Source organism: Bubalus kerabau, chromosome 13 (assembly GCF_029407905.1).
Source record: "Bubalus kerabau isolate K-KA32 ecotype Philippines breed swamp buffalo chromosome 13, PCC_UOA_SB_1v2, whole genome shotgun sequence".
NCBI classification, from domain to species: domain Eukaryota; kingdom Metazoa; phylum Chordata; class Mammalia; order Artiodactyla; family Bovidae; genus Bubalus; species Bubalus kerabau.
In genome coordinates, this window is record NC_073636.1 from 51,106,942 (window position 1) to 51,251,120 (window position 144,179).

Sequence of the window (144,179 nt, forward strand, 5' to 3'; positions counted from 1 at the left end):
CACTCATTATGCCAGCAAAGTTGGGAAACTCAGTAGTGGCCACAAGAATGGAAAAGGTCAATTTTTAATTCTAATCCCAAAGAAAAGCAATGCCAAAGAATTTTCAAATTACCACACAATTGCACTCATTTCACAAGATTATGCGCAAAATCCCTCGTGCTGGTCTTCAAGAGTATGTGAACTAAGGAATTCCAGATATATAATCTGGATTTACAAAAGGCAGAGGAACCAGAGATCACATAAGAGAATTCCAAAAAAAAATCTGCTTCATTGACTGTGCTAAGGCCTTTTACTATGTGGATCACAACAAACTGTGGAATATTCTTAAAGAAATGGGAATACCAGACCACCTTACCTGCCTCCTGAGAAACCTATATGTATGTCAAGAAGCAACACTTAGAACCATACATGGAACAATGGACTGGTTCAAAATTTGGAAAGAAGTACATCAAGGCTGTATATTGTCACCCTGCTTATTTAACTTATATGCAGGTAACATCATGCAAAATGTCAGACTCAATGAATCACAAGCTGGAATCAAGATTGCAGGGAGAAATAGCAACAGATATGCAGATGATACCACTTTAATGGCAGAAAATGAACAGGAACTAAAGAGCCTCTTGATGAAGGTGGAAGAGTAGAGTGAAAAAGCTGGCTTACAACTCAACATTCAAAAAACTAAGATCATGGCTTTGGGCCCTATCGCTTCATGGATGGGGGAAATGTGGAAACAGTGTCAGATTTCATTTTCTTGGGCTCCAAAATCATTGCAGACAGTGACTGCAGCCACAAAATTAAAAGACACTTGCTCCTTGGAAGAATAGCTATGTCAAACCTAGACAGTGTTTTAAAAAATGAAGACATCACTTTGCCTAAAAAGAGTCATATAATCAAAGCTATAGTTTTCCCAGTAGTTATGTATGGATGTGAGAGTTGGACCATAAGGAAGGCTGAGCACTGAAGAACTGACACTTTTGAACTGTGGGGCTGGAGAAGACTCCTGAGAGTCCCCTGGACAGCAAGGAGATCAAACCAGTCCTTCCTAAAAGAAATCAACCTTGAATATCCATTGGTAGGATTGATGCTGAAGCTACAATCCTTTGGCCACCTCATGTGTAGAGCCAAGTCATTGGAAAAGATCCTGATGCTGGGAAAAATGGAGGACAAGGGGAGAAGGGGGCGACAGAGGATGAGATGGTTGAATGGCATCACTGTCTCAATGGACATGAACTTGAGCAAACTCTGGAAGATAGTGAAGGACAGAGATGCCTGGCATGCTGCAGTTCATGGGGTCACAAAGAGTTGGACATGATTTAGTGACTGAACAACAGCAACAACAATGGAAGTAATCCAGTTGATGCTAAGTGGAAACAGAACAAAACTAATCTAGAGAAGATGCTATCCCCAAATACTATTATTAATTTGTCTTTATTTGGGGAAAACATTTTGTCATTAAGGTTGTTTTTCAGTTGCTCAGTCGTGTCCAATTCTTTGCAACCTCCTGGACAACAGCACATCCTGGAGCTTGCTCCAACCTATGTCATTTGTGTTAGTGATGCCATCCAACCAATCTTGTCCTGTGTCATCCCCCTCTCCTCCTGCCTTCAATCTTTCCCAGCATCAGGATATTTTCTGATGAGTTGGCTCTTTAGGGTCATTAAGGTTGGCTTATCCAAATTTTCACAGACTATTGTCAAATTGTGTAAGAAAGCAAAATGCGTTAGTCAGCCTTACCTCTTCTAGTTTTGAAACTCTGTGCACTTGGAGTTACAGTCTGACTAGACTTATTTCTAATAGATTTCATTTTAGAAATAGATAGTAATCTCCTTTTATGCATTTCCTTCAACACAAATATCTTGCATGTTTAATCGTGGTATTTCTTTGTATAGAAGCTTATCATTCATAGAAAAAAATATCCACTCATCCAACAAATCTTTATCTAGGCTCCACTATATGCCATGTCCAAGAATCTTCATTTGTGTTATGCACTTGAGTAATTGGTCACATCAGTAATATTAAAGTCTGCAGGTACACATAAAATTGCTTAACCAATAGCTTAAATGCTTAGGTAAGCTCTCCCTCAAACCTCAAAACCAATAGAAAAATGAGGGCTAACATGTCACAAACCTAGCCATATTTTTGATCTGTACTATTTTTTTGGTATAGAGTTTCAATAAATATTATTCTTTTAGCAATGCCATAAATTCACTTCTCTATAGCTTCAAAAGCTTGGTCATAGTTTTATGGTTCTCAATTTTAGTGAATTTGTCCATACTCAATCATCAGTCTTTGCCCTTCCAAAATATTCATAATAAATAATTCACAAGGAATATGCCCTTAGTTTTTGTCTGGATAAAATGTTTTTTTTTTTATTCTTTACCTCCTTTTTATTTTAGGTCTCATTCTGTCTCCCTTCTGATGTTTAATTGTGGTGGTAATTTAGCAAAGGTAATGATTTTGAAAGGTCTGTGATCATTGAAATTTAAGCCCAAATAGCAACCTGGCTGACATTTTTTAAATTCTATATTGGAGCATAGTTGATTAACAATGTTGTGTTTGTTTCCGATATACAACAAAGTGATTCAGTTTTATATATATATATATATATATATATATTCTTTTTCAAGTTATTTTCCATTTAGGTTACTACAGAATACAGAGCAGAGTTCCCTGTGCTATACAGTAGGTCCTTGTTGGTTATTTATTTTAAATATGGTAGTGTGTACATATCAGTTTAGGAAGTGTTAATAATTACCCAGAAGCCAGCACCTTGATGATTTTCTCAATGAACTAAGCAGAGAAAGATTTCTCTTCTTCACATATTTTTATAATATTCTGCCGTATACTTTCCAGCTATTTCTCTGGAAACTATTTGAATCCATGTTTCTCCTAAGCAGTGACACAAGGTGGGCTGGCTAAGATATGCTTTCATGTGGATATGGTATTGCTGCAGGCAAAAGGAAGCACTCCTATAATAAATCCTCTGGGTGGGCTTGCTTTATAAGGGTCTTGAAAAGCTGAGAAAGACAAGCAAAGAACCAAATGTGAAACTTGAGGCCCTTGTCACCAACACACTGAGTTAAAAAGCACACACCATTTACCAAGCATACCTGCCCAAGCTAGTAAATTGACCAATTTCTCACCCACCATTTTTGTCTTTATAAACCAAGGGAGGAACACAAGTAAAAAAGTCTTACTTTTATTTCTTAACTCAAAAAAGGGAAAAAAGGTAAAATTTGCATATTATTCACCATTACCTAGGAGAAGGCAATGGCACCCCACTCCAGTACTCTTGCCTGGAAAATCCCATGGACGGAGGAGCCTGGTAGGCTACAGTCCATGGGATCGCTAAGAGTCAGACATGACTGAGTGACTTCACTTTCACTTTTCACTTTCATACATTGGAGAAGGAAATGGCAACCCACTCCAGTGTTCTTGCCTGGAGAATCCCAGGGACGGGGGAGCCTGGTGGACTGCCGTCTATGGGGTCACACAGAGTCGGACACGACCGAAGTGACTTAGCATAGCATAGCACCATTACCTTTAGGCAGTTACTATTAACTCATAGAGGTTAAATCAAAAGAAATACAGGATTCCATCAGTCTTGGGCAGTGCTGGAGAATATGCACTCTGTCTTCACCTCGTACATACAACGTACTTTCAGAATTAGATGTCACATCATCAGAAACAGTATGTTGAAAGAGTCAACCTGACAGAGTATACTAGAATCTATAGAGATTTTGTTCAAATTCTCTCTGTTAATGTCTAGCTCATGGGCTGGCCCCTGATTTCATTCAAGTGTTAGTACTTTCTTCATAAAATCTACTTGTAACTCTTGACTAATGCTGAATCTACATGCCATAGCCTGGAATTTTGACTGCAACTAAGAGCTATATGTGGAGAGATGAAATAAATATCTTATTCCAGGCCTCAATCTCACATCTAACATTATCTCTGCAGGTACCGAGTTGTCCCTTGGAGAGCTGATGGTAGGAACTGACTGCTATGAGGGTGTGTGTCTGAGCTCCACCCAGAGGACTGTAGGTTCCCTACGCTGTGTCTCTGTGTTCATCCACAGGCTGGGTGTGGTCTGAGCCAGTGATTTCCTTTAAAAGGCTGACCTTGAACTACGGGAACCAACTTCGCTGCCCAGAGAGCCAGAAGTACCTGGGAATTTGCATCTTCCAAGGTTGACCAACCAGCCCAGTTTGTTGAGGACTGAATGGTGTCCCCAAATGTGGGGTTTTCAGCACTAAAAGAAGGACAGTCCCAGGTAAACTGAGAAAGTTGCTTACCCCAAGTACCCTCATCACCACAAGTGGGCGGTCTTTAGTCATATCCGATTAGTGCAGTAATATACAAGCCCAAAAATACGATGCTAAAGCTGAAATTCCAATACTTTGGCCACCTGATGTGAAGAACTGACTCCTTGGAAAAGACCCTGATGCTGGGAAAGATTGAAGGCAGGAGGAGAAGGAGCAACAGGGGATGAGATGGTTGGATGGCATCACCAACTCAACAGACATGACTTTGAGCAAACTCCATGAGATGGTGAAGGACAGGGAAGCCTGGTGTGCTGCAGTCCATGAGGTTGCAAAGAGTCGGACATGATTGAGCGACTGAACTGATAAAAGCCCAATTCCCTTGTCTTAAGTTGGGACGAACATTCAGGTACAACTGTGTTCCAGAGCACCTTGCAGGAACCGACTGAGGCTGGAGTTTCCCATACCTCGCATCTTCCTTTCTGTATCTGGTCTCTCCTCTCACTTTCCCATGTCTCCTGGAAGCACTTCCTTAGTAAATCATTTGCATCTCATTCTCATCTCAGTGAAATATTATGAACTCCTGCCCCTTCCCAGGAGTGTGAGAAAATCACAGGACATGTCTGCCATTGAATTCATGTGGCAGTCACAAATTTCATTTTAGCCAAATGTTTAAGCTTATCCTGAACTAAAATTGATAACAGAGTTATGATGGTGGTGGTTTAGTCGCCAAGTCATGTCTGACTCTGTGACCCCACGGATGATAGCTCACCAGGCTCCCCCATCCATGGGTTTCTCCAGGCAAAAATACTGGAGTGGGTTGCCATTTCCTTCTCCAGGGGATCTTCCCAACCCAGGAATCAAACTCAGGTCTCCTGCATTGCAGACAGATTCTTTACCAACTGAGCTGTGAGGGAAGCCAAGTTATAGGCAGGTGGGAAAATTCTCTCATCTTGGTGAATTTCCTTTTCTTCTTTCCATAACTTTGGTCAACTTGGAGATGGTAAAGATGGTAGAAATAGCAGCAGAGTATAAAGGCGGCTCTTGGGGCGGAGGGGGGGTGGTGGTATGTGGCAAACACACAGTTAAAAGAGATAGAATTTAAATAATCAACCCCAAGTGATTAAGATTTGATTAGCTATTATTTAGTGCATCCCAAGGGGCATATTTTTTATGAAATAAAACTAAAATCTTTAGTATATTTTAAGAAAATAATTTTCTCTGCTAGGATATGTAATTCTATCATTTATATATACCTACAGATATTTTTCTAAAACCATAACTGAATAAAATATTAATTTGGCCTGGACTGTACTTTTGTGTGTCTAGAAACTCTACTTCTCTGACCTGCTCTTTGAACCGTTGAAGTTACTATACAATGAGGGGCAATTTGCAATAATTTACCAAAAAAAAAAAAAAAAAAAAAAACACAATAATAAAGTAGCTCTATAACCTGTGTGTTTGATTTAAGGAAAAGGGTTTCCCTTCCAGGACCCCATGAATGTACAAGGTTCAAACAAAGTGCGAGGCGCTAATGAACAGCCTCTGTTTTCCTGTGCTGGGCCCTGAACAGAATGACTTCATTCAGGGCTACTGTTCGTGCATGGAAAGTACTGGTAAAAAATCCCACAGAGTTCAGACGACCTTTTCCTAACTTTCTTTTTTTTCCCTATTTGTCTTTCGGGTCTAAGCCAGGGATAACATAAATATTCATCAGCTGATATTTGCAGTAGCTGTGAAGTTATGAATGAGGCCATGCGGCTTGACTCTTGTCCCATCTACAGAACGGCAGCTTCTCCACTCAGCTTCCAGCCAAAGGACACTTTCCAAAATCCCCAAAGTGTACTAGCAGGCTTTTCAAATTCAGACTTTTCTTTTCTTTAATGCTCAGAGCATAAATGCTGTCTGCTTAATGTTTACCCTGGGATTATAGAAGAAGAAAAAGAAAAACATTACTTTGCCAAGCTTTAAACTTTCAGATGCCTTGACATAACAGGCAAATGTGTTAGTAGCTCACAACATTGGTGGCATATATCAATGGTCATGATGTTTCCAGGTTTTCTTTTTATATTAAATACCAGACAGATACCTGAGGCATGTATTGTGTGAAGGACAGGGAAAAGAATCACAGCTTTGATCTGTTTTTATTGCTTTATTAGTCACCTGGGCAGGTGTTGGACAGAGATGCTGGAAAACACTTTTGAATAAGACAGCTTCAAATAGGTCCTCGATGTTGAGACATAAAAACATAAAAATTGTGCCTGTCATACAGCCCAGAATGGGCTGGTCTCCTTGTAATCCAGATTTTCCACAAATCAGAACTTTAGAATCTGTATTTTTTTTTAATTTTCCAGAGCCTCTTACTCAAAGAAAAAAAGGTAGAAAGAATGTCGTAAATGGAAATAAGAGACTATGTTGTAGCAAAAAGTCAAGTGATGAATCAATTCCCAGTAGCTAATAAACATAAATAGAACATATTTTTAATAGATACAGTATAAATATGTCAATGTACAATACTGTCTTTTAAACTTTGCTTATCAGTGTGTTTTATTCAAAACCCAATATATGGTCTTTGTCTCTGTAGAAGTGTTCCCTATGTATATGAGTTATCTGGATAATCCTAGGATATGAGGATAATTTTTAAGAAGTATTATTCCAAGAGCCATACTTGGAAGAATCTATTTGGAAATATACTGTATTTCTGAATTTTATATAACAATTGCAGATCAAAATCTCCTATGATCACTGTTCTGTAGGTTTTCAGGTCCAGCTATCTCGGATAAGATGACATACCTAACAGTGGAAATAACTGTCTAAACCACCAGACCATAGAGATGAAAGATAGAAGAGCAGGAACTCAGGTGTTCCAATAAGGACCAAATCCCAGCCTGGCAAGAAATCTGACTGGAACAGATATTCATGGCTGGATTCCCGTCTCCTTCTTCATCCTGGAGTCTAGCCTTCCCAGGGCTAGAATGGGAGCCAGAGGCAAGTGCTCAACTGTATTCTCTCTGGCTCCAGCTCTCACCAGAATAAGATCTGATGAAGAACTGTTGGAGAGAGTTATAGGCAATGACCTTCTGCAGGAAAAACTAGTCAGTAGACAGGAATGATGGATTGTTATACATGCGCAGAGACACTGGGGAAGCCAGATGAGTTAGAGCATGCAGGAAAGATTTCTTCTCCCTCTGATCCTCTTCCAGTACTGTAAATTCTGATCTGGAAGTAGCAGAGGGAAGAATTAGATGTTAATGTCCTCTGTGTGAAACTCTTTTTCAAAGCACATTGCAATGTCAGAAATAATTTCAATTAGAAACTTTTTACTCTTATTCAACAATAGCCTATAAAATTTCATGTACAAATGACTCTATATTTTGATCTTGGGCACAAGCAGCTGAAGATATTTGCTTACTTGATTAGTTTTCTTTGTTTTTAAAGGACTATTTACATATTAAAGACCACTTTCTGAGTTCTAGCCTTGCTTTCTTTCTTTCTTTCTTTCTTTCCTCTTTGTATCCTCTCCAGGAACACTGCATTTTCCCAAACAATACCTCATTTGTTTAAGTACACAGAATTTTGAACAGTACAAGACAATTTGTGATCTGTCAAGGCAGACCACAAGTATAAGTCATACTGTTTCATCAAAGTGGTCCATGTAATTTATAATCCAAATTGGGAGAGTTTGGAAGTAACTGGAGCATGAACACTGGAAGAATGAGTATTACGCTGGGAGAATGAATATAAAACTGGGACTGTTGTGGACAAAGAGGAGCATATAATCACCCTACACATGAAGTCCTCTGGTTGATTCTCTACTTTTATCTTCAGTTTCCACTTGTGTTCTCTGGATAATAATTTGCTTTCCCATTAAGTGATTTAATGCCACTTTATTTGGCTGTTATACCAAATTATCATCAATACACATTACTCAAGCTATATTCTCATAAAGTTGCTTTGGGTGATGTCATCTCCCTTCTGTCTTTCCATTGAGGATTTTGAAGGTTTCAAAAACATATCCCATAAATTGTGCACTCTGCCTATATATAGGGCCAGTGCTATCTCAAGAAAAATAAGATTAGATTGCTTATTTCCCTTGCTTCTGAAAGATTACTTGGTGGATACCAGATAGCCAGCTGTTGGTTCTCTCTATATACTGAAGTACACTCAGCTCCCTAATCACAGAAAAAAGGTAATTCATCCACAAAGGGGCATCAGACTATTTCCATGGGTTCAGTGTCCACAGAGGTTAAACAGCACCTTGGAGGAAGAGCAGCTTCAACACATTGGTTTTGGCCTAATGACTTTGTCATGCCTGCTGATTCCCAGCTCCTCTATGTGAATTGTTCTTACTTCTGGGTGATCGTTTTTTTTAAAATATTTATTTATTTCTTTGGCTATGTTGGCCCAGAGGTTAAAGCGTCTGCCTGCAATGCAGGAGACCTGGGTTCTATCCCTGGGTCGGAAAGACCCCCTGGAGAAGGAAATGGCAACCCACTCCAGTATTCTTGCCTGGAGAATCCCATGGACCGAGAAGCCTGGTGGGCTACAGTCCACAGGGTCGCAAAGAGTCGGACACGACTGAGCGACTTCACTTTCACTTGGCTATGTTGGTCTTAGTTGCAGCATGTGGGATCTTTCATTGCAGAGCATGGACTTCTCTCTAGTTGTGGCACATGGGCTCAAGAGCACTGGCCCGGTAGCTGTGGCACATGGCATCAGGAGCCCTGGCTCAGTAGCTGTGGTACATGGACTCTCTACTCTTGAGTGATCTTGATGAGCCACCTTAGCTCTCATGTTTTGCAATCTTCCTTTAGAATTGCAATGTGGAAAATTGCACCACTTCAATACTCATAATTTTTTGACATAATAAATACCTGAATTCTACAGATGCTATTTAAACTGATGAGTATTCTGAGAAGAATTTTCACTAAACAAATTTTTTTTAATTTCTTGCCATTAAAATTTGATTTATTTTGTTATTCAAACTTTGTCAATTATCTCCATCTCTGCCACTAATAGTTGACTGGACCTTGGTAAGTTATAATCCTTCTGGTCAGTTTCCTAGAGATCAAAGGGTTGAATTTTCAGTATTTCTCACATTGCAGTCCATAGAATTTTATATCCATATTATATTAATCACTTTAATTATAATCCATATTATATTAATTAGGCTTTCCTGGTGGCTCAGACAGTAAGAATCCACTTTGCAATGCAAGAGACCCAGGTTTCATTCCTTGGTCAGAAAGATCCCCTGGAGAAGGGAATGATTACCTACTCCAGTATTCTTGCCTGGAGAATTCCACAGACAGAGGAGCCTGGTCGGCTACAGTCCATGGGGTCACAAAGAGTTGGACACGACTGAACACCTAACACCATATTAATTGCATACATACATGAAGCATTTATGAAAAATACCTGATTAACAAAGGTAAATAGATTTCTTTAATATAAGACTTGAGATACATTAATAAGCAGATATGTCTAATCAAGCCACAAGACAATTTTAGATTACCATGATTAATTTATGCACTTTAAAAATAAAGCAATCAAGAAGTTAAATTTGCAAGAATGAATACACTAGCCTTGAAATAACGTTAAACTTCCATCAAACATTCTGTGGTCTGAAACTGACAGGATGTTTCTGGATTACTGGTGCATGGTCAAGCAAAGAAAGACTACTCACAGTGGGATTAAAGGCATTTCCATAACCAGTTTCAAATTTCCCAGTTGCCAAGTGATGCCATACCCTTTAGGTGTTACAATATTAAGGTCAAATAACCCATATCATTCCTAAGTTTCTTTTTTAGTGAGAATATCACCAGAAAAAAATTTAATTTATAAGGAGACCAACAAAGTTAGCACACATCCAAACACATCCAAAAACATAGAGTGCCAAATGAAAGTTGGATATCAGCTAAACAACAAAATTGTTTTAGCATAAGTATATTTCAAATGTTGTATGGGATATACTTATACTAAAATTTTTTTGTTGTTGTTTCTACAGAGGACACCTCTTGTTTGATAATCAACCAAATTTCCTTACTCTGGAAATAGCAGTGTCCTTTCCTGGCCCTTAGGATTCACAGTAGTCCCATATTCATATTATACCTCTTCTCCCTTACCATGTTTAATGGATCAAGGGGTTTATAAGTTAGCATTCTGGTCTCTAGCAATCTCAGACTGAAGCTGGAATATAATTCTTGGTGGCAGAGCCAGGTGATGGGAATCCAGGGAGGCTTGTAGCCAAGTGACCTACCGAGTTGAAGTTGCCATCTGCAGTGAGAAAGCAATAAAGCCAACATTCTGGGAGAACCAAAGGGGGTGAATAAAGCAAAACACGTCCTTGGTACTTTTAAAACCCTGGAACCAAGTTTCATAAGCCCCAACTGCATTTATGTTCTTCCTGAGGTTTGGCAGTTCAACACTTCCTATGATTTAATGAGACACTAAAAACCTCTCTGACTGCTTGAGCTAATTCAACTTGTGTTTGTTCTTTCCAATAAAACATCATGAGTTATAAAATTTCAATGATACATTGTTTAAGGTGCTTAAGCAAAAATTAATTATCTCAGAAAGACTAAAGAAATATTAATTGCTCACCATTTTTAGGGACAAACTTGCATAATGGATATGTGCCATACCCACATTACCCAACTGTGTGGCCAAGACCCATTATTCAGGGAGTAGACCATAGGGCTTGCCCATAGAATATATGTGAGTAGCATTTGGCCACATGATCTGACATATTCCAAGCAACTCTAAAATTCTATGACTTTGTAACATTTCAACAATTTCTCAGTCTCCCTTGGTGGTTATATTTGCTACAAAAATATAATCAAAGAAACAATGCTGTGTACAATAGCCAAGACATGGGAGCAACCTAAATGTCCATCATCAGATGAATGGATAAAGAAGATGTGGTACATAACACCAAGGAATATTACTCAGCGATTCAGTTCAGTTCAGTGCAGTGCAGTCACTCAGTTGTGTCCAACTCTTTGTGACCCCATGAACCTCAGCACGCTAGGCCTCCTTGTCCATCACCAACTCCCGGAGTTCACCCAAACTCATGTCCATCGAGTCAGTGATGCCATCCAGCCATCTCATCCTCTGTCGTCCTCTTCTCCTCCTGCCCCCAATCCCTCCCAGCATCAGGGTCCTTTCCAATGAGTCAACTCTTCGCATGAGGTGGCCAAAGTACTGGAGTTTCAACTTTAGCAACAGTCCTTCCAAAGAACACCTGGGACTGATCTCATTTAGGATGGACTGGTTGGATCTCCTTGCAGTCCAAGGGACTCTCAAGAGTCTTCTCCAACACCACAGTTCAAAAGCATCAATTCTTCGGTGCTCAGCTTTCTTCACAGTCCAACTCTCACATCCATACATGACCACTGGAAAAACTGTAGCCTTAACTAGACGGACCTTTGTTGGCAAAGTAATGTCTTTGCTTTTCAATATGCTAAATATTATTAATGTATTATAATTTTTTCTACTATACCTCTTCTGAAATTGTTTAATTATACCTCTTCCAAAATTGTTTAATATTAGTTTTCATTGAAAAGGGTTTAGTACTTACTATAATCCTCATAGTTTCTCTGTTCCCTGGTTCTTCATTTTGATTTACCTCTTCTTCATTCCCTGGATTTCATTGGTAACTAATATTTTAAAAAATAACAGTATTCTTTGAGCTTGTGCATATTTAAAAATTGGCCTGATGCTTTTATATTTGAATAGTAGCTGAGATGGTTATAATATTTTGGGGTCACACTTGCCTCTGGTGGACTTGCCTCTGGTGCATTGCCATCTGGCATCTGATGAAACCCAGACTGGTCTGCTTTCCTCCCTTTGCTGTTAACTTAGCACCACCCACCGAAAAACCAAACCAAAAACCTGATGCCTGAAAAACCATATCTTTATCTTTGAATTTCAATATCTTCAGCTGAGGCAATGCTAAATGTCACATGACACAGTTTAAAAATAGAACTATGCTTAGTACATTGTTTTAATTTTAGTTTTAATATGAAAAAAGCCCAACATAACTAGCATATGTCTCATATGAATTAATATATTATTAATATTGCCCTCTATTTTTCTACATTAGCCTTACTAACAATGTTACAGCAATAGTAAAATCAGTGGTTATCATAAATTTGGGGACATTTATTTTGTTAAAACAAACATTTTAAGATTCTTATTATCCAGGGACATCCCTGGCAGTCCAGTGGTCAAGACTCAACCCTTCTACTTTGGGGAGCAAGGGTTCGATTCCTAGTCAGGGAACTAAGATCCCACACACTGTGTAGTGTGGCCCTAAAAAAAAAAAAAGAAAGAAAGAAAAGAAAGATTCTTATTATCTGGACTAGTACTGCCCCATAAATGTTTTGTGATGATGGAAGCATTGTATATATGTGCTGTCTGATATAGTAGCCATTATCTACATATGGCTTTTGGGTACTTGAAATGTGCCCAGCATTGAATGCTTCACTTTAATTCTAATTATTCTAAATTTAAGTAGTAACATGTGGCCAGTTGGTATAGTCCTGGGTAGTCCAGATGTAGATATGCAAAACAATCTTGGGCAGAGAAGAAACTTCATTTAATAGACTCAAGAGCAGCTTTGCTACATGGTTACCCTGGGCAAGTCACATAAAGTCTTTCAACATAACTTTCTAATTTAAAAAATTATATGTCATAACAGCTCTTACAATAAAAATAATAATGTTTACAATTATTTGAAAGAAAAATGCTATATTGGTCTAAAACAGTATTGTTTTGTTTATTTTTCTTGTTAATCTTTTATTTATGGTTTACTAGGAAGATTCCAGAAATTTTGTCTAAAGTCTTGATTTTGTGACTCAGACTAGCCATGGAATAAATACTTCATCTTGAGAAAATAATCTTGAACATTAATTTTCATTCTTTAGGTGAAATAGTCATATTACTTATCAATACTATGTACTAAAGAATAGTGACCCCCTTTTAAACTAGGAAATGATGTGTGTAAGCTATTATATAAATAATTATAATAAAAATATATGGCATGTAGAGTATGTAGTGTAATGGCTGACATCCTGGAACTCTGAAAAGAGTGAGCAAAGTATGTTAGAGTAAAATATGTCCTTTTGAGTAGACAAAATCCTGTATTCTCAATCGCCAACTGGCACCAACAAAGAACTTTCTCTAAGGAACTTTGGTATCTCTTTGATCCAGGAGCAGATTTCTTTACCGTATAACATGGAACATTGCCCAAGTCAAGAACACACTTTCGGCTCAGATTTTCCTTTATTGTTGATACCATGTTATCTGGTTTTAATATTAATGAACAAATGTCTCAGATTTTTAAAGTTTCTGGATAATAGAAGACAATAGTTTTGTCTTAGTCAAGAATATACTTTTGGTTTGAATATTTTAGTTGTTATAACCATCCTATCAAGTTGAAATATGAATGAGCAATACCACTCCAACTTTGGGGGAGAACTTATGAATAACAGTAATTTAATAAAATTTGTACTGTGACATGAACATTTCATCTTAAGTAGCGCTTTTAAAAAGCGCACTAAAAAAGTAGTTAGGAAGAAACTCTTTTAAACAATTCTTCAATAAATCTAACTAAATAAAGTTAAAATTCACTGTTTCCAGTACTACCAATCATATAGCTCCAAAAAAGATGCAACAATGCAACAAACTAACAAAAATATCTGAAGATTCAGACACAAACTGTTAATCTACCAAAAATTAATTTATGCAACTATTAAATATTCATGATTGTGGGTCGGGCAGTATGTATGAAAGCTAGAATCCATAAATTTGAAAATGCAGTCATTGGATCAACTGGTGGTTTTGTCAACACAACTGCATAAACAATTTGCCCACTTTCTACTAAATTGACCGCATGCTTTGTTGTCACATAAACCCAATCTAAATGAGATCTACAGATTTCCCCCCAAACCTTATTTTAGCTAAACGTTTCTTGGCTAATCTTATTCCAGGTCTGTTAACAATTTTTCCAGAATGATTTGATTGGCTTTCAACTGTTTTGCCATTTCTTGTCCATCCTTTATTGGGCAGGTAAATGATGGAGAAAATGATGCAAGGGCAAGCAAATAAACACAGAAAGAAAGGTCTTTGGAAAGCAAGACACTCCCCACAGTTGTTGGCCCTTTCTTAGGAAGGGAGCACTTAAGAGGTCATGGGAAGTTAATATTCAAACTGCCTCTGCATCTGAGATGCCTCCTTCCAGGAGTTCAAGAATGAGAACTTCTCCTGCTACTTAATATTGTCTCTGTTAACATTTGTACTGCCAAAGTTCTTCAAAGGCTTCAGGCAAGTAAAAAGCAGCAACATGTATTTTTTTAAGTTAATTTGAAACCATACATGAATTAAAATTTTTCAGTCTAATAATTGTTAGAAAAATTTCCATTTTTGTTGCTTATCCTAAACTTCCTAATGATGAAGGTTCACATGGTCCTCCATTTTTTTTTTTAACTTTGCTCAATAGCAGGAAATAAGGATGATAGCACTAGAATAACAAAAACACATTGTGCAAGAATCTATCTTTTAGTATCCATTTCAGTTTATTTCAGGGACTGCTGATCTTTTGGAGTTTTTGACACTCATTCAGAAATGAAACATAAATTAGGTATTCTAAGTATTCCAATTCAGTTAAGAGCCAAGATGATTTCCTAGTCTAGATTCATTTATAGTTTTGCTTCCATCAAACTAAGGGATAAGAATGAAACTGAAAAATATCATACCTTGTTAGAGCATTGTTGGAAATATCCAAGAATTCTTGGAAAATGCTCATAATCAGATGATAATATCTACCCTATTGAACCAGCTCAGTGATGAATAATTGTGTTTGTCACCAGCTGTCATTTAATAACATATCAGTTAAACTATTATACTTGTCCTTAATTTTTTTTTACATGTTTCACAGGAGAGTGTGAAGGAGTAGGGGGATGGAATTTTTGTGGAGATAGCTTCTAATTTCACAAAGAATGCCTCAATTCTGTTAGATATTTCTCTGTACATTGAGGTCATGCCAAGATGAATTTTAGAATAAGATCTGCCATCCAGATCTTCAGGCTCTGGACTGAGACATCTTTCTGTTATGGCACACTGCTTCCTGCACTGCTTTTTGGTACTTTGAATATCTCAGAAAGTGCAGAGTTCTATTATCACCAACTGTAATACTTATTAGTCCTTTAGTATGTTAAAAGACATGTAGTGTCAAGAACAACAGAAAGTCATCCTCAACAGTGTTCTGTCTACTCACGGAGCATTGCTTCCAGCCCTGGCCAGACTGAGTATACTCACAGGAGAGCGCACAACATGGTGAAGTGAAGTGAAGTCGCTCAGTCATGTCCGACTCCTCACGACCCCACTGACTGCAGCCTCCCAGGCTCCTCCGTCCATGGGATTTTCCAGGCAAGAGTACTGGGGTGGATTGCCATTTCCTCCTCCAGGGGATCTTCCCCACTCAGGGATTGAACCCCGGTCTCCCTCTAAGCCAGCAGGGAAGATGCCTGGAAATCCAGTCATGCTTCTAGAATGTACCACCATCTTAAAGCTGACATGTGATGACTTTTACTTTCCTACTTTTGCTGTTCAGTAAATATATGGATAAATTTATGCTATGTTGTCCTAGGAGTGAAACAAATACCACTAAGGAAAAATTATAAGGATAGAGAGCTAGAAGCTGGATTGTCATATCCACGAAGGCAGAGAATTTGTCTCGCTTTTTGCTATATTACTAGCACCTTCCATGAAAAATTGTAGTGATTCAATAAATATTTGTTAAATTAATCAACAACAATTTGTAAGGGATATTATAGAAATTTTTAAAGAATCAACTCTAACATTCTATGTATGGCATCAAAATACAGTGAATACTTAAAGCATTCCATTAAGAAAATTTAAAATCACAGTATTTGATGTAAAATTCTAAGAACATGAATTTACACATGAGCATTTTATGATCAAAAATTTTTGTTTTGAAACTGTGTTTTATTTGCAAAACAGAAATGAAAAGGGAGATATTATTAAAATATTAAGAAGTGTAATTTTCTTGAGGGTGGGTTTTGTCATTTAAAAATTTCTTTTTTGTGAGTTACAAAGTTTATTTTAATATAATCGATTAAAGAAACTATGAAATAGGCCTTGATTATAAGTATTTTTAAATTTTTATTTTATATTGGAGTATAGTTGATTAGGGGCTTCTCCGGTGGCTCAGTGGTAAAGAATCTGCCTGTCAATACAGGAGATGCAAGAGATGCAAGTTCCATCCTTGGGTTGGGAAGATCCTTGGGAGTAGGAAATGAAAACCCACTCCAGTATTCTTGCCTGGAAAATTCCATGGACAAGGGAAACTGGCAAGCTGCAGTCCATGAGGTCACAAAGAGTTGGACATTACTGAGCATACCCGCGTGCATGCATGATAGTGGATTAACAATGCTGTGCTGGTTTCAGGTGTACAGCAAAGTGATTCAATTATACATAAACATGTATCCTGTTTTTAAATTCTTTCCCCATTTAGGTTATTATAGAATGTTGAGCAGAGTTCCCCATGCTTTACAGTAAGCCTTTACTGGTTATCTATTTTGAATATAGCAGCATTTACATGTCAGTCCCAAACTCTCAGTCCATCCTTTCCCTCCACCCTTCCTCCTTGTTACAGTAAGTTTGTTCTTTAAGTCTGTGAATGTGTTTCTGTTTTGTAAATAAGTTACTTTGTATCATTTTTTATAGTTCTGCATATTTTGATATTATGACATTTGTCTTCATCTCACTTACTTTGGTTAGTATGATAATCTCCAGGTCCCTCCATATTGCTGCAAATGATGTTATTTCATTCTTTTTAATGGCTGAGTAGCTATGGTTTTTCCAATGGTCATGTATGGATGTGAAAGTTGGACTGTGAAGAAAGCTGAGCGCTGAAGAATTGAATGCTTTTGAACTGTGGTGTTGGAGAAGACTCTTGAGAGTCCCTTGGACTGCAAGGAGATCCACAGTCCATCCTGAAGGAGATCAGCCCTGGGATTTCTTTGGAAGGAATGATGCTAAAGCTGAAACTCCAGTACTTTGGCCACCTCATGCAAAGAGTTGACTCATTGGAAAAGACCCTGATGCTGGGAGGGATTGGGGGCAGGAGGAGAAGGGGACGACAGAGGATGAGATAGCTGGATGGCATCACTGACTCAATGGACGTGAGTCTGAGTGAACTCCGGGAGCTGGTGATAGACAGGGAAGCCTGGCGTGCTGCAATTCATGGGGTCGCAAAGAGTCAGACACAGCTGAGCAACTGAACTGAACTGAACTGAATAATATTTAGAGAGAAGGGGAGAAAAATCAAAAAGAAAGTAGATGTAAGAGGCTAATTTCTTCATTTTCTATAGTGATTAGTTAATTGATACCATATAAAATGTATATGCCAGAAATAACAATTCACTCAAACTTCTTAAGTTTTAAATAATTTTCAAAATGTCATAAGCAGGTACTTAAATGCTATATTTCTTTTTGGAAGAACTATTTACCTTAATTTTAAGAATTCCTGCAATTTCACTTTCCCTCCTACTAAATTCAAGTAAAATTGAATATTTTACTTAAATGTAGCATTTACTGTGTAGTTCTATTTTAGCAAAGCCATTTTTATCTATGTATCCAGATGCTATTTATTATATGTATATAGCAGTGTCTGAAAGTGTATTCACCTAATATAAATAACAATTATATTTATGTGATAAAATATGTGGTTTTTATTTTACTTTGTTGAATTGTTTGAAATTCTTAACCATTTTTCACAAAAAGTCAAATTTTAAAGTAAATAATATAAAAAATAATTATTATAAATAAGACTTTGATGTTCAATTTATAATTCGCAATACATTCTCACATATATCACCATGCTATGTCTTCATTTCACAGCTGAGATTCTGAGCGTCCTAGGGTTAAATAATGTTTCACATGGCTAGTTACTCAGATCTTCAGGACTCTAGTCCAGTACTTTGGGGTGGGTTGGCTTTGACCTTCAACTAGTGACGTTAGTAATAAAACTCTAATACATAATGTGAAGCATATTACTATAAACTACTCCATCAATAAGAAGATCCCCATACTGTTAAACTTAGGATTTTGACTATAATGAAAAATGAATCAACTTGTAAGGCAGATGATCTAACCAGAGAACACAAGTAGAAAACTGAGCCAGAATCTTTTCCCCAATGAGGCTGAACAAATGAACAAATAAATATATTGCACACTTGAATTTTACCCACTGTATTGGCATTATTCAGGGTAACACAGTTTTTGGTTTTCAGAAGATCCTGGAAAATTTTCAGTTAAACCTATGGGCATTATCTGAAATGATATTCAGAAAAATATCAATAGAAATAGAAACAAATAACTGGCTAAAAATAAACTCTCCCAAAAAATTCTTAGGGAAGAAACAAGATACCGACTACTCCAGTAAGCATTGGATAAGGACAGGAAATTGCATCTTTTTAAATAGATAAGATTTCCCATCACATAAACATAAAATAATACCCTCTATCATTTATGTTAACATTTGTATCACCTAAAATAAACTCTCATCCTGATGTTCTTCTATAATTGGCATGTGACAAAGCACACATTGAAGCAAATAAGAGTTCAGAAAGCATTCTTTATCTTTATGTTATAAGACGCCTTCAGATTTTCCTAAACAGACAAACTTTATTTTGTTGCTATGCAACAGATGTGCAATACAGTCCTTTGGACAATAAATAAATTATGAATTTTACAATGAAAGCTCTTTTCTCCCTGTTTGAAAACAAGCCACCACTTCCTTTCATGCTATACTAATCCACCACAGCTCTCTAAAGCTGTTTCACAAACGCTAATGTTTTGGCAAGATAAACAAATGAATGAATTGCACAGCAATGACACAGATGCAGCTTGCAGACAGCACGCTAAGAAGCATCAGTACTACTTGATTCATTCTTACAGGTCTGGGATCCTGGGCTCCCCAAGCGTGGTAGAGAGAAGGAAGTTTATTTCACACCCACATTCTTCTAAATAGCAGAATATAAGTGAGTTTAACAAAAAAAGATTCCGATGAGCTCTGTTAGCAGGCACCCATCACTGCTACATGTATCAAGCGTGTTCTGTGTGAGGACATGAGAGTGATTTTAGCCATGAGGGGAACATCTGTGAGGCCAAGAAGTCACAGGTGTTGCGAACCCATGACTCATGCACCAGACTGGCAACACCATGTTTAACATGACCTGCTCCATGTTTAAACTGTTAAATATTTGCCAACTCTTAAAAATCTTCACATAATAATATGGATGTCTAGCTTTCCTTGAAAAATAAGAAAATAACACGGAACTTACATTTTCACTTAATTAGATGGGAATCAGCTTCCAGCAGAAAAAACTGCAAACAACCCAGTGAATCAATAAACTGTGGTACATTCATGCATTGGGTTACTATAGAGCAATAAACAGAAAGGATTACTGATATACTTAACAACATGAATGGACTTTATGTACAAAACCAGAAACAGTAGTACATATTATTTGATCCCAGTTACATGAAGTTCAAGAACAGCTAGAACTAACCAATGGTGATGGAAGTAGTGTAAGTTTACTTTTGGTAGATGGAGTGGTTTGGGGACAATGGAAAACTTCCAAATCTTGATCTGGGTGGTGGTGGTCGCATGGGTGTGTGTGTAAAATGTGTCCACCTATGACAAACTTAGGCACTTAACACACATCACTACAAGTACTTTGTGCCCCCATGGTGATGGACAGGGAGGCCTGGCGTGCTGCAATTCATGGGGTCGCAAAGAGTCAGACACGACGGAGCAACTGATCTGATCTGATCTCTGATGAAATAAATTTTAACAAGAATAATCAATTGGCTGAAGAAAAGGTGGCATTTTTAGATGGGTTGTCATCCGCCCATACCCAACAGTTGAGTCATTACATGATCTGCTTGGCAAATTGTACTTGATGCTTCTTGCTCTAGACAACGCCAGTGATGCCTTGAAGAGCAGTATCTGCCTCACCTAGGAGCATGTTAGAAATACAGAACCTACCCCAGACCTCCAGAATCAGAATCTATAGACATGATCCCAGCAATCTGTTTTAACAAGCCCACCTGGCATGCTACAGTTCATGGGGTCGCAAAGAATCAGACATGACTGAGTGACTAACACACACACACACGCACACCAGGTGATTATAATACACTCTCCAGCTTGAGAAGCACTTCTCTAGGGTACCATATACATTAAACACACAAGAAAAGCAGATTGGCCTATATTAAACTATTAATTCCCTATTATCCCTTCTCTCAACATATTTTAAGAAACTCAGGAACAGAAAGATCAATTGTCTTCCTTAAAGAACTTCTTTCAAGCTCAAGTGAGAAAATCCCCAGAAGTGGATATGCAACAAACACCCGCTCTTCCTGTGTCAGACATCACACACCTTTGGTTTTAGCACTGTTAAAACAGGATTGGAGACACTCAAGACAATGTAAAAACAACTTTGTATCTTTCTGATTATGGAAACAACACATATCATAAAACATTCAGTCCTATCACAACTCTGAAGAAAATAATGGGGATCTATGTTCAAGGAGGTAGCGTGGCTCTGGGGGTCATAAAAGTGTCTAGAAATTCACAAATTAAGACCATTCATCCCCATTCTCATAAGACTTACTTAAAGCACCACATGTGGGTCTTCATTTGCTGAGATAGTTATCAGGTTTTTAGCAACCTGCTGTATCAAGCCTACTATGATGTAGGTTTCCCAGGTGAGTCAGTAGCAAAGAGTCCACCTGCAATGCAGGAGATGTGAGTTCAATCCCTGGGTCAGGAAGATGGCAACCCACTCCAGTATTCTTGCATGGAAATCCCATGGACAGAGGAATTTTGTGGGCTACAGTCTGCATGGTCACAAAGAGTCGGACATGACCTGGCAACTAAATAACAACAACAACAAACCATGATGAAGCCAAAGTGGACATTCTTTGCCAACAGCAAAGACACTTTCAAATCAGTTGGTGGGATCAAAGAGGTGCTTATTATAGATCTATCAGTTTATTAACACTAACTGGAAACACAAAACAGTTATGTGATGTGACAGTCAAATTTTTTATTGGTATCTGGAGAACAACTTAAGGCATAATTTTCATCACATTACATGACTCATTTTTACCTTGTATTATTTATTTATTTGGTTGCATCATGTGGCATGGGGGAATCTTAGCTCCGTGACCGGAGTTTAACCTGGGCCTCCAGCAGTGGAAGCACAGAGTTGTAACCACTGGGCCACCAAGGAAGTCCCTAAATGATTCTTTTTTATCAGACCCAGATATAATTTCAAAAAGAAAGGCCTATGTTTGTGTCCCTCAGAGTATTTACGAATACTCTAGCATTTAAAGGGAAAGAGAGTAGGAAGGAAGAAGAGAGAAAGACAGAATGACAGAGAGAGGGAGAAAGAAAGAGACAAAGAGATCTGAGAATAATAAAACATTATAATAAAACAACAAAATATAGCATCACCATCATATATTAAGGTAGTGATTCTCTCTCAGTTGTTCCATTCAATACTTCACAGTAAATGAATAACCAGGGAGATGGTGAAAAGAAATTTCAAACTCTCTTTGGTTACCAACTTTACCTACAATCTGTCAAAAATCTGGCTAGGGAATAAATGTGAAGCTCATATGACCAGGGCTTCATGGACAGGCAGCCAGTGCAGTCACACAGGACTCCATGCTCCAAAGGGGCCTCATGTTTGAGTTTAATGTTCTTACTGACTTAAAATTCTTAATAATCTTATCTTCGAGTTTGTGTAAAGGATCAGGGGATCATGGAACATGTGCTGCAGCCTGGGAGCCTAGAATGATACATTGTCCCTCCTCCAACCCATCCACCCCCTGCTACCTCCCCAAGTCCCTTGAGTGAGTGAGTCCTTGGCTGCTGGCTCATCCAGCCCCAATGAAAGCATCACCATCAGCCCCCTTCATGGCCCTGGGCACAGAGGAGTCAGGATAGATCACAGGGCAGTGTTCAGGCACCCATGAGGATTCCCCTGCCCAAGGAAACATGACATTAAATAGAAAGAAAAGATTCCATGACAGGTTCAGAGAAAAATCCTGGAAGAAAGTCTTTGTCCTGCTTTTCTGAACAGGAGGCCCACATCTTCACTTGGCATGGCCTTCATAAATCATGAAGCTGGCCTTACATGTGACTGTGAGTGGGGAAGAAGCAAACTAAAGAAGGAGGATGAGGTGTAAGAGAATGAACGAGTATGCACAGGAGGAACAGAGAGGTATTTGGGTTCTGAGATTAAAACAGTTGAATTCCATACTGTTACACACGGGCCAGATAGCTTCTTTTCAGAAAATGCTTTATTTCTCTCTGATTAAGAAGCAGTCTATATCATAAAATACTCAGATATATTCAGATACTGAAGATGTGAATGAAAATCTACATTGAAAGGAGTCACATAGCCCAGAGTGTTAAAAACTATCTAGAAAATCACTTTTATCCCAGTTCTATCAAGTGCTATCTCCATAGGGTTGTAAATCCAAATCTCCTGTTTCTCCAGGCACATCCAGCCTTCTAAAGTTGCCCTTAGACTTTAAGAACACAGTTTTAGGGATATCCAAATATAGTGAAGGTTTATAAACAGGGAGATCATTATCTTTTAACCTCGGCACTAGCTACCTCCAATTTTACCCAGGAATATCTTTTGTTTGTAGCACGTGAGGCTGCCAGGGGATGACGTTGTCTAAAACCATTTTCAATGTTTTCTTTTTAACAGTTAATATATTTCCAGGATGCAAGTCCATTTCTTTCTAAAAGGTTCCTAGGACACTCATTGAAAAGTCAAAAGCAATGAACTTAAAATAGCAAGGGATTGCTATTTTGCTGGAGAAGAATGACACCCTTTGTATCGAAGTGGGGAATTACAGGCTGTGGTCACTCTCTGCACAGTGTCTCTTTGTCAAGTAACACATGCCAAAAAAAAAAAAAAATACAGATGGGAAAATATTGTGCACTGTCAGATCTTGGAAACAGCCAAAGGATTTTTCCTCACCAATGTCTTGTCGATGACTTTCACATTCTGGCACCCTGAAAAAATAATGCATACATTTAATATGAAATGAATGCAATAATAATCAGGCAGGTAATCGTTTTCCCAAGGAATGTAAAACTTGACAAATGTAAGGTTTATGATTCAAGGTAAGCTTGCCAAATCTTATGTGGCATGAGACCATTTTTATTACCTAAACAGTCCTTAACACAAAATGACTGGCACATATTTTTATTAACACAAAGAGTATATTCTTTTCTGCCACATTTAATACAGAGTCAGTGGCTAAAAGTTCTCTTTTAGGATATGTCTGTAGCAAATTAAAAGGCAGAGTGAGGATTCAAAGAATGGCATTCTTCTCACGGATGCTGTGTCTACCCAGCCTCAGCTCAGAAGTGCATAGACCACTGAGCTCTGGAATTCTATCTGTGGGGATGGTCTGGGTGATACAGATCACAGAAAAGGAAGCCCTTGCTACCTTCAAAAGGAGGGGAGGGGATGATTGACTCAAAATGATTCAATGCATCTAGAGGTCCATTCTGAGTCAAATTCAAAACAGTCACTAGGAATAATGATTATTTATTTGTTCATTCATTCAGCAAATATTTATTATTTACATGCTATGCTCTAATCCAGACACTAGAGATACTGCAGTGAAGACAACAAAGATCCCTGCCTTGTGGTTCTTAACATTCCAGAGAGGAAACAGACAATGCACAATGTGTGTCATTTAAGAAAAATAATGTGATAGATAATCTACAGAAGGTGTTAGGTGCCAAGGAAAATAATGAAATTAGAAGATGTTAGCTGCTATGGAAAAAAAAATGAAACAGTAACAGAGGAAAAAACTGGAAGTTGGGTGAGCAGAAGACAAATTGCTATTTTAAATATGGTGATCAACATGGGATCCTATGAGACAGTAAGATACAAAAGTGTGACTTGAAGGACACAGGGGAGTTTGCCACATAGATTTTTGGGGAAAGAGCATCCAGCCAGCAGGAAGAGCAAGGCCAAAGCCTTTAGGCTGAAACATGCCTGTTGTCATCAGGGATCAGCAAGAAGGCAAATAAGGCCTGGGTGGACATATTTGTCACTCAAATACAGCCTGAGTAACAGTGGGAGGAGCTGATGTCAGAGAGGTGACAGAGATCAAACCACATAGAACCTCATAGACCATCATGAGGACTTTGGTCTATTTATTCTGAATAAATTGGGAGCAATTGAAATGTGCTGATAGAAGAGTGATATGATCTAAGTTAATGTCTAAAAGGATAGTTATGATGCTATGATCAGAAGAAACTGGAACAGAGAAGGAAGACAGGATAGACAGGCTGACTCAAAATACCCAAAGAAAGAGACAGTGAAAGGAAAGATACACCAGGAAACCATTACAATATCCAAGAAGAAGGGAGACGATGCAAGTTCCAACCAGGCTTTTTTTACAGAAAGCACTTCTGTGGATGGATGTGAGGCTATGAGAGAGAAAAGGAGTCAAGAGTGACTTAAGTCTTAAGATCTGAGCAAGTGAGACAAAGGTATTAACATGAACTGAGACTGAAAAATCTGTAGGTAGAGCAGAGTTAATGTAGAAATTGAGCAGCTTAGTTTTGGACAGGTAGATTTTGAGATGCCACATAGACATCTAGGTGGAGCTGGTAGCTAGCCCATTAGATTTATTGTTCATGTGTTAAGAGAGGAGAAAGAATATGATGTAGCATTACCCTTAAGGTACTAATAAGACTTGCCAAAGCATCCCTGAAAAGACTGTCCAAGCAGAGGCTAAGTGACTGCTACAGGCAGACATGCTGTGGAGTTCTTCCCTTCGAGAGCTCTCTGCACACTATAGCCAACTTTAAATTTCATTACACTCCAAATGGTTCCATCCTCTTCCCCCTCAAATTCACTTATTTCCACCAAGGAGCCTGGCCTAAAGACACCCAGAAGAAATGAAGTGGTAAATGATAACACCAAGTCTTACCACTCAGAGCCATGGCCAACCAGAATTCCTCCTTCAGTATCTCAAGGACATCCTGAACACCTTTCTCTCCCTAAGCAAGAAGACACAGATCTTTTGAGTAAGTCTGTATGACTGGTTTCATGAATTTATTTCACAGTTGAGTCACTCTGTTTTATATATTTATTGCTTTGTTCTCCAGTTACCTGCGAAGCCAAGCCCCAAATGATCGGTCTCCCCACAAACACAGCCTTGGCTCCCAGGGCCAGAGCTTTCAGAACGTCAGTTCCCTTCCGCACACCGCCATCCAGGAAGACCTCCACCTTCCCTTCCACAGCCTCCACTATTTCTGGCAGAACATCAATCTGTGGAGAGAAGAGGTCAGTGAAGTGATACTGTGCATGTTGAATTGTTCCCCAACTCAACTTCCACAGGCCACCAACCATCCAATTAGCACTGTAAGTAGGAAAGGCTAGGCTTAGAATCAACAGTAAAATCAGTCTCTCCTAAAATAAAAGAAGTGCAAATGCTAGCAACCAAAGACCAGCTAAATTTGGAACTGAGTAGCTTATTTTTCTGTTGAAGTCCAAGATTATTTTTTTATTCCTGATGTGTGTACATGCACGATAAGTTGCTTCAGTCCTGTCCAACTCTGCAATCCTATGGACGGTAGCCTGCCAGCCTCCTCTGTCCCTAGGATTCTCCAGGCAAGAATACTGGAGCCCTCCTCCAGGGGATCTTCCCAACCCAGGGATCAACCCCTTGTCTCTTAAGTCTCCTGCAATGGTAGGCAAGAGACGTAGTGGTAGGTAGGTGGCACTAATACCACCTGGAAAGCCCTTATTCCTCATATTCGGATTCAAATATCATGATCCAAATATATATATATATGTGTGTGTGTGTATTTTTAATTGTGTATGTATATATACACACAATTAAAAATACACACACACACACACATGTATGTATATATACATACACAATTAAAAATACATAATCAGCTTTAAAGGCACAGAGCTACTCTATATTAAATACATAAATATAAATGAAGTATCTTCCTCATATAAATTATTCTGAACATTACTTTACTCATTGAAAATCAGTTGTTAAAATTCATACTCAGATTGTGGTAGAAGCAATAGTATATAAAAATGCAAACACTATCAGTCACAAAAAAACTTAGTCTCTGATTTTCCCACACAAAATATGAGAATATATATAATATACAATTATATATAACAATATAGCAAACATCCAGTTATACATGAGAGAATTCTCCCTGAAAATATTTTTTCTTGCTTTTAAGGAAAATGACCACATGCACTTTGAAGATTCTCATCTTGATTAGCAGTTGATGATGGGCTTATTATATCAGCTCTAGAGAATATAAGAGCTTCATTGAGGTCCATCTGCTAGACTGTATTATTGTTCATAATTCTTTACACCACTCTGAACCCACTCTTTTTCCAGGGTCACTTGGCAGTGTTTCCTAGTTTAAAAAAAAAAAAAAACACAGTGCACTTATCACTCCTTGACAGTGGCCTTGGCCTTGCAACCTACTTTGCCCAGTGACATGTGAACAGAGGTGGAAGAGTGCCATTTCTGGGCATGGACCTTGAAAGACCTCATACATTTCAACTGTCTCTTGCAGCTGTGCCATTGGCCGTGTGAGGAAACTCCCCCTCCCCTCCATAGAACTTAGACCCCCGGAAAAGAAGGAGAGTTGTCCCATCCAAGCCCAGCTGGACCTGAAACTTGGAGAATAACCACCCAGCCAGTACCAAATCTAGGTCAGCAGACCCCCAGTTGACAAAAAGTTTCATGGGAATAATGATTTAAATTTGAGTTTGGAATCTTTTGTTGTTTAGCATCATGTGGTAATAGCTCTTAAAGTTGGTTAATAGCCAATATAGTTAGTTATAGACAGTAACTGACACAATTGGCTACTTGGGTGTAAATCTTTGCATCTGAGGGTGGAAACAATTCTCATAGTGACCTACTATAGTGACCATAGTAAGTAAAAATCCGCAGAAATTATCCACACTTATCCCCAAGTACTTAAATATAAAATGAAATCCATACATTCAAGTGCAGTTTTTCTAGAAGTAATTGTGCTGAAATCACTCAAAAACTTTCCTGCTTCTCCCCCCAAATTTGAGAGGCTCAATGTAAAAAGAGTTTTATGTAAAAGACTGAAGACCAAACCCAGCTACAGATTTGGAGGAAGTGAAGGCAACAGTTGGAGCACAGCCCCCTAAATGTTTGGCAAGTAATGTGATTTTCCTCTTTTCCTTTCGGCTTTTCTGCCTGGCCAAACATGCTTTGGATCCATTTACATATGTCCCTTTAACTATACATAGTCCTCCTTTTAGACTCAGGCAAGTTACATCAACATATAAATGCTACAATTTCCAAGTGATGATGCAAGCTATAATTAAGTATATTTCCCCATTTGAAACCAAAACCAAAGAAAAATATTAGCTAGTTTCAGTTCAATACACGTTTTCAAAGTCACGCAAATCAAGTCTTTTAGGATATTTCCAATACCCAATCTGGCCTAAAAAATAAACTAATAAGGATACTTAAAGTGTGAATCCTGGATTATAAAATGAAGCCTAGATTGGTGTTTTCCTGTCCATGGACAAGGAAGTTCTATCCATCACAGAGCATTCCTATCCCCCCTTTCTTCTTCCTGGGGCTGCAGTTTTACTGGGTATATATTATGCAGAATAATTCTGACCAGAGCAGATAAAATAAGTAAATATAGTGAACAAGTCCACTATTTTACGACTTTTCTGTTTCTTTTCAGCTTGCTACACATCTAAAAGACCATTCATTTTAGCTTTTCTTTTCTTAGTGGTTCCTTAGACAATTAATTGCAGGCTTAGCTCCAGCAGAGTTAATCTACAGGAAAATATGGTAAGATTCCAATGTACTACTGTTCACTCATCCATCCATTCACTGATTTATCAAATATTTTATTGATGACTTGGCAGATTCCAGGCATCATGCCAGGCAGTTTATGGAATCCAAAAAGAATCCCATAGGGACCTGAATCTGGAAAAGCCCCCCTAATGGCACCCCACTCCAGTACTCTTGCCTGGAAAATCCCATGGACGGAGGAGCCTGGTAGGCTGCAGTCCATGGGGTCGCTAAGAGTTGGACACGACTGAACGACTTCACTTTCACTTTTCACTTTCATGCATTAGAGAAGGAAATGGCAACCCACTCCAGTGTTCTTGCCTGGAGAATCCCAGGGACGGGGGAGCTTGGTGGGCTGCCGTCTATGGGGTGGCACAGAGTCGGACACAACTTAAGTGACTTAGCAGCAGCAGCAGTTCCTGTTCCTGCTCAAGGTCCTCCCTGACCACAAAACTTCCACTCACAAGGTGCTTCCATCTTTCTACCTTCTTAAAGCATCCAGTCCTACACTCATGACTTCTGACATTTTAGGCATAAAACACTTTAAAGTTTCCAAACCAGAGCAGTTGAGCACAAACAAACAGATAAAGCCAGAGGTGCCTTAGTTAACAATGAAGAAGACAGATTCCAAGACACTGCCCACAAGTCCTCCTCTGACTCTCTACCCACCATGCTTCAGGCAGCCCTGGCTGGAGGTAGTGGTGTGAGTTCTAATAAGTAGTGTGAGTTCTACTAAGTACGTTTAGAAAACCCCTGCTCCATATAGGTCTGGCTGACAGTTTGCAATTGCAGAAATGGCTGCAGCCATCTGCCACCTTATCTTCATTTCCTTGCAGTGCAACATTTCTACTCCTCCCATCATGAGGAAGAAATGAAGTCAGAAAAGTCTATTTCCTCACACCTTGAATCTGAAGTGGCGTGTGACTAGCTTCCACCAACAGAAAAAGAAATAAGTGACAATATGCCTGTTCTAAGCATAGAGCTCAAGAGGCTTAGATATTTCCACTTGCTCCCTGGGAAACCCCGTGCCTTGTGAGACCCAGCCCACCTAACATTCTAGATATGAGAGACAATGCAGAGCCATCCCTGCTGAGGTCATCCTACACCAGCCTGCCCTAGGAGACCCAGCAGCTGACCACAGACATCTATGAGTGAGCCCAGCCAGGAACACAAAACCTCTCTGTGGATCTCAGGTCAAATGGACAAATCACAAAATTATGACATGAATCAATGGTTATTGAATTTTAGCCAGTAGATTTCAGAATGGTTTGTTATACAGCAAAAGCTAACTGATAAATCAAATGGTCCTCAAAGGAAGAATATAATGAATCTTTTTCTGAAGGAAAAATGAAATTTCTGACATCATAGAATATACCCAAGGACTCAATTTTAGAAACACTGATTTAATAACCCAAAGTTTATTTTATGAAAATGTTTTACAATAGAAAATTTTCACTTGAAAATATGAAAAGAATATCATATTTTTAAGTTTACATTCTTCCCTGGTAGCTCAGTTGGTAAAGAATCCACCTGCATGTGGGAGACCTGGGTTCGATCGCTGGGTTGGAAAGATTCCCTGGAGGACAGCATGGCAACCCACTCCAGTATTCTTGCCTGGAGAATCCCCATGGACAGAGGAGCCTTTGTGGGCTACAGTCCATGGGGCCACAAAGAGTCAGACATGACTGAGTGACCAAACATTACTTTGGATCCAGTTAGCTTAAAAAAATTTTTTTTTTCATAAAAAAGTCAAAAAAAAAAGCTCCTAGGGTTCAAAGACTCCATATAATCTGTCTTAAGACCCCAGTTTGAGATGATCTAGTATTGTGTATTTTGGGAATATACTGATTCTGCCATATCATTCCCTAATTACCTCAGGACTAGTCTTTGCCACATTATTACCTTCAGAGTAAGGATCCTAATGTGAACTTACTTTTTTTGAGGCAGATGTTAAATTACTTATAAAAGCATACACTACTGAATTATCAAAATTCTTAGAAGGAAATATGTTATTCTTTTCTTTTATTGGAGTATAGTTTTTTTACAATGTTGTGTTAGCTCCTGCTATACAGCAAAGTGAATCAGCTGTGTGTTTACATAAACTCCCTCTTTTTTGGATTTCCTTCCCATTTAGGTGACCACACAGCATTGAGTAGAGTTCCCTGTGCTATATAGTCAGTTCTAATTAGTTATCTGTTTTATATATAGTAGTGTATATATGTGGAGGAGACAATGGCACCCCACTCCAGTACTCTTGACTGGAAAATCCCATGGATGGAGGAGCCCGGTAGGCTGCAGTCCATGGGGTCGCTAAGAGTCAGACATGACTGAGCGACTTCACTTTCACTTTTCACTTTCATGCATTGGAGAAGGAAATGGCAACCCACTCCAGTGTTCTTGCCTGGAGAATCCCAGGGACGGGGGAGCCTGGTGGGCTGCTGTCTATGGAGTCGCACAGAGTCATATACGACTGAAGCGACTTAGCAGCAGCAGCAGCAGTGTATATATGTCAATCCCAAACACCCAGTATATCCCACCCTCCCTCCCACCTTGGTATCAATATGTTTGTTCTCTATGTCTCTGTCTCTACTTCTGCTTTGCAAATAATGTTAACTTATTTTTAAACTCTGCTGGAACAGGCCATGGTTCTCAATAGCACTGTATTACTATGGACTGCAGTCAAACTCCTGATCTGGGACTCTTAATGATAAGTATTTCTCCATACAAGAAAACTCTGTGATTTATAGAAATGCAGAAATCATACAGTCCAGACATTTAATTTTTGCAACCAACACAACATTATGTAGAGACTCAGGCTGAAAAGTCTGAGCAATTTGCTCACCCAGCTCTCGCCCTTCTAGAGGCAAGAAAGGGCTTGAACCCAAGACTCTGGGTTCATTTCAATGCTCTTGCAGTAAAATCCCACTGCCTCTTTGACTCTGAGTTATGATGTCACAGAATGTGCAAGAGAGTAAGTCCTTCTGTGTACCTACTGAGAAGTTCTATATCACAGCCTCCTCCAAGTCTTTTGCCAAATGCCTGAAAACCAACACATTGAGAGAAAAACACCTTCACTATAAACTTAATCCTGCTTCACATTTCTCTCATCATCGTGCACCTTAAATTTTCTCTAAAGTAGGAGGCAAACTCAAGCAAGTATCTCCTCTCAGGCACACATCATGCAAAGGGGAGGGTCATTGTTTATCTTAAAACAGTTTCTGAGACCACAACTCAAAAAGCCCTTTTAGATAAGTTTCCATATCCCCTAGGCCAGAAGGAAATAAACCACACCATTCAGATATTTTTCCCTTAAAATCTAGTTAGATTTGATTTCAGTAGATTTAGGTTTTATTTTTAGAAAACAAACTTAATTTGGCCTGCCCACTAAGTCCACGTCTTCATACACAAGAGAGGCATAAATCAGCGGAAAAGCCTTGAACTGAGACCAACTTCTCCTGCCCGTCCAGAGGAGCTCTTCACTCTCCACTACAGGCAATGTTTAATATCACCTAAAAAGATGGGTCTTTATAAGTAATGCTGAATTGGGAAGAGCTGACAACTTCCAGTTTTATGATTTTAATTACTGATTCTGTGCAAAGACTTGATTTCTTCCTACCATTAGCCTATTAGTGCTTCAAGAAAAACTCTTGAGTGCAAATGCATGTGCCCAGGAGCCCCTGGCCTCATTCAATCTGCCCTAAGACCTGCACAACATCCATGGATTTAGCTAAATCTTAATGAAACAGTAATCCACTACTTGACTAAATTATTTGAATGAATTCAAATGTTTGCCCCAACTAATAACTATGACTAAATGGTTCTGACAAAAGGGGGAATGGATATGATGATCCAGCTCGGGAATGATGAACTAAAGAGTCTATCCACATTATTTCATAGATACATATTTATTTAAGTTTTGTTACATGATGTTAGCTTACTTTGCCTATGATAAATGAAATTATGGAATACTAAAGTTTAAAGGCGCCAAAGAAACAATCTAATTAATTTTTTTAACTTTAAAAGATGAAAAAGCTGAAATTTAGAGGGGTTATCCCTCTGCCCCATAGCAGGTCAGACCCTTCTCTCTTTCCTTGGCTCTCATAATTATCCAGGCCACCTCATTGGTCTTCCTGCTCCCTGTCATGCCACAGTCCAATTTGTGGTACTTGTTGCTGCTAAATCAAGGCTTTTCTATTGCATATCTAATGACTCATAATATTTAATATTCAAAGACCCCCTCCCTCACCTGTCCAAGCAGGCATATTTCTCAGGCTCCCAACACCCACCAGATACTGCAAACAAAATAGATTCCTTGGAATTCCCCAAGAATATCTCAGTCTTTCCCATTCCACTTTTACACTCACACTAATGAAAGCAGGGGTCCATATAGGAACAAACCAGAGGTGAAAGGCAGCTGCAATCCCACTGCCTCATTTAAAGAAATCCTGGATACATTCTCACAGTGGACAGCATATAAGGGACCCCCACGCCACCCCACCTACAGCTTCTGGCCTTCATTCTAGATCAGGGATCCATGAAGTACACCCCTGGATATATGTCTGTCTCCATGACTTTTGATCCATTTCTGGGCTCCCCAGTCCTTTATCTTAAAGTCAACCCATGGCTGGGCCCTTCGCTCCTGGCCTTGGGAGCCGATTGCTCACTTTGACCATTTTAACTCTATCCCACACCATTGCAGCCAGCTAGTTTATCTTTTATATCTGGATTCTGACTCTGATTTGTCTGGCACAGGGTATATAGTACATATAAATTCACATTGGATCTCCTCAGTAGCTGTCAAAAATACTAGTGCTTCAGTTTTCCTGGTCCTACAAGATTCTGATGGATGGATTCAGGGTGCAGACTGGGAATTAGGATCCTTTAAAGTTTCCAAGAGATTCCAATGTACAGCCAAGGTAGTTCAAGCTCCAACAGAGAGGCTTGTTTGCAGGAAACCTCTCCCAGGCCACAGGATTTCTGCCTCCTTTCCCCACCTGCCCTCACTCTGCATCTCTTCAACCCCCACCTCCAAGACACTCATGGCATAATCTTTTCTTTCCTACTCCAATTTACAATATTCCTCTCAGTATATCTATAAATATAGAACTAATCCCTGCCTACAAATGTCTACTTACTTAATACAGACAACTTTTATAAGTTTACAAACAAATAATAATCTAATTTAGGTAGATGCTCATGTACTTGTGCACATGCTGAGTCACTAAGTCATGTTTGACTCTTTGCAACCCCTTGGACTGAAGCCCACCAGCCTCCTCTGTCCATGGGATGTTTCAGGCAAGAATACTGGAGTGGGTTTCCATTTACTAGTTCAGGGGATCTTCCGGACTCAGGGATCGAACCACTAAACTTAAAGTCTGAGATCTTACATATATTCCTACATATTCTATCTTGAGTATTCATACAAAAATATATATACAAAGAGGGGTAGTCACAGAGATGGTCAAAACTGAAATAGAAATGGGAATTCCAATGGAGGCATCTGCCAAAACTCACAGTGGCTGGCACCCCGTCAAGCTGTCGAGCCCCATGATTTGACACCAAGATCCCATCCAAACCATGTTTAACTGCTGCCTTGGCATCATCACCTAGAAAGAGTAATACAACCACGGTATGGAAAAGGCAACTTAATAAAAGGCTTGAATTTTGAGGCCAAAGCATCCCCATCAAAGGGAGGCTGGCCTGATACATATGTATCTTGCTCAGAAACTTTAGCACAGACATACACCCAAGGGTTAAATCTAGAATTATATTGGCCAAAAACGGTTAACATTTGAAACAGCTTAATGATGAAATAAAACAATCAATAGATGGTAAACTGACATGCAGTTAAAATGTATTTATCCTCATAAGGAAATACCCTTGCTCAATTTATTTTTATTATTAACAAGATTAAATTATTTAGCATTCAACATAATTACTCCCCCAAAATTTGGATAACATAAAAGAACATATCAGTAGCAAGCAGTTTAGTGTAACAGGTGATAAACAAGTCTATTTCAAAAATATTCTTTAATACAAAGCTTTAAGTTCAGTAATTATTTTAAGTAATAGTGTTCTATAATTAAATGTATTTTGTCCATTGAAGCATATAAAAATGTAACATTCAAAAGATATGCTACATCTTAAACCATTCTTAAAAATATATTGATTTTTGAAAATGTGGTTTTAAATTTGACTAACATACTCTGAAATCAATTTCAAATCTTTTAAAAATATTTTACATCTTTAAACTATTATATTCAGCATTCTCCCAATAAAAACTATTTGCTAACAGAATCATGAAAATAACACTGCTTCCCAAGTTTAACACTCAAAAGTAGCCCAAGGTTGTAGTGAAATCAGATTGTGGAAACTTAAGCAGATAGATACAGAACATTGCATATATTTATAAATTCAGCAATGGAGATCAAGGGCAGACCTGACTAAGAATAATAAAAAAGAGATTCATAGGAGAATTTGTAATTTGAATTATTTGAAAATTTTATTCTTTAAACCACCATTTTCCAAACTGTGTTTCATGGAATTTTTAAATATTCCCACTTTTCAAAATAAAGCTAGACATATTTTTCTTCTAAAATTATAGGCATATGAAAATGTTAAACCCATATGGCATAGACAATGTTGATATTCTTAAAAATTCATAGGTTGAAGTTTTAACCCTCAATATGATAGAATTTGGAGATGAATACTTGAGAAGTAATAAGGGTTAGATGAGGTCCCAGGTAGTGCTAGTGATAAAGGTCATGAGGGTAAGGCCCTCATCATGGTATTAGTGCCCTTACAAGATTACACCAGAGAGCTTGTTCCTCTCCCTCTCCACGCACACAAGGGAGAGGTCATGTGGGCACACAGCGTCACAGTGACCTCTGCAACTCAAGGGAAGAGCCTTCACAAAAACCAACCAGACTGGCTACCTTATCTCAGACTTCCAGCCTCCAGAAGAATGAGAAAATAAATTTCTGCTTTAAAACACTCCCTTTCTCAGGCTATTACATTTTGTTATGGCAACTTGAGCCGACTAAGACATTGTGTCATCATGATATTATTATTACTAGCAGAGAATAGTATATGTAAGGAATATATACTATATAGTGTGCATGCTAAGTTGCTTCAGTTGTGTCTGACTCTGTGACCTTATGAACTGTGGCCTGTCAGGTTCCTCTGTCCATTGGATTCTCCAGGCAAGATACTGGAGTGGGTTGCCACGCCCTTCTCCAGGGGATGGTTCCGACCCAGGGATCGAACCCACATCTATTTCATCTAACATGCATTGGCAGGCTGGTTATTTACCACTAGCACCACATGAGAAGTCCATATACTATATATACTATACTATATATATGTTAGGCTTTACAGATGATGCTAGTGATAAAGAACCCTCCTGCCAATGCTGGAGATGTAAAGAGACGCAGGTGCTATATAAGAAATATATAGTGTGTGTGTGTGATGCCCTTCAGTTCAGTTCCGTTGAGTTGCTCAGTCGTGTCTGATTCTTTGCGACCCCATGGACTGCAGTATGCCAGGCCTCCCTGTCCATCACCAACTCCCAAAGCTTGCTCAAACTCATGTCCATCAAGTCAGTGATGCCATCCAGCCATCTCATCCACTGTTATCCTCTTCTCTTCCTGCCTTTATCTTTTCCAGTATCAAGGTCTTTTCCAATGAGTCAGTTCTTCGCCATCAGGTGGCCAAAGTATTAAAGCTTCAGCTTCAGCATCAGTTCCTCTAGTGAATATTCAGGATTGATTTCCTTTAGGATTGACTGGTTTGATCTCCTTGCTGTCCAAAGGTCTCTCAAGAATCTTCTCGAACACCACAGCTCTAAAGCATCAATTCTTCAGTGCTCAGCTTTCTTTATGGTCCAACTCTCACCTCCATAGGTAACTACCGGAAAAACCATACCTTTGACTAGATGGGCTTTGTCGGTAAAGTAATGTCTCTGCGTATTAAGTAATGTCTCTGATTTTTAATACACTGTCTAGGTTGGTCATAGCTTTTCTTCCAAGTAGCAAGTGTCTTAATTTCACAGCCACAGTTACCATCTGCAGTAATTTTGGAGTCCAAGAAAATAAAGTCTCTCACTGTTTCAATGTTTCCCCATCTATTTGTCATGAAGTGATGGGACCAGAAGCCATGGTTTTAGTTTATGAATGTTGAGTTTTAAGCCAGCTTTTTCACTTTCCTTTTTCATTTCATAAAGAGGCTCTTCGGTTCCTCTTCAGTTTCTGCAATAAAGCTGGTGTCATCTGCATATCTGAGGTTATTGATTTTTCCCAACTTGTGCTTCATCCATCCTGGCATTTTGCATGATGTACTGTGCATAGAAGTTAAATAAGCAGAGTGACAATATACAACCTTGATGTACTCTTTTCCCAATTTGGAACCAGTTCATTTTTCCAAGTCTGATTCTAACTGTTGCTTCTTGACCTGCATACAGATTTCTCAGGAGGCAGGTAAGGTGGTCTGGTATTCCCATCTCTTGAAGAATTTTCCAGTTTGTTGTGATCTACACACTCAAAGGCTTTGACAAAATCAATAAAGCAGAAATAGATGTTTTTCTGAAATGCTCTTGCTTTTTCGATGATCCAATGGATGTTGGCAATTTGATCTCTGATCCCTCTGTCTTTTCTAAATCCAGCTTGAACATCTGGTAGTTCTCAGTTCAAATACTGTTGAAGACTGGCTTGGAGAATTTTGAGCATCACTTTGCTAGTGTGTGAGATGAGTGCAATTGTGTGGTAGTTTGAGAATTCTTTGGCATTGCCTTTCTTTGGGATTGGAATGAAAACTGACATTTTCTAGTCCTGTGGCCACTGCTGCATTTTCCAAATTTGCTGGCATGTTGAGTGCAGCACTTTCACAGCATCATCTTCTAGGATTTGAAATAACTCAACTGGAATTTCATTACCTCCACTAACTTTGTTCGTAGTGATTCTTCCTATGGCCCACTTGAATTCAGACTCCAGGATGTCTGGCTCTAGGTGAGTGATCACACCATCATGATTATCTGGGTCATGAAGATCTTTTTTGTACAGTTCTCCTGTGTATTCTTGCCACCTCTTCTTTTTTTTTTTCTTCTTTTTTTTTTTTTCTTTTTTTTTAATTTTATTTTATTTTTAAACTTTACATAATTGTATTAGTTTTGCCAAATATCAAAATGAATCTGCCACCTCTTCTTAATATCTTCTGCTTCTCTTAGGTCCATACCATTTCTGTCCTTTATTGCCCCCATCTTCACATGAAATGTTCCCTTGGTATCTCTAATTTTCCTGAAGCCCTTATCATTTCGATATTGGACATTTTAAACAGTCTTCAAGCCTCCCCATTTAATCATATTTAATGATTAAAATCATTTAATCATTTCTATTTGTCACTTTGTTTTACATTTTGGGAAATATCCTTGACCCTCTTCTTCAGTTAACCAGTAATTTTATTTTTAATTCCAAAAATCATGTTTTTAATATTTGGGAACTCTTTTTAATGTTCCAATTTTCTTTTCACAGCAGATTCTTTTTATTTAAACATATTTTCAATCCCTCTGAACCTATCCTTTGGATCTTTAAAGTTCTTTTTTTACTTTATCTCTTTCCTCTGCCATCAGCTTTTCTGTAGCTGTACCATGGTCTTTTATGTTTCGGAATTTCTGAAATGCCTTGTGATGCTAAAGGTGGAGTCTCCCCTGGGCTGGAGCACAGACCCTTGGGAGACCCCATGGCTCCCAGCCCCTCACCACCCTGCACCCCTCCAAGGTGCCAGCAGGAGGCAGACCAGTCCCCTGGACACCCCGGGACCCCAGCAAACCTTACCCATCTTCAGTGGAGTCTCCCCTGGGCTAGTGGGTGAGTGTCACAAACAGAACTCCAGTGATTCCTCTGGCTTTCAGCTCCTGCTTTTCATCCCTCATCTCTGTCACACTTGCACTCTAGACCCTAGGACCCCTCAGGCACCCTATGATACCACTTGCTCCTGCCTTCAGGGTTCTCACAAAGACTCTCTACAGGAGCAGTTTTCTTTTCATTTTCCTGCTGTCAATATACTCCCTTTACCTTTTGTTTCTTTCATAAATGTCTTGAAGTTTCTCTGCTTCTTGTGCCTTCCTTTCCTTTGCTGTCATAAGTGTTATGCATTCTTGTATTTCTGTACTTTAATTTCAGTAAGGTCTTAAATTTAATAAAAGGGTACATATGTGCTCAATCTATCACTTTGAACTAGAAATCCAATATGCTATCACACTATCATTTAAAACATGTTTAGGAAATGGTTCTCTAAAGACACAGACTTGTATGCTATCCAGGAGAACTTTCTATGATGATGGAAATGTTCTACATCTGTGTGATTCCATACAGTAACACAAATAGCCATAGAGTAATAGAAGTGTGGCAATGTAAGTGAGAAACTGAATTTTACTTTTGTTTAATTTTAATTTACTTGAATAGCCACACTTAGCTAGTGACTGCCATATTGGCTAACTGAGTTTTAATGTTTGCATGGGTTTACCCACTCTAATAAAGAGATGTACCATGGTATTTTTTATGTCTAGATGTATCTATGTCTATAAGTAACCTTAACAAACAATGTAAAATGTAATTGGAATTGCTCTGGTTATCTAATTGCATGTGTGTTACCAAACATAAAAATCAAAAGTTAAAAAATTAAAATATTTGAAATATATTTTATGAACCTCATGATTGAAGATATATGTAATCCTCTGATTTATAATGCAAATACTTGCCACCAGGTAGCTATAACCTGTGTTTTAAGATATTGAATACTGTCAATAAACTGATCCTACACAGTATAAAAAAAGAGATTAACCCCTTAGGCTTGGTAGTAAGGCCACCTAGATTTGAATCCCATATCTGCTACATGCTTACCATGTAAGCGGCAAATTACCTAACTTGTTTGGTGCATCAGTGTACTAAACCACAAAATGGGGATAAAGATTCAAATATGATTGGTTTGTGGATTAAATGAGTTGAATGAGCTCTTAGAAAGTACCTGACACATGTTGAGCACTCAGATAAATATGATTATTATTATTTTCAGCTGATGGTACAGGAAATACTAACTAAGAATATGAGTAGGTAGAGGAAGATTTATTTGCTGGATACTTTTGGCAAGTCTATTTAAGTTTTGTTTATAACAACACATTTTAATCATAGTGAGGGTTATGATTATTATGAGCTTTTCATTTTTAAGGAAGTGCTATTTAAGTCTTAGTTTGTTGTCTTCTATCATCTCAAGTGGTTTTCTGTGTTCTACCAGGCAGCGCTGGGAATGCAGGGAGAAATCACTGAATGGTTTTCTAAGAAGACAGGATCATGAGTATGTAGAGAAAAAATGAAAGTAATCATTTATGACCATTTATGTATCCCTTTCCTTAGTTGTTTATGTAATCTTGTTCACATTTTATTTTAACCCAGAGAGAAAAACAATGTTTTCTTAACAAGAGAGTCAAAGTGAACATAGCAAATGTTCATGAATCTTGGATATTTTCATTAACCTTTAGAGTTTACTGGTATGACATTCCAAATTTGTTGATTTGCCAGTTAATACACTAACTGATTCACAAACACAACAGTCAATAGTGAATAGCACTGTTTGCTATCTTATTAATACATTATTTCCATACTTAATCTTACATACCAAAGTAAGTACTCAAGATTTAGAGTAGTATTATCTTCTATCTATTGTCAAGGCCTTGAACAATAGACATATAGCAGGACTCTATGCTATTTCAGCAGGAGCTTAGTAACTAAATCCTAGCTTCATGGCAGCAGTTTTGAACACAATTCAGGAACACTGAGTGAATATTCTTTGAGAATGTCTTTAAAAACTATAGATAGGATAATAAGGAGTTAAAGAAGTTTCTGAGAAGCCAAAAACCACTAGAGAAGTGAGACCGTCTAGTTTAAAATTTTTTAATTAGAAAAAAATTCTAAAAAGCACATGCCTTTGTTTATAATGCCATTTGTTAGCGTGAGTTCTGAGGAAAACCTAACCCTGTCTCAAGTACATATTTGGAGTTTGTGTTGAGATTTCCAAAGACAGAGTTTAACCACAGCAAGAGATTGCATCTTGCTGTTTTACTTGCATTCATTAGAATGCAATCCTTAAAACGGTGGTAAGGGGGGATGTTTCATTGAGATCTTCTCAGTTGCCTGTGATTTCATATTCCTACAAACATAATCTGTACCTTTCTGGTAAAAGGAAAATGAAAAAGGATAGATGACTCTTAGTCAATCCATGTAACTTCTGGATGAAGATCTGTGAAATAATGAGACCTGGATTTCCCAGAATTGGCCTTAGCACTCCCGCCTCCCCTCCACCCAGCCTGAACCTATGCACCACTTAATGTCATTGTTGTCATAGTGATGATTCTTGTTTGTTAAATAAATGAAGTAAATAGTTACAGAGAAGCTAGACAATGTAAACTGCACATGTACAAATAAGTTATTTCCTTTCAAATGCCAAATGCCCAGTCTTTCCTTCTCTTGCTTTTGAGCTCTCTCTAGTTATAGATATTCATGCAGTTTTCCCTAAGTATTTTACTCAATAAACATTCAGGCTGTCTACTGAGTGAAAAACATAACATATGGATAAGAAAGAAAAAAGAGAAGTAATGGTGTTGGTAGTGGTCCTTGGTGTAACGGCCACAGAATGATGTTCTTGAAGTCAAAACATTTTTCAACATAACATGCGATAGTAAATCATTGAATAGATTCACATCATATCCTAGAGGACAAAGTGGTAGAAAATTAGGTATATTGGGAATCCAAAATTGAAAAGTTGGTTAGAAATTAAATTGGTGATTTTACCCCAACTGCTGTGAGCCTTCTGTGATGAGAGTGATTAAATACTTGAAACAGCATTTTAAAATAATTTTTAATTAATTGTAAATATTTTAAATAATTTTTTAATAATTTTCTAAATGGATTACACCCTTTCAGTTTCCTCACTGACACTACTGTGAAGTGAAAGTGAAAAGTAGCTCAGTCATGTGCGACTCTTTGCGACAATACAGCCCATGGACAACACAGGCCAGAACACTGGAGTGGGGAGCTGTTCCCTTCTCCAGGGGATCTTTCCAACCCAGGGATCAAACAGAGGTTTCCCACATTGCAGGTTGATTCTTTACCAGCTAAGCCACAAGGGAAGTCCAAGAATACTTTGAAGTGGGTAGCCTATCCCTTTTCCAGTGGATCTTCCCGACCCAGGAATCAAACTGGGGTCTCCTGCATTGCCGGTGGATTCTTTACCAGCTGAGCTACCAGGGATTAGCTACAATTCTTGCCCAGATTACAGCAGTTTCCTAAATTGCTTCCCTGACCACAGTTAGGCCACCTCCATTGAGTCGGCACATTATACAAAGCTTGCTTTTCCTACACTGCTGATCTGATGAGGTTGTTTCCCTCATCAAGGTTCTTAGTGGTTCTCAATCATCTTAAAGTCTACATACGGCTTATATGGTTTAACATTGTTACTTGTGACTGCTGTATTTCAACATGACTGAAGTCTGAAAAAGAGTCTTTTGACCTGATGTCATGACAAAAGTCAAGGATCATCTTTCATCCTGGAATGAAACCTTCCCTAAATCACTTTTATAACTGTCCAAACACTATTTGAGCCATACCCTTATAGTGCATAGATTTCAATCTCAGTACGTACAACATCTTATCTCACCCAAATTCTTGTTTTTATGTCTGTCCCCTCCAAGAATGAGATGTCCTTTGGCCGAGGATCTCAAATTATTGTCTTTTATTTTAGCACACAGTAAGCATAATAAATGTTTATGAAATGAGTGAGTGAATAAGTGAATGAATGAGCAAAAAAATGGGACAGATCCTTTGGGTTAATATTTCAGTACCTACAGTGGAATATAGCTACAGGAAGTAGCACTAATAATCATGGACTACAGTATGAATGCAAGCAAGGTCAGCGAAACTGTTGTTTAAAGGTGTCTGTAATATCAGTATATACTCAAAAAAGTATAATCCACAGAAATTTTGAACTGACAATAGTCTATAGAAAAGAATATAACAATGTCTTTTAAAAGCACAGATTAAGACAGATCAGGATTTAAACATATCTCCACTACTTAAAAGCTCCATTGTGAAAAGTGAAAGTTGCCCAGTCATATCCTACTCTTTGTGACCATGGAATTCTCCAGGACAGAATACTGGAGTGGGTAGCCATTCCCTTCTGCAGAGGATCTTCTCAACCCAGAAATCAAACCTAGGATTCCCACATTGCAGGTGGATTTTCACCATGTGAACTACCAGGAAAGCCCAATAATACTGGAGTGGGTAGCCAAGCTTCATTAGGCCCATTCTTTTACTCACATTAGCTTGTTTTTGTGTCCATACTATTAAATAAAGTCAGGGGCATTCCCAGAGCTTTATAAATAAGGGCCACGGTACTCATACATATTCAAGTAAAACCAATGAAAAAGTTTTGATTTTAAGTCATAGTTAACCCTGAGATAAATTAATGGAATCTCTCATCACAGAGCCACTTACTTAAACATTTCCATTTGAAATAATATGTTTGGGGCAGCTATCTACATAACAGTATTAAATGTTTTCAAAGGCAAGAAAATATTTTTGTGGATGAACACATTTACATTCCAAATTATTATATTCATTGGTACCTCCCTGTGGGATTTGCATACATGTGGATACTGGGGAATTTGTCAAGTTTCTTAACAACCATGGCTTGATATTTGAAGATTTTAACATTCTAGTCCACCATTCTTTAAAGAGAGGTGATATGGGATTCCACACTCAAAAAATCAGTTCTAGTCATTAGTACTGGGAGGGAACAGGAGAAAAATACAAAGGGCTCTTAAACATATCTGGCTGTCATAATATCTTCCTTGGGACTTATTGATTTGAGAGCAGTTGTTGGCAGCTTTCAGCCAAAGCAACAAACTCAAGACCTTCTACCTAGGTTCTGCCAAGCTCTGTGATTCAATGGCATCCAAAATCAGGCAATCCCACGACTTTAGAAAAACTAACTTTTTACTTCATAAGAGCCCTGTTCTCCTTCAGAAGGAAGAAACATTTAGTCATTAATCTCAAATGGGAGAACTGAGAGATGGATTTATATTTCCATATTAATTATTTGTAAATAATTGATTATTTTCCCTTAAAATATCATGGTCATATCCATAAAGAATCATAAAACCAGAATTAACTCAAGTAGAGAAATAAACAAACCTCTCAAAATGCCTTTTGCAACAATGGGCAGAGATGTTAGTCTTCTCAGCCATTTAATATCCTCCCAGCTGATGGATGGGTCTATTGCTTTAGCCACATATGCAGCAAGTCCACTTTTGTCTCCAAAATTTTCCTGAGGAGAAAATGCTAAATCACTGGTTTCAAAATTTTTCATTCTGAAACAAAGAGATACAGAAAATGAGAAACTTCCCAAATTAGAAGTATCTTTACAATGACTCATTCAATGAAAAAAAAGAAGGGTACCCTTTTCAAATCAATTGACTGTTCGCTCTCCAGGTTGATCACATTTATGTTTTTGTGTTTTGATGAAGGAGTCCAGGCTAAATATGACAACTTAGTAGACTTAATTGGTCACTTAAAGTTTATTTTACATCTTATAATGTAAGATTTTTATATAAATTTATATCTTTTTATATAAATAAGTCAGATTAAAGGATAAGACTTTGGCCAAGTTCAAATATCTCTACCTTTTTAAGCCAGTCTGTGAATATAAACAATTTGATGCTATTTTCAAAGGCAATGCATACTAATCATAAGATGAACATTTGCATGATGCATCACAATTTACAATGGGCATTCATATACCCACAATATTTTAAAAACTTTTGGAAGATAAAATTCACACTCTATAATTTCTATTTTATACAGAAAATAAAACCAGAATTGTAGAACAAGATGCCCCCATGTATTAACTAATGCAGCATTTGGGTTTCAAACTGGTCTCGACTCATTTTTTTTAAGAATTTTTTTTCTGTGTGCATCATTTTAAAGTCTTTCTATTTCATGCTTTGGTTTCTTGGCTGTGAGGCATGTGGGATCTTAGCTCCCCAACTAAGGATCGAACCTGTACCCCCTGCATTGTAAGTGAGGTTTTAACCACTGGACCACCAGGAAAGTCTCAGCGTCTCTGACTCCTAATTACATTCTCTTCACTCAGATCTCAACTGCACTCAAAGTCCTTGTGGAAAATTCTAGAGGAGATTGGAAATGCTGTATTAACACCTCTGTCTGGGGTCACTGTAAACTCTTTTCCTTGTCTTTTTCTTTCTTCTTTCAACTCTTTTCCTGCTACCATGTTGGTGGTGCTGGTGCTGGTGCTTGGTCATAGGGAGAAGTGGAAAGTGGTTCCCAGCAGATACACTGTCAGCTCTTGCTTTTTTTCTCCTCTATTTACTTGCTTTTTCTGCCTTCTTACTCAGAACCCCAAATCTTCTAGACAATCCTGACCAGGATAAGAGTTTCCAAGACCTTCCTTACTTTGCCTGAGGTGTGATGGTTAGTTTCGTCAGCTTGACTGGGCTAAGGGATGCTTAGGCAGCTGGTAAAACATTACTTCTGGGTATGTCCATAAAGATGTTTCTAAGTGAGATTAGCATTTATATCAGTAGACTGAGAAGAGACTGGGCAGGCATCTTCTAATCTGTGGAGGTCCCAAATAGGACAAAAAGGTGGAAGAAGAATAAGTTCATTGTCTCTGTTTGAGCAGGGACATCCATTGTCTCCTACCCTTCACATTGGAGCTATTGGTTGTAAAACCTTCAGGTTTTGATCAGGACTTACACTATGGGCTCCCAGTTTTGAGGCCTTTCAGACACAGACTGTGACTTATACCATTAACTCCCCCCATTCTTAGGCCTCAGGTTTAGGCTGAAACTACTCTGGCTTTCCTGGACCTACTCCTACAACCTGGGCCTCCAGCTTGTAGATAATAGATTGCGGGATTTCTCAGCCTCCTTAACTGTGTGAGCAAATCCCTTATAGTAAATATCTCTATAGATATAGATACAGATATTTAAATATGGACATCCTACTTGTTCTGTTTCTCTGGAGAACCTGACTAATACATATGACTTTTTCTTACTCGTGGGGCCTGAGTCACCCTCAACACAGCAGACTCAACTTGTCAAGGATGTTGGTATACACATACCCTAGCTCCTTCACCCCTGGGCAGATTAACTCTGAGATAGATTCTACAAGATCTCCCAGAGTTTCCCAGCAGGATTAAGCTTCAGTTGCCCATAGCTGTGACTATCTTTGTAACGCGCAAATTGTTGACCATCTCCCCTCCCTGATACCTCTTCCCCACTCCTCTACCAATATTCCTACCATCTTCTAAAGGTACTACTTTTACTTAAATCAGTGGTTCACATTCTTCTAAAGAAACACAAACTGAGACACAACCCCACTGAGTTGCTCCCTTCTCCTATGTCTAATTTTGTTAACTCAGCTTAGAACAGTATTTCTCTAACTAATCTAGAAGATTCTGCAGCTGGCTTACTCTACACCTGAAGTCTTTTCTCTTAGTCTAATATCCTGATATCTTGACTAGATTTTGGAAGTTCTCCAAGCTAAGGACAAAGTCTTTTCTGCCTACATCTCTGACCACTGATTGGATGGATGGCCTTCTGAATACATACTGGCACCACCCATATGACTTAGCTGCCTTAAATCAGCTTAGCAGACCCAAATCCAACTGCCAACTTCATTTCTCTAAAAGGCTGACTTTGAATGATGACAGTAACCTAGACTCACCTTGCTCTTCTGCACATTATGAATTACTCTGCTAGCCAGTCTCTTCTTTGTGTTAAAGTAAAAGCTATATATGGATCTCTGGCTTAGTCATCAGTCTTTATTCCTTTCCACTGGCTCTGACATTGAACATAGAAAGTATCTTGGAGCCAAGGCTATAACAATTTTTATATAAACTTAGAAGTACAGAGGTACACAATTTTTACAAAACTAGGGCTTCCCTGGTAGCTCAGTGGTAAAGAATCTGCCTGCCAGTGTAGGAAACACAGGAGACTTGGGTTCAATCCCTGAGTCAAGAAGATCCCCTGGAGGAGGAAATGGCAACCTGGAAAATTCCATGGACAGAGGAGCCTGGTGGGCTATAGTCCATGGGATCACAAAGAGTCAGACATGACTGAGCAACTGAGTGCTGAGGTTTAATGCCTTTAACGTGCTTATAAATAGCTGGTTGTGTAGCTTAGACAGCATCTATTATCATAAGGCCATGGACATTCATATCCCATGTAACAGTCTTCAACCACTGGCTAAGTTTTCTCAATAAGGATTGACTATGACTCAGGCCATAGAGAAGACCTTCGCCTTGGAGAAGGCAATGGCACCCCACTCCAGTACTCTCGCCTGGAAAATCCCATGGATGGAGGAGCATGGTAGGCTGCAATCCCTGGGGTCGCAAAGAGTCAGACACGACTGAGCGACTTCACTTTCACTTTTCACTTTCATGCATTGGAGAAGGAAATGGCAACCCACTCCAGTGTTCTTGCCTGGAGAATCCCAGGGACGGAGGAGCCTGGTGGGCTGCCATCTATGGGGTTGCACAGAGTCAGACACGACTGAAGCAACTTAGCAGCATGACTCAGGTGGCCACTAAGGGCCACAGAAAATCACAAATCCATGAAAGTCATATTTGTATCCATTATTTGCTGAGGTTTGGTTTAGATTATAGCTGAAATACCCTGAGCTTCTTTTTTAAATCAAACCACTTAAGGTTGTACATTTTATCACAGATTTTGGCCTTCTGTGGTCATCCTAACTTGAATTAAGCTAACCTAGTCAATAAACATACCCTTATTATTGGAGGCCTATTCCATTACTTAGAAATGATACTAAGCGATATTAAATTTCAAACCTTTAAATAATATTGTTAATAAGAAAAAGGTCCTGTCTGTCCATGCCATAGCAAAACCAGAGGGGAAAAAAGAATAATATCTGTACGTGTATATTCTCTGCATAGCACCCCACCCCCATCCCAAACAAGCTACAGTGTTTCAGCAGGGGTGGGGTGAAAGGGTGAAAGGGATAGGAAAAAACAGAAACATGGATAAAATTATATAAATAACTGTTGTTATTCTTGGATGGCTAAATGCAGATCAACACTTGAATGAATGTTGCCTTACAGAAATTTCAGGGTACAATGAAGCCTTGTTGTTACTCTTAAACGTTGTTCAAAGCCAGAAGCCAAGAAAAAGTTTTCAGATATCTTGACAGAGACCCACGATGGAGTGTTTTAACCATGGCTCCAAAGGAAACCTCCATGAATGCTATTTTTATTAGAATTATGACATATACACAAAAAACACTTAAAGCAGCTTCTGATAACCAAAGTATTTCATTTCATAAGGAAGGAAAAGGGCAACATCAAAATAATAACAAGATTACTTGGGACTTAATTCTCTGAATCCCAATCTGTTTAATGACCCACAGGCAAGGGATAGGATTTCTTTTTTGTAAAGGATTCATTGTGCCTTGAAAGGCCCCTAAATATACTTTTTAATCTAATATAAAAATGATTTTAGTTTTTAGTAAGTTAGCATCATAAAAATGTAACAACTACTAAGGAAAGTTAACATTATTAAATAACCAAAATTAATGTCAGTAATGATGACTATTATTGAAATATCATATGACATTAAAGAATAATGTCGTATGTCTCCACTGTGGGAAACACATTACAAAATAACAACCAGTAGAACACATAATCGGAGAAGGCAGTGGCACCCCACTCCAATACTCTTGCCTGGAAAATCCCATGGACGGAGGAGCCTGGTGGGCTGCAATCCATGGGGTCGCTAAGAGTCGGACATGACTGAGCGACTTCACTCTCACTTTTCACTTTCATGCATTGGAAAGGGAAATGGCAACCCACTCCAGTGTTCTTGCCTGAAGAATCCCAGGGACAGGGGAGTCTGGTGGGCTGTCGTCCCTGGGGTCCCACAGAGTCGGACATGACTGAAGCGACTTAGCAGCAGCAGCAGAACACATAATATCAGTATAACACGAGAGACATTCAAAATACGTAATAGATATTTGTACATGGAACAGAAACCTTTAATACTGTGATTAGGAAAACATTTCTATTTACTGCATAGTCCTGCTAACTTTTTCTTCCATATGACTGGGTATTTGGAAGAAAGGTTCAGGGCATGGATTTTAAGTATGAGCTCAAACCCTTATTCAAATTCTTATTAGTATTGTTTTATTGGGTAAATCTGTTATAATCTAGTACATTTTTATTCAAAATTACTTACTGAGCACCTACCATTTGCCAGTGTTTTAGTAAAATGGTCAAAAATACTGGCTACCAAGGTTGACATTCTAGCTAGGGGAGTCAGAAAATAAACAAGAAACATAATCAACAGGTAATTTATGGAGCCTGTTAGAACATAGTTCAGTTCAGTCATTCAGTCTTGTCCAACTCTTTGCGACTCCATGAATCGCAGCACGCGAGGCCTCCCTGTCCATCACCATCTCCTGGAGTTTACTCAGACTCACGTCCATCGAGTCGGTGATGCCATCCAGCCATCTCATCCTCTGTTATCCCCTTCTCCTCCTGCCCCCAATCCTTCCCAGCATCAGGGTTTTTTCCAATGAGTCAACTCTTCGCATGAGGTGGCCAGAGTACTGGAGTTTCAGATTTAGCATCATTCCTTCCAAAGAACACCCAGAGCTGATCTCCTTTAGAATGGACTGATTGGATCTCCTTTCAGTCCAAAGAACTCTCAAGAGTCTTCTCCAACACCACAGTTCTTTGGCTCTCAGATTTCTTCACAGTCCAACTCTCACATCCATACATGACCACTGGAAAAACCATAGCCTTGACTAGAAGGACCTTTGTTGGCAAAGGAATATCTCTGCTTTTCAATATGCTATCTAGGTTGGTCATAACTTTCCTTCCAAGGAGTAAGCATCTTTTAATTTCATGGCTGCAGTCACTATCTGCAGTGATTTTGGAGCCCAAAAGAATAAAGTCTGACACTGTTTCCACTGTTTCCCCATCTATTTCCCATGAAGTGATGGGACCAGATGCCATGATCTTCATTTTTCTGAATGTTGAGCTTTAAGCCAACTTTTTCATTCTCCTCTTTCACTTTCATAAGTACTATACAAAATAAAGAAAAAAGAAGAGCAGAATAAGAGGGATGTGAGCTGGTAGAGGCTTTACTTGGAAGTTTAAATATGATAATTGGTTGTGGCCCCAATGAGAAGCTATCTTGTAGAGGAAATTGGCAGAGCTGTGTCATTGTATCTGTTTCCTGTTGCTGCGTTAACAAGCACAACCCTAGAGGCTTTCAGTTCAGTTCAGTTTAGTTCAGCCACTCAGTCATGTCCGCTCTTTGCAACCCCATGAATTGCAGCATGCCAGGCATCCCTATCCATCACCAACTCCTGGAGTTTACCCAAACTCATGTCCATCGAGTCAGTGATGCCATCCAGCCATCTCATCCTCTGTTATCCCCTTCTCCTCCTGCCCCCAATCCCTCCCAGGATCAGGGTCTTTTCCAATGAGTCAACTCTTCGCATGAGATGGCAACAGTATTGGAGTTTCAGCTTCAACATCAGTCCTTCTAAAGATCACCCAGGACTGATCTCCTTTTAGGATGGACTGGTTGGATCTCCTTGCAGTCCAAGGGACTCTCAAGAGTCTTCTCCAACACTACAGTTCAAAAGCATCAATTCTTCGGCGCTCAGCTTTCTTCATAATCCAACTCTCAAAGTGACACAAATTTATTATAGTCAAGAGGTCAGAAGTTCAAACTGTCTCATTGGACTAAACTCAAGGGGTCAATAGGGCTATTTCCCTTCCAGAGGCTCTAGGGGAGAATCTTTTTCCTTGACTTTTCCAGCTTCTAGAAACCATCTATATTTCCCTGTTTCCAGATGCTATCACTCCAACTTCTGCTTCTCTCATCGCATCTCTTTCTCTGACTCTGACCATCCTGCTTGCCTCTTATAAGGAGCCTTTTTATTACCTTAAGACTCCTGTCATAATCCAGGATAATCATCTCATCTCAAGGTCCTTAACTTAATCACACCTGCCAAGTTCATTTTGCCATGTAAAAAGTAACATATTCACAGGTTCCAAGGTTCAGAACATAGGCGTCTTTGGAAGGTTATTATCCTGCTTAATATTATGTGACTTAACATTGTAACTGTTTTCCTAACCAAATAATTTAGAGGCTATCTGCCATGTACAAAGTCCTTCTTCACAAATCACTTTCTCTCCTCTAGACCCCCAACCCAAGATCCCCACACTTATTGTATCTCTATTCTTTTCTCTACTGTTCATCTTTGGTTTCCCAATATAAAAACAAGTAGCTTCATCCCTGATGTCAAAATGTAAAGGAAGTGAAGTTAGTTTGCATTGATTTGGGGAAAGAATGTTAAAGGCAGAGGGAAGACTCAGTTCTGAGGCTCTAAGGCTCAGGTGTGGCTGGCACCCTGAAAAAATAGGAGGAAGCAGGAGATGCTGGGAAGAATGAATGAAGATGAGAATTCTGGCAATGAGGTCAGAGAAGGGGGTGCCTCACCCGCCACTTTTATCTCCATAAACCTGGGAAGACAGCACGGTCTCATCTCTTTTGTGTGCTATTCTCTGGCTGTTGTGGCGAATACTTTATTTCAGGGCCTAAGGAAGCACACGTCCCAAGGCAAATCATCAAAAGGGTAGGTGTCATGATTTACCTTGACCTTAGTCAATGATTGGAAATTTCTTTTAACTGCCTTAGTGCTGCCCCAAAGAGCCAAATTTTAACCCAGGGTAAACAAGCCACCCGCGTGTGGTGTGGAGATGGACTCGGGTCCCTGACTCAGCGCCTCAGGAGCCAATCTGGTGAACTGGCTTCAATCCTCGCCTCTTCCGGGAGCAGATGAGAATTCTCCTTACTCCCCCTCAGTCTCGGGGACCTCCGCGCTGCTCATCATGCGGCACATCCATGTGTTTTGCATATGGACCAGGCAGAGATTACCAAACTCTTGAACTCTGGCTGGTCCCAGAAGCCAAGAGTCAGGACCCGCCCCCTTCTCTCCAGGCAGAGGAAGCCACGAGGGCTGGAAGGAGCCGTTGCTTTACAGACTCATTCTCCTCTGGATTTCCTGCCTCTTTCGCCTGCCAAACCTCATTCTGAACAGCCCGGCTTCACCTTCTATGAGTCAGGTCAATTGCGGAAAGAAACCTGATTTCGTATCAGGCTGTAACAGATGAGCTTTTGGGCAGCACGTGCCCTCCAGCGGAAGCCAGGGTCTCCCGTTGTGGGATCTGGCTTCACTGTTGAATGTGGGCCCCAGGGCGCTGCACGTCGCCCGCCCCCCAACCCCCCCACCCCGAAGCCCACAGGGACAAACAGCGTCAGTGTGCGCTCTGACGGCCAGGGCTCCGGCAAAGGGTGTTTCCTGTGTTCCCCATAGTCTAGATGTGTGGCTCATTATTTGATCATCTTCAGAAGGAAGATGTGACAAGCTGGGGAGCCGTGGCCACTCCTCTTCATATTGACAGCTGAAAAGGGCCTTTGTCTCCTGGTCCCTCACGTCATCTGGGCAGGAGCCCGGGAGGAAGGAGGAGGGGGAAAGAACAGCAGCCTTCCCGCTCCTGGCTGAGTGGCCCTGGCACCCAAGGAGTAAGAGATATGGGCCAGAATTAACATGGGTGTCATGCGCCAACTAAGTAGATACCACGTGAAGCCTGTTTTGTTATCCAGAGCCAGAAACTGCTTCCTAAACTTAAAGAACAAACCCGCTGTATTATTTATTGTTGTCGTTAGCAGAAGTAGTAGTAGAACAGAAGAGGGAAAAGAAATAGCAAATTCCTACTCAAATGGTCAAAGGGAAACAATGAGGAACATTTCCTGTCAGAAGCCTAAATACTGGGAAACAACATTTTAGAAAGTCTAAAAACTAAGGTAATCAAAAGAGAGAAATACTGTGAATTCATATTAAGAATTAATATAGATTAATAAGATTTCATATTAAGGACATTTGAAACCATCTACTTTCTGATAAATTTGGCAAGAAGTAGAAATATGTCAAGGATTTTTGTTTTTGTTCTCTTAGAAAGGCAGGGTGTTTGGGTAACTCCATGTCTGGGATGTGTGGAGCAGGGTGATTGACGGTTGTCAGGGGAACACTTCCTCATTCTGCCATTGGGCCATTGAGGATATTATATACAGAAAGAAATCCTAAACCTACCTGGAATTATCACAGAGATCACATCACACAGCTCATTTATATATGGTTTAACAGCAAGATTTTATGCACAGTAGCTTATACTTAAATACGTATACGCACAGAAGAGCTATATGACAGTTATGTAACACACAAAACTATGAACTTACATGACAGTTGGAAGACATTCCATTCTCTAATACACTTGGAATCCTGGCTCTCAACAGTCTTCTTGTCCTTATGTGGAATGCTGATTTGATTTTGAATCTTTTAGATTTTGGATCTTTTAGGAGGATTAACTTTATATGTAGACAGAATAAGCAATAGTCCAGTGAAGTGAGGTCTAGGATTCCAAAGAAGTCATCCCTCATTTCTTGTACTCTGGTGGACGCTTTGAAATCCCATCATCAAAATGTCCTCCATTAAAACTAAGATTTTGATTCTGGTCAAATAGTTTTAGCCCTGAAGTCTATCAGTCAAACACTGGTATGAAAAACATAAGGGCAGATTTTGATAGGAACCAAGGAAAGGTAAAAACAAAGGGGAGGAGAGATTTGTAGCTCTGTCTTTTTCAGTAAACTCCACTGAGTTTCTAGTTTTGACTCAAGATGATTCTAATCTTTTACAGGGAAAAGGACTATAATTCCCTGTTGATGGATCAGCTAAATGGCCTGATAAAACCACCACAGTTCAGTCTTAAATTCCTAGATTGTACATTGTTTTTGCTCAGATGAATGAGTGAGTGAATGGATGAAAGAATGAATGAACCAATAAATAAACTAGTGAATCTTGAACCATGGGTGAACCACAACAAAAGAGATATATTACTGAAAGAAGTAGGAGACGGGGCAGCAAATATGTGACTTTTTTGGTCTCCATTCTTTTAGCTTTCTTCAATCTTCCCTGCCAGAGTTGTTCCAAATACAATTAAAAATAAAATTAAAAGGGTGCTTTTTTATTTCAACAGGCAAAAGAAATACTGTATTAGGATTACAATAGCAAGCTGTTGCTTAAGCTAAATTAAGTATCTTTTATCTATATGGCAATTCATCCTACTAAAAGCCCTTAATATACTCTGAGACATAGATTTTTTTACTTTGACAAGTATATGGCAAATCTTGTCTCTGCTGTTATAGCTCAAGTATGCAACACTCACATATGATGTGTGATTTGCTGAGGATTATATGGATATTTGACAATGACACCATCTCTAGAACCCAGACCTTATCTTTCCTAGACACGATCTCATACAGCCATACTTTGGGACCAACATTTTGTGAAGATCTAATTCCCCAGAGCACCCAAGTGGAAACTGGAGAAAGTCTTTGGAACTGGATCATGACAAGAGCAAATAGAAATAGAAAATAAGTTAAGGGGCCCAGTGATCAAACAGCCATGGTTACCTGAGTTGGGGTGGCATCTTGAACCTGTTACGCACGTCATCAAAGCGGTTGCCCAGGTAAGGGGTGTCCACCGTCACAAATATGGCCTTGTAGCCCATTCGCTCAGCCCTCCGCACAAGCTGCTTGGTGACCTCACGGTCCTTGTAGATGTACAGCTGCAGCCAGCGAATCGCCTCGGGACCAGCTTCTGCCACTTCTTCAATTGAGGAGGTGGCCCAGGAACTCAGCATCATGCCAGTTCCCAGTGACCTGCAGGCTGAGGAAGGAAAGAGAAGATCAAGACCAGCTTGGCATTTTCCCTACTCTAGTCTCCAAGTTGTGGCTCATGGGATAAAGACAGCTACAAAGACAATTTAGAAATAAAAAGTTGCATCTTTAAAAAGTTAGAAACATGCTTTCCTTTCCACACTCTGTGAACAGATATGAAGACAAAATTGACCCAAATGGCCAAAGATGTGCTATATGTAAGGATTAAAAACTTAGAAGCAACTTGAATCTCCAACCTTAAGGAAATAGATAAATGGTAGCTCACAAATAAAATGAGATATACACAGCCATGAAAAGTAATTTTTGTAATAGTTAATTTTATGTGTCAGCTTGGCTAGGCAAAGGTTCCCAGATATTTGCTCAAATGTGTCTAGATGTTGCTGTAAGATTTTTTTTGTTAAGAGTTTAGCATTTAAATCAGTGAAAGTGAAAGTGAAGTCACTCAGTTGTGTCCGACTCTTTGGGACCCCGTGGACTGTAGCCTACCAGTCTCCTCCCTCCAGGCAAGAGTACTAGAGTGGGTTGCCATTTACTTCTCTAGGGGATCTTCCTGACCCAGGGATTGAACCTGGGTCTCCCACATTCCAGGCAAACGCTTTAACCTCTGAACCACCAGGGAAGAGATTAACATTTAAATCAGTAGACTTTACATAAAGCAGATTACTCTCCATAATGTGAATAGGCCTCATCCATTCAGTTGAAGGCCTTGAAAAAAAGACTGACCTTTCTGGAGGAAGAGGGAATTTTGTCAGCAGATTGCCTTCACATTCAAATACTAACTCAGCTTTTCTGGGGTCTCCAGTGTGCCAGCTCTAGATTTTGGACTTAACCAATTTATACATTTGTATGAGCCGATTCCTTGAATCTCTCTCTCTCTCCATTTCTCTATTTCTCTGTTTCTCCCTTGTCTCTCTCTCACAGTCCCTCTCTCACTCCTCCTTCCTTCTCTTTCAGTTACAAGGAATGACATTTGCAGACTCAGAAAGTTTATCAAGGTATATTAAGAAACCAGAGAATTCCCTGGTGGTTCAAGATTCTACCCTCTCACTACAGAAGCCTGGTTTCGGTTCCTGATCAGTGACCTAAGTTCCATGCAGCATGACACCCCCACCGTCCTCTTCCCCACCCAAAAAAATAGGAGAAGAAAGAAAAAAATCTCCAAAATAACTGGTATACCATGATTTGTACGAATGTGATTATTGGTGTATGAACCTAAACAAACTAATTGTTAATGATAGGTGAGGGTGGGAGAGTTTATTTTTTCTTCCTTTATAACTTTTTAAATTTTATCTTTTAAAAACTGTTAAAAATGAATTTGCTGTTTACATTGTCATTTAAAATTTTATACAATTCATATGTTAGACACCTCAAACAGACATCAGTCAGCTCACAACCTTTTAAACAAGATATCAAGTAATGCCTCGACCAGTAACACTGAAGAAGCTGAAGTTGAACAGTTCTATGAAGACCTACAAGACCTTCTAGAACTAACACCCAAAAAAGATGTCCTTTTCATTATAAGGGACTGGAATGCCAAAGTAGGAAGTCAAGAAACACCTGCAGTAACAGGCAAGTTTGGCCTTGGAGTACAGAATGAAGCAGGGCAAAGGCTATTAGAGTTCTGCCAAGAGAACACACTGTTCATAGCAAACACCCTCTTCCAACAACACAAGAGACGACTCTACACATGAATGTCACCGGATGGTCGACACCAAAACCAGATTGATTATATTTTTTCCAGCCAAAGATGTAGAAGCTCTATACAGTCAGCAAAAACAAGACGAGGAGCAGACTGTGGCTTGGATCATAAACTCCTTATTGCCAAATTGAGACTTAAATTGAAGATAGTAGGGAAAACCACTAGACCATTCAGGTATGACTTAAATCAAACTCCTTATGATTATACAGTGGAAGTGAGAAATAGATTTAAGGGACTAGATCTGATAGATAAAGTGCCTGATGAACTTGGATGGAGGTTCCTGTTCCCATTGTACAGGAGACAGGAATCAAGACCACCCCCCAAAAAAGAAATGCAAAAAAGCAAAATGGCTGTCTGAGGAGGCCTTACAAATAGCTGTGAAAAGAAGAGAAGCGAAAAGCAAAGGAGAAACGGAAAGATATACCTATTTGAATGCAGAGCTCCAAAGAATAGCAAGAAGAGATAAGAAAGCATTCCTCAGTGATCAATGCAAAGCAATAGAGGAAAACAACAGAATAGGAAAGACTAGAGATCTCTTTAAGAAAATTAGAGATCCCAAGGGAAGATTTCATGTAAAGATGGGCTCTATAAAGGACAGAAATGGTATGGACCTAACAGAAGCAGAAGATATTAAGAAGAGGTGGCAAAAATACACAGAGGAACTGTACAAAAAAGAGTTTTAGGACCCAGATAATCATGATGGTGTGATCACTCACCTAGAGCCAGACATCCTGGAATGTGAAGTCAAGTGGGCCTTAGAAAGCATCACTACGGAGGAGGAGGAGCCAAGATGGCGGAGGAGTAGGACGGGGAGAACACTTTCTCCCCCACAAATTCATCAAAAGAGCATTTAAACATCGAGTAAATTCCACAAAACAACTTCCGAATGCCGGCAGAGGACATCAGGCACCCAGAAAAGCAGCCCAACTCTTCGAAAGGAGGTAGGAAAAAATATAAAAGACAAAAAAAGAGACAAAAGAGGGAGGGACGGAGTTCCGTCCCAGGAAGGGAGTCTTAAAAAGAGAGAAGTTTCCAAACACCAGGAAACCCTCTCACTGCCGAATCTGTGCCGAGCTTTGGAAGCACAGAGGGCAACATAAAAGGGAGGGGAAAAAAAAAAAAAAATAAACAATTAAAAATCGCGGATTGTGAGCCCTACGGGAACTCCCCCAGCGGAGAAGCAGCTCAGACGCCTGCACACGGCATTAGCAAGCGGGGGCTGGGCAGGGAAGTGCGGCACGGGCTGTGTCCCTTAGAGTAGAATCGGGCCGAATGTCCTGAGCGCTATCTGAGCGAAATAATTTGGGCTAGCAAACCAGACTGTGGGATATCTACCACGCGAAAAGCCAGCCCTAACCTAAGACACCGCCAGGCCCGCGCACAGAACAAAGGACTGAACAGAGATAGCCGGCTGCAGACCTTCCCCCTCCGGTGACAGGCAGCCAGAGCCGGAAGGGGGCAATCGCAGCCCAAGAGAGACTATCTATAAAACTGTAAGCAGGCTTCTTTGCTAACTAAAACCTCTTGGGGGTCTGGACGGTCAACATCTGCCTGAGAAGGTGCGCCGGTTTTACACCCAGATAACCGAGTGGTGGGGAGGCGATAAGTCGCAGCATTGGCGCCCGCCAAGCACCTCATCGCCTGAGCTGCTCGACCTGGGAAGAACACAAAACGCAGGCCCAACCGAGTCTGCGCCTCTGAGGACTACCCGAGTGCCTGAACCTGAGCGGCTTGGACCTGGGAGCTCAGTCCAGGGCCGGCCTCTGATTGTTCCCGGCGGAACAACCTAGAGCCCAAGCAGTGTGGGCAGGGAGGTTACACGCGCCGTGAGCGGGGGCAGACCCAGTGTGGCGGAGGCACTTCGAGCGCACGCCAGTGTTATCTGTTTGCAGCATCCCTCCCTCCCTCCCCACAGCGCGGCTGAACAAGTGAGCCTAAATTAAAAAAAAAAAAAAAAAAAAAAAAATAGGGTCCTCCACCGTCCCCTTTGTGTCAGGGCGGGAACCAGACACTGAAGAGACCAGCAAACAGAAGAAGCTATAACAGAGGGAAATGCCTTGGAAGCTACAGGCCATAGATTAAAACCCTGTGGTTACTACGGATTACATAGGAAGGGGCCTATAGATCTTGAGAAATATAAGTCGGACTAAGGAACTGCCAAAAATGAACTGAACCCACAATACTCACAACAAAACCAGAGAAAGACCTAGATATATTTTTACTATTTTTACGATCAATCTTTCTTTCTTTCTTTTTTTTTTTAATTAAAAAAAAAATTTTTTTTTAAGTCCTCTATTGTCCTTTAATTTTCACTTTTATAACTATTACTTTGCAAAAAAAAAAAAAAAAGACCCTATTTTTTTTTTTTTTTTCTTCTTCAGCAAACTTCATATATATATTTTATAATTTTTTGACCGTGGTTTGTTTTTTTTTTTTTTTTTTTTTTTTTTTTCTTTTTTCTTTTTTCTTTTTCTTCTTTTCTTTAACATTGCATTTTTGAAATTCCAAACTCTACTCTAGATTTTTAATTTTAGCCTTTTGATATATGTTATCAATTTTGTACCTATAGTTTTTTTCATAATTGCTGTGACTTTTTTTTTTTTCCTCTGTTTCTTTCTCTTCTTCTTTTATATAACATCGTATATCTGCAATTCCAAACTCTACTCAAGATTTTTAATTTATGCTTTTTGGTATTTGATATCAATTTTGTACCTGTATTTTCTTTATAATTTTTGCGACATTGTTTTTGTTGGTTTGTTTGTTTTCTCTCTTTATTTTTCTTCTTCTTCTTTTTTTTATTTTTTTTTTTTTAACGTTGTATTTTTGAAATTCCAAACTCTACTCTGGATTTTTAATTTTTGCTGTTTGGTATTAGTTATCAATTTTGTACCTGTAGTTTCTTTATTACTTTCACGACCTTGTTTGTTTTTCTTTGTTCGTTTTTTCTCTCTTTCTTTTCCTTCTCCTTTTCATTAACATCGCATTTTTGAAATTCCAAACTCTACTCTAATTTCTAATTTTTGTTTTTATGTATTTGTTACCAATTTTGTACCTTTAAGAACCCAATCTTCAGGACCCATTTTTCACTAGTGTACGAGATTACTGGCTTGACTGCTCTCTCTCCCTTTGGACTCTCCATTTTCTCCACCAGGTCACCTGTATCTCCTCCCTAACCCCTCTCTACTCTACCCAACTCTGTGAATTTCTGTGTGTTCCAGACGGTGGAGAACACTTAAGGAACTGATTACTGGCTGGATCTGTCTCCCGCCTTTTCATTTCCCCCTTTTATCCTTCTGGCCACCTCTGTCTCCTGCCTCCTTCTTCTCTTCCCTGTATAACTCCGTGAACATCTCTGAGCGGTCCAGTTGTGGAGTGCACATAAGGAAGTGACTACTGGCTAGCCCACTCTCTCCACTATTGATTCCACCTCATCTCATTTGGGTCACCTCTAACTCCCTCCTCCCTCTTCTCTTCTCCATGTAACGCTGTGAACCTCTCTGAGTGACCCTCACAGTAGAGAAACTTTTCATCTTTAACGTAGATGTTTTATCAGTGGTGCTGTATAGAAGGAGAAGTTTTGAAACTACTGTAAAATTAAGACCGATAACTGGAAGTAGGAGGCTTAAGTCCAATCCCTGACTCCAGGGAACTCCTGACTCCAAGGAACATTAATTGACAGGAGCTCATCAAACGCCTCCATACCGACACTGAAACCAAGCACCACACAAGGGCCAACAAGTTCCAGGGAAAGACATAACAAGCAAATTCTCCAGCAACAAAGGAACACAGCCCTGAGCATCAAGATACAGGCTGCCCAAAGTCACCCCAAAACCATAGACATCTCATAACTCATTACTGGACATTTCATTACACTCCAGAGAGAAGAAATACAGCTCCATCCACCAGAACATCGACACAAGCTTCCCTAACCAGGAAACCTTGACAAGCCACCTGTACAAACCCACACACAGCGAGGAAACGCCACAATAAAGAGAACTCCACAAACTGCCAGAATACAGAAAGGACACCCCAAACTCAGCAATTTAAACAAGATGAAGAGACAGAGGAATAGCCAGCAGATAAAGGAACAGGATAAATGCCCACCAAACCAAACCAAAGAGGAAGAGATAGGGAATCTACCTGATAAAGAATTCCGAATAATGATAGTGAAATTGATCCAAAATCTTGAAATTAAAATGGAATCACAGATAAATAGCCTGGAGGCAAGGATTGAGAAGATGCAAGAAAGGTTTAACAAGGACTTAGAAGAAATAAAAAAGAGTCAATATATAATGAATAATGCAATAAGTGAAATTAAAAACACTCTGGAGGCAACAAATAGTAGAATAACAGAGGCAGAAGATAGGATTAGTGAATTAGAAGATAGAATGGTAGAAATAAATGAATCAGAGAGGATAAAAGAAAAACGAATTAAAAGAAATGAGGACAATCTCAGAGACCTCCAGGACAATATTAAACGCTACAACATTCGAATCATAGGGGTCCCAGAAGAAGAAGACAAAAAGAAAGACCATGAGAAAATACTTGAGGAGATAATAGTTGAAAACTTCCCTAAAATGGGGAAGGAAATAATCACCCAAGTCCAAGAAACCCAGAGAGTCCCAAATAGGATAAACCCAAGGCGAAACACCCCAAGACACATAGTAATCAAATTAACAAAGATCAAACACAAAGAACAAATATTAAAAGCAGCAAGGGAAAAACAACAAATAACACACAAGGGAATTCCCATAAGGATAACAGCTGATCTTTCAATAGAAACTCTTCAAGCCAGGAGGGAATGGCAAGACATACTTAAAATGATGAAAGAAAATAATCTACAGCCCAGATTATTGTACCCAGCAAGGATCTCATTCAAGTATGAAGGAGAAATCAAAAGCTTTTCAGACAAGCAAAAGCTGAGAGAATTCTGCACCACCAAACCAGCTCTCCAACAAATACTAAAGGATATTCTCTAGACAGGAAACACAAAAATTGTGTATAAATTCGAACCCAAAACAATAAAGTAAATGGCAACGGGGTCATACTTATCAGTAATTACCTTAAACGTAAATGGGTTGAATGCCCCAACCAAAAGACAAAGACTGGCTGAATGGATACAAAAACAAGACCCCTGCATATGTTGTCTACAAGAGACCCACCTCAAAACAGGGGACACATACAGACTGAAAGTGAAGGGCTGGAAAAAGATTTTCCATGCGAATAGGGACCAAAAGAAAGCAGGAGTAGCAATACTCATATCAGATAAAATAGACTTTAAAACAAAGACTGTGAAAAGAGACAAAGATGGTCACTACATAATGATCAAAGGATCAATCCAAGAAGAAGATATAACAATTATAAATATATATGCACCCAACACGGGAGCACCGCAGTATGTAAGACAAATGCTAACAAGTATGAAAGAAGAAATTAACAATAACACAATAATAGTGGGAGACTTTAATACCCCACTCACACCTATGGATAGATCAACTAAACAGAAAATTAACAAGGAAACACAAACTTTAAACGATACAATAGACCAGTTAGACCTAATTGATATCTATAGGACATTTCATCCCAAAACAATGAATTTCACCTTCTTCTCAAGCGCACATGGAACCTTCTCCAGGATAGATCACATCCTGGGCCATAAAGCTAGCCTTGGTAAATTCAAAAAAATAGAAATCATTCCAAGCATCTTTTCTGACCACAATGCAGTAAGATTAGATCTCAATTACAGGAGAAAAACTATTAAAAAATCCAACATATGGAGGCTGAACAACACGCTGCTGAATAACCAACAAATCACAGAAGAAATCAAAAAAGAAATCAAAATTTGCATAGAAACGAATGAAAATGAAAACACAACAACCCAAAACCTGTGGGACACGGTAAAAGCAGTCCTAAGGGGAAAGTTCATAGCAATACAGGCACACCTCAAGAAACAAGAAAAAAGTCAAATAAATAACCTAACTCTACACCTAAAGCAACTAGAAAAGGAAGAAATGAAGAACCCCAGGGTTAGTAGAAGGAAAGAAATCTTAAAAATTAGAGCAGAAATAAATGCAAAAGAAACAAAAGAGACCATAGCAAAAATCAACAAAACCAAAAGCTGGTTCTTTGAAAGGATAAATAAAATTGACAAACCATTAGCCAGACTCATCAAGAAACAAAGGGAGAAAAATCAAATCAATAAAATTAGAAATGAAAATGGAGAGATCACAACAGACAACACAGAAATACAAAGGATCATAAGAGACTACTATCAACAATTATATGCCAATAAAATGGACAACGAGGAAGAAATGGACAAATTCTTAGAAAAGTACAACTTTCCAAAACTCGATCAGGAAGAAATAGAAAATCTTAACAGACCCATCACAAGCACGGAAATTGAAACTGTAATAAAAAATCTTCCAGCAAACAAAAGCCCAGGTCCAGACGGCTTCACAGCTGAATTCTACCAAAAATTTAGAGAAGAGCTAACACCTATCCTGCTCAAACTCTTCCAGAAAATTGCAGAGGATGGTAAACTTCCAAACTCATTCTATGAGGCCACCATCACCCTAATACCAAAACCTGACAAAGATCCCACAAAAAAAGAAAACTACAGGCCAATATCACTGATGAACATAGATGCAAAAATCCTTAACAAAATTCTAGCAATCAGAATCCAACAACACATTAAAAAGATCATACACCATGACCAAGTGGGCTTTATCCCAGGGATGCAAGGATTCTTCAATATCCGCAAATCAATCAATGTAATACACCACATTAACAAATTGAAAAATAAAAACCATATGATTATCTCAATAGATGCAGAGAAAGCCTTTGACAAAATTCAACATCCATTTATGATCAAAACTCTCCAGAAAGCAGGAATAGAAGGAACCTACCTCAACATAATCAAAGCTATATATGACAAACCCACAGCAAACATTATCCTCAATGGTGAAAAATTGAAAGCATTTCCTCTAAAGTCAGGAACAAGACAAGGGTGCCCACTTTCACCATTACTATTCAACATAGTTTTGGAAGTTTTGGCCACAGCAATCAGAGCAGAAAAAGAAATAAAAGGAATCCAAATTGGAAAAGAAGAAGTAAAGCTCTCACTGTTTGCAGATGACATGATCCTCTACATAGAAAACCCTAAAGACTCCACCAGAAAATTACTAGAACTAATCAATGACTATAGTAAAGTTGCAGGATATAAAATCAACACACAGAAATCCCTTGCATTCCTATACACTAATAATGAGAAAACAGAAAGAGAAATTAAGGAAACAATTCCATTCACCATTGCAACGGAAAGAATAAAATACTTAGGAATATATCTACCTAAAGAATCTAAAGACCTATATATAGAAAACTATAAAACACTGGTGAAAGAAATCAAAGAGGACACTAACAGATGGAGAAATATACCATGCTCATGGATTGGAAGAATCAATATAGTGAAAATGAGTATACTACCCAAAGCAATCTATAGATTCAATGCAATCCCTATCAAGCTACCAACAGCATTCTTCACAGAGCTAGAACAAATAATTTCACAATTTGTATGGAAAAACAAAAAACCTCGAATAGCCAAAGCGATCTTGAGAAAGAAGAATGGAACGGGAGGAATCAACCTACCTGACTTCAGGCTCTACTACAAAGCCACAGTTATCAAGACAGTATGGTACTGGCACAAAGACAGAAATATTGATCAATGGAACAAAATAGAAAGCCCAGAGATAAATCCACGCACATATGGACACCTTATCTTCGACAAAGGAGGCAAGAATATACAATGGATTAAAGACAATCTCTTTAACAAGTGGTGCTGGGAACTCTGGTCAACCACTTGTAAAAGAATGAAACTAGAACACTTTCTAACACCATACACAAAAATAAACTCAAAATGGATTAAAGATCTAAACGTAAGACCAGAAACTATAAAACTCCTAGAGGAGAACATAGGCAAAACACTCTCTGACATACATCACAGCAGGATCCTCTATGACCCACCTCCCAGAATATTGGAAATAAAAGCAAAAATAAACAAATGGGACCTAATTAACCTTAAAAGCTTCTGCACATCAAAGGAAACTATTAGCAAGGTGAAAAGACAGCCTTCAGAATGGGAGAAGATAATAGCAAATGAAGCAACTGACAAACAACTAATCTCGAGAATATACAAGCAACTCCTACAGCTCAACTCCAGAAAAATAAATGACCCAATCAAAAAATGGGCCAAAGAACTAAATAGACATTTCTCCAAAGAAGACATAAAGATGGCTAACAAACACATGAAAAGATGCTCAACATCACTCATTATCAGAGAAATGCAAATCAAAACCACTATGAGGTACCATTTCACACCAGTCAGAATGGCTGCAATCCAAAAGTCTACAAGTAATAAATGCTGGAGAGGGTGTGGAGAAAAGGGAACCCTCTTACACTGTTGGTGGGAATGCAAACTAGTGCAGCCACTATGGAGAACAGTGTGGAGATTCCTTAAAAAACTGGAAATAGACATGCCTTATGATCCAGCAATCCCACTGCTGGGCATACACACTGAGAAAACCAGAAGGGAAAGAGACACGAGTACCCCAATGTTCATCGCAGCACTGTTTATAATAGCCAGGACATGGAAGCAACCTAGATGTCCATCAGCAGATGAATGGATAAGAAAGCTGTGGTACATATACACAATGGAGTATTATTCAGCCATTAAAAAGAATACATTTGAATCAGTTCTAATGAGGTGGATGAAACTGGAGCCTATTATACAGAGTGAAGTAAGCCAGAAAGAAAAACACCAATACAGTATACTAACGCATATATATGGAATTTAGAAAGATGGTAACAATAACCCTGTGTACGAGACAGCAAAAGAGACACTGATGTATAGAACAGTCTTATGGACTCTGTGGGAGAGGGAGAGGGTGGGAAGATTTGGGAGAATGGCATTGAAACATGTAAATATCATGTATGAAATGAGTTGCCAGTCCAGGTTCGATGCACGATACTGGATGCTTGGGGCTGGTGCACTGGGACGACCCAGAGGGATGGAATGGGGAGGGAGGAGGGAGGAGGGTTCAGGATGGGGAACACATGTAAACCTGTGGCGGATTCATTTTGATATTTGGCAAATCTAATACAGTTATGTAAAGTTTAAAAATAAAATAAAATTAAAAAAAAATAATAATAAAAAAATAAAAAATAAAAAAATAGAAAAAAAAAAAAAAAAGAAATAAATTATTATAGGCACAAAAAAAAAAAAAAAAAAAGAAAGCATCACTACGAACAAAGCTAGTGGAGGTGATGGAATTTCAGTTTAGCTCTTTCAAATCCTGAAAGATGATGCTGTTAAAGTGTTGCACTCAATATGCCAGCAAATTTGGAAAACTCAACAGTGGCCACAGGACTGGAAAAGGTCAGTTTTCATTTCAATCCCAAAGAAAGGCAATGCCAAAGAAAGCTCAAACTACCGCACAATTGCACTCATCTAACACACTAGTAAGTAATGCTCAAAATTCTCCAAACCAGGCTTGAGCAATACATGAACCGTGAACTTCCAGATGTTCAAGCTGGTTTTAGAAAAGGCAGAGGAACCAGAGATCAAATTGCCAACATCAGCTGGATCATGGAAAAAGCAAAAGAGTTCCAGAAAAACATCTATTTCTGCTTTATTGACTATGCCAAAGCCTTTGACTGTGTGGATCTCAATAAACTGTGGAAAATTCTTCAAGAGATGGGAATACCAGACCACCTGATCTGCCTCTTGAGGAACCTATATGCAGGGCAGGAAGCAACAGTTAGAGCTGGACATGGAACAACAGACTGGTTCCAAATAGGAAAAGGAGTACGTCAAGTCAGTATATTGTCACCCTGCTTATTTAACTTATATGCAGAGTACATCATGAGAAACGCTGGGCTGGAAGAAGCACAAGCTGGAATCAAGATTGCTAGGAGAAATATCAATAACCTCAGATATGCGGATGACACTGCCTTTATGGCAGAAAGTGAAGAGGAACTAAAAAGCCTCCTGATGAAAGTGAAAGAGGAGAGTGAAAAAGTTGGCTTAAAGCTCAACATTCAGAAAACTAAGGTCATGGCATCTGGTCCCATCACTTCATGGGAAATAGATGGGGAAACAGTGGAAACAGTGTCAGACTTTATCTTTTTGGGCTCCAAAATCACTGCAGATTGTGAATGCAGCCATGAAATTAAAAGATGCTTACTCCTTGGAAGGAAAGTTATGACCAACCTAGATAGCATATTGAAAAGCAGAGATATTCCTTTGCCAACAAAGGTCCTTCTAGTCAAGGCTATGGTTTTTCCAGTAGTCATGTGTGGATGTGAGAGTTGGACTGTGAAGAAAGCTGAGTGCTGAAGAATTGATGCTTTTGAACTGTGGTGTTGGAGAAGACTCTTGAGAGTCCCTTGGACTGCAAGGAGATCCAACCAGTCCATCCTAAATGAGATCAGTCCTGGGTTTTCTTTGGAAGGAATGATGCTGAAGCTGAAACTCCAGTACTTTGGCCACCTTATGTGAAGAGTTGACTCATTGGAAAAAACCCTGATGCTGGGAAGGATTGGGGACAGGAGGAGAAGGGGACGACAGAGAATGAGATGGCTGGATGGCATCACCGACTTGATGGACATGAGTTTGAGTAAACTCCAGGAGTTGGTGATGGACAGGGATGCCTGGCATGCTGCAATTCATGGGGTTGCAAAGAGTCGGACACGACTGAGCAACTGAACTGAACTGAACCAATCGTATTGTCTTAGAGAACTTGAAAGAACATGAATGACAGGCTTTTTTCCAAAAATAGGTAGCAAATTGGGGTCAGCTTTAGTGGAGGACAAACTGATACAATGTCTGTATGCCAAATGCCAAAAAATAAATAATAAATATATAAAATTGACTACTTGACCCTGGTTCATTTGACTTACCTTCGATCAGCCATCCATCAAATGTGAGTGAAAGTCATCCAAGTGACACAGGGAGATGATAAGAATCAAGTGACATGCTGTTTACAAAGCTGCTCTGAGAGGTTAAAATGCTTTCATGCTTTTCAAACTTTAGCAGGCAGATAAATCCCCTGGAGTGTTTATGAAAACACAAATTGTGAAAAGCACTGCAGAGTTTCTGATGCAGTCTGGCAGAGACAGGGCCCAAGAACTTGCCTTTCTAACCAGCTCCCAGGTGGTGCCAATGCTGCCAGTCCCTGGACCACTCTTTGACATTCAAACAGCATCATCATGTAAGCTGGATGGGTGCATCTTTACTCTCAGACTAAGGTGACATTTGAAATAGCAACCAGTAGAACAAAGATTGGGACCAATTACAAGAGATGCACATGCAGTAAATGGCAGGCATTAACCACGGGTTTCCAAATTTCCATGCTTTCTCAAGTATATAGAAAACCTCTTCACTTGGTTGTCATGGCCCTAAGGATTGGGGGAGTACATTTGTTCATACTGGTAACAAGGGAGTCTTGTTGGCATCTGGAAATTCTAGAAAAATCATTGCCTTGGGGGAGTGAGACATGCTGGATTCTCTGTGTGACCTTACTTAGGCCACATCCTCTTTACTCTAAGGTAACCTGGTAGTAAAGCGGATTTTGTTTTTGATGATTGTTACTTTTCCAATGCCTTCAAAGATGCTTTTCATCCCTGCTCTTCAGGTCACAGGTCAGATAAAGAAGACTTAACCTGAAGGTTATATTATCTATGGATCATTAATCTGTTTCCTCCAAGTGTTCCTTTAAGAATTTCTCTCTTAAGTACTCATAATTAGGAAAATATTGCCCAACAAACCACATTTTAAGTAAGAAATTATGAGTAATGATATGTATAAATATCTTGTCTTCATTAAGAGCTGTAAATATGAAGAATAGATCCAGGTCATCCACTATTGTTTGGAACAAACACCAGAGGACAATGATTGTTTGGATCAGAATCCCCTAACCATCAATTTCCCATAAAGAAATGTGTTCTGAAGAGGATGTGGTCTAAGTAAGGTCACACAGAGAACCCAGCATGTCTGACCACTCCCTCAAGGCAATGATTTTTCTAGAATTCCCAGATGCCAACAAGACTCCCTTGTTACCAGTATGAACAAATGTACTCCCCCAATCCTTAGGGCCATGACAACCAAGTGAAGAGGTTTTCTATATACTTGGGAAGGCTTGGAAATTTGGAAACCCGTGGTTAATGCCTGCCATTTACTGCACGTGCATCTCTTGTAATTGGTCACAATCTTTGTTCTACTGGATGCTAACTATTTCAAATATCACCTTAGTCTGAGAGTAAAGATGCACCCTTCCAGCTTACATTGTTCTGAGGGGGACAAAAAGTACAAGGTTTTTAATTTTATAAATGACTGAACATAGATTTTGTTGAAAAATTCTAATATGAGTTATCCTAGTCTAGTGCCAAGAACTCAAAAGTTTTTGAAGTCCATTTTCCCTATTTATTTTCCACAATGAAACTCTTGCCTGCTCTCACAGGAGCAAGTGTCAAATTTCATTTTACAAAGGGCAGGGGTCAATTTTCATGGGCCCCCATTCCTAACATGTAGTGCAGAATGAAGACTCCAAAGCATGTTGCCTTTTCCCAATTCCTGGCAAAATGGTGATGTTACTAAAAGGCAAGTCCTGTCTCTTGCCCATGAGAAGGTCCCCAGCACTGATCCAAATCTGAACATCTTGCCTTTCATGATAGTCAACATGTCCTAGAGAAAGCATACCCTGGGAGCTACAACATTAAGTAAACATTGATCCCATATGACTCTATTTCCTATTTCCATCCACTCTTGTTTTATCATCCCTGAGATAAATCTTCAAGGATAGACATATAAACTCTTAATGTTCTAGGTATATTCAGACTTTGTTTATATTTGATATATCTTTCTCTTCTTTATTTAGAAGAAAGAGTCATCAAGTCACTGCTATTAAAAAATACATAACCCCCTCAACACACACACTACTGAAGAGACACTAGTAAGGTTTTAGATATTGAAACATCAAAGATAAAACCCTATAAATGACCTAAGTAATAACGTCAATCTCTCCTATCTCTCAAGCAGTGGTAAAGAATCCGCCTGCCAGTGCAGGAGATGCAAGTGATGTGGGTTTGATCCCTGGCTCAGGAAGATCCCCTAGAGTAAGAAATGGCAACCCATTTCAGTATTCTTGCCTGGCAAATTCCATGGATAAAGGAGTCTGGCAGGCTACAGTCCAAGGTGTCTCAAAGATTCAGACATGACTGAGCGCATGTGCACACACACACACACAAGAGTCAGAGGTCTGGGCTGCACTCTCAGGCTTACCATCTATGAGGCACATTTCAAGTGTAAAGATTCTTCAACCAAAGCTGCTGCCCCACCCACTCCATCACATCATAGTATTGCCAGATGGTCCATTGAGATGATATTTATGAATGTTTTCTGGTAAACTCTAAAGCCAAGCAATTGTAAAGGGTTAAGTGAGAGAATGCCTAACAGTATTTGGGAAAATAAGTTCTAGATAACTTTTTAAATTTTTAGAATTTTTTCAAGCACCTGGAGTTCTCATTATTCATAATCCTCTCAACATACAGCTTTCCTCTGCAATGTTTTGGGGTTTTTTTGTAATCTTTTCATTTTGTTTTTTGGCAGCACCTTCCAGCATGTAGGATCTTAGTTCCCCACAAGGGATCAAAACAGGGCCCTCTACACTGGGAGTGCAAAGTCTAAACCACTGGACCACCAGAGAAGGCCCTCTCTACAAGGATACTGATGCTCAAGACATTCATTCTTCCTTACAAATATAGTGTCAGATTCTCACTTCCTGAAGCAAGAGAGCACTTATGGAAGAGAGGAACCTTCTCCAGGCCAAGAAACTCCAGGCTATGGCTGATAGAGGGATATCAAAGGAGGAAATTCCTACATTCCCGAGGTGTGATCTTTTTGTAAAGTCAATGGCAAGACAAAAGCAAATAATCTAGGAGTTACAACAAAAATATGCCATTCTCCACTCCCCATGGCTGTCCTTCATCTGTCTACAGATTTCCATGAAGAGAACCATGGAGAAGATATTAGTGCCTATAGTATTCACTAAGCCCATCAAGCAGTAATTTCTGAAAGCAAACGTTTCAGATTTTCCCTACACTCCTTAGTTTCTCCCCTCTTTTACAACTGTAAGCATAATATGGAAATCATGAGATCAATACTATCAGCTCTAACCCCTCCCCCAACATCAAAGTGGGCTATGGGCTACTGGAAAATGTTGGTGCATTGTGTTTAATAGAACAAAAATTATCTTTAGACCTATCCAAATAGTTCTTTATTAGAATTAAATCACATGCCCTAGGGTGGGGAAATGCTACATGGGTTACAATAATCTGGCATAAGACCAAGTTGATACTGCCTCCCCAAATTCAATGTAGTTAACTCAGTGTCCTACACTATGAAATCTGTAAACAACTACTGAGGTTTATATCAGTTCATATTATATATGAATGCAGCCACCTCTGGTTGAAACAAAGGCTAAACCCAATGTTCAGTGATTTGGCTGGGATAGAACAGGTAAATAGCTTTGCAAAACAGCACAAGTTGGCAAAATCCTCCCTATGGCTGAGATATGCAATTGTATTTCTAGGTTTGGCCAGGGTTTCACTTTACATCAAGCCTTAAATAAAACATTTATTTCTAATCCAAGTAATCTGAATGTGGAGGCAAGCAGATAGGAGGGCTATTGTGACCTTAAATCTCAGGAGATGCTAAATCTGCCTGTTTCAGTTCTTTAAATAAAGACTACTTTGTACATCTCCCATGCATCTAGAGTCTGCTTCTCAGTTCCTGCTCATTGCAGGCAATCATCACAGAATCAGAGGCTCTCAGAAGGTCTTGGAGGGCCTTCAGATGGAAACAATATTTGAGCTACACCCAACACTACTTCATCTTTGGGGATTTAAGCTATGCCTTTGGCTGGAAACCACCAGGAGCTTTCATTCCAGTCTCCGTCCAGTGCTTCTCAAGCTTCAACATGCACAGGAATTACATGCGGATGTTGATAAAATTCAGATTTTGACCCAAGTGGTCTGGGATATGACCTAAGATTCTGTGTTTCCAACAAGCTTCCTAGTAATGCTGGCATTTGTTTTGTGGACTATACTTTAAGGGTGGGTAGGGGCTGGCTTGTGTCTTGTCAATTGCCAGCTATGTCCTGCTGAATGTGTTTTTCTTCTCCATTGTTATTCCTCTGTAGAGGGACACAGGTAACTTTGCAACATTTTCTTATTAATTCATCTCTTAGTAAGATTTAAAGTCAGGGAACTAAAGTCCACTACAGAAACAACCCCTTGGGCTTCCCTGGTGGCTCAGTGGTAAAGAATCTACCTGCCAATGCAGGAGACATGGGTTCAATCCCTGGGTCGGGAAGATCCCCTGGAGGAAGAAATGGCAACTCGCTCCTGTATTCTTGCCTAGGAAATCCCATGGACAGAGGAGCCTGGCAGACTACAGACCATGGGGTCACAAAAAAGTTGGACATGACTTAGTGACTAAACAACAACAACCCCTCAGCACACTTAACCATTATCAGATGTATTTTATAACCTTGCTTATCCAGAATTTGCAAGCTTCCTAGATTTCAGATTCAAAGAAAAAGCAAGCAACAAAATAAAAATAAAGTGACAGAAGATGAGGAGGAAAAGAGGTTTCTCAAAGATAAGAAGGCACAATTTACCAATTATAAAATAGTTTTCAATGTTTAATATCAGGGCAAACAATTGTTCAGTCACTAAGTCTTGTCCAACTGAGACCCCATGAACTGCAACACACTAAACTTCCCTGTCCTTCACGACCTCCCAGAGTTTGCTCAAACTCATATCCACTGAGTTAGTGAATTACACATATAAATAAGATGCCAAACTGTCAAATGAAACTAAAGTTTATCATTCTAGGCTTGACAAGGAAGAGATTTATAATACATTTGGGAATGATGTTTATTCACTACCACAAAAACAGCAATGTAAACTATTAGTTATCAATGGGAATTGATGTCTGTTATTTGGGACATTAACTCATGTGGAATAAACCAGAGCAGAACAATTAAGCAATGTGCTACTTTGGGTACAAATTATTTCTTTGAAAATAACTTTCCTTTATGGGAAAGGTGAGTTAAGCTTCCAAAATTATATGTTTAAGGAAAAGGGGTAATATTATGAAAGGGCAAAAAGGGGCTTTTTTAGGTGCATTTGATTAAAATGCTTCTATAAAACTTAGTCACCAAAACATCTGTGCTGAAAATTTTGTTGAGAAAACCCATTTTGTCCTCTGCACAGGAAGTCATTATGCAATAGGGAAAATATGCGATGATCATGTACCAAGCAGTTGTGTGGTTCTAAACTCAGGGTCTGACACACTGAAGTGTTTGCATAAACATGCACCATACTAGCCATTGAGGGGTCAGAGTTTCTTTGCCTAGGAAGCTATTATTACACAGAATTGTTAAAGACACAATTAAAATTATTGTCTCAACGTTGAAACCTATCATTTAGATTACTCAGAAAAAGAATGTTCTAAAGTCAGTCATCTAAATTAAGAAAAAACTTCTACTATAATTATGTGTGAAATACTCAGAAGTGGTCAAAAATATTCATTTACAATTTAGAAAATTTAACCAATTTAAAGCCTGCCTCAAAAGGCCAAGAAGCCAGTGTTTTCATGACATTCCATGGTCTGATTTTGAAACAATATAACACTGAGTGGTCATAATGTCACTATACACCAAGAACTCTTTTTCATTGTGTGGAAATATTTTCGGGACAATTCTTCCTAATGGGCTTCCTTAGCCCACCCTTCTTTGTTCCTACTTCATCTCTGAGGCCACACTCTGCAATAGACAAAAACATTAGCTTTACTGTAATGATTCCTAAGTTATAATTCTTTCATTTTTATTGAGTCTCCAGGCCTTGTCATAGCTGGCAGCTGGCATGAAGACCACACCACAGTGAGATGCCTTTTAATGATGGTTTCAAGGAGTATCAGATTTACACATGGTGACTTCAATCAACCTCCCTCAATCTAACACCCTGAATGTTGGAATCTATAGGTAAGCCTTTGACTTCTAGCTGTCACACTTTGATATCTTCCAGAGCACTAACAGTTTGAGAAGAAGCAATCTCACGCTCTCAAGAAAGCTGCTCAGTTCTGGTGCAAAATACTAAAAATTATTTCATTTGATGTTGGTCTTTAAGACAGCTGAAGTCTAATCTTTTAATAGCTGTTTTAGATGAATGAAGTTTCTCTCACTGCAAAGTAATTTCAATGCTGAACCTATCACTTTTTGAATAATTTTATATATGAATTATATATTTATATATGTGCAGATATATAAGATGCCCACAATCATTATTATATATGTATATAAAGCTTCCCAGGTGACGCTAGTGGTAAAGAACCCGCCTGCCAATGCAGGAGACTATAAGAGACACATGTTCGATCCCTGAGTTGGGACGGTCCCCTGGAGTAAGAAATGGCACCCCACTCCAGTATATTTGCCTGGAGAATCCCATGGACAAAAGAGACTAGCAGGCTACAGTCCATGGGGTTGTACAGAATCAGACATGACAGAAATGAGTTAGCAATACAATATGTGTATGTGTACATATATGTAATGTGTATATGTACAGAAAGAGCACGTTTACTGACTTTTGATCATTTTAAATAATCAGAATATCCAAAATATACAGTAGTCTTTAAATAGGTTGAAAATAAGGGCAAGAAAAGGTACGAATTGATGTTTTATACTACAACGATGCAAAGAGGTAGTCCCTTCCAAATTTTTAACTGATGTAATTTGGACAAAGTTTTAGTGAACTATCTGTTCTCCTTTATTCCTTCTTACTTTTGTTTCTTCTTAGTAAAAGTGGATACAATAATGGCTGAAGACAAATCACTGGATCAGACTCTAGAGTGAAACAGATCTAGGTTCAATCCCCATCTTAACCACTGACCAATACTGGTCAAGGGTGTCCTTCATTATTGTCAAATGAGGAGACTGATAAAAGATAATGATCTCACAGGTCTATTGTGAGGATTAATGATAGGGATGTGAAGTTCAAGTACCTGGTATATAAAAGGCACTCACTTCAGAAACAGTGAAAGTTTCATTTAAAGTAAATCTGGTGCTTTTCCTGGATTTAGTTAAAATTAAAACTTATGGTGATATTTTCCTCATATATATACTTGGTCACCTAGTACAACACATAAATATATAAATCAATAAAGCTTTCAAAAATACATCATATGGGCCTGGAGCAAAGGAAATGACAATTTTTCTTGCTGAATGGTCTTTCACTCAGTGTTAAGGTTGATCACTTAATCTCGGAAAATCCAGAAAATTCAACAGCTAAATCTCTCACCTACACCCTAATTCAGCTCTTTGGGGCCTTTGTGTCACTCTGCAATCTGTTCCACCTGCACCTTAATAGGTGGTCAAGTCACAACTGAGTCCCAAAACTTCACTTTGGAATGTTCTGCCCTTTTAGGCTCAAAAAGAAAGTGTTTAGATTTAATGGTTTTATGGCCCATCAAATCCTGTGTGGTAGCCTCTAATTGCATCCAGGGGTAGGAATTTCTTTTTAAAATCTTTTTTTTTTTTTGACAGTTTAATAAGAATTTACTAATATGCTGAGCATTCCTGGAACGCATTAGGTAGGTTTTAATTTTTCTCTATTTGAGGTCCCAGCACTCCCTCATGTGGTATTTGTTCACATAACAAGTCAAATGCAAAAGCATAAGTAAATACTTAATCTCTTTTTTTTCTTTCATTATTATTTCCCATGATTAAACAGAGCAAAAGAGCTAATGTACCTCCATGGGAAATGAAATAAAATTTTACTACATCCACTGTACATAAAACCAGAGAGATTTTCACAGTGCTATAGTAAACATTTTATTAATTAGTTCTCTGAGAAATCAGATACACTCTATTTATTCTGCACAATGGAAATTTAACCTAATGAGACCACTCTCTTTATGTGCTACTAGCATTTGTATTTATTATTTCTATTTGTTTCAATATATTAATATTTTAGAGAGCTGATTTTGTATTCATCCCTGAAGATTATATGAAGAATAAAACTTAAAAATTAAAACCCAATCTAATACAGTTTCAAACAGATATGCCATTATAAGTAGGGGCATTTGTATGACTACTTAAATATTATTGCTTGCTTAGTTGTTTAGTCATGTCTGACTTTTTGCAACCCTTTGGGCTGTAGGCCATCAGGCTTTTTCAGGCAAGAATACTGGAGTGGGCTGCTATTTGCTCCTCCAGGGGATCTTCTCCACCCAGGGATCAAACCCGCATCTCCTGTTTCTCCTGCTTTGCAGGCAGATTCTTTACCTGCTGAGCCACTGGGGAAGCTTCTTAAATGTTATAATAATTATTAATTTTTAAAATGTTGACATCCATTGCAATAACCTCTTATTCATAACACTATGCATGGCAAACTGCTTTCCACTGAATGTTTCCTGGTTACTCCTTCCATCTTGCATGTGTGCATGCTAAGTCGCTTCAGTTGTATCTGACTCTGCAACCTTATGGACTGTACCCAGCCAGGGACTATAGCCTTCCAGGCTCCTCTGTCCACGGGATTCTCTAGGCAAGAATACTGGAGCCCTCCTCCAGGGGATCTTCCCAACCCAGGGAACGACCCCTTATCTCTTATGTCTCCTGCCTTGGCAGGCTGGTTCTTTACCACAAGCACCACCTGGGAAGCCCCCCTTCCATCTTAAAAGAATTTTAATTTTTGTTTGTTTAAAGTTTAAGCACCTTTATTCATGCTCCTGAATTTTGCACAAGGTTCCTATTTCCTAATAAGTTTCATATCCTGTGGCTTATTCCATACTCTCAAAACTAAAGGGATAAAACTGTAAAAACATAGAACATTTGCAGTTAATATTCCAAGACTATATAACATATACCTTGCCATAGGGGTCTTGCTGCAATTAGACTGATATGACATTTGGTAATATCAGTAACTGGCCAGAGTATTATAGATAACATTGTGTATTGTGATTAATAATCTTGAACCAGGCATTTAATCTCTCCAAGCCTCAGTTTCCACATCCACAGGAGTTGGATAAAGGGCTTTGGGCTCACACATTTTAAGACAGCACTAGGGAATAGATCGGAGAGGGCAATGGGACCCCACTCCAGTGCTCTTGCCTGGAAAAATCCCATGGGCAGAGGACCCTGGTAGGCTGCAGTCCATGGGGTCGCTAAGAGTCGGACACGATTGAGCGACTTCACTCTCACTTTTCACTTTCAGGAACTGAAGAAGGAAATGGCAACCCACTCCAGTGTTCTTGCCTGGAGAATCCCAGGGACGGAGGAGACTGGTGGGCTGCCGTCTATGGGGTCACACAGAGTCAGACACGACTGAAGCGACTTAGCAGCAGCAGCAGCAGGGGATAGATGAGTTAAAAATTCAAATTGCCTGGCACATATTAATTGCTAAATAAATGTTGGCTATCATAATTTTCCACAAGACTTTGAAGTATCACTTTTTAAATTTATATGTGTTTTTTAAACACCTATTTGTTTTCAGTAAGATCCAGAGATAAATACTTATCTGATCAGTCTCCTCCAAACAAAGAAGGCAGTTTTAAGAAATAAAAATCCAGTGTAGGCAGATACTCACTCCACAGTCTCTATCCTCCAGAGCTGGCATAGAGTTGAAAGTAAGTGGGCTGGGAGGAGGTTCCAGAAATGTAAGGAAGGGCAGGTCTCTACTTTGGTCTCTCTTTTTGTATTTGATGACATTTTTAAAATGGAACAAAATAATTTATTTATATGCTGAAAAAAATTGTAAAGACCATCTATTCCTGTTGGGAGTTTTCTACTTTTGAATACTTTTTCTTTGTTTCTGTCTTAGCAACAGAACCCTTTGTTTGAAGGGTCACTCTTTTGAATCCCAATAAGTAACAAAAGTAGCTGTGTGCTCAGTGACACACTTAACTTCCCTGAGATACTTGGAAACAACTCCAGCTCCTTGGGACACCGGAAATAAACCACTGCTCTTGCATAAGCAGCTCACTTTATCAGTGCAGGAGCGTAATCATAGAGAGTGGAAATGACCCGCCTCAAGGAGCGAAACTAGTTAGTGGTGAATTTCCACATAAATCAGATGCCCCAGCCTGGCAGCCCAGGGGACAGTTGTAGCCCACAAAAGTATTTACTTTGGCCCACACATTGTTGCCCCAAACAGTGTTTTAAAGAATTTTGATTTATTTGCCAACATTTAAAAACCAGGAGATTGCACATAAAAATCAAGGTTTCTGGCTTCTCTTAAAAAAATTTTTTTTGAAGATTTGGCAAACCCACCTTCTCATTCCCATAGGGCATCAGTTAGCTGGAGGCAAGATGGGGCTACCCTCCTTACATGGAATATGCAGTCTAGGCATGGTAACCTCTCTACCACTGAGCTTACATTGTTGTTTTCTCAACTTCATCTCTCCTTGCACATTTACATTACCAACCTGGCCCTAAAAGCCATTTTTTGAGGTTTCTGCATAAAACTTAAAAAAAAATTAAGCAAAGTAAAAAGAGCATTCTTTACTTCCACTAAGATATAAATGGAGTGTACTTTTCTGATGTGTGGAATGTATGGAAGAGAAATATTTTAGGGACTTGGAATCTCAGGGGCAAAAAAAAGTTGAGCCCCACTTCAGGAAGCTTTTCCCAACATTTATCTCATGTGATTCTCACAAGAACTTCTAGAGGTAAGATCTCTTATTAAAGTAGGGTTGCCAGCTGTAGCAAATAGACATAGGGTACCCTGTTACAAATGAATTTTTATCTGAAATGCAACTACAACTTGCTCTCTGTATTTTGTTTGGCAACCCTCTACTCATTGCCATTTTGAAAAGAAAGAAAGTGTAGCTCCATTGGTCACTCTACAATCACAGTCATGTAAAAACAGAGAGCTCTGTTTTGGGGTTTAGTTGGTCCTGGGGACATGTCCCACAGTGGTAAGGAGAAAGACCAAAGGACCCCTGAAGCAGGGCTCCATAAAGAAGTCTGCAGAACAGTGAGACCTTGGCACCATGACAACTTTCAGAACTTTCTAGCTGCTCATTCTAATTACTCAGGCCAGACCATTCCCTGGGCATTTGAATATCCTTCACTTACCCCACTCCAGTACTTTTGCCTGGAAAATCCCGTGGACGGAGGAGCCTGGTGGGCTGCAGTTCATGGGGTCACTAGAGTCAGACACAACTGAGCGACTTCACTTTCACTTTTCACTTTCATGCATTGGAGAAGAAAATGGCAACCCACTCCAGTATTCTTGCCTGGAGAATCCCAGGGACAGGAAGCCTGGTTGGTTGCCGTCTATGGGGTCACACAGAGTCGGACATGACTGAAGCGACGCAGCATCAGCATCAGCATCATCACTTACTCTTACTGACCAAGCTAGGGGGAGCCCTTTCTTCAGAAAGGGCTGCTAACTAGCATCTAGTCTCCAAGTGTTGTTAGTCTCTCAGTTGTGCCTAACTCTTTGCGACCCCATGGACTGCAGCCCACCAAGCTCCTCTGTCCATGAGATTTTCCGGGCAAGGATACTGGAGTGGGTTGCCATTTCCTTCTCCACCTATTCTCCAAACTTGGCTTCAATTTCTCCTGCTAGCTAGGGACAAAGACCCTGGAAACAAGAAAGCTACATTAAGGGCCAGATAATTAGGAGAGTGAGAAAAAAAGTCCTTCACAACAACATTCATAGATTTCATAATCTCCCCAAGGATCAAGCTAGCTTGAGAGTATTTCCATATTTGGAAACAATAGAGTAAATCAAATATTAGCTGCATAATTCCATGTTGATTTCGTCAGTTTTGAGAGAAAGAAACAATCTCTACCAAATACAAGCATCCCTCCACTTTTAAAGTGCCTGTGGCTGTATTAATATTCAGCTAGCCACTGTCTTGGTTTGTATTCTTCCAGAAGCTGACAATGAGACAGTACTATGAGCCTGAGACTTTTATTTGGGAATGATCACAAGCTGAGCTGAAGGAATGGGAAAGTGAAAGAGGAAAGGGAGGCAGCCAAGGAAGGGTGTGATATTGGGCAGGTGACTTCTGAAGGCAACTGGGGCCCAGGCTTACTGGGGAAACCCTGGGTAGTAGGATGGGAAAATGCTTCAGTGACCCTGATCAGAGAGAGCTGGAGTATTTTTCCACCAGCCTGAAGGATGCCCTTCCACTCACCAACTTCCAAACACCACCCCCATCAGTTCCTGTTGCCAGAGAAAATATTAGGCAAAAAGTTGCATGTTCTGATAGAAATGGGAAGTAACAAAGGAATATATGATGGGCACCAATAGCATCTGTTCCAGACACACATTCTTTCCTTCTGAATAATCTATCCATCCCACAAGCAACACGTACCAACCAAAGAGCCCTTTTTGTTAAGAGCTGATCACCAGCAGTTTGGAGGATTAATAGCCATATTATAGACCATCAATCCATAGACAGTGATAGGAACATAGAAGAAAACCTTAAGAACTCCGAAATCCTTGAGGGATAATTCTACTACAAATATGGAATATAAACTGTCATGTCAGTAGCCTGACAAGAACCTGTTCAGGATCTTAGCTTCTTGAAGCCAGTGTGTATAACTTTTCCTTGCGAATTCCTCTGTGTTCTCAGTGTCATTACATCATTTGCTCTGCCTGTTCTGCCTTATCCTAATGTGTATCAAGTGAGTCACTCTCCTGCATTCTCCTGGGGTAGGCATAGGCTGCTTCTCCTGCACCTTAAATAGCAAATTAATTCCCTTTTACCTTTAGGGCTTCCCAGGTGGCTCAGCAGGTAAAGAATCCACCTGCAATGTAGGAGACCTGGGTTTCAATCCCTGGATTGGGAAGATCCCCTGGAGAAGGGAGCAGCTACCCACTCCACTATTCTGGTCTGGAGAACTCCATGGACTATATAGTCTATAGGGTCACAAAGAATTGGACATGACTGGGCAACTTTCACTTTCACTTCACTTTCAGGGAATTGTGATTTACAGATAAATGGGCTTCCCCTCATAACACTTGTGGGATTTTCTGGAAATTAAAAGCAACACAAGGTGGCTAAGAGCCCAAACTGTGGAGCCAGACTGCCGAGGTCTGAATCCTATCTGTATCATTTATAAATTCACACAATTGTGTGACCCTCGGCGTCTACTGTGTGCTTCAGTTTCTCATGTATCAGTTCACTTCAGTCGCTCAGTCGTGTCCGACTCTTTGCGACCCCATGAATCGCAGCACGCATGGCCTCCCTGTCCATCACCATCTCCTGGAGTTCACTCAAACTCACGTCCATCGAGTCGGTGATGCCATCCAGCCATCTAATCCTCTGTCATCCCCTTTTCCTCCTGCCCCCAATCCCTCCCAGCATCAGGGTCTTTTCCAATGAGTCAACTCTTCTCATGAGGTGGCCAAAGTACTGGAGTTTCAGCTTTAGCATCATTCCTTCCAAAGAACACCCAGGGCTGATCTCCTTCAGAATGGACTGGTTGGATCTCCTTGCAATCCAAGGGACTCTCAAGAGTCTTCTCCAACACCACAGTTCAAAAGCATCAGTTCTTTGGTGCTCAGCTTTCTTCACAGTCCAACTCTCACATCCACACATCATCACTGGAAAAACCATAGCCTTGACTAGACGAACCTTTGTTGGCAAAGTAATGTCTCTGCTTTTCAATATGCTATCTAGGTTGGTCATAACTTTTCTTCCGAGGAATAAGCGTCTTTTAATTTCGTGGCTGCAGTCACCATCTGCAGTGATTTTGGAGCCCAAAAAGATAAAGTCTGACACTGTTTCCACTGTTTCCCCATCTATTTCCCATGAAGTGATGGGACAAGATGCCATGATCTTAGTTTTCTGAATGTTGAGCTTTAAGCCAACTTTTTCACTCTCCTCTTTCACTTTCATCAGGAGGCTTTTTAGTTCCTCTTCACTTTCTGCCATCAGGGTGGTGTCATCTGCATATCTGAGGTTATTGATATTTCTCCTAGCAATCTTGATTCCAGCTTGTGCTTCTTCCAGCCCAGCGTTTCTCATGATGTACTCTGCATAGAAGTTAAATAAGCAGGGTGACAATATACAGCCTTGATGTACTCCTTTTCCTATTTGGAATCAGTCTGTTGTTCCATGTCCAGTTCTAACTGTTGTTTCCTGACCTGCATACAAGTTTCTCAAGAGGCATGTCAGGTGGTCTGGTATTCCCATCTCTTTCAGAATTTTCCACAGTTTATTGTGATCCACACAGTCAAAGGCTTTGGCATAGACAATAAAACAGAAATAGATGTTTTTCTGGAACTCTCTTGCTTTTTCCATTATCCAGCAGATGTTGGCAATTTGATCTCTGGTTCCTCTGCCTTTTCTAAAACCAGCTTGAATGTCTGGAAGTTCATGGTTCATGTATTGCTGAAGCCTGGCTTGGAGAATTTTGAGCATTACTTTACTAGCGTGTGAGATGAGTGCAATTGTGCAGTAGTTCGAGCATTCTTTGGCATTGCTTTTCTTTGGGATTGGAATGAAAACTGACCTTTTCCAGTCCTGTGGCCACTGCTGAGTTTTCCAAATTTGCTGGCATATTAAGTGCAGCACTTTTCACAGCATCATCTCTCAGGATTTGAAATAGCTCAACTGGAATTCCATCACCTCCACTAGCTTTGTCCATAGTGATGCTTTCTAAGGCCCACTTGACTTCACATTCAAGGATGTCTGGCTCTAGGTCAGTGATTACACCATCGTGATTATCTTGGTCATGAAGATCTTTTTTGTACAGTTCTTCTGTGTATTCTTGCCACCTCTTCTTAATATCTTCTGCTTCTGTTAGGTCCATATCATTTCTGTCCTTTATCGAGCCCATCTTTGCATTAATGTTCCCTTGGTATCTCTAATTCTCTTGAACAGATCTCTAGTCTTTCCCATTCTGTTGTTTTCCTCTATTTCTTTGCATTGACTGCTGAGGAAGGCTTTCTTATCTTTTCTTGCTATTCTTTGGAACTCTGCATTCAGATGCTTATATCTGTCCTTTTCTCCTTTGCTTTTGCTACTCTTCTTTTCACAGCTATTTGTAAGGCCTCCTCAGACAGCCATTTTGCTTTTTTGCATTTTTTTCCATGGGGATGTCTTGATCCCTGTCTCCTGTACAATGTCATGAACCTCAGTCCATAGTTCATCAGGCACTCTATCTATCAGATCTAGGCCCTTAAATCTATTTCTCACTTCCACTGTATAATCATAAGGGATTTGATTTAAGTTATACCTGAATGGTCTCGTGGTTTTCCCTTCTTTCTTCAATTTCAGTCTGAATTTGGCAATAAAGAGTTCATGATCTGAGCCACAGTCAGCTCCCAGTCTTGTTTTTGCTGACTGTATAGAGCTTCTCCATCTTTGGTTGCAAAGAATATAATCAATCTGATTTCAGTATTGACCATCTGGTGATGTCCATGTGTAGAGTCTTCTCTTGTGTTGTTGGAAGAGGGTGTTTGCTATGACCAGTGCATTCTCTTGGCAAAATTCTATTAGCCTTTGCCCTGCTTCATTCCGTATTCCAAGGCCAAATTTGCCTGTTACTCCGGGTGTTTCTTGACTTCCTACTTTTGCATTCCAGTCCCCTATAATGAAAAAAACATCTTTTTGGGGTGTTAGTTCTAAAAGATCTTATAGGTCTTCATAGAACCATTCAACTTCAGCTTCTTCAGCATTACTGTTTGGGGCACAGCATTACTTCTCATATATAAAATGGGCCTAATAATAGTACCTACCTCTTTGGGTTGTTTGGAGGATGTGATGCTTTAATACTTGTAATGTGTTTATAAAAGTGCCTGGAGCATGGTATTAAGTGCTTAATAAATAAATCTAAAGGGGTAAGACTCCAGTAGGTCTTTAATAATGCCTCAGAATTAGTGCTGGCAGGAAATAGTGTTAGATAAAACAGTCATGCCTAGGCTGTCAAAGTAGTTTCTAAGTAAGCTTTCTTCTCATTTTTCTTCCCACCTTACTCCCAGCAAAAAGGAGTAGTGACCTTGGAATCATCAGAAGTGAGTTGGAGAATAAGTCCTATTAATCACTAACTATGAAAACTTGCCCTGTATGGAACCAGCTCTTCACCTACTAGGGACAGTGACACCTGTCAAATAGCAAATATAGTGATTTATGTAAAAATAATTTGAAGCTTCAGGGTGTTTTATCAATTCAATAAGCTTTGTTTATTGCCTTCTTCACTTCCTTCCATTCTCATCCATTCCTCCATGGTTCCTTCTCCAGTTTTCTCTTATTTTAAATTTAACTTTTATTTTACTCTTCTAATTCAAAGAAAATTCTATACATATAGACCAAAAATAAGAAGGTTATAGAGTCACATCTGATCCTATAGTCAGAATATCCATAACCCACAAATAAAATTTTGTAAAATGTGGTCTACATTCTTGTAGACCTCCTCAAAAATAAATATATTCTAGGACCTTAATATCGTTTATAACTGCTTTTTTAAAATTCTTATATTGTAACATATTTCTATGCCAGTCAACTCTTCATTTCATATAATTTTTAAATGTTTACCCCATTTTTTATGCATCCTATTTTTTTGCAACCGATCTCTAATTCTGGGACATTTGAGTTATTTTCCTAACTTTTTTCTTATTAAAAATAACAGGAACGGGACTTCCTTTGTGGTCCAGTGGCCAAGATTCCACACTTCCAATGCAGGGGGCCTGGTTTTCATCCTTGGTAAGGGAATTAGATCCCACATTGAAACTTCATTGCAAATCTGCATTGCATCAAAAGATCCCTCATGCCTCAACTAAGACCTGACACAGACAAATAGGCAAATACTTAAAAAATAATAATAACAGGCATAAAAATTCCTGAAAAAATGTCATTCCTCAAAATCATAATTATTTCCTTGGAATCCCTAGAGGAAATTTACAGCATCACATGGAATTGGTATTTTTAAAGCTTTGACAAACAGTTCCAAACTATTTTCTAGAAAGATTATTCCACTTTATACTCCTCCTAAGTTCAGTTCAGTCGCTCAGTTGTGTCTGACTCTTTGCGACCCCATGAATTGCAGCATGTCCAGCCTCCCTGTCCATCACCAACTCCCGGAGTTTACCCAAACTCATGTCCATCGAGTCGGTGATGCCATCCAGCCATCTCATCCTCTATCGTCCCCTTCTTCCCCTTCCCCCAATCCCTCCCAGCATCAGAGTCTTTTCCAATGAGTCAACTCTTCGCATGAGGTGGCCAAAGTATTGGAGTTTCAGCTTCAGCATCAGTCCTTCCAATGAACACCTAGGACTGATCTCCTTTTAGGATGGACTGGTTGGATCTCCTTGCAGTCCAAGGGACTCTCAAGAGTCTTCTCCAACACCACAGTTCAAAAGCATCAATTCTTCGGTGCTCAGCTTTCTTCACAGTCCAACTCTCACATCCATACATGACCACTGGAAAAACCATAGCTTTGACTAGATGGATCTTTGTTGGCAAAGTAATGTCTCTGCTTTTTAATATACTGTCTAGGTTGGTCATAACTTTCCTTCCAAGGAGTAAGTGTCTTTTAATTTCAAGGTTGCAATCACCATCTGCAGTGATTTTGGAGCCACCAAAAATAAAGTCTGACACTGTTTCCACTGTTTCCCCATCTATTTCCCATGAAGTGATAGGACCAGATGCCATGATTCGTTTTCTGAATGTTGAGCTTTAAGCCAACTTTTTCACTCTCCTCTTTCACTTTCATCAGGAGGCTTTTTAGTTCCTCTTCACTTTCTGCCATAAGGGTGGTGTCATCTGCATATCTGAGGTTATTGATATTTCTCCTAGCAATCTTGATTCCAGCTTGTGCTTCTTCCAGTCCAGCGTTTCTCATGATGTACTCTGCATAGAAGTTAAATAAGCAGGGTGACAATATACTGACTTGACGTACTCCTTTTCCTATTTGGAACCAGTCTGTTGTTCCATGTCCAGTTCTAACTGTTGCTTCCTGACCTGCATATAGGTTTCTCTTAAAAACGCACATTTTCAACATGCATATAACCTCATCTCACTGTTTAATCTTAAAATAATATAATTTGATATTCAGAAAACAGAATATTATAATTTATATTTATTTGCTAATCATGGATATGATAAAATATTTTATATATTTAATATGTTTATTGGCCATTTTTATGTCTCCATTTGTGAATGTCCTATTTGAATTTTTTCATTTATATCTTTTCCTCCATTTAGGGATTATACATTATTTTATTATTCAAACATAAAGCTCTTTACACAGGAAGGACATTAACCTTTTGCAGTCTCATATTTTTTCAATTCATTTTGGTTAACCATTTGTTTTAATCTTTTATAGAAATTTGAGAGTGTGGAAGTTTCCATTTTTGTGTGTATGTTGACTTGTTTGCTTTTGTTTTACTGTTTGTGGTCTATAACATGTTTGAGAAGTTCTCTCTTATCCAAATTTTAAGTAGACCAATACCATTTCTCCTTTTTCCCCCTTCTCTCTCTCCATATTTCAGGATTACTGTAGATAAATGGTTGGGGCTCCAAGGGTCACTTGTCTCTGTGGTCCCAAAATTAAAGACCTAAATCTCCCCAGCACAATCTCACTGTGTCAGGCTGATATTCAAAGCAGTAGTTTGTGGAAGACATTTCAAGGAGGAAAGTGAATTCACAAGCTCCTTGATTCTTAGAATTAAAATGCTTTAAATATAGTATTTAGTTCCTACTCTTTGGTCCTGAATTTCCTGCCTTCCTTGGTTTAGTCACTGAGTCATGTCCAGCCCTTGAGACCCCATGGACTGTAGCCTGCCAGGCTCCTCTGCCCATGGGATTCTCCAGGCAAGAATATTGGAGTGGGTTGCCATTTCCTTCTCCTACCTGCCTTCCTTAGCATAAAAAAAAAATCAGATAAAATGTGTTACCAATTTTTATACATGCTTCTGAAGCAGAATGTGGGGAGATTTATTACTGCACATACCTTTTCAAATATCCATAGATGCTAGCAGACTGGAAAGTTGACGAATTACCCTAACTAGGAATTTCTGCATTTCATATTTGAATTTGTCATTATTCCCTCCTAAGGCAGTTGAAAACACTTTATTTTTGGGAATATAACCCATCCATAAGCAAACTATGGCAGAAAACACAACCAACCAAGTCACAGTATTTGCTGTTTGACCGTGAGAATCATGTGGGTTTAGGGGAAGCAAAAAGAGCTTTGAAAATGAGGTGGATGTGAAGCTGAGTCCATCTCTGTATGCCTAGTTGTGTCACCTTGGGTGAGTCCCTTTCTCAGACCTCGATTTTTTGAGATGTTGATGTTAATACTCACAGTACGAATAAAAGTCAGTGAGCCGTATGTGAAAACTCAGTTAATCCTTACAGTAATCCAGGGAGGTAGGTGTTATTTTTATCCCCATTTTACAGCTAATAAAGCTGAAGCACAAAGAGTATCTTGCTAAAGTAATACATCTAGAAGGTAGAAGAGCAGGAGGTGCAAGAACAGGCATTTCTATGCCAGTCAATGAGCTTAACTATTGTGAGTATAAAAACACCCAGGGAAGTGTTTGCTTGCTGCACACAGAGAAGACAGTCACCAAGCGTTAGTTTGTTTCTGTCCTTTGAGTGAGAACCTTCTTCCTACCTCGCACCGTTGCAAGCTCCCCATCCACGTGAGCCATGCACTGCATAGCAGTGGCCCCAATGCAGATCGGCATGCTGACTTTTTGCCCTAAAACAGAAGTCGACAGGTCTATTTCAGCAACGTTCCGGAGCATCCTTGGATATAGCTTCCACCTAGAATTTGGGGGAGGGTAGAGAAAAGGTTTTAGAATTTCAAGTGTTTGAGTTAGAAAAAGAAGATATTCTTGTATTTTTCCCAGCAAGCAAATTACTTCACAAAGCTCAAGGAAATTAAGAAACTTTACTTGTTAAGATAGAAAGTTTTGAATAAGATTAATAATAAATTTCTCAAGTTATTGTTCTTAGTCAAGAACAATTAACAAACCGCAGACGTAGCCCATCTGAGTCTACAGCCTTTTGCTCTTTGAGAAACACATTTGCATATCCAGACAATCAAAATCTAGAAGAGTTCCACCATCCTTAAAGATTGCCCCATTTCCTTTTGCAGTGAAACTCTCCCTCAACCAATCCCCTAACATCCTCTGATCATTTTGTTGTTGTTGTTCCTATAGTTTTACTTTGCAAGAATATCATAAAAATGGAATCATATATAGTTAGTCCTGAAAGTATATATAATTGATCCTTGAACAGGGCAGGGGTAGTGGGGTGGGTCAGTCCTTTGCACAGTGGAAAATCTGTGTATAACTTTACAGTTGGATCCTCCAGATCTCTGGTTTCACATCCACAGATTCAAGCAACTGCAGATCATGTACTACCTTTTCAGTGTAAAAAAAAAAAAATCCATGTATATGTGTACCTGCTAAGTTCAAATCCATATTCAAAGGTCAACTCTAGTATATGGCATTTTGAATCAGGCTTGGGATGTAGCTCAGCTGGTTAAGAATCTGCCTGCAATATGGGAGACCTGGGTTCAGTTCCTAGGTTGGGAAGATCCCCTGGAGAAGGGAACAGATACCCATTCCAGTATTCTGGCCTGGAGAATTCCATGGACCGTATAGTCTGTGGGGTGGCAAAGAGTCAGACATGACTGAGTGACTTTCACTTTCACTTTTTTTAACTTAGCCTAATACTTTTGAGATTCATCCATATTGCTGCAAGCATCAACAATTGTCATTTTCAGTTGATGGTGAGTATTCCATCTTAAAAATGTAGCACAGTTTATCCATTCTCAAGATAAGAATATTTGGAATCTTTCAACTTGGGGTGATAATAAATAATGCCACCATAAGCATTCACTGAAAGGTTTCTATGTGAACATAGCTTTCATTTCACTTCTTCCAAGCCATTTTGAAGACAGTATAGAATGGCATGGGGATTAGATTAGAGTTTAAGAAGATATCCTATGTCTACGTCAACTGTTCTTTTTTCTTACAGACAGTAGCTTCAGGCAATTACTTGTAAAATTATGATGTGGTTTCTTCAAAATCCTTGATCTGAATTCTGTATCCATTGAAGTATGACGATAAGGGAAGGTGGGTTTTTTTTAGTTTAATTGAGCATTTTCCCCAAAAATGTTATTTGGCAGAGACTGGAATTTTTGACTTAAAGAATTTTTGACCCTGACCATTATCTTAAATTATTTTTTCTGCAGTTCTTTTGTGTAGCAATGTAAGTTACTCACAAACCAAGAAACAAACTAGTAAAATTTACAGGAAAACTAGTTCTCTTTTCTCTCTGCAAAATTTATATCTCCTATTTGTTCAGGATTATTTTCTCCTCATTAGTAATTGATTAAAACTGAAGAAAATACAGCCCCAGTTTCTCATGAGCATTAAGGCAATAAACCTGTGAGTACACATGCATATATACCTAACTAGCACTCACCTTTCAGGACTTAGATTTAATTCTGCTTCCAGATAGATCAAGATTTTTCATTAATACAGTGAAGTGTGATTTAGTAACAGAGTTACCAAAATAAATGGAACCTCCCAAGACTTAATTGAAGCCTACTTCCTCCAGCGGAAGAAGAAATTCTGCCTTAATGTTGCTTTGAGGAATAGCTAAGGGTCTGTAATATAATCCTTCCTCACATAATAAAGTAAAAACATCCAACCCCTGCAAAACATAATAAAGAAGTTTAACGGTGATTTCTCTGCAATTCCTTTGAACAACATAATTGTCTTGATTTTCTGTCACACCACATGCTCTGCTGCTGGAAGTCTTTTCTTCTCAACTGACCCTCACAGCATGATTCTTTGATCTCCATTCTGAATGGGGAGATGCAGAAACCTTGAAGAGAAATTTTACTACCAGTCATCTCTAAGTGTATTATTAGAATGAGAGAAAAAGATTTAATAGCAGCCGTTGGCATGCTGGCCTTGGAAGGCATTAATATTTACTTAGAGCTGAGAAAACAATGGAAGCTTTTATGAAGAGCACACACAGAGCTGCAGGGCATTAGCCATGTGTGTGTTTGTGTGTCAGAAGGAACATTTTCAGATATCCAGTTCCCCTTGAATCAGGCAAGGCTCAACCCTTTCCTCTACAGGCAGCAATTTCATACTTGTCCACGAGGTGGCGAAGTCACTTTAATAACGGTGTTCTTGCTTCCCACACATATAATTTCCTGCCCTGAAGATGACATTACAGAGGCATCAACCAACAGCACAAAATGCAATTCCTAGACCAAATTAGATGAGATCAGTGGCGTGGAAAATGTATGCTTTCTAAAAAGTCCTTCACATTTTGAAATGTTCCAAAGAGCAATTACAACTTAACCTTGTCAGATAATTCCAATAGTTCTGCAAGCCCCACCCGATCTCATCCCCAATTTAAGTTATTTTTTCACAATCTTACATAAAACTAGCTTACTACAACCTTGGACCCTGGTTTTATGGGACTTCCACTTTGCAAAAAAATATGAAGATTGACAAAACAATTGAACCAGCTGAATAATAAACATTTTTCAAAGGTTTCTTTAATGAAGTGGTGCAAAAGTGGAAATCATTTTAACATCCAACAAGGGCCTCAATTTTATGTTATCATAAATTAGGTCCCCAAGAGGAAGTACACTGATGAAGGAAGAAACCCTCTCATCACCCAGCTTTAAAGTTCTGCGCTGTTATTGAATCCCACCAACTCAACACAGTGAATTAATGATTTATAAGTACTGTAAGATGATCATGTCTTCCCAAATGGCTCAGTGGAAAAGAATTTGCCTGCCAATGCAGGAGACTCGGATTCAATCCCTGGGTCAGAAAGATCCCCTGGACGAGGAAATGGCAACCCACTCCAATATTCTTCCTTGGAAAATTTCATGGACAGAGGCGCCTAGTGGGCTAAAGTCCATGGTGTCACAAAAGAGTCCAACACGACTTAGCAACTAAGCAATAAAAATGATGATCATATTGCATCTTAATTTCTCCACATGAATTACTTATTCTAAGCATTAAAAATGCATAGCATATATATATATACATAAATTGTGTATATGTATATATAAAATATGCTACAAGTTTTAAAATCTTATTTGTTACCATTTATTTCTCAATATTGAGAGAACTTTAAAACATATAACTGGAATATTGATACTTCTGAGATACTTGGTAAAGGAAGAAGGAATTTAAGTCAGAAGAAAACACAGCCAGGTAAATACTATATTTAAACAGTCTAGCCATTTTCAGAGTGCCTCTGTGTGTAGATAAGTTTCAGAAGGCCAGTGAATCTCCTGAAATATGTGTGTGTGTGTGTGTGTGTGTGCGTGCGCGCACACGTGCTTGTGTGTGTAGTTTGTCACACATGTCTGGATAAAAAACCACAGCTTTGAGGTCCAAAGTGGGAAGAGTGAGAGATTTCCAGGGGAGAGGGAGGGAGATGAAGAGAAGAGAAGAAAAGGGAGAAGAATGATGAGGAGGGAGAAGGATGAAAAGGTGACGGAGCTGATGTGAGATCTCTTGCCATGTGACTTTTCAAAAAATGAGACAATTAACAGCTTTTCATAATGCAAGAGAAAAATCAGCTTGCTTACCTGTGGTGCCAAGTAGCTGAATGATTCTGTGACATTTACACCTATGAGAACACTAACAATGCCCCTGGTGAATGTATATTGCTTCTCAAATATTTAAGAGAGGGAATGATGGCACTTTTACCGTCTCTTATTTGAGAAAATCCATGCAATTTTCAGTGTCACTAAGTGCATTAGGGACGATGAGCTTCCTTTACTAATATCCCATGACTTATAAACACCCAAATTGGAGAATCATATTCCACCAGATAATTTCACAAAAAGCCACAAAATGTGTGCAAGCCATGTTTGAGAAAGATAATGTGTTTCTCACATTATAACCCTGGTTAATGTATAAGAGAATCTAAGAACTATCCTTTTGAAAATTAACTCCAAACTTTCAGGCCACACGAAATCTAACAAGCTGACATTTTTCATTGTTCCTGTCATAATTGCAATAGGAAACTCTGTTCTTTGGGTAGTTCTATTTGACTTTATTTGTTTTTTTTTTTGTTTTTTGTTTTTGTGGGAAGCAGACACAATGTTATTACAGCCTCAAGTCTTACCCAAAAATTTCTCCAAGCAACTGCTTTGTCACCTAACTGGTCTGTGTCCCCAGAACCCCAAAAGGTGGTTGTCAGAGCTGGGTGCAGAGATAAAAGGTGTCATTGTACATTCACACCATTTGCTATACCCCTGGGATAGGGAGGTTATAAATTTCACAACTGTCTTTAAAATACTCTGTCGTGTGTCACAGTGGGTTATCTGAGGTTTGCTTGATTTGTCATCTTCATTTGAATTAGAATGAGAGCTTTCAGACTGATTGCCTTCATCCCATCAAGCCAAAGCCACCACCTGGAAGAACATCTATTTTACCTCCACATGATCAGCTTTATGATACAGAGTAAGAACTGAAAGTTCATCCAGCAAGTTACATGACAAAAAAGGATTGGAGATGCTAGACAGGCAATGTGTGTTGTAATAAAAGCTCCTCACGTGGTTGATAATAATCCTCTATCCTCCAGAAGAAAAAAAAGAGTCTATTAGTACATTTTTCCCTCCTTTAAAGCTGAGCAAAAGAGAATGCTCAAGGTTCATAGAAAAGGTGGCATTTAAATCTCCTTCTCATTGTCTGTGTCCTGTCCCTAAGTTACTCACTCAATACTTAGGCTGAGTAGGCTGGGAACACCCACTGCTGGGGATACCTGTGCAATTCACAGAAGCTGTGAGGTGCTTTTCCAGGCCACACAGAAGTCACCACAGTCTTCTGTGTCTCACAAGGTTTCTAGAATTTCAAGGCTTGAAGAGGTGTCTGGTTTGCTACACCCCTTTGTTCCATCTTGAAGCTGTCCATTGGGCCAATTGTTTTGGGTCCATTTTTCACTAGTTCAGCCACCAGAATTATGGAGGCCAAAAGTCAATGTGCATCCCTTGAAATGTAAGCTCAACTGGACAAGAACTTTCTTCACCTGGCTCACTCTATCCTCAACATGTATTGAATCGAACCCACTGAGATACTTAATGTGTGAGGCAATTAACCAACCAGCATGTGGTGAGGGGTGTTAAAGGGTGAGGAAGGCTGTGCAAAAATGGACTAGATGGTCCCTTGAGCATTGTGCCTTGAGGAATGCTGATGGACACCAACTCCATTATTCTCCCAAGGCCCTGAGATTTCCTTGGTTAAAATTACCTATTTGGGTTTAAGTGTTGCTTTCAGGAAACTACCAATAGGCAAACCACATCACTTGTGAACAGAGTTGAGATGAGCCCAAGTAGAGGCAATTTCTGAGAGCAGAAAACGTTGAAGGACCTGAAATACCCCATAGCAGTTGGATAAAATCATCAGAAGTTTAAGCAGCTCCACTCTTTGCCAACTTTTCCCTTGCCATGGCTCCCTAGCATTTATTAAATCTCATTTGTGTCCCAGGAAAGATCTGAGACAAAGTCAAGGCTTGAAGAAGTTTGGGGAAGCCTCCCCTGCCTTTCACCCCACGCTCAGGCTCCTACATTGATTTGTAGGTGATTTGGTGCTGTTTGCCGGGGACCACCATGGTTAGAATGATTTCATTTCTCCTAATACACACATAGGAAAAATTAGCTTGAGTGATTTTGCTCTAGGCTAAAGCAGAAATCAGGAAGAAAGGCAGATTCTTTCACCTGGGTACTTTATTCCCTTTTTGTTTCTCACCATCCAAATGAGTGCCCACATTTGCTGGCTTCACTAAAGGTGCATGAGCCTCATAGACTGTAGTGTATTGAGGGCTCCCCTCCCCTGCTCCAGCAAATAAACCATTTCCTAACTGTATAAGCTGTGACATCCACCATCTTGGGCTTTGAAATATGAAAGTCAGTGGAAAACTAATTTTGGAAGAGAGATGAAGCCCTTTGGAGGAGAAAAGAAACCACAAAGTGAAAGATTAATGCCATATAGACAAACTTGAATCTAAAGTAAAAATTTAGAAAACAGTAATCAAAATGAATGATAATGGAAAAGCAGCATGATGGCAACATTCGAGGCAACCATCTGATCTGGTTTGCCCAGATAAGACAGTTATCTCCTGTTTAATACTAACAGTTTCCTATACTATAAATTAGACTGCCGGAGAAAAAGAGAATGGAATCATCATAATTTATCACCATTTTTATACACAGTTAAGTGAATTATCCACATAATTCCAAGTGAGGAAATGTAGGGTTAGCTTTTTCCAAGCAAATTTAAAACCCAATATTTCTCACAGCCCCATGAATTTCCCCTCTCTACTAAACATAATATCTAAACAAGTAAGTCCATACCATCATTATTCAAACTGAAATATTGTGCTTTGATAGAATTTCTTTGTATAATTTTAAAACATGATTTTAAAAATATTCTTACCTGGAAAAGGCTGCAATATTATCAGCCAAGGTTTCCTGATCATTTGCGCCAGATCTATAATAGTCATATATAGACTTCTGAAGTACAGATTTAGCATGCTGTTCATAATCGCTGATGCAAACAAGCCGAGAGGACATTTTCCTGGGCTATTGCAAACCCTGGGATGTTTTTCCCCTTGTGTTGCTTTCTACACTCTGACAATTCTGTTATTAGTCATTTATTAACAGACTTTTTCCAAAGTTCAGATTTAGTTCTCTGTTGCTTACATTAATTAAGTGAGCAAACACATGCTTAGACTTTGAAATTTTATTTGCAGCTGTCTGCCAAAGAGCAGGTAGTACATCTAAGCCTCAAGAAATTGGGTTGAGGGGACAGCAAGAGGGGATTAGGTGTGTGTTACATTAAAAAGGCAGGAGAATGAGTAAAAATTAAAAACCTAGAGCAGTCCTTGCCTAAAGCCGCCCTTGGCTCAGTTCTGCCAAAGGCTGTTTCTTCCCCACTGCATGTGTCTTTGCTATTTAACTGGTACCCAGAATTTGCTGCACACTCATTTTCTTTCCATATTTGGATCATGCACTACACAAAAAAGAGCTTATGAAATGAATAGAGCATATGTTACCAGAATGGGGACTCCTTCCAGGGCCCAAGAGTGGGCTGTTGTGTAACACTCAGAAATGAATTGTCTAAAGAGACACGTGTACTGGCAAAGCAAAAGACTTTATTGGTAAGGGGTGCCTGGGCAGAGAGCAGCAGGGTAAGGGAACAGGAGAACTGCTCTGCTGCATGATTTACAGTCTCAGGTTTAATGGTAATGGAGTTAGCTTTCCAGATAGTCTCTGGCTTTTTCTTGTACCCATATTTGGTTTGACTCAGGATCCTTCCAGGCTTTCCCAGGTGGCTCAGTGGTAAAGAATCTGCCTGAAATGCATGAGACTTGAAGGAGACACGGATTTGATCCCTGGGTTGGGTAGATCCCCTGGAGAAGGAAATGGCAGCCCATTCCAAAATTCTTGCCTGGAAAACTCTTTGGACAGAAGAAGCTGGCTGGCTACAGCTGTACAAGCTACAGACTACTCTTTGCAGTCACCAAGAGTCAGACACGACTAAACAACAGCAAGGGTCCTTCCTTGTGTACTTGCAAATCTGGATTCCAGCACAAGGTTTCTGGGAGTTTGGCAGGACATATTATAGATGGGCATCTCCTCCTTCTTTTTGGCCCCTTGTAGATTCTCCAGTTTAGTTTTCTGCAACAGCACCATTTTCCTTATCAGGACCTCCTGCTGAGACAACTCATGCAAATCATTATTATTGTGCTTGGTCAAGGCGGTCAACAGTTCCCTAGCATATCCAGTAAATGTAGGGTGTCTACACAACAAGAAACCTGGCTGATTATAAACTTTTGGCTTTAACAAGAAACATTAAGGCCAAATTTACAGCTGATTCTTAGAGTCTTATCTTCCTCTGGAGAAGATGCAGGGAAGTGCCAGTCCAAAAGACCTTGCAATTTCAATCTAAAATTTCATTCAGTCATGGAAAAAACACCTGGGGAAGATGTGCATTAGTAAGGCATAACTCAAAACAATGGCTTTGACATGAGTCAGATCTGTTTTTCAATTTGGGAGGCCCCACTTAAAGTTGCTCACCTGTGCCCAGCAGCTGAAGTTCAACTGCCAATACCTATAGGAGGTATTGAACTTGGAATCTGCTGCTCCATCCACATGGAATCAATGCCCTCTGGAGGGCTTAAATTGTGAACTCATGGACTGTAGCAAAGGAGTTCATACATGAATACCGAATCCCTCAGTCCTCCGGCATTTAACTCATAGATGTGTGTTCAATGAGTCGCACGATCACAGTTCTCTGAGGTTCATGCTTCAGTTACCCACAGGTCTTAGTTGGTTGTTAACCCACCCTGTGTTACCTGCCTTCCCTTCCAATTTCCCCAACCCCTTAATTTAATCAAAGAGCTTCATGCTGTTAGAATTAGCATTGAATTATATATAGATTTATCCCCAAAGTTCACAAATACTTACTTTTGGCTTCAGTTAGGTATTTATTATATTATATTTTATAACATATCAGCTCAGTTCAGTTGCTCAGTCCTGTCTGACCCTTTGCCACCCCATGAATCACAGCATGCCAGGTCTCCCTGTCCATCACCAACTCCCAGAGTTTAACCAAACTCATGCCCATTGAGTCGGTGATGCCATCCAGCCATCTCATCCTCTGTCGTCTCCTTCTACTCCTGTACCCAATCCCTCCCAGCATCAGAGTCTTTTCCAATGAGTCAACTCTTCACATGAGGTGGCCAAAGTATTGGAGCTTCAGCTTCAGCATCAGTCTGTCCAATAACACCCAGGACTGATCTCCATTAGGATGGACTGGTTGGATCTCCTTGCAGTCCAAGGAACTCTCAAGAGTCTTCTCCAGCACCACAGTTCAAAAGCATCAATTCTTCGGTGCTCAGCCTTCTTTATAGTCCAACTCTCACATCCATACATGACCACAGGAAAAACCATAGCCTTGACTAGACGGACATTTGTTGGCAAAGTAATGTCTCTGCTTTTCAATATGCTGTCTAGGTTGAACATAACTTTTCTTCCAAGGAGTAAGCGTCTTTTAATTTCATGGCTGCAATCAACGTCTGCAGTGATTTTGGAGCCCCCAAAAATAAAGCCTGACACTGTTTCCCCATCTATTTGCCATGAGATGATGGGACCAGATGCCATGATCTTAGTTTTCTGAATGTTGAGCTTCAAGTCAACTTTTCACTCTCCTCTTTCACTTTCATCAAGAGGCTTTTTAGTTCCTCTTCACTTTCTGCCATAAGGGTGGTGTCATCTGCATATCTGAGGTTATTGATATTTCTCCCAGCAATCTTGATTCCAGCTTGTGCTTCTTCCAGCCCAGCGTTTCTCATGATGTACTCTACATAAAAGTTAAATAAGCAGGGTGACCATATACAGCTTGACATACTCCTTTTCCGATTTGGAACCAGTCTGTTGTTCCATGTCCAGTTCTAACTGTTGCTTCCTGATCTGCATACAGGTTTCTCAAGAGGCAGGTCAGGTGGTCTGGTATTCCCATCCCTTTCAGAATTTTCCACAGTTTATTGTGATCCACACAGTCAAAGGCTTTGGCATAGTCAATAAAGCAGAAATAGATGTTTTTCTGGAATTCTCTTGCTTTTCCATGATCCAGCAGATGGTGGCAATTTGATCTCTGGTTTCTCTGCCTTTTCTAAAACCAACTTGAACATCTGGAAGTTCACGGTTCGTGTATTGCTGAAGCCTGACTTGGAGAATTTTGAGCATTATTTTAACATAATTATATATAATTCCTTCAGTTCGGTTCAGTTCAGTTCAGTCGCTCAGTCGTGTCCAAGTCTTTGTGACCCCATGAATCACAGCACGCCAGGCATCCCTGTCCATCACCATCTCCCGGACTTCACTCAAACTCACGTCCATCAAGTCGGTGATGCCATCCAGCCATCTCAACTTCTATCATCCTCTTCTCCTCCTGCCCCCAATCCCTCCCAGCATCAGGGTCTTTTCCAATGAGTCAACTCTTCGCATGAGGTGGCCAAAGTACTGGAGTTTCAGCTTTAGCATCATTCCTTCCAAAGAACACCTAGGGCTGATCTCATTTAGAATGGACTGGTTGAATCTCCTTGCAGTCCAGGGAACTCTCAAGAGTCTTCTCCAACACCACAGTTCAAAAGCATCAACTTTTCGGTGCTCAGCTTTCTTCACAGTCCAACTCTCACATCCATACATGACTACTGGAAAAACCATAGCCTTGACTAGACGGACCTTTGTTGGCAGAGTAATGTCTCTGCTTTTCAATGTGCTATCTAGGTTGGTCATAACTTTTCTTTCAAGGAGTAAGCGTCTTTTAATTTCATGGCTGCAGTCACCATCTGCAGTGATTTTGGAGCCCAAAAAAATAAAGCCTGACACTGTTTCCACTGTTTTTCCATCTATTTCCCATGAAGTGATGGGACCAGATGCCATGATCTTGGTTTTCTTAATGTTGAGCTTTAAGCCAACTTTTTCACACTCCACTTTCATTTTCATCAAGAGGCTTTTTAGTTCCTCTTCACTTTCTGCCATAAGGGTGGTGTCATCTGCATATCTCGGAGAAGGCAATGGCACCCCACTCCAGTACTCTTGCTTGGAAAATCCCATGGATGGAGGAGCCTGTTAGGCTGCAATCCATGGGGTCGCTAAGAGTCGGACATGACTGAGCAACTTCACTTTCACTTTTCACTTTCATGCATTGGAGAAGGAAATGGCAGCCCACTCCAGTGTTCTTGCCTGGAGAATCCCAGGGACGGGGGAGCCTGGTGGGCTGCTGTCTATGGGGTTGCACAGAGTCGGAAACGACTAAAGTGACTTAGCATCTGCATATCTGAGGTTATTGATATTTCTCCCGGCAATCTTGATTCCAGCTTGTGCTTCTTCCAGCCCAGCGTTTCTCATGATGTACTCCGCATATAAGTTAAATAAGCAGGGTGACCATATGTAGCCTTGATGTACTCCTTTTCCTATTTGGAACCAGTGTGTTGTTCCATGTCCAGTTCTAATGCTTCCTGACCTGCATATAGGTTTCTCAAGAGGCAGATCAGGTGGTCTGGTATTCCCATCTCTTTCAGAATTTTCCACAGTTTATTGTGATCCACACAGTCAAAGACTTTGGCATAGTCAATTGTCCTTTTGATTAACATAAAACTAGCTTTATTACACAATATTGCTACTGCTACACATGAAGATACCCCAAGGCTAATGATGAAAGAAGATGGATAATAAGGGCTGGAAATTATGCTCTCTGTAAGCAGTGTGCTGAAGGATAAACCAGCAAGCTCCAGAATGTGCTATTCTTAAAACACAGTTGTACTTGAAAACAGTGAGCCAGAGGAGACTGGCTAATAATGAGATGTCAGCTCTCTGATTTTAGAGATTAATAATCAGAACTGAAATGCCCTTAAACAACATGAAAGTGAAAGTTAGTAGCACAGTCGTGTCTGACTCTGCGATACCATGAACTGCAGCCTGTCCCAGTGAATTCTCCAGGCAAGAGTACTGGAGTAGACTTCTCCAGGGGATCTTCCCAACCCAGGCATCAAACCCAGGTCTCCTGAATTTAACAGGCAGATTCTTTACCAACTGAGCCACTAAGGAAGCCCCTTAAATGGTGTACTTTTATTTAAATTATAGTCTTATACTAGGAGGAAAAGCTGTGAATGTTTAAAACAACACAGTTTCTTCAAGCAGATAATTTGAACCAAACAAGAATGATAGCTCAGTCTAAAATATGATGCTAAAAGAAAACTGCTGCACTTGGATGCACATCCTTGTCTTAGCAGGTGAGACAGAGACACATATAGTCTTCCTACATCTGTTCAACTATTTATCTTATGAATGTTATAGATGAATATTAATAGCACATTTCTTATAAATGAGTCCCAACAACTAAAGGCTGAAAGTCACATATCTATGTACATGTCAAATGAAAACCTCCTGTGAGCATATTTGAAAACTAGAAAGTTGGTGCTGATGGCTTTTGGAAATTGCTAAAATAAGAGAACAGTTTTGTGAGAAATATGTGTGGACACCATGCAAATTTATTTAAAGCAAATGAACTTGAGAAAGGAGTAGATTGAATGAATCTCCATCTCTCCTCTCTATTTTTGTGGATAGTGGTAACAGTGATAGATTTTTTAAAAAGAATAGCGGCTCATTTTTTTTAAGAACTGTAAAATGCTTTTTTATATTTTATTACTTCAACTCAATAATGACAATCTACTCAATATTGCTGGAAATATTCATTGTGACAAGTAAAGGTAGTTGTCATTCACAAAGGATAGCATAGGAAGGAAAAAAAATGTTTAACTTCTATCTTATTACAAATGAGGGAATAGTTTGGCAGGAATGGCATTTCTTTCATCTGTTTAGGGACCAGTTGTAGTGAATAATTCAATGTGAGTTTTCAGGCCAACACCTGTTTTAGTTGTGAGATTATTGATTCTTGGTTTTTAGAAATTTTAATGGAAATCATGCACTTATCCAACTTTAGGCTTTGCAAGCTACAATAATATAGTCTCTGATTTTCACTGTAAATATATCTGCTTAACAAATCATATTGATATGTAATCATATATTCTTATGCATAATATATTATCTTGATATATATTATTATGTAAGACTGCTGATCAAAAATTATAAATATTTTAGGCTAAGGAAAAATTGGAAAACAATATTATTTATAAAAGATGATTTTTTTGTGGTGGTCACTTCTTTAAAATATTGTTTCCAAGTGTAATGAGGAGAGATGGAAATAATAAATGAAGCCCCTTAGTTTGTCTATCACCCAAACATTATTACTGACTATATTCTCCACTCTACATTTCATCCCTGTGACTCATTTATCTTGTAAATGGAAGTTTGTACCTCTTGATTTCTTTCACCTGTTTCCCTCATCTGTTTCACCCCTCTCCCTTCTGGCAACCAATATTTGTTCTTGGCATCTATGACCCTTTTTTGTTTTATGTTTGTTCCTTTTTTTACATTTCAGTTTTCACATGTCCCAAGTTAGAGCATAGTTCTTTTCAGATCTATCCATGTTGTTGCAAATGGCAACATTTCACTATTTTTATTGCTGAGTAATTGTGTGCATATATTCTTTACCATTAGTCTACCCATTGGTAGTTAGATTGAGCCCATATCTTGCCTGTTGTAAATAATGCTGCAGTGAACATAGATGTGTGTGTATCTTTTCAAGTTTGCATTTTCATTCTCTTCTGCTAAGTACCCAGCAGTGGCATTGCTGGCTGTCATGGTAGTTTCATTTTTAATTTTTTGAGAAACTTCCATTTACTGCGCTAAGTTGCTTAAGTCATGTCCGACTCTTTGCAACCCTATGGACTGTAGCCCACTAGGCTCCTCTGTCCATGGGATTCTCCTGGTAAGAATACAGGAGTGGGTTGCTGTGCCCTCCTCCAGGGGATCTTCCTGACCCAGGAATCAAACCTGCATCTCTGAAGTCTCCTGCATTGGCAGGAAGGCCCTTTACCACTAGTGCCACCTGGGAAGCCCAGGAAACTTCCATACTGTTTTCCAATTTACATTCTCATCAGCAGAGCATGAGCACTCCCTTTTCTCCACATTCTCACAAACAATTGTTATTTATTATCTTTTTGACAAAAAAACATCCTGACAAGTGTAAAGAGATATCTTATTTTGGTTTTGATTTGCATTTCCCTGACAATTAGTGATGTAGAGTATCTTTTCATGTGCCTGTTAGCCATCTGTACATCAGCTTGGAGAAAAAAAGTTTTTTTAGATCTTCTGCCCCTTTTTTAGTAGAGTTGTTTGGGGAGATTTTTGTGTGTGTGTTTAAATGTAAGAGTTACTTGTGTATTTTGGAAATCAAGCTCCTTATCAGATATGTCATTTGCATATACCTTCTCCCATTCAATGAGTGACCTTTTTATTTAGTTGATACTTTTCCTTGCTGTACAAAAGCTTTTTAGTTTGATGTATTTTCATGTGTTTATTTTTACTTTTGTTCTTGCTTGAGGAGACATAACCAAGAAAACATTTCTAAGACTTATGTCAGGGAGTATACTGACTATATTTTCTTCTAGAAATTTTTAGTTTCAAGTCTTACATTTAAGTCTTCAATCTATTTTGAGGATTTTTTTAATATGAGAAAGTAGTCCAGTTTGATTCTTTTGCATGCGGATATTCAGATTTCCCCACACCATTTACTGAAGAGGCTGCTTTTCTCCTTTGTATATTCCTGCCTCTTCTGTTGTAGATTAGTTGACTAAATTAATGTGGATTCATTTCTGAGCTCTCTGTTCTCTTCCATGGACCTGTGTGTCCTATTTATGCCAGTACTATACTGTTTTGATGACTCTAGCTTTGTGTGTCCTTAGTTTCTCAGTCATGTCTGACTCTTCACAACCCCATGGACTGTACTGCAGCAGGTGCCTCTGTCCATGGAAATTCTCCAGGCAAGAATACTAGAGTGGACTGCCATGCCCTCGTCCAGGGGAGCTTCCCAACCCAGGGATTGAACCCAGGTCTCCCACGTTGCAGGTGGATTCTTTACCATCTGAGGCACCAAGGAAACCAAAGAATACTGGAATGGGTAGCCTATCCCTTCTCCAGGGGATTTTCCCAACCCAGGAATCAAACCAGGATCTCCTGGATTGAAGCCAGATTCTTTACCAGCTGAGCTACTAGGGAAGCCCATCATACTGTTTTAATGTCTCTCACTTTGAAGTTTGGTTTGAAATCAGGAAGCATAATACCCCCAGATATGTTCTTATTTCTCAAAATCGTTTTGGCTATTTGCAGTCTTTCGTACTTCCATACACAAAGTTAGAATTATTTGCTCTAGCTCTGAGAAAAATGCCATTGGTATTTTGATAGGAATTGCACTGAATCTGTACATTACTTTGGCTGCTGCTGCTGCTGCTGCTAAGTCACTTAAGTCGTGTCCGACTCTGTGTGACCCCATAGACGGCAGCCACCAGGATCCCCCATCCCTGGGATTCTCCAGGCAAGAACACTGGAGTGGGTTGCCATTTCCTTCTCCACCCTTGGCTAGTATAATCATTTTTAATAATATAAATTCTTCCAATCCATGAAAACAGCATATAATTTCATCTGTTCATGTCATCTTCATTTTCTTTCATCAGAGTGTCATAGTTTTCTGAGTACAGGTCTTTTACCATCTTAGTTACATTTATTCCTAGGTATTTTATTCTTTATTTTGATATGATTGTAAATGAAATTGTCTTCTTAATTTCTTTTACTGATAGTTTGTTTCTAGTTTATAACAACAGATTTCTCTATATAAATTTTGTATTGTGCAACTTTACCAAATTCACTGATAAGTTTTAGTAGCTTTTTGATGATATCTTTAGGATTTTCCATGTATATATTGTGTCATCTGCAAACAGTGAGAGTTTAATTCCTTCCCAACTTGGATTTCTTTTATTTCTTTTTCTTGTCTAATTGCTGTGGTTAGGACTGCCAATATCAGGCTGAATAAAAGTGGTGAGTGTGGGCATCCTTGTTTTGTTCCTAATCTTAAAGGAAACACTTCCAGCTCTCATAGTTGAGTATGGTGTTAGCAGTGGGCTCATCAAATATGGGTTTTATTATGTTGAGATATGTTCCTTCTATGGGCTTCCCTGGTGGCTTAGTGGTAAAGAATCCACCTGCCAATGCAGGAGATGTGGTCTAATCCCTGGGTCTGGAAGATCCCCTGGAGAAGGAAATGGCAACCCACTCCAGTATTCTTGCCTGGAAAATCCCATGGACAGAGGAGCCTGGTAAGCTACAGTCCACGGAGTCTCAAAAGAGTCAATCACAACTTAGTGACTAAACAACATGTTCACTCTATATCCATTTTGCTGAGAGTTTTTGTCATAACTGGATGTCAAATTTTGCCCAAAGTTTTTCCACATGTATTGAGATGATCATATGATTTTTGTCATTCAATTTGTTAATGTAGTGTATCATGTTGATTGATTTTCAGACATTGAATCATTCTCGCATCCCTAAGATAAATCCACAGTATATGATCCTTTTAATGGATTGTTGAATTTGGCTTGCTAATATTTTGTTAAGGTTTTTTGCATGTACATTTATTAGTGATATTTGCCTGTAATTTTCTTTTTTGTGTGATATCTTTGGTAGGTATCAGGATGATGTTGGCCTCAGAATTGTATTTCTAGGAATTTAGCCATTTCTTCAGGTTTCCATTTTATTGGTGTATAATTTTTTGTAGCAATCTCATGATTTTTTATTTCTGTGTTGTTTGCAACTTTTCCTTTTTCATTTCTGATTTTATTTTATTGGTTCATCTGTCTTTTTTTCCTTGATGATTCTGGCTAAAGATGGCAAGACAGAAAGCGACAAGGATTCTAAGCCTGGCTTCTGAGGCCTGCAAAGCGACCTTACCAACTCCAAATTACCTTCCCCCTGCAACTGCTTTCATATAACTCAGCATAACCCTTTATTCTTTCAATATTTAAGGGTTTTTTTTTTATTTGGGATATGTTTCACTAGAATCCAAACATAGCTCCTTATTGACCCAGAACCCAGTTCATTGGAATGCCCAGGAAAGGATTTAATAAGGTAATAAGATATTATATATACACATATTCACACATATGCTACATATGTACATATAATATTTTGTATTTATACAGATCTATGAAATTATAGTTATAATTAACTGATAATTAAATGTAATTTAATACAAAGTCTAATGAATAGAGATTATTAGAATTCATTGAGATTAGTCTCACTGAGTACAATTCCAGAAGCATTCACTAAAATATTTGTTCTGGCTGTTTTGTTTTTTCTGTACAAATTTTTTGGGATGAAGATAAGGGTGTGTATGTTGTGTATGTTCTGTAATTCTGATACTGATGATTGAAAAAAATCCCATAAGAAAATTCTGTTTTGGGTCTTACCAGTTAAAATATTCCAATTTATTCAAACACTATCAATGAGGGCAGGACAGAAACTATTGATATAAGAATATTAATAGTGCCTAACTATAGTTTCTGATGCCACAGGAGTAGAATGATTGATTCCTCTCCAGTTTCCTTATAAACTACTATTTTAAACCTGCTGCTGCTGCTGCTAAGTCACTTCAGTCACGTCCAACTCTGTGTGACCCCATAGACGGCAGCCCACCAGCCTCCTCCGTCCCTGGGATTCTCCAGGCAAGAATACTGGAGTGGGTTGCCATTTCCTTCTCCAATGCATGAAAGTGAAAAGTGAAAGTGAAGTCGCTCAGTCGTGCTGACTCTTAGCGACCCCATGGACTGAAGCCTACCAGGCTCCTCTGTCCATGGGATTTTCCAGGCAAGAGTACTGGAGTGGGGTGCCATTTTAAACCTAGATGCCTCCAAACTGGAGAACTTCGTAGTTTCTTAGATTGGAAACAGAGAAAATATGTAATCAACCACTGAACCAGTCACTCTGCTTAATGAAATCTCAACAGAAGAAAACTTCTTCTCTGTACAATAAAATAGATAAATAACATACATTCTGATTCTGAACCCCAGCACCCAGGTGGACACTACCCCTCACTGTTGAGGCATAGTAGTACTGATTCAATTTTTGGCCTGAGAGCTCTTGTCTCTTAATGAACCCTTCTGGCAATTGTCAGACTCAATGAAAGTCTCTTTCAGCCTATTAAAGGAGACTTTTACTATCCCAGCTCTCTCCCCAATAGTAAACAACAACAGAATGTTCTCCAGGTTCTATGCATGCTACGTACTCAGTCACTCAGTTATGTCTGACTCTTTGCAACATAGACTATTTGCGACATAGACTACAGCCTTCCAGGCTCCTGTCCATGGAATTCTTCAGGCAAGAATACTGGAGTGGGTTGCCATTTCCTCCTCCAGGGGATTTTCCTGACCCAGAGATTGAACCACCCTCTCCTGTGTCTCCTGCATTGGCAGGAAGATTATTTACCACTGCACCACCACTGCATTATATCCTGGGAATAACCTCTTTATAATCAGGAAAACAGAGGCTGCTTTCAGTTACTGTGCAGCACCTGAGTGAATGCTACCAGTCAGCTCATTACAGAAAATAAAAGCAGATGATTTTTCAGTTGTTCAATTGTTTATATCTCTGTCAAGCCCCAGTGATGGGCGGCGCCTTGAGTGAAAAGACAAATCACAATAGATTTTTAATGGCTGGCCTTCTCTCTAAGTTAGAATGAGATAATGTTGTAATGAAACCTTGTAGTCCTTTTCTTTTCTAAGCTGTGTTTTACCCACTTTGAACTAACTCCTAAAAGTTGAATGCATGTGTGTTTAAGAAGCTAATTGTTTGTAGGCCTTGTCTGACAGTGGAGAAGGCAATGGCAACCCACTCTGGTACTCTTGCCTGGAAAATCCCATGGACAGAGAAGCCTGGTAGGCTACAGTCCATGGGGTCTCGAAGAGTCGGACACGACTAAGCAACTTCATTTTCACTTTTCACTTTCATGCATTGGAGAAGGAAATGGCAACCCGCTCCAGTATTCATGCCTGGAGAATCCCAGGGACAGAGGAGCCTGGTGCCCTGCTGTCTATGAGGTCGCACAGAATCGGACACAACTGAAGTGACTTGGCAGCAGCAGCAGCAGCTTGTCTGACAGAGAGAAAAATAGCAAAAAAAAAAAAAAAAAAAAAAAGGAATTGTTGAAATAAACATGATGAATTTGCATCAGAATGACAATTGAAGAAATCCATCTTAACCTTCACACCAATTGGCTTTCAAAAACTGTCCCCCTTGAGTTCTCAGGTCACTTCTGAAAATAATAATAAATTAGCCTCTGATGTTTTTCCACAAGTCCTCAGCACATCCTCTCTACCTTTGTCTTCTCTTAGTACCCACATTCATCTCTTTATTTCAGTTAGAGAATATTGGGATCCTGGCCAGCTTCATAATTCTCAGGTTTTTTAACTTAATAGGGTTTTTCAGAAACCATGTGGATATGGGTCATACAAATTAGTCTGCCCCTTCAACTTTCAATACCAGGAAAGTGTCTGTTAAAGAGATTTCAGTATTGATAGACATCAACATTTTCCCCAAAGGAGATGGCATCATTTTCAATGTTCAGGAAACAATTTTTCAAAGGATAGCCAGATTCAAAAAGCACAGGAAATATAAAATGATGCACTTAAAATTATGGTGATGTGAGCATTGTGGCCAGTATTTCTTAGCAGAAATAGAATGTGTTTTTTGTTTGTTTTTTTGTTTTTTAATTTTCAGGTCTGGAATCACTATCTACCACTCCAAAAATCAGTGTCTGATAATATTAAATAATTCCTGCTGACAAAGGATATGTAAGCTCTCAAAGTGTTTGGATACATACAAAAAGAGCAGTACCTGGAACTCAAGCTCAACCAAGAGACACAAAATCTATTTCGTAATCTGCCTTTTTACATTTCCCATGTTGGGCACACTCACAGAAAGGCAGCAGATTCTAAAGTCAATTCCCAAAGTGGGTTCCATGGATCACTAATAGATATACCTTGATGGAAATATATATGGAAAAAATCTGTGCTTCAATGAAAAATTATCAATGCCTAGATGACAATTTTCCAGGTTATCTGATCATAGTCTCTCACTGTCCTTGAACTATTTTTCAACTATATACATTGCAAACAACTGAAGGAAATTTAAAATTATTCTTGACTATAGATAAGCAAACACCCTCTTTCAACAACACAAGAGAAGACTCTACACATGGACATCACCAGATGGTCAACACCAAAATCAGACTGATTATATTCTTTGCAGGCAAAGATGGAGAAGCTCTATACAGTCAGCAAAAACAAGACCGGGAGCTGACTGTGGCTTAGGATCATGAGCTTCTTATTGCCAAATTCAGATTTAAGTTAAAGAAAGTGGGGAAAACCACTAGACCATTCAGGTATGACCTAAATCAAATCCCTTATGATTATACAGTGGAAGTGAGAAATAGATTTAAGGGACTAGATCCAATAGATAGAGTGCCTGATGAGCTATGGACTGAGGTTCATGACATTGTACAGGAGACAGGGATCAAGACCATTCCCATGGAAAAGAAATGCAAAAAGACAAAATGGCTGTCTGGGGAGGCCTTACAAATAGCTGTGAAAAGAAGAGAAGCGAAAAGCAAAGGAGAAAAGGACAGATATAAGATTCTGAATGCGGAGTTCCAAAGAATAGCAAGAAGAGATAAGAAAGCCTTCCTCGGTGATCAATGAGAAGAAATAGAGGAAAACAATAGAATGGGAAAGACTAGAGATCTCTTCAAGAAAATTAGGGATACCAAGGGAACATTTCATGCAAAGATGGGCTCGATAAAGGACAGAAATGGTATGGACCTAACAGAAGCAGAAGATATTAAGAAGAGGTGGCAAGAATACACAGAAGAACTGTATAAAAAAGATCTTCACGACCAAGAGAATCACGATGGTGTGATCACTCACCTAGAGCCAGACATCCTGGAATGTCAAGTCAAGTGGGCCTTAGAAAGCATCACTACGAACAAAGCTAGTGGAGGTGATGGAATTCCAGTTGAGCTATTTCAAATCCTGAAAGATGATGCTGTGAAAGTGCTGCACTCAATATGCCATAAAATTTGGAAAACTCAGTAGTGGCCACAGGACTGGAAAAGATCAGTTTTCATTCCAATCCCAAAGAAAGGCAAAATACCAAAGAATGCTCAAACTACCACACAATTGCACTCATCTCACATGCTAGTAAAGTAATGCTCAAAATTCTCCAAGCCAGGCTTCAGCAATACATGACCTGTGAACTTCCAAATGTTCAAGCTGGTTTTAGAAAAGGCAGAAGAACCAGAGATCAAATTGCCAACATCCGCTGGATCATGGAAAAAGCAAGAGAGTTCCAGAAAAACATCTATTTCTGCTTTATTGACTACACCAAAGCCTTTGACTGTGTGGATCACAATAAACTGTGGAAAATTCTGAAAGAGATGGGAATACCAGACCACCTGACATGCCTCTTGAGAAACCTGTATGCAGGTCAGGAAGCAACAGTTAGAACTGGACATGGAACAACAGACTGGTTCCAAATAGGAAAACGTGTACGTCAAGGCTGTATATTGTCACCCTGCTTATTTAACTTCTATGCAGAGTACATCATGAGAAACGCTGGTCTGGAAGAAACACAAGCTGGAATCAAGATTGCCGGGAGAAATATCAATAACCTCAGGTATGCAGATGACACCACCCTTATTGCAGAAAGTGAAGAGGAACTAAAAAGCCTCTTGATGAAAGTGAAATAGGAGAATGAAAAAGTTGGCTTAAAACTCAATATTCAGAAAATGAAGATCATGGCATCCGGTCCCATCACTTCAGGGCAAATAGATGCGGAAACAGTGGAAACAGTGTCAGACTTTATTTTGGGGGGCTCCAAAATCACTGCAGGTGGTGACTGCAGCCATGAAATTAAAAGACGCTTACCCCTTGGAAGGAAAGTTATGACCAACCTAGATAGCATATTCAAAAGCAGAGACATGGGGGAGGAGCCAAGATGGCGGAGGAGTAGGATGTGGAGAACACTTTCTCCCCCACAAATTCATCAAAAGAGCATTTAAACGTCGAGTAAATGCCACAAAACAACTTCTGAATGCCGGCAGAGGACACCAGGCACCCAGAAAAGCAACCCAAGTCTTCGAAAGGAGGTAGGAAAAAATATAAAAGACAAAAAAAGAGACAAAAGAGGGAGGGACAGAGTTCCAGTCTGGGAAGGGAGTCTTGAAAAGAGAGAAGTTTCCAAACACCAGGAAACCTTCTCACTGCCGAATCTGTGCCGAGCTTTGGAAGCACAGAAGGCAACATAACAGGGAGAAAAAAATTAACAATTAAAACTCGCAGATTGCAAGCCCTACGGTAACTCCCCCAGCAGAGAAGCAGCCCAGACGCCTGCACATGCCATTAGCAAGCGGGGGCTTGCAGGGAGGTGCGGCGCGGGCTGCATCGCTTAGAGTAAGAACTTGGCCTGAATACCCTGAGCGCTATCTGAGCGAAATAATTTGGGCTAGCAAACCAGACTGTGGGATATCTACCACGCGAAAAGCCAGCCCTAACCTAAGACACCGCCAGGCCCACGCACAGAACAAAGGACTGAACAGAGATAGTCGGCTGCAGATCTTCCCCCTCCGGTGACAGGCAGCCAGAGCCGGAAGAGGGCAATCGCAGCCCCAGAGAGACATTATCTATAAAACTGTAAGCAGGCTTCTTTGCTAACTAAAACTTCTTGGGGGTCTGGATGGTCAACATCTGCCTGAGAAGGTGCGCTGGTTGTACACCCAGATAACCGAGTGGCGGGGAGGCGATAAGTCGCAGCAATGGCGCTCGCCAGACACCTCATCACCTGAGCTGCTCGGACCTGGGAAGAGCACAAAACGCAGGCCCAACCAAGTCTGCGCCTCGGAGGACTACCCAAGTGCCTGAACCTGAGCGGCTTGGACCTGAGAGGTGTATGTAGCCCAGGGCCGGCCTCGGATGGTTCCCGGCGGAACAACCTAGAGCCCGAGCAGTGTGGGCAGGGAGGCTACACGCGCCGTGAGCGGGGGCAGACCCAGTGTGGCTGAGGCACTGCGAGCGCATGCCAGTGTTATTTGTTTGCAGCATCCCTGCCTCCCTCCCCACAGCGCGACTGAACAAGTGAGCCTAAAAAGAAAAAAAAAAAGTGTCCTCCACCGTCCCCTTTGTGTCAGGGCAGAAGACACTGAAGGGACCAGCAAACAGAAGAAGCTATAACAGAGGGAAACGCCTTGGAAGCTACAGGCAATAGATTAAAACCCTGTGGTTACTACAGACTACATAGGAAGGGGCCCATAGGTCTTAAGAAATATAAGTCGGACCAAGGAACTAGCCAAAAATGAACTGAACCCACAATACTCACAACAAAACCAGAGAAAGTCCTAGATATATTTTTACTATTTTTACGATCATTCTTTCTTTCTTTCCTTTTTTTTAATTTTTTAAAAAAATTTTAAGTCCTCTATTGTTCCTCTAATTTTCACTTTTATAACCTATTATTTTGCAAAAAAAAAAAAAAGACCCTATTTTTTTCTTATTCAGCAAACTTCATATATACATTTTTTATAATTTTTTGACCTTGTTTGTTTTTTTTTTTCTTTAACATTGTATTTTTGAAATTCCAAACCGTACTCTAGATTTTTAATTTTAGCTTTTTGGTATATGGTATCAATTTTGTACCTATAGTTTTTTTTATAATTTCTGTGACTTTTTTTTCCTTTGTTTCTTTCTCTTCTTCTTTTATATAACATTGTATATCTGAAATTCCAAACTCTACTCTAGATTTTTAATTTATGCTTTTTGGTATTTGGTATCAATTTTGTACCTGTATTTTCTTTATAATTTTTGTGACATTGTTTGTTTTTGTTGATTTGTTTTCTCTCTTTATTTTTCTTCTTCTTTTTTTCAACATTGTATTTTTGAAATTCCAAACTCTACTCTAGATTTTTAACTTTTGCTTTTTGGTATTGGTTATCAATTTTGTACCTATACTTTCTTTATAATTTTCACGACCTTGTTTGTTTTTGCTTGTTCATTTTTTCTCTTTCTTTTCCTTCTTCTTTTCTTTAACATCATATTTTTGTAATTCCAAACTCTACTCTAGATTTTTAATTTCTGCTTTTATGTATTTGTTACCAATTTTGTACCTTTAAGAACCCAATCTTCAGGACCCATTTTTCACTAGGGAGTGAGATTACTGGCTTGACTGCTCTCTCTCCCTTTGGACTCTCCTTTTTCTCCACCAGGTCGCCTGTGTCTCCTCCCTAACCCCTCTCTACTCTACCCAACTCTGAATTTCTGTGTGTTCCAGACGGTGGAGAACACTTAGGGAACTGATTGCTGGCTGGATCTGTCTCCCTCCTTTTCATTCCCCCCTTCTATCCTTCTGGCCACCTCTGTCTCCTGCCTCCTTCTTCTCTTCTCTGTATAACTCCGTGAACATCTCTGAGCGGTCCAGTTGTGGAGTGCACATAAGGAAGTGATTACTGGCTAGCCCACTCTCTCCACTACTGATTCCACCTCATCTCATTCGGGTCACCTCTAACTCCCTCCTCCCTCTTCTCTTCTCCATGTAACGCTGTGAACCTCTCTGAGTGACCCTCACGGTAGAGAAACTTTTCATCTTCAACGTAGATGTTTTATCAGTGGTGCAGTATAGAAGGAGAAGTTTTGAAATTACTATAAAAAAAAGACCGATAACTGGAAGCAGGAGGCTTAAGTCCAAACCCTGACTCCAGGGAACTCCTGACTCCAAGGAACATTAATTGACAGGAGCTCATCAAACGCCTCCATACCGACACTGAAACCAAGCACCACACAAGGGCCAACAAGTTCCAGGGGAAGACATACCAAGCAAATTCTCCAGCAACAAAGGAACACAGTCCTGAGCTTCAACATACAGGCTGCCCAAAGTCACCCCCAAACCATAGACATCTCATAACTCATTACTGGACATTTCATTGCACTCCAGAGAGAAGAAATACAGCTCCACCCACCAGAACACCGACACAAGCTTCCCCAATCAGGAAACCTTGACAAGCCACCTGTACAAACCCACACACAGTGAGGAAACGCCACAATAAAGAGAACTCCACAAACTGCCAGAATACAGAAAGGACACCCCAAACTCAGCAATTTAGACAAGATGAAGAGACAGAGGAATACCCAGCAGATAAAGGAACAGGATAAATGCCTACCAAACCAAACCAAAGAGGAAGAGATAGGGAATCTACCTGATAAAGAATTCCGAATAATGATAGTGAAATTGATCCAAAATCTTGAAATTAAAATGGAATCACAGATAAATAGCCTCAAGACAAGGATTGAGAAGATGCAAGAAAGGTTTAACAAGGACCTAGAAGAAATAAAAAAGAGTCAATATATAATGAATAATGCAATAAGTGAAATTAAAAACACTCTGGAGGCAACAAATAGTAGAATAACAGAGGCAGAAGATAGGATTAGTGAATTAGAAGATAGAATAGTAGAAATAAATGAATCAGAGAGGATAAAAGAAAAACAAATTAAAAGAAATGAGGACAATCTCAGAGACCTCCAGGACAATACTAAACGCTACAACATTCAAATCATAGGGGTCCCAGAAGAAGAAGACAAAAAGAAAGACCATGAGAAAATACTTGAGGAGATAATAGTTGAAAACTTCCCTAAAATGGGGAAAGAAATAATCACCCAAGTCCAAGAAACCCAGAGAGTCCCAAGCAGGATAAACCCAAGGCGAAACACCCCCAGACACATATTAATCAAATTAACAAAGATCAAACACAAAGAACAAATATTAAAAGCAGCAAGGGAAAAACAACAAATAACACACAAGGGAATTCCCATAAGGATAACAGCTGATCTTTCAATAGAAGCTCTTCAAGCCAGGAGGGAATGGCAAGACATACTTAAAATGATGAAAGAAAATAACCTACAGCCCAGATTATTGTACCCAGCAAGGATCTCAGTCAAGTATGAAGGAGAAATCAAAAGCTTTTCAGACAAGCAAAAGCTGAGAGAATTCTGCACCACCAAACCAGCTCTCCAACAAATACTAAAGGATATTCTCTAGACCGGAAACACAAAAATGGTGTATAAATTCAAACCCAAAACAATAAAGTAAATGGCAACGGGATCATACTTATCAGTAATTACCTTAAACGTAAATGGGTTGAATGCCCCAACCAAAAGACAAAGACTGGCTGAATGGATACAAAAACAAGACCCCTACATATGTTGTCTACAAGAAACCCACCTCAAAACAGGGGACACATACAGACTGAAAGTGAAGGGCTGGAAAAAGATTTTCCATGCAAATAGGAACCAAAAGAATGCAGGAGTAGCAATACTCATATCAGATAAAATAGACTTTAAAACAAAGGCTGTGAAAAGAGACAAAGAAGGTCACTACATAATGATCAAAGGATCAATCCAAGAAGAAGATATAACAATTATAAATATATATGCACCCAACACGGGAGCACCACAGTAGGTAAGACAAATGCTAACAAGTATGAAAGGAGAAATTAACAATAACACAATAATAGTGGGAGACTTTAATACCCCACTCACACCTATGGATAGATCAACTAAACAGAAAATTAACAAGGAAACACAAACTTTAAACGATACAATAGACCAGTTAGACCTAATTGATATCTATAGGACATTTCATCCCAAAACAATGAATTTCACCTTTTTCTCAAGTGCACATGGAACCTTCTCCAGGATAGATCACATCCTGGGCCATAAATCTAGCCTTGGTAAATTCAAAAAATTAGAAATCATTCCAAGCATCTTTTCTGACCACAATGCAGTAAGATTAGATCTCAATTACAGGAGAAAAACTATTAAAAATTCCAACATATGGAGGCTGAACAACACGCTGCTGAATAACCAACAAATCACAGAATAAATCAAAAAAGAAATCAAAATTTGCATAGAAATGAATGAAAATGAAAACACAACAACCCAAAACCTGTGGGACACTTTAAAAGCAGTCCTAAGGGGAAAGTTCATAGCAATACAGGCATACCTCAAGAAACAAGAAAAAAGTCAAATAAATAACCTAACTCTACACCTAAAGCAACTAGAAAAGGAAGAAATGAAGAACCCCAGGGTTAGTAGAAGGAAAGAAATCTTAAAAATTAGAGTAGAAATAAATGCAAAAGAAACAAAAGAGACCATAGCAAAAATCAACAAAGCCAAAAGCTGGTTCTTTGAAAGGATAAATAAAATTAACAAACCATTAGCCAGACTCATCAAGAAACAAAGGGAGAAAAATCAAATCAATAAAATTAGAAATGAAAATGGAGAGATCACAACAGACAACACAAAAATACAAAGGATCATAAGAGACTACTATCAACAATTATATGCCAATAAAATGGACAACGTGGAAGAAATGGGCAAATTCTTAGAAAAGTACAACTTTCCAAAACTGGACCAGGAAGAAATAGAAAATCTTAACAGGCCCATCACAAGCACGGGAATTGAAACTGTAATCAAAAATCTTTCAGCAAACAAAAGCCCAGGTCCAGACGGCTTCACAGCTGAATTCCTCCAAAAATTTAGAGAAGAGCTAACACCTATCCTGCTCAAACTCTTCCAGAAAATTGCAGAGGAAGGTAAACTTCCAAACTCATTCTATGAGGCCACCATCACCCTAATACCAAAACCTGACAAAGATCCCACAAAAAAAGAAAACTACAGGCCAATATCACTGATGAACATAGATGCAAAAATCCTTAACAAAATTCTAGCAATCAGAATCCAACAACACATTAAAAAGATCATACACCATGACCAAGTGGGCTTTATCCCAGGGATGCAAGGATTCTTCAATATCCACAAATCAATCAATGTAATACACCACATTAACAAATTGAAAAATAAAAACCATATGATTATCTCCATAGATGCAGAGAAAGCCTTTGACAAAATTCAACATCCATTTATGATTAAAAAAACTCTCCAGAAAGCAGGAATAGAAGGAACATACCTCAACATAAGAAAAGCTATATATGCCAAACCCACAGCAAACGTTATCCTCAATGGTGAAAAATTGAAAGCATTTCTGCCAGGAGCCGGCGAGAGACATTCCACTCGTGACAAAGGTCATGAGGAAGGAGGCTCGGCATACACAAAGGCGGGATCGAGCCTCGGGAGTGCCCCCGGATATTCTCGAGCATCAACCCCCAAAAAACCAGAGTCTGCCTACTTTATTGCTTTGTGCTCTCACCTCTGACTTTACTGGGGGCTGTCCCCCACCACCATCTCGCTCTCTCTGTCAAAGAGTTAACTTACAGCTCCAATTAATAAAGTTCCTGGGCAATTAGGAGTGTTTAAATCCAAAACCCTCAGATGGCTCTCTAACTCGCCTGACAAGTTTACCCGGACACCTACAGCTATGCATATGATTGTTTACAGTCTCCCAGCCTCGAGAGGCACGGGAAGCTTAAGATATTCAAATAGCTTAGAGCCTCTCAGAGAGTTAGAAACTGTCAGAATAAAACTAGTAAAAGATTTCATTGATGAGCCAATGCTTGCTGCCAAGTTTCCACATCCCCTGTATTGTATCCTTGAATATGTATTAATTAATAGTTGGTATGTAGAAAAAATAAGTAGTGGCCTTGGTGTTAGTAACTTTAGACCCTTAAGGTAATAAATTCTTTCCTTTGTAAACCCATTACACATCCGCCCTATAGGAATGTAATTTTGTCTTCGAAATGGCGCCAAACCTTAAAATAATTACTCTTAGAGAAAATAAGTCTTTGTTGATAAGTCCTTGTCAAGAGTCATAAAATGTTAATAGGCCTTCTGGCCAGAAGATGATGTAAATCACCTAAACCATTTGCTAAATTTACAGGAAAGAAACCCTGGTTTTTGATAAGCATCAAAGACTGCTGACTTTGCATCCCCTATTATCCTCTATGTGTAACTTAGGGTATAAAAGCCCCTGTTGAAAATAAAGCTATGGGCCTTGCTCACCAACGCTTGGTCTCCCCATGTCATTCTTCCCTTTAACTTCCAGCTGAGTGTCCATCTGGAGTGCGGATATCCTCTGCGACCATTTATTTGCCTGGGCTTCTAAGACCCACTTGAGAAGGTGTCTAAGGTGGGGCACCTTCCGCTATTCAAGAGGGCGCCTGCGGCCTCCGTGGTCAGAGCTAACCTGGTGTCACGGGTTATATTGATTTTCCACGTAAACCAAGCCACTCAGCTTCTATTCTCCACTGAATTTTCCTACTGAGCTATCCTCATTCTATTACTCTTTATTATCTCTAATTAACATTTGAAAAGGTCGCCTAGCCTTCTCTCCTTCGAATACCCTGGATCAGCCGGGGCTGGACCTCGGCACATTTCCTCTAAAGTCAGGAACAAGACAAGGGTGCCCACTTTCACCATTACTATTCAACATAGTTTTGGAAGTTTTGGCCACAGCGATCAGAGCAGAAAAAGAAATAAAAGGAATCCAAATTGGAAAAGAAGAAGTAAAACTCTCACTATTTGCAGATGACATGATCATCTACATAGAAAACCCTAAAGACTCCACCAGAAAATTACTAGAACTAATCAATGACTATAGTAAAGTTGCAGGATATAAAATCAACACACAGAAATCCCTTGCATTCCTATACACTAATAATGAGAAAACAAAAAGAGAAATTAAAGAAACAATTCCATTCACCATTGCAACGGAAAGAATAAAATACTTAGGAATATATCTACCCAAAGAAACTAAAGACCTATATATAGAAAACTATAAAACACTGGTGAAAGAAATCAAAGAGGACACTAATAGATGGAGAAATATACCATGTTCATGGATTGGAAGAATCAATATAGTGAAAATGAGTATACTACCCAAAGCAATTCATAGATTCAATGCAATCCCTATCAAGCTACCAACAGTATTCTTCACAGAGCTAGAACAAATAATTTCACAATTTGTATGGAAATACAAAAAACCTCGAATAGCCAAAGCGATCTTGAGAAAGAAGAATGGAACTGGAGGAATCAACCTACCTGACTTCAGGCTCTACTACAAAGCCACAGTTATCAAGACAGTATGGTACTGGCACAAAGACAGAAATATAGATCAATGAAACAAAATAGAAAGCCCAGAGATAAATCCATGCACATATGGACACCTTATCTTTGACAAAGGAGGCAAGAATATACAATGGATTAAAGACAATGTCTTTAACAACTGGTGCTGGGAAATCTGGTCAACCACTTGTAAAAGAATGAAAGTAGAACACTTTCTAACACCATACACAAAAATAAACTCAAAATGGATTAAAGATCTAAATGTAAGACCAGAAACTATAAAACTCCTAGAGGAGAACATAGGCAAAACACTCTCTGACATACATCACAGCAGGATCCTCTATGACCCACCTCCCAGAATATTGGAAATAAAAACAAAAATAAACAAATGGGACCTAATTAAACTTAAAAGCTTCTGCACATCAAAGGAAACTATTAGCAAGGTGAAAAGACAGCCTTCAGAATGGGAGAAAATAATAGCAAATGAAGCAACTGACAAACAACTAATCTCAAAAATATACAAGCAACTCCTACAGCTCAACTCCAGAAAAATAAATGACCCAATCAAAAAATGGGCCAAAGAACTAAATAGACATTTTGCCAAAGAAGACATACAGATGGCTAACAAACACATGAAAAGATGCTCAACATCACTCATTATCAGAGAAATGCAAATCAAAACCACTATGAGGTACCATTTCACACCAGTCAGAATGGCTGCGATCCAAAAGTCTACAAGCAGTAAATGCTGGAGAGGGTGTGGAGAAAAGGGAACCCTCTTACACTGTTGGTGGGAATGCAAACTAGTACAGCCACTATGGAAAACAGTGTGGAGATTCCTTAAAAAACTGGAAATAGAACTGCCTTATGACCCAGCAATCCCACTGCTGGGCATACACACTGAGGAAACCAGAAGGGAAAGAGACACGTGTACCCCAATGTTCATCGCATCACTGTTTATAATAGCCAGGACATGGAAGCAACCTAGATGTCCATCAGCAGATGAATGGATAAGAAAGCTGTGGTACATATACACAATGGAGTATTACTCAGACATTAAAAAGAATACATTTGAATCAGTTCTAATGAGGTGGATGAAACTGGAGCCTATTATACAGAGTGAAGTAAGCCAGAAAGAAAAACACCAATATAGTATACTAACACATATATATGGAATTTAGAAAGATGGTAACAATAACCCTGTGTACGAGACAGCAAAAGAGACACTGATGTATAGAACAGTCTTATGGACTCTGTGGGAGAGGGAGAGGGTGGGAAGATTTGGGAGAATGGCATTGAAACATGTAAAATATCATGTATGAAACGAGTTGCCAGTCCAGGTTCGATGCACGATACTGGATGCTTGGGGCTGGTGCACTGGGACGACCCAGCGGGATGGTATGGGGAGGGAGGAGGGAGGAGGGTTCAGGATGGGGAACACATGTATACCTGTGGTGGATTCATTTTGATATTTGGCAAAACTAATACAATTTTGAAAATTTTAAAAATAAAATAAAATTTTAAAAAAAAGCAGAGACATTACTTTGCCAACAAAGGTTCGTCTAGTCAAGGCTATGGTTTTTCCTGTGATCATGTATGGATGTGAGAGTTGGACTGTGAAGAAGGCTGAGCACTGAAGAATTAATGCTTTTGAACTGTATTGTTGGAGAAGACTCTTGAGAGTCCCTTGGACTGCAAGGAGATCCAACCAGTCCATTCTGAAGGAGATCAGCCCTGGGATTTCTTTGGAAGGAATGAGGCTAAAGCTGAAACTCCAGTGCTTTTGCCACCTCATGTGAAGAGTTGACTCATTGGAAAAGACTCTGATGCTGGGAGGGATTGGGGGCAGGAGGAGAAGGGGACGACAGAGGATGAGATGGCTGGATGGCATCACTGAGTCGATGGACGTGAGTCTGAGTGAACTCCGGGAGTTGGTGATGGACAGGGAGGCCTGGAGTGCTGCGATTCACGGGTTCGCAAAGAGTCGGACACAACTGAGCGACTGAACTGAACTGAGTGACAAGTCTGATGGAGCTTTTAGAATGTTTCTGGAAATAACCTATTATAAAGTTACCTGTAAGTTTTAAAAGTTCTGGGCAACTATTTCTAGGTAAAGTTAAATTGATTAAACAATAGAATAATACAATAATGTTAATATAGACAGTAAGTTGTGCAGACAGTCTGGATTCTCCCCTAGAAGTGTTAAATCATTGGCACAGCATCACACAAGTAGTCTAGAAACTAAGTCAGGCTAAAAACTGAAGTTTCTGATTCTGAAAATAATACTTCTACTACCTCACACGCTGGTTCTACAGAACAACAGGATGGATAGCCATCCAACTAAAACCTCTCAAGGTACTCTCAAAATTTACACAAAACATATTTTCAAGACAGTATCCACGATAGGTATTAAACTTGCAGAAAATTGTAAGAGTAAAATATAATTGGATTTTATAACAGAAAATCTTGAAGTATTTATTTTTCATCCTTAAAGAGATAATAGTTTCAAATCTAAAGGTAAATTATGAGAACAATTTTGAGGATTTTAAAATCCTTATGCCACATATGTAATATATCTGTGAATCTTCTACTTAAGTTTGTTTTCAAGAAGAGTTGTTTCAGGAATCAGATTTGAGAAGGCTTCACAAATTATTATTTCATGACTGTTACTTTAAATTGAAACATATCCCAGTATTTTGGTCTGAGTGTTTTCCTTTTTTCCAATGATGCAACAATGTATGTTTTAGAAACTTTTACCAGAAATCCCCATCTTTATGGGTTCATTAAGTTACATCATGAGTCTACTGAATTTTACCTAAACTAGGTGAGTGGTTTTTCTGCCCATATTTTTGAAAACGTTCATGATAAATTCTAACTTCCTGTTTGTATTAGCTATTTTTCCAAAAAGAACTAATCAATGATGCTTTTTTAATGGACAGACTGTGTTCTTGAGTTGCCAAAGGTATAACGCTAAGAGAAATATAACCCTCTGAAGAGAGTTTTACATATAAAATTAAATTCCATATGGAAAATCAAACAAACATTATTAGCCATTGCGCATGTTTTGTTGGGAACTTATAGTGGTGCTGTGGAAGGAAGGAAAAGGAAAATTCTTCCTACCTGAGCAGCAGGTGTGAGATTTTCTTTTTCTAAACCCACAAGGTTCATTTACTTCCAAGCAAATAGGAAACACTGACTGGAATTAATATCACTAACTTGGGAACTCACTGTAACATCTTATCTTTCACTCAGCTCTGAAATTTCCTATAAGTAATGTTGGGGAAAGAAGAACAATTGTTTTGTTTCTAATTTTAGGCTGAAGAGGCAAAGTGTTGACAGAGACAAAATAGAAATAGTGAGAGAGATGATAGTCAAAAAATATGGTTCAAAGAAGCAACAAATTTTATTGGATGAATTTATTGTTATTTCTTTGTAATGTGACAGGGATGATATATTAATTTATGAATATTTGATATTTCCCCTGAGGAGGCAATAGCATAGCTGTCTCTCATTTCTTCCTTTGTCTTTCTTCTACCCCATAGACTTTATTACATATATTCAGAGCAGTCATAGAGGGGGCAAAAAAAAAAATTAAAGATAAAAAGTTTTTAAAAGAAAAAGATGAGGTTTATTTATAAAAGCAGGGGGAAATGGGACATGAAAGAAAGAGGGGGAAATCAAGAGCTTATACAGAAAGAGTCTAGGGTAATATTTGTACAGAAAAGAAGGGAGCATGAAAATAAGGTGGAGGTTGAAGGGTACCCCATTCACCTACATATGAGAGGGTAGAAGAAGAAAAGATAGGAGGTGGAGCTTTGGAGAAATGTTACTGTGGAATGAATTGGACTCTCCTTAGTACTTAGTATTTTCTTTTAGACCTTCTAGAATAAACACACACACACACACACACACACACACAGATGTCCTTTTCAACATAGAGGGCTGGAAAGCAAAAGTAGGAAGTCAAGAGATACCCAGAATAATGGGCAAGATTGGACTGGGAATACAAAATGAATCAGGGCAAAGGCTAACAGAGTTTTGCCAAGAGAATGCACTGGTCATAGCAAACACTCTCTTCCAACAACACAAGAGAAGACTCAGCACATGGACATCACCAGATGGTCAGTACCAAAATCAGACTGATTTTACTTTTTGCAGCCAAAGATGGAGAAGCTCTATACAGTCAGCAAAAACAAGACTGGGAGTTGACTGGTGCTCAGATCATGAACTCCTTATTGCCAAATTCAGAGTTAAATTAAAAGAAACAGGGAAAAACATTAGATCATTCAGTTATGACCTAAATCAAATTCCTTACAATAAATTACATAGTGGAAGTGACAAATATATTCAAGGGATTACATTTGATAGACAGAGTGCCTGAAGAACTGTGAACGGACATTCAGAACATTGTACAGGAAGTGGTGATTAAGAACATCCCAAGAAAAAGAAATCCAAGAAGGCAAAATGGTTGTTTAAGGAGGCCTTACAAATAGCTGAGAAAAGAAGAGAAGCTAAAGGGAAACGAGAAAAGAAAAGATATACCCATTTGAATGCAGAGTTCCAAAGAATATAAAGGAGACATAAGAAAGCCTTCCTAAGTGGTCAGTGAAAGAAATAGAGAAAAACAATAGAATGGGAAAGACTAGAGATCTCTTCAAGAAAATTAGAGATACCAAGGGAATATTTCATGCAAAAATGGGTACAATAAGGACAGAAATGGTATGGACCTAACAGAAGCAGAAGATATCAAAAAGAGATGGCAAGAATACACAGAAGAACTATACAAAAAAAATCTCAATGACCCAGATAACTATACAAAAAAGATTTCAATTAACCAGATAACAATGACGATGTGATCACTCACCTAGAGCCAGACATCCTGGAATGTGAAGCTGAGTGGACCTTAGGAAGCATCACTATGAGCAAAGCTAGTGGAGGTTATGGAATTCCAGTTGAGCTCTTTCAAATCCTGAAAGATGATGCTGTTAAAGTCCTTTACTCAATATGCCAGCAAATTCGGAAAACTCAGCAGTGGCCACAGGACTGGAAAAGGTCAGTTTTCATTCCAACCCCAAAGAAAGGCAATGCCAAAGAATGTTCAAACTACCACACAATTGCACTCATTTCACATGCTAGCAAAGTAATGCTCAAAATTCTCCATGCCAGGCTCCAACAGTACGTGAACCGTGAACTTGCAGATGTTCAAGCTGGATTTAGAAGAGACAGAGGAACCAGAGATCAAATTGCCAACATCCACTGGATCACTGAAAAAACAAGAGAGATCCAGAAAAATATTTACTTCTGATTTATTGACTATGCCAAAGCCTTTGACTGTGTGGATCACAACAAACTGGAAAATTCTTATAAAGATGGGAATAATAGACCACCTTACCTGCCTCCTGAGAAATCTGTATGCTGGTCAAGAAGCAAGAGTTAGAACTGGACATGGAACAAGACTGATCCCAAATTGGGAAAGGAGTATGTCAAGGTTGTATATTGTAACTGTGCTTATTAACTTACATGCAGAGAACATCATGTGAAATGCCAGGCTGGAGGAAGCACAAGCTGGAATCAGGGTTGCTAGAAGAAATATCAATAACCTCAGATATGCAGATGACACCACCCTTATGACAGAAAGTGAAGAGGAACTAAAGAGCCTCTTGATGAAAGTGAAAGAGGAGAGTAAAAAAGCTGGCTTGAAACTCAACACTCAAAAAACTAAGATCGTGGCATCCCATCCCATCACTTCATGGCAAATAGATGGGGAAACAATGGAAACAGTGACAGACCATTTTCTTGGACTCCAAAATCACTGCAGATAGTGACTGTAGCCATGAAATTAAATTATGCTTGCTCCTTGGAAGAAGAGCTATGGGCAAACCTAGACAGCATATTAAAAAGTGGAGACATTACTTTGCCCACAAAGGTCCATCTAGTCAAAACTATGGTTTTTCCAGTAGTCATCTGTGAATGTGGGAGTTGGACTATAAAGAAAGCTGAGCACTGAGGAATTGATGCTTTTGAACTGTGGTGTTGGAGAAGACTCTTGAGAGTCCTTTGGACAGCAAGGAGATCCAACCAGTCCATCCTAAAGGAAATCAGTCCTGAATATTCATTGACAGGACTGATGCTGAAGCTAAATCTCAACTAGTTTGACCACCCAATGTGAAGAACTGACTAGTTGGAAAAGACCCTGATGCTGGGAAAGATTGAAGACAGGAGGAGAAGGGGATAACAGATGATGAGATGGTTGGATGGCATCATCGACTCAATGGACATGAGTTCGAGCAAGATCTGGGAGTTGGTGATGGACAGGGAAGTCTGGCATGCTGCATTCTATAAGGTCACAAAAAGTTTGACACAACTAAACGACTAAACTGAACTAGTATTTTTCCAGAGATAAAGTTAATCATTTACATTTCTTGTTCCTAGGTTGAGCTGGCGCTTCCCTGGTGGCTCAGATGGTAAAGAATCCAACTGCCAATGCGGGAGACACAGGATTCCATCCCTGAGTTGGGAAGATCCCCTGGAGAAGGAAAAAGTAACTCACTCCCATATTCTTGCCTTGGAAATCCCATGGACAGAGGAGTCTGGCAGGTTACAGTCCATGGGGTGGCAAAGACTTGTACACGACTGAGTGAGTAACAATACAATAACAACACATTATCTGAATCAACAGTACATTTTGATACAGAGGTCAGACTCTTGGAACAATGAAATAAAGTGAGAACTAAGGAGTAGGTTCTTGAAATAATTATATAAAGCCAGAGAAAAGTGGTCGAGGCTTTGCTGAAATGGAAATTGTAAGGAAGGGGAAGAAGGAAAACCAGTTCCAATTTAGAAATCAGATTTATGAAGCAAATATCATGAGTTAAATTAAGACTGTCTTTAAAAGAAAAGCTTCTCTGTGAAATTATAAAATGAACATTAAAGACAGCATCAATGACCATCTAACTTTTTTTTTAATTTTATTTTATTTTTAAACTTTACAAATTGTATTAGTTTTGCCAAATATCAAAATGAATCCGCCACAGGTATACATGTGTTCCCCATCCTGAACCCTCCTCCCTCCTCCCTCCCCATACCATCCCGCTGGGTCGTCCCAGTGCACCAGCCCCAAGCATCCAGTATCGTGCATCGAACCTGGACTGGCAACTCGTTTCATACATAATATTATACATGTTTCAATGCCATTCTTCCAAATCTTCCCTCCCTCTCTCTCTCCCACAGAGTCCATAAGACTGTTCTATACATCAGTGTCTCTTTTGCTGTCTCGTACACAGGGTTATTGTTACCATCTTTCTAAATTCCATATATATGTGTTAGTATACTGTATTGGTGTTTTTCTTTCTGGCTTACTTCACTCTGTATAATAGGCTCCAGTTTCATCCACCTCATTAGAACTGATTCAAATGTATTCGTTTTAATGTCTGAGTAATACTCCATTGTGTATATGTACCACAGCTTTCTTATCCATTCATCTGCTGATGGACATCTAGGTTGCTTCCATGTCCTGGCTATTATAAACAGTGATGCGATGAACATTGGGGTACACGTGTCTCTTTCCCTTCTGGTTTCCTCAGTGTGTATGCCCAGCAGTGGGATTGCTGAATCATAAGGCAGTTCTATTTCCAGTTTTTTAAGGAATCTCCACACTGTTTTCCATAGTGGCTGTACTAGTTTGCATTCCCACCAACAGTGTAAGAGGGTTCCCTTTTCTCCACACCCTCTCCAGCATTTATTGCTTGTAGACTTTTGGATCGCAGCCATTCTGACTGGTGTGAAATGGTACCTCATAGTGGTTTTGATTTGCATTTCTCTGATAATGAGTGATGTTGAGCATCTTTTCATGTGTTTGTTAGCCATCTGTATGTTCATCTAACTTTTTAAGATTACATTCCTTCCACAACAGAGAAGAAGGCCTATGTCAGTCCCGCTTGGAGCAGATGAAAGCTGCTGCCCTATTCACTGGTGGTGAACAGATTTATTCTGGGAGATCTGGCTGCTGCTGCAGAATTCAACTTCAGACTTTGGAACAACCGGAACAAAATAATTGCTCCCAGGCACTTGAGAAATCTGTGGGAAATACCATGCCAAGGAAGGATCAAATAAAAAACATTGAGTTGTAATTTGATCATTCTACTAAAATGATACAAATATGCACAGACACAGAAATAGTGAGATGCTATAGCATGTGACATCAGACACCAGGGCTGACTTAAGAAGCCAAAGCTATAAAAGCTGTAATTAATGTTTTGAATGGTCTTGAGAGGCTGTGCCCACAAGTGGCAGAAAGCATGCCCAAGGTGGCCCATCTGCCAGGGGTGATGGAATGAGACTTGGCAAACCTCCTGGCTGGAGCAATTAAGTGAGAGAGCCACAATCTGCTGATTTTAATCTTGAAGCAAGAACTTCATGAATTCTTACTACTAGTGAAGGAGACCTAGCCTGAGTAGGATAAAGAATGCATAATAACAGCCTGTAGGATCACCTAGTGGGACTCATGCCAAAGGCCTGGAGCGGAAATGAAAGTTACAGAAGGGATACTCCCTCTCATTGAAATCTTCTCAGTTCAGTTCAGTTCAGTCACTCAGTCGTGTCTGACTCTTTGCAACCCCGCGAACCATAGCACACCAGGCCTCCCTGTCCATCACCAACTCCCGGAGTTTACCCAAACTCATGTCCATTGAGTCAGTGATGCCATCCAACCATCTCGTCCTCTGGCATTCCCTTCTCCTCCTGCCCTAGTCTTTCCCACCATCAGGGTCTTTTCAAATGAGTCAGCTCTCCGCATCAGGTGGCCAAAGTATTGGAGTTTCAGCTTCAACATCAGTCCTTCCAATGAACACCCAGGACTGATCTCATTTAGGATGGACTGGTTGGATCTCCTTGCAGTCCAAGGGACTCTCAAGAGTCTTCTCCAACACTACAGTTCAAAAGCATCAATTCTTCGGCGCTCAGCTTTCTTCACAGTCCAACTCTCACATCCATACATAACTACTGGAAAAACCATTTTGTTGTCAACCTTTATTGACAAAGTAATGTCTCTGCTTTTAATATGCTGTCTAAGTTGGTCATAACTTTGCTTTGAAGGAGTAAGCATATTTTAATTTCATGGCTGCAATCACCATCTGTAGTGATTTTACAGCCCCCAAAAATAAAGTCAGCCACTGTTTCCACTGTTTCCCCATCTATTTCCCATGAAGTGATGGGACCAGATGCCATAATCTTAGTTTTCTGAATGTTGAGCTTTAAGCCAACTTTTTCACTCTCCTCTTTCACTTTCATCAAGAGGCTCTTTAGTTCTTCTCCACTTTCTGCCATAAGGGTGGTATCATCTGCATATCTGAGGTTATTGGTATTTCTCCCAGCAATCTTGATTCCAGCTTGTGCTTCCTCCAGCCCAGCATTTCTCATGATGTACTCTGCATATAAGTTAAATAAGCAGGGTGACAATATACAGCCTTGACATACTCCTTTTCCTATTTGGAACCAGTCTGTTGTTCCACGTCCAGTTCTAACTGTTACTTCCTGACCTCCATATAGATTTCTCAAGAGGCAGATCAGGTGGTCTGGTATTCCCATCTCTTCCAGAATTTTCCACAGTTTATTGTGATCCACACAGTCAAAGGCTTTGGCATAGTCAATAAAGCAGAAATAGATGTTTTTTTCTGAAATCTTGTCAGGGAAGCATAAATAGGGATTAAATCCCAATCAGGACCCCAAAAGACAGCTCTTCTCACAGGTTGGGCACTAATATGCTTCCAGTGCAGTTGTTTTTGACAGGCGGAGACTGAAAAGAAGCCAGCAGGGGTGAGTCCATGCAGGGCTTACCCTCCGCCTGTGTGGTTGAACCTGGAAGACGGGTGTGGCCTCTGTCCCCATCTGCCATGGAGAAGAGGGGCATCTACCTCAAGGAAATTTGTCAGATGAATGATATTTCCTTATTTGAAGAATGGAGACTGGAACAGAGGGTTTGAGATTCTCTGGGAAGGCAGGGGGATTAGTTACTCAACCTGATATGTTTCTAGAAATTCCATTAGCAAGGTTTTCCATTTACTGCCTCCAATGATGAATGTTGGCAGAAGCTGCTGAGTTTGATAGTGTTTCCTGACAGAAATCCCTGACAGGGATTTTGATCTTCCTGGAATTATCTAGGGAAGTTGGGGGCAGCAGATGGAAAGTGTAATCAGCACAGTTTCTTTTAACACATGTCCTTTCATAACCTCTCTCCCATGTCCCCTCTCAATCAAGCAAAATTCTGGCAATGTCATTTTGGTATTTACAACTTTCCTGGACTAATTGGCCTAATTTTACAGTGAAAGAAACTTTGGAGCTGAGATGGGGTATCTCTATTAGAAAGGATCTGTAGCGAAAGGGCCTTTCTCCAGAAAGGTTAAGAATGAAGAGGTGATTTGAAACATGTAAAATATCATGTATGAAATGAGATGCCAGTCCAGGTTCGATGCACGATACTGGATGCTTGGGGCTAGTGCACTGGGACGACCCAGAGGGATGGTATGGGGAGGGAGGAGGGAGGAGGGTTCAGGATGGGGAACACATGTATACCTGTGGTGGATTCATTTTGATATTTGGCAAAACTAATACAATTATGTAAAGTTTCAAAATAAAATAAAATTTAAAAAAAAAGAAAAAACAAACAAACAAAAAAAGAATGAAGAGGTGGTAGGTGACAGGAAAATGGAGGTGGAGTGAGATTGATTAATGCTTACTCTTTGGGGATGCTAGAGAGAATTATTCAGGGATAGACTGGAGAAGGAAATGGCAACCCACTCCAGTGTTCTTGCCTGGAGAGTCCCAGGGACAAGGCAGCCTGGTGAGCTACCATCTCTGGGGCTGCACAGAGTCGGACATGACTGAAGTGACTTAGCAGCAGCAGCAGCAGACTAGAGATTAAAAGGAAGGAATAGTGCTGGCTTGGGGGAGGGAATTGATCACTCTGGGACTAAAAGAAGCAGAAAAGGAAAGGAATATTAGAAAATCAGAGTTTACTTTTGATTGCTAGATCTTGGTCCTTTGAATGCAATAATCCACAGAGATAGGGCTTTATGAGCCCCAGAATTTATTTAGATCATAGAATCCTACCTCACAGCAAAGTGAAAAATGCAAGAGAGTCCACCACTCAATTTAAGAACTCAGTCATTACCAATTTCTTCCTCCCAGAATTTGCATCTGCTTCTAGGTCATGACATTCTGCTTTCAGGAACTGGATAAACCAAGGCTGTGCCTACTTCTAGTTCATCTTCATTTCTACTGTGAGTCCTTTCAGAGATCCAGCCCAAACCAGGGGGTTTCACAGGCCATCCTGTCCTTAGCTAGTCTCTGACTCCTCAGAGAGACAAAGCTCTCAAACAGATCACTCAGCTTCTCAACACACTTACCATCTCCTCTTCTAGAAAGAGCAAATTTCCTCAATGGAAAACTGCCCAACACCAAATCCCGCCCCAAGTCACATTCCTGACTTTTCTGTGTCCCCTAGATCCTTCATTATCTGATCCTCTTAGGTAAGATGTGTGTGCATGTATGTAAAAATGTATCTTACTATCAACATTTATATACATATAAGAAGGGAATATTCATTTGAAGGACTGATGCTGAAGCTGAAGTTCCAATACTTTGGCCACCTCATGAGAAGAACTGACTCATTGGAAAAGACCCTGATACTGGGAAAGATTGAAGGCAGGAGGAGAAGGGGATGACAGAGGATGAGATGGTTGGATGGCATCACAGACTTGATGGACATGAGTTTGAGCAAGCTCTGGGAGTCAGTGATGGACAGGGAAGCCTGGCGTGCTGCAGTCCATGGGGTCTCAAAGAGTTGGATACAACTGAGCAACTGAACTGAACTGAAGAAGAGAATGGCTACCCACTCCATTATTCTTGCCTGGAGAATTCCATGAACAGAGTAGCCTGACAGGCTACAGTCCATGGGATCGCAAAGAGTAGGATACGATGAAGTGATTAGCACTTTCATATGTATATATGTGTGTGTGTGTATGTGTATATATGTGTGTGTGTGTGTGTGTATATATATATATATATATATATATATATAGCAGCTTTTCTAGTTGTCCTCATTAGGAGGGTTGGTTAGAATTGTCTATAATGTCATTAATATATGTGGATGTCCCTTAATATACCCACTGTAAAGCTGAAGCACAGTGAAGTTAGATACTTGCTCAAGTTCAAATCATGGCAAATGGTAGACCTGGGATTCACCCCAGGGATACCTGCTCCAGTATCTGTTTTCTCAAGCATCTGATTCCTGCAGGGGTGAAATACATTATATATTGCTTTTTGGTGACATAAGAACAAATTTTGGAAAATCCTGAGGAATATATTTCTGGCATTCATTCCAATATTTCTACCAAAGATTACTATAGTAGTAAAGTAATTCAGGAATATATCATAATCAGAAGATAACATGGGCCAGCCAAGAACCGGAAATACTCTACATGTCTGTTAACAGAAGAATAAATAATGTGTTGTATATTCATAAAATGAAATACTACATGCAAATAAAAAGGATTGAACTGCTGATACATGCAGCATGGATGAACCTAAAATATATTATTCTAAGGGGGAAAAAGTGCCCTCTTCTTTTGTGTTTTAAAAGTTTACAGTTTTTATCTAATATTATCTCAAGGATTAGGGCAAATATAATCCTGCTGGCTGATGAACAGTTTCCTTATGTATTTTGTAATTTTGAATTGTGAATTAATCTTTAAGTGGGCTTTCTTTATGGGAATTTTTATGCCAGTCAACAATGTTTTCAAGAGTACTTAGTTTTGTGCTTCCTTTCACTAGTATACCCTCCTGCCCCATTCACATTTTTATGAGAATTTTTTGATTTGGGGCCTTTTGAGACTATGAAACTTATGTAAGTTCAAACTTAGATTTGTAAAAGTCAGGCCTGTGGTTATGATTTCCCAAGGAAGACTACTGTTTTCAAAACACAGATCAGGCCAAGAAAGATTAACTTTCCCCATGTGCTAGTGAGTAAATTTTTTGTTTCACTGAGTATATAATTGAGAATTTTATAGTTTTGGTTCCAACTTCCCATCTTGGTGTAGTCAAGACCTTGTATACTACAGCTATGTGGTCAAAAAAACACACACCCTCTGGTTACCTCAGGCCGCAGCTTCCAGCACTAACATCACCCCCGCAACCACTTCCCCTACTAGGGCAGTCCCAGTACCAGGTCATGTTTATTTACTTCATGATTTTTGAAACCTGTGAATTTTTTCTTCTAAAATGGCTGTCTGGGGCGGGGGGGGGGGGGGGGGCTTACAAATAGCTGTGAAAAGAAGAGAAGTGAAAAGCAAAGGAGAAAAGGACTGATATAAGCATCTGAATGCAGAGTTCCAAAGAATAGCAAGAAGAGATAAGAAAGCCTTCCTCAATGATCAATGCAAAGAAATAAAGGAAAACAACAGAATGGGAAAGACTAGAGATCTCTTCAAGAAAACTAGAGATACCAAGGGAACATTTCATGCAAAGATGGGCTCGATAAAGGACAGAAATGGTATGGACTAACAGAAGCAGAAGATATTAAGAAGAGGTGGCAAGAATACACAGAAGAACTGTATAAAAAAGATCTTCACTGCCAAGATAATCACGATGGTGTGGTCACTGACCTAGAGCCAGACATCCTGGAATGTCAAGTCAAGTGGGCCTTAGAAAGCATCACTATGGACAAAGCTAGTGGAGGTGATGGAATTCCAGTTGAGCTATTTCAAATCCTGAAAGATGATGCTGTGATAGTGCTGCACTCAGTATGCCAGCAAATTTGGAAAACTCAGCAGTGGCCACAGGACTGGAAAAGGTCAGTTTTCAATCCAATCCCAAAGAAAGGCAATGCCAAAGAACGCTCAAACTACCGCACAATTGCACTCATCTCACATGCTAGTAAAGTAATGCTCAAAATTCTCCAAGCCAGGCTTCAGCAATACATGAACCGTGAACTTCCAGATGTTCAATCTGGTTTTAGAAAAGGCGGAGGAACCAGAGATCAAATTGCCAACATCTGCTGCATCATGGAAAAAGCAAGAGAGTTCCAGAAAAACATCTATTTCTGCTCTATTGACTATGCCAAAGCCTTTGACTGTGTGGATCACAATAAACTGTGGAAAATTCTTCAAGAGATGGGAATACCAGACCACCTGACCGGCCTCTTGAGAAACCTATATGCAGGGCAGGAAGCAACAGTTAGAAGTTGACATGGAACAACAGACTGGTTCCAAATAGGAAAAGGAGTACATCAAGGCTGTGTATTGTCACCCTGCTAATTTAACTTATATACAGAGTACATCATGAGAAATGCTAGCCTGGGAGAAGCACAGGCTGGAATCAAGATTGCCGGGAGAAATATCCATAACCTCAGATATGCAGATGACACCACCCTGATGGCAGAAAGTGAAGAGGAACTAAAAAGCCTCTTGATGAAAGTGAAAGAAGAGAATAAAAAGTTGGCTTAAAGCTCAACATTCAGAAAACTAAGATCATGGCATCTGGTCCCATCACTTCATGGGAAATAGATGGGGAAACAGTGGAAACAGTATCAGACTTTATTTTTGGGGGCTCCAAAGTCACTGCAGATGGTGATTGCAGCCATGAAATTAAAAGACACTTACTCCTTGGAAGGAAAGTTATGACCAACCTAGATAGCATATTAAAAACCAGAGGCATTACTTTGCCAACAAAGGTCCATCTAGTCAAGGCTATGGTTTTTCCAGTGGTCATGTATGGATGTGAGAGTTGGACTGTGAAGAAAGCTGAACGCCGAAGTATTGATGCTTTTGAACTGTGGTGTTGGAGAAGACTCTTGAGAGTCCCTTGGACTGCAAGGAGATCCAACCAGTCCATTCTGAAGGAGATCAGCCCTGGGTGTTCTTTGGAAGGATGATGCTAAGGCTGAAACTCCAGTACTTTGGCCACCTCATGCGAAGAGTTGACTCATTGGAAAAGACTCTGATGCTGGGAGGGATTGGGGGCAGGAGGAGAAGGGGACGACAGAGGATGAGATGGCTGGATGGCATCACCGACTCAATGGACGTGAATTTGAGTAAACTCCGGGAGTTGGTGATGGACAGGAAGGCCTGGCATGCTGCAATTCATGGGGTCGCAGAGTCGGACACGACTGAGTGACTTAACTGAACTGAACTTGCCTTTAAAAAGATATCAGCTACGTTTAGCCAACATTTCTAGTTTTTTTTGGTGGGAGATTTTCCAAATTTTCTGTTCCCTCAATGTTGTTTATCAAATACATTTTAGAAATGCTAAACTCACTTCTTCCTTGGAGATTTTTTCTTCTTTTTCTTTGGAGATTTACATCATTAGCCTGCTAAAAGACAACAATTTAAATTTAACCCTTTTTGAAACAATATATGCTAAAACTTCTCTTGTTGTGGGTTTGCCCCTGAATCACTATGTTGTTTGCATATTATGAATGAGGCAGTTTCCTTTATGAGAAAATTCAAGAAGAGTCATGGGCTTAACTGTTTCTTCAAGTCACTACTTTAACCTGTCATTAAGATTGTGTTGTACTCTCAGGATGGAGGCGGGTAGGGAAGTTGCTTTCTCTTCTGGCATGAAAGCAGATATGCACTTTTAAAAGACATGTCAGTAGTTTAGAAGCATAGAAGAAAAAAAATCACCCTATTTTATGCCATTTAATGGACAATTTGACTCTGTTAGGAGGTAATACTTTTCCAGAGCCAGTGGAATAAAGGTTCTGAAGGAGGGTCAAAGGACCTGGTGCTACAGTCATGGCTTTGTCCACAGGTGCTTCCCATATGCAGGAGTCAAGGATGTGAAAAGTCTTAGAGTATTCTGTACAATATGTTTATTAGTCAAAATGGTTTAAAGTCAATGGTTAATCCATAACCTGCTGGTTTCTAATGCTATTTATTAGATCAAGATTCACGCTCAGAATTTATTGAAAGAACTAGAGACTGAAGGACAATTCCATAGAGAGACAGCTCTGTAATTTTGTAAACTTGGCAGGTTGTCCCTCTGAGTCTTGGCCTTATCCTATGAACTCTACCAAAGTAACTAATTAGAATTTTAGGAACTATATGCCCCACCAGGGACAATAGAACACAAAGAATTCTGATGGTATAAAATTTTCCAAAGTATAATGTTTAAGGTTAATGTGATAAATTGGATGTCTATCAACTAGAAACCCATTTAGGGAGATATATAAATTACTGATTAGATATCAAAAATATAGAAATTGGAGTAAATACTCATGCAAATATTAATAAGAAACTGTTCCTCTCTCATTCCCTAAAAAAGGGAAAATGGAGTCCAGAATCCACTCTGAATGCTCATCAAAAAACCTCCCATTGATATAAATGTTAATTCTGTTTTCCAATATTTGCTGTTTAAAGATTGCTTGTGTTCATCAGAGGGGTTCTGAGTCCACCTCTGCCTTAGAAACCCCTAATCTTTCCCTCTTGGTCACATATACCATCCAAACTCTCCGCCTGGACAAGGTTCCTTTCTTATAAACTACATAGCATCTCTTAACTCTTCTGTTCTTACCACACTCATTAATGTCCATCTCTCCAAACATGAACTCTATGAGCACACACCACTAACAGCCTGAAAACTCTGGTATCTTGAAGACCAATGATAGGAATGTTCAGAAGGAAGACAGACAGCCCTGGGCCCGCAGGTGTTCTTCCCTCTCATGTGACATGACACTCATACCACTAACATTCCCAGGAGTTTACCTTTCATGAGGCACAAGGGTTACAAAGATATGTAAGATGAAGTCACTGTGGCAGAGATGCTAGCTTTCAATCCTCCTTTTTCTTAAGCACATGAAAACACAGCCAGTGCCCTTGTGAACAGAAGGGACTCAGCCCAGCTCTGACACACTCCTGGAGCACTCCTCGTGCTCTCACCTCCACAGTGACTGGGATGGAGTGAACACGGTTGCCTCAGAAGCCACACACTACACAGCCAGAGCCTCCCTTAACCTGGATCATGCACAGGAAAACCTGCATGAAGCAGGGTCTCTGCTGTCTGGGACACCTGACCTCAGTGAAACAACAAAATTCTCCTTGTTCTGAAAGCCCCTAAGATTTGGGAGTCTGTTAACACAGCCTAGACTAGCCTAATCCTGTTCTAAGTCTCAAGAGGGTCACATGTCCTAAGAAGACATGTCCTATTATTATGGAATAGGTTCCAAAGAACCTCCAAGATTGAAGCAAAGCAAGGAATTACTCTTTGCACCACAGTGTTATTGGCTTCAAAAGCTACAGGTTTTGCTCCCACCAAGGATGCATAACCAAGTTCAAGTTGGTCTAGATACCACATAATGGATGTTCTTCCATTAGCATGCTGAGCCAGTTTCTCCAAGGACTTGGTGGTATGGAAGTTTAATCATTTTGTTCTTACTACACATGTCCCTAACATCTTTCAAAAGTGAAAAATATAATATCCTTTATTTCAGTCTCTGAGGGAGTTTGTCCTTTGTGCTTTTCTACTGCTATGCTGACAGGAAGGGTCAGGTGTGGGCAGAGTCTTCTGTGTGCCCTAGGAGACCAGATCAACTCACAGTGTCTTGGAGGGATAGAAGCAATGCTTGCCATATGTTCCAGCCCTGGTCACTTCCAGAGCTCAGGACAGAGGGGACCTGAGGGCAATGAGTTTTCATAGGCAACACAACTGTGATGAGGAGAAAGCCTGGGATCTTTGCACTCATTCTTGAGTTTTTGTGAACTTCCCAGAGCAGCTAAAGCAAGGGTTTGGGATTCATCAAGTCAAGGAGAAGGAGGAAGAAGAGGAAGGAAGGAAGGACAATGAACAGACAGGATGGAGGATGGACACACGAAAATTATTTTTTAATAAAGTAATATTTTTCACTGCCTAGGCAAATGAATTCTGTGAAATTCTTATATGAAAAAGAGTACACTGTTTTGTCTTTACTTAGTTATCACCATCATTAGGTTTTGATGCAAGTGGAAATTTATGATAAAATGAAAACAAATAGCATCAAGGATCACATACAATTGTATGATAAAGTGATTTGTAATTCAGGCAATGTATTGCTTGAGGCTCACATCTTGATTTCCCACTCCAGTTGCTGGTGATGCTATGTAAGGAAGCAGAAAATACACAGATGAAAAGAAAAATAACTATCACTAGGCTAAAAAATTAAGATCAATGTAAGAATATAAATAACAAATTCATAATGTATTGCAATACAAATAAACAATATTATTAGTATAAAAGCTGCATTTGCATTGTTTAGTAACAAATACAATTAAAATACATCAAAAGCGTGTTAAAGTTGTTTGAGTCACATATATACAGTGTCACAGTTCACACGAAGGTTCACTGAGACTAAACCATCTGAAGGACATGTGTCCCGATCTGAAACTATCAAAGGCCTTTCAAGCAAGCTTCCTAGTTCAGGAAAGATGCTCAAAAAGCTGCCCCATCTAGGTCCATCTGACTTGACTCCACTTTTGGTTTTCAAAATAAGCTATAATATTCTAAAGGGGATCATAACGTAGACTGATGTAAACAGGTACTAAACAAGAAGGAACTTTTCCATTGGCACAGAGTTACATGAATACTTCCCCAAATATTATATTTGAAAGGATGAGTGAACCACACATTAATAATACTGGCAGAAATAACACTTCAGCACTGAGAGGAAGGACATATCAAAACTACTGATCCACATTAGTAAAAGCACCAGTCACCCCCTTCCTTTTCCTATTTCATGCCAATTTAACGTTTTAGGCTAAAATTTCAGGTGTGCCTTATCATTTCTACTCTTTTGGACTCTCTAATGTTTGCCATTCTGTAAAACATGCTCCACTCTTAAAGGACTTGGTAATAAAATGTCACATGCCAAGTATTTGCCTTAAAAGACAGTTTTATCATCTATCCAAATTGTACATACCCAAATCATAGAGAAACATCACAGCTATCAACAAGGATTGGGGTCATAAAAGAGTCAAAATTTGGCTTTCTCCAACGTCAGTGTCAGCCTGGCCAAAGCTTGCTTGCTTTTTATCACAGTAGTTATTTGGGATTTCTTCTTGTAGTCAGAGAGGACTGTGACTAACAGGGATCTTGTGCCAAAGTTAAGCTCCAGGTGTGTACACATGGGTGCCAGGCTCTGTGAGCTGAATGAATCAGCCTCTCATCCCATTCATACTTACAGTTTAAAGGGCAAGAAAGAAATGGACTGCCTATATGTTGCTTCAGGATGAGATCTCTAAGCAAGCTGGGGTCATTCGCCAAGAGATGAATAATAAAAGGAAGAAATCAAGGAAACAGTAATTGAAGGTTTCAAACTTTCCCTCTAATCAGTGAATAGGCACTCCTTTCTCACTTCTCACATAGAAAGCACTGCCCCCATTCCCAAATGAATAGTTTTATTTAATTTACCTAACTTTGATATTCTATAACTAAATAACTGATATTGTAATATAGAGAGACGATCATTCCTTTTATTTTTTGAATCAAAATCATTTCCATGCACTTGACTTCTGGATTAAATATATTATCTATAGGAAAAATCTATCAAATCCTATTGAAATGTTAATCTAATTTTAAGTTATTTGGGGCTGATATTTTTCCTTTAGTTTTATATTCAGTAAGTACTGAAAATAAACCTAAAGGCTGCAAGTAGAAAGAAATTAAATTAGACTGTGTACATCTTTCACCAGAATATTAAAAAAAAAAAAAAAACAGTAAAATCAGTCCCCAAAGCCAGATACTTGAACTTTTAATGGATCCACATCTCCAAACTGTTTTCTCCTCTTCCTCTAATTTTTTTTAAGTATTGCTGAGAAGAAAATATATTTTTCTTATTATATAATAAAATACTATCTGGAATCCAACTGGAAATTGGCATTACACTTATAAAAAGCCAAAGTAGATTTTATTTTTTCATTCCATCCCCTTTGGTAAAATAGTCCACTTAAAAACAAAAAAAAAAAAAAGATTATTTCAACATGGGGGAGGTTGGGGGAAGTATTATACAGAAAAGCCAAACTACAAAACCTTTTTGATTCCATACCATTGAACTTGAATTCAACGATCTTTGAAAATTTTGTTTCAGCTGATTAGAAAAGAAACAGAATCCAGTGCCAGGAGGGCAGGCTCAGCTTGGCTCTGCTCCAGAAAGGCTTCCTGACATCAGGGAGATGGAGCTGCCTGCACCACTAGAACCCATGCTTTGGGTGAGGAGGTGTCAGAGCCCAGATGGTGGGAGGAGCTAGAAATAAGCACAAGCCAAGGTTTTCCCAGCCTGTCAGTTCTGTGATGGCCTCAAACTTGAAGTCTGTTGCTGTCTAAAGAGGAAAACTATTGGCAACTCTTACTGTCACCACACTGGGGGATGAGACTATCAGGTCACTAAGTTGGAAAGATTGAAAATAACCAACTCTGAAAACTGGATTCTGTCAGAATAAACACTCCCTTCGTGTGAGGCTTGCAACAGGCTCATTCAGCCACACCAGGGTAGAGTTTCAGAACCTCCCCCTCCTCCAGTGAGTCCATGTTCAAAGTTAATACAAGGCAAGGGTTATCTAAACAGCAGATAGGAGTGTACTGCATATTTCTTTTTAAAGATACAGAAGCTTTTTGAATTCCATAAACCTGTACTACTTATTATTCCATCTGGACTCAAGGGGTGTAGGATCAGCTTTAGACATCTTTCAAAAGCTTGGAATCTAATATTATGAATTTATTCTAAGACACAAATCAGATAGATGGATGGATTTTTTGAAAGACATTGGGCCCCCTGGGTACTTTTAGCAGACTAAGTATTGAGAGATTTACAGGAATAAAATTCTTTACAAGATTAAGGAAGAAGGAAATGAAACCAAATCTTTCATTTCTAGATATACACTTTCATTAGTTCTTTCACCAAAAGCACATCACTGAAGGAAAACCAGAAATGGTTTTTCAGTTATTATTAAAGTGGTTCAAGAGCCAGGGAATCCCTTGAGACACAAACAAAACAACACAGTATTCAAGTTTTCTTCATAAGACTACCTTGTACTAGCAAGACTTAGGAGACTTCTGGCTTCAAAAAGAGTATTGCTAAAGGAGCTTTTTTTGGAGCGGGGGGGAGACTACTTTTTGGCTAAAAACAACAACCAAAATCTCTCCTGTAAAACCCCTACTTCCTTTTGAATCTCCAAAGATTACATACAACATTTTGTATGAGACGTTTGGCAGTCACAGCTTCATGAGCTGTGCTGCTTGATTATCTAAACACTTAAGGCAGAATAAACGCAGCTGATATCAAGCTGACTGCTGTCTGAGTCCTCTCACTGAGGATGTATTGTGAAGAGGGTGGGGAGCCCACAGGGCCATGGTGGGGAAACTGGAAATGTGAAAGGTAAGAAATAAAACACAATAAGGGAGGTTTAGAGTTAGGAACATTTCCAAGCTTTTTTCTACCATAATCTCCAAGGCCCTCTGAACTTCTATCTCTAAAAAGTATCCCTGTACCATGGTGCCTGATGTTTCTTACAGTTTGACAAAAATAAATACTCAATACAAGAGAAAGCAAGATGTCTGCTACATTCTGAGGGTGCTCGTTTGCCCTGCTTTCACTTTAGAGGCCTGCAGCCTTGTCTGTGCCCGCGAACAGTGTTCATGATGCTGGGGACCACTTCCTCTGGTTAAAACTCTGTAGCCTGGAGTAAACAAATGTGTGCTCATCCCCGGTCCCAAACAGACCCTATCATCATGTTTGTTTTTCTGTATCCTCATTGCTGTGCCTGAAAGATTCTCATACATACACGAGGCTTAATGCCACGAGACTACATTATTTTTTTTCTCATTGTAGTTTTTTTTTTATAATTTTATTTTTTTTTAATTTTATTTTATTTTTAAACTTTACATAACTGTATTAGATTTGCCAAATATCAAAATGAATCTGCCACAGGTATACATGTGTTCCCCATCCCGAACCCTCCTCCCTCCCCCCTCCCCATTCCATCCCTCTGGGTCGTCCCAGTGCACCAGCCCCAAGCATCCAGTATCGTGCATCGAACCTGGACTGGCAACTCATTTCATACATGATATTTTACATGTTTCAGTGCCATTCTCCCAAATCTTCCCACCCTCTCCCTCTCCCACAGAGTCCATAAGACTGTTCTATACATCAGTGTCTCTTTTGCTGTCTCGTACACAGGGTTATTGTTACCATCTTTCTAAATTCCATATATATGCATTAGTATACTGTATTGGTGTTTTTCTTTCTGGCTTACTTCACTCTGTATAATAGGCTCCAGTTTCATCCACCTCATTAGAACTGATTCAAATGTATTCTTTTTAATGGCTGAATAATACTCCATTGTGTATATGTACCACAGCTTTCTTATCCATTCATCTGCTGATGGACATCTAGGTTGCTTCCATGTCCTGGCTATTACAAACAGTGCTGCGATGAACATTGGGGTACTCGTGTCTCTTTCCCTTCTGGTTTTCTCAGTGTGTATGCCCAGCAGTGGGATTGCTGGATCATAAGGCATGTCTATTTCCAGTTTTTTAAGGAATCTCCACACTGTTCTCCATAGTGGCTGTACTAGTTTGCATTCCCACCAACAGTGTAAGAGGGTTCCCTTTTCTCCAAGGAATCCAAATTGGAAAAGAAGAAGTAAAGCTCTCACTGTTTGCAGATGACATGATCCTCTACATAGAAAACCCTAAAGACTCCACCAGAAAATTACTAGAACTAATCAATGACTATAGTAAAGTTGCAGGATATAAAATCAACACACAGAAATCCCTTGCATTCCTATACACTAATAATGAGAAAACAGAAAGAGAAATTAAGGAAACAATTCCATTCACCATTGCAACGGAAAGAATAAAATACTTAGGAATATATCTACCTAAAGAATCTAAAGACCTATATATAGAAAACTATAAAACACTGGTAATTTTATTTTTTAACTTTACAATATTGTATTGGTTTTGCCATATATCAACAAGAATCTGCCACAGGTATACATGTGTTCCCCATCCTGAACCCTCCTCCCTCCTCAAGAGAAGCTTGCTTATTCAAAAAGAAAATAAGAATTTGGTTTAAACTGCAGACAGAGGGGAAAGCTAACATATTCTTTTGGTCTTGGGAACACTGTCCTCAGGCCGATGGCCCCCTCTCAGCATGCTGACTTCTGCGCTGCCTCAATGAGTCTTCCACCGCCTCTGCACCAGCTGGATGGGGCTGCTAAGGAGTATCATCTTCCATCTCTCTAGGTCCTTCATCCTCCTAGGCCTCCCTCAGGGACCCCTGGTCATGGGTATCACTCTTCTCCTCATCCACACCAGCAGCCGAGCTGTCCTCTTCATCCTCCTCTGCTTCCTTCTCATAACCAAGGGCTTCTTTCTCATCCTCATCATCAGCGAGGCTGTCCTTGTTTTCTTCTTCATTTGAATCATCCTTTTCCTCCTCTACATCCTGCAACTGTTCAGTTATATGAACCTCTTCTGACCTGAGATTCTGCTCTGCAGAAGAAAGAGAGGGAAACATTCTCTGAATAAACAACGGGCATTCACAAATGCTTTCACTAGTATGTGGAACCTAAAAAAATAAAACAAATGAATGAATATTATAAAACAGAAACAGACTCATACAGAGAACAAATTAGTGGTTACCAACTGGAAGGGGCAAGAGAGGGGAAGGGGATAAGAGGTATAAGCTACTGCAGAGAGAGGGGAAAGCAAACATATTCTTTTGGTATATTCTGTAGGTATAAAATCTACAAGATACAAGGATGTAATGTACAGCATAGGGATATAACCAATATTTTATAATAACTTACTGCTGCTAAGTCACTTCAGTTGTGTCCGACTCTGTGTGACCCCGTAGATGGCAGCCCACCAGGCTCCCCCATCCCTGGGATTCTCCAGGCAAGAACACTGGAGTGGGTTGCCATTTCCTTCTCCAATGCATGAAAGTGAAAAGTGAAAGTGAAGTCACTCAGTCGTGTCCAACCCTCAGCGACCCCATGGACTGCAGCCTACTAGGCTCCTCCATCCATGGGATTTTCCAGGCAGGAGTACTGGAGTGGGGTGCCATTGCCTTCTCCATATAATAATTTAAAATGGAGTATAATCTGTAAAAATATTGAATCAACCCTATTGCACACCTGAAACTAATACAATGTTTGACATCAACTATACTTCAGTTTTATTTTTAAATAAAATTCAACAGCCGAGTGCATTTAGCTTTGAAATGAAATGATGGGGCATAGGATGACTTTCTCCATCTTGAAACTATGTTATCACACAGGACAGATCTCTGGATAGTATCCTAGCCCCACGCAGAGCATCTCCACCTCTCTCTGGAGACTTGGTGACCATGCTGACTTTGGCAGAGCCCAGAGGCATGGAGGGCAAAGGTTCTTTGTGTTCTGTATTATGTACCTTGTAGAATGCTCAGTGAAACACTCACTGTCATGGTGATTGGTTCCAACTGTGACTTAAACAGAGCCAATTGGAGTACTTTCCAGGAGTTTTTGGCCAGAGTGAGGAGGAAAAGCTTTCTCTCTTTCTACAGGGATTTGTTAAACTGATAAAATGTGAGTTGGGGCTGTTGAAAGCCACTGAATCAGCATGATGGAGACAGAAACCTATCATCCTTGGGCTGAGTATGAAACCAGAATGTCCTTGGATTTTCCAGTTTTGTAAGCTAATAGATTTTCCCTTTTTCTGCTAAGTTACTTTAAACTGGGATTCTGTTACTTTTAAGAATTCTAAGGAACATAACATAGTTTATAATTATATATGGAAGTCTGAAAGCCTTAAAACCTTTAAGAATTGAAAAGAAATATAAGCTTACTTAAACTCTCACATAATAGCCAGGACATGGAAGCAATCTAGATATCCATCAGCAGACGAATGGATAAAAAAGCTGTGGTACATATACACAATGGAATATTACTCAGCCATTAAGAAGAATATATTTAAATCAGTTCTAATGAGGTGGATGAAACTGGAGCCTATTATATAGAGTGAAGTAAGCCAGAAAGAAAAACACCAATACAGTATACTAATGCATATATGTGGAATTTAGAAAGATGGTAATGATAACTCTGTATTCGAGACAGCAAAAGAGACACAGATGTATAGAACAGTCTTTTGTACTCTGTGGGAGAGGGTGAGGGTGGGATGATTTAGGACAATGGCATTGAAACATGTATATTATCATATGTGAAACGAATCACCAGTCCAGGTTTGATGCGTGATACAGGGTGCTCGGGACTGGTGCACTGGGACGACCCAGAGGGATGGGATGTGGAGGTAGGTGGAAGGGGGCTTCAGGATGGGGAACACATGCGTGGTGGATTCATGTCAATGTATGGCAAAACCAATACAATATTGTAAAGTAATTAGCCTCCAATTAAAATGAATACATTTAAATTAAAAAATAATAAAAATAAAAAAATAAAAATAAACTCTCACATAAAATTCAAAAAATACAAAGTCTCATGAGTCTTCAAAGGGACTTCCCTGGTGGTCCAATGGTTAAGAATCTGTGCTTCCACTTCAAGAATTGCAGGTACAATCCTGGTCAGGAAACTAAGATCCCACAGGCCACAGCTCAGTTCAGTTCAGTTCAGTCGCTCAGTCGTGTCCGACTCTTTGTGACCCCATGAATTGCAGCACACCAGGCCTCCCTGTCCATCACCAACTCCCGGAGTTCACTCAAACTCATGTCCATCGAGTCAATGATGCCATCCAGCCATCTCATCCTCTGTCATCCCCTTCTCCTCCTGCCCCCAATCCCTCCCAGCATCAGAGTCTTTTCCAATGAGTCAAGTCTTCGCATGAGGTAGCCAAAGTATTGGAGTTTCAGCTTTAGCATCAGTCCTTCCAATGAACACCCAGGATTGATCTCCTTTAGAATGGACTGGTTGGATCTCCTTGCAGTCCAAGGGACTACCAAGAGTCTTCTCCAACACCACAGTTCAAAAGCATCAACTCTTCGGCACTCAGCTTTCTTCACAGTCCAACTCTCACATCCATACATGACCACTGGAAAAACCATAGCCTTGACTAGATGGACCTTTGTTGGCAAAGTAATGTCTCTGCTTTTGAATATGCTACAGGCCACAAGCAGGGCCAAAAAAACAAAGTTGTTTGTTCCTATTGTTTTCTGCAAACAATAGGAATAAAAGCAAGGAAATACAGGGGTATTTGGTCCCAGAAACAGTGTGAAGTAATGAAAGGATTTGGGAAGACTGCTTTTAAAGGGTTCAGGGCCACTACTGGTACACAACAGAAACTCAGTGAGGATCACTTTCCCGCCCTCCTTGCTCATCCCAATTTGAATGAAGGAAAATGTGTCAACTGATTAATGAAGGGCATACAATTCAAGGGAAAAAGTAATTTCCAAAATGAATGTTCCCAAATTTAAGAGAGGAGATAAAAGAATGCTTGCTCAAATCTATCTAGAGGACACATTTCAAGGAATTTTGTGGTGGTGATGGCTTGGTCACCAGCAAATCAAGGGGAAATTCACTATGAGCACAGAAGGGAATACCACAGATTTCCAAAGATACTCTAACTCATAAATTTGTCATACTTACCTGAATGTTCAGAATAATTCCTTGGAAGTGGCAAATAGAAACATTCTGATATTACTACCAAGACCTGGAGGGAAAACAGTGATTTTACAGTGAGTGAATGGGACATTTATTACCAAACAACCTTAAAGTTAGGCCTTTCTTCTATAACCAGATATTCATAGACAAATACAGAGCAATTGGTCAAAATTCCTCAAAAAACAAGACAAGGATATAATTAAGAATTTTCTATTTATATTTATGTGATATAATGTAGGAAATCACTATTAATTTAGAACAGAGGTAACAAAGTCAAATGTATACACACAGCCCTCTAAAAATAGATGAATTAAGCAAGTATAAGAAAACAGACATTATCAGCCAAGTCTGAAGTGCTCTTTTTAAAAACCCTACTATGACAAATGATATCACTCTAATGGCAGAAGGCAAAGATGAACTAAAGAGCCTCTTGATGAGGGTGAAGGAGGAGAGTTTAAAAGCTGGCTTAATACTCAGCATTCAAAAAACTAAGATCATGGCATCTGGTCCCATCACTCCATGGCAAATAGAAGGGGAAAGGTGGAAGACAGAGGATGACAGATATCCTCTTCCTGGGCTCTAAAGTCACTGAAGATGGTGACTGCAGCCATGAAATTAGAAGACAACTGCTTCTTGGAAGGAAAGCTATGAAGAACCTAGACAATGTGTTAAAAAGGAAAGACATCACTTTGCCAACAAAGGTCCATATAATCAAGGCTATAGTCTTTCCAGTAGTCATGCACCAATGTGAAAGCTAGACAATAAAGAAGGCAGAGCACCAAAGAATGGATGCTTTCAAATTGTGGTGCTGGAGAAGACTCGAGAGTCCTTTGGAAAGAAAACAAGGAGATCAAATCAGTCAATCTTAAAGAAAATCAACCCTGAATACTCTGGAAGGACTGATGCTGAAGCTGAAGCTCCAATACTTCGGCGACCTGATGTGAACAGCTGATTCACTGGAAAAGACACTGATGGTGAAAAGACTGAAGGCAGGAGAAAAGGGCAACAGAAGATGAGATAGTTGGAGAGCATCACTGATTCAATGGACATGAACTTGGGCAAACTCCAGGAGATGGTGAGGGACAGGGAAGCCTGG

General features: G+C 39.4%; 1 protein-coding gene and 1 pseudogene across 2 annotated transcripts; both read right to left on the reverse strand.

The window, feature by feature from the left end:
• Positions 1 to 7,010: 7,010 nt before the first annotated feature.
• On the reverse strand, positions 7,011 to 93,462 carry HAO1 (hydroxyacid oxidase 1). 2 transcript variants are annotated; one of them, XM_055544278.1, is made up of 8 exons: positions 93,326 to 93,462; positions 86,509 to 86,660; positions 53,854 to 54,109; positions 43,466 to 43,641; positions 33,741 to 33,832; positions 25,511 to 25,669; positions 25,329 to 25,398; positions 23,128 to 23,388 (listed from the first exon to the last, which is right to left on the reverse strand). In XM_055544278.1, exons 1-8 carry the CDS (start codon positions 93,460 to 93,462, stop codon positions 23,318 to 23,320), a joined length of 1,113 nt encoding a protein of 370 aa, XP_055400253.1. In that variant the 3' UTR covers positions 23,128 to 23,317. The 2 variants fall into 2 exon arrangements, 1 of the variants encoding a protein (XP_055400253.1); XR_008701572.1 differs by lacking the exons at positions 25,511 to 25,669; positions 33,741 to 33,832; positions 43,466 to 43,641; ... (1 more) ...; positions 86,509 to 86,660; positions 93,326 to 93,462 and adding exons at positions 7,011 to 7,481; positions 20,966 to 21,227 and having other exon boundaries at positions 23,354 to 23,388; positions 25,329 to 25,377.
• Positions 93,463 to 139,617: 46,155 nt separating this feature from the next.
• Positions 139,618 to 144,179, reverse strand: part of LOC129624986 (thioredoxin-related transmembrane protein 4-like) — a 17,078-nt pseudogene continuing 12,516 nt past the window's right edge.

Excerpts from the sequence above, each read along its gene's own strand:
- HAO1 (XM_055544278.1), bottom strand. The coding sequence starts at position 93,462 with ATGTCCTCTCGGCTTGTTTGCATCAGCGATTATGAACAGCATGCTAAA. Across the intron at positions 54,110-86,508 it reads GGAGCTTGCAACGGTGCGAG|CCTGCAGGTCACTGGGAACT; the intron begins GTAGGAAGAAGG and ends TTCCTTCCTCAG. Across the intron at positions 25,670-33,740 it reads TTGACGGGGTGCCAGCCACT|ATTGATGTTCTGCCAGAAAT; the intron begins GTGAGTTTTGGC and ends TTCTCTCCACAG.